The sequence below is a fragment of the Rana temporaria genome, chromosome 2 (genome assembly GCF_905171775.1).
Source record: "Rana temporaria chromosome 2, aRanTem1.1, whole genome shotgun sequence".
NCBI classification, from domain to species: domain Eukaryota; kingdom Metazoa; phylum Chordata; class Amphibia; order Anura; family Ranidae; genus Rana; species Rana temporaria.
In genome coordinates this window covers 517,423,961-517,568,139 of record NC_053490.1, presented here as the reverse complement: position 1 = coordinate 517,568,139, position 144,179 = coordinate 517,423,961, and the positions used below count along the sequence as shown (strand labels likewise).

The 144,179-nt window shown below is 44.0% G+C and overlaps 2 protein-coding genes across 2 annotated transcripts; both read left to right on the top strand.

The window, feature by feature from the left end:
- The first annotated feature begins 20,692 nt into the window (after positions 1-20,692).
- On the top strand, positions 20,693-53,478 carry LOC120927994 (trefoil factor 3-like). The gene is made up of 3 exons (XM_040339036.1): positions 20,693-20,789; positions 50,407-50,550; positions 53,423-53,478. The coding sequence occupies exons 1-3, from the start codon at positions 20,708-20,710 to the stop codon at positions 53,461-53,463; spliced, it is 267 nt and encodes an 88-aa protein (XP_040194970.1). The 5' UTR covers positions 20,693-20,707; the 3' UTR covers positions 53,464-53,478.
- Positions 53,479-58,387: 4,909 nt separating this feature from the next.
- On the top strand, positions 58,388-124,769 carry LOC120928375 (integumentary mucin C.1-like). The gene is made up of 14 exons (XM_040339473.1): positions 58,388-58,442; positions 58,577-58,834; positions 64,083-64,226; positions 76,546-76,689; positions 82,073-82,216; positions 93,632-93,775; positions 95,872-96,015; positions 97,446-97,589; positions 100,547-100,690; positions 105,342-105,485; positions 108,703-108,846; positions 116,642-116,740; positions 118,450-118,495; positions 124,453-124,769. The coding sequence occupies exons 1-14, from the start codon at positions 58,388-58,390 to the stop codon at positions 124,463-124,465; spliced, it is 1,767 nt and encodes a 588-aa protein (XP_040195407.1). The 3' UTR covers positions 124,466-124,769.
- The last annotated feature ends 19,410 nt before the right edge of the window (positions 124,770-144,179 follow it).

Here is a 144,179-nt window from a genome sequence, read left to right as displayed (position 1 = left end):
CTGATGTTGAGTGACTGTCCTGTTGTGCTGCTGATGGAATATCCTTCTCCTCCTCACTTTTCATGCTGTAAGCTAGTAAGAAATGTTGTTTTTCTGTGCTCCGCCACCAGTGCCTAAGGCCTAATTTTTCTGCCCCTGTGTAACAGGGGCGTCTAATAACAATTTTTGATGCAATACTTTGCATGTGGCCTAAGGCACAATTTTTGTGCCCCTGTGTAACAGGGGCGTCTCATAACAATTTTTGATGCAATACTTTGCACGTGGCTCCTTGTTGCGCTCCAATTACAGATATTGGGAGGGGTTGCAGTGTTATGTTGCGCCTACGGACACATTTTTATGCCCCTGTGTAACAGGGGTGCCTAATAACAATTTTTGATGCAATACTTTGCACGTGGCTCTTTGTTGCGCTACAATTACAGTATGTTTGAGGGGTGCCCTTTTTTCTACAATTTTGCTTTCCCAAAAAGATAATGCCACCCCCCCACCACCCCTAAAATAATCGAGATATTGTTCCCACACAGCACGTGCGCAAGCAGTATTAAATTACTTTGTTCTTATAATTATTTAATGTTGTGCAGGGACATTTCTAAACACGTGCCACTACTAGAGACACACAGCATATTGTGATATTTGAAGGAATTTTTCATTTATTTTTTTTCACTTTAAACATCATTAAAATCGCTGCTCCGCAAAAACGGCCGTTTTTAAAATATTTTTTTCGATTGATACATGTTTCCTGGGGCAAGACCCGGGTTCTGAAAGACGTTTACCAACATTAAATTGAATATTGGTCTTTAAAATGATCGTTTTTGAATTCGAACGTTCGAGTCCCATAGACTTCAATGGGGTTCTAAATGTTCGCGCGAACCCGCGGTCTGTTCGAACGTTCTGATGCGAACCGAACCCGGGTATGTTCGGCTCATCCCTAGTGACCATCCTGCAGCCTACACCTCTAGAAACAAGTCAACAATGGCAGCACTCATATTTCTAGATTTACAGGTCCATTTCGGAATATCAAACAAATTGCACAATTTTCAACATCAGTAGTTGTGAAACAGGTACTTGAACCTTATCTACAGGTATTGATAAATGATTAATGCTACGCTATTTATTTTATATCTTTATTCAGGAATTATTTGCGGAAATATGCCTCCATGCATTTCTGAAATAGCTCGCAAACAAACAAAGAAAAAAAGCCCAGTCCTTTGAAGAAAAAATTTCCTGGTTTGTTAATGAAATATTTTTTCTGCTTCAATAATGACGCATTGTCTGCAAACATTATATATATATATATATCTGTAACCAGGAAAGACAGTTACAGACTGTCCACATAGAACTACTATCATGGCACCCAAGCTGTGGCTCCTTCTGGTGACTGGAACTCTTCTAGGACTTCCGAGGTTGGCCACTGGAAATTACAGTAACGGTAAGGAAGACCGCTGTAAGTAATTTCAACTCTCAACTTATAAAAATGTACGGAAATTAGGCTGACTAGAGTCTGAGGGCCATGTCACATGTAGGCAAAATGACTAACCCCGGTCCCATTGTTGCAGAACCTTGCTTGCTTGCAACGAGGCATTAACCTCCCTGGCGGTATGATTATTTCAGATTTTAGGTGCTAAAAGCGGTACCATTATTTGCAAGGAAATTTGGCGTTTTACATTGTAGGCCTGTAATTTTTAGGAATAACTCACTTAAATCTGACCAAACAAGAGTCTAGTAGGCATCCCGGGTATGAAATTTTTCAAAAAACAAAATTATAAATTATAATATAATAAATAATTATAAATAATTATAACAAATAATAATATAATTATAATAAAAATTATTCAATAATGTAATCAACTCAAAATCACTGAAATTTGCTCAGTTGCAGAATTGTCGCTGTCATTACCTTTTTTTTTTTTTATGACAAATTTCCCCACAAATCGCTATCTCACAATTCTGCAAGTGATTATAATTTATTTTCGCTGTTTTCTAGCTGCTCTAAAACCATTTTTGACATAAAGGGACACTTTTGGTTGCTATGGACAATCTACAGTTTGCAGGCAGAAAGAACAGTTTTTATTATATAAAAGAACATGCAGGACACTGGGCAGACCACAAGGGACAAGGGGTGTGTGTATTTTTTACATACAGTACTGTAATCTATAAGATTACAGTATACTGTATGTAAGGTGTTTGTTTACCTTTTTGAATTTGGCGCCGTTCTCCGCCCCCGTGCGTCGTAACTTTGCAGGGAACGGAGATCGGCGGCACACGAGGACACCAGTGACAAGGTAAGTAAACCCTGCCTGTGGATTCAGCGAGGCGAGCCCGAGTCTGACTCGGGGGTTACCGATCGCAGCACAAAAATGTAACCCCAAGTCAGACTCGGGAATACCGCCAGGGGGGTTAATGGAGTGAAATCTCACTTGGTTTGGTAAAGCTAAAACTTTTTTGTTTTTAGTCGCATAGCTCATACTGTGCCTCATTTGAGACCAAATCCCCCTGTCCCTGGTGAAGCCTCAGTTGTCCTTCTTTTTGGTCTGATGTGTATATCTCTATACAAAATGTACCATTTTATTACCAAAAGTGTTATGCTGCGCTAAACTTTTTATCCAACCCCTATATTACTGCATTGGTCGTTTTGATAAGTCAATAAAAAGCAAGTCAAAAAAGTATTTGTGTGGTTTAGCCCAGTAGTCTACAAACTGCTTCCCTTTGCTTACCTTTATCTGGCCCTTGGGTCACTATAACTCCTACTGCTACAAGGCAATATTCCTCCCACTGACACCAATGCTGGAGCACTATTACTTTCACTGATGCCGATAATGGGTCCTTTTTCCTCTCACTATCACCAATGATGGTGCACTATTTCTCCCTCTAATACCAATGATGGGGTACTATTTCTCCCATTAAATCCAATTACGAGGGCACTAATCCTCCCACTGATACCAATGATGAGCTCTTATTCCTCCTACTAATACTAATGATGGGGCACTATTCCTAATTATCCCTCCCTGGGTCACTATGGCTACTACTGCTACAGGACAATATTCTTCAAACTGACACCAATGATGGGGCACTATTCCCTTTACTGAAACCATTGATGGGGCACTATTTCTCTCACTTATACTAATGATGGGACACTATTCCTCTCATTAACACTAATGATGTGGCACTATTCCCCCCACTAATGCCAATGATGGGGCACTATTTATTCCATTAATACCAATAATGGGGCACTATTCCTCCCATTAATACCAATGATGAGGCACTATTCCTCCCATTAATACCAATGATGAGGCACTATTCCTCATTCTACTGACCACAGGCGCTGCCTAGCCTAAGACATTGTTCAATCCCACTGACACTGAGGCATTTTCTACTCCCTCTGACCACAGTCTGGCCCCCCTAAAGTCTGAAGGATCATAAACTGGCCCTTTGTTTAGATTGTTTGAAGACCCCTGGTTTAGCCAATCATTTTCTGCAGTTTGGTATTTGTAGTTTGTGTAACCAGGGTCGTTACAGGGACGTGTCCTTTCCCTACATACTGTGTGCTAAAAGATGTCCCTCTTTATCATTTCAAAAATGTGGGAGTCATGTAGTTGGGGCGTGGAATAGTTAAAACCTCTGCTTTTTTTTTTTCTCTGTGACATTTCCTCTTACCTCTTGTTCCTTCGACATCTCATACTGTGGGATTTCCTATAATTTCTGCACCAAAGACAATGGTCAAGGGCAGGGGTGGACTGGGACAAAAATTTGGCCCTGGACTTCATCCAGACCGGCCCACTTAATTTTTGCAAACACGCACAAAAACAGTAAACTATACGCAGTTGTCGGCGGTAAAAATAGCGGCGTTTTACTGCCGACGCTATGGGCGGCTCAGTGTGAAAGGGGTCTAATAAATCAGTTACAATGACCAGCGGCAGTGCATTCCCCCCCCCCCCCCGCCTTGCTGCATATTAAAAAAATCACAGACACATACACTGACCCTCCTCCTGAAACAAACACTGTCCCCCCCTCCTTACACAAACACTGCCCCCCCTCCTTACACAAACACTGTCCCCCCCCTCCTTACACAAACACTGTCCCCCCCTCACACAAACACTGTCCCCCCCTCCTTACACAAACACTGTCCCCCCCGCCTTACACAAACACTGTCCCCCCCCTCCTTACGCAAACACTGCCCCCCCTCCTTACACAAACACTGTCCCCCCCTCCTTACACAAACACTGTCCCCCCTCCTTACACAAACACTGTCCCCCCTCATTACACAAACACTGTCCCCCCCTCATTACACAAACACTGTCCCCCCCCTCATTACACAAACACTGTCCCCCCCCCTCATTACACAAACACTGCCCCCCCCTCATTACACAAACACTGCCCCCCCCTCATTACACAAACACTGCCCCCCCCTCATTACACAAACACTGTCCCCCCCCTCATTACACAAACACTGTCCCCCCCTCATTACACAAACACTGTCCCCCCCTCATTACACAAACACTGTCCCCCCCTCATTACACAAACACTGTCCCCCCCTCATTACACAAACACTGTCCCCCCTCATTACACAAACACTGCCCCCCCTCATTACACAAACACTGTCCCCCCTCATTACACAAACACTGTCCCCCCCCCTCATTACACAAACACTGCCCCCCCTCATTACACAAACACTGTCCCCCCCTCATTACACAAACACTGTCCCCCCCTCCTTACACAAACACTGTCCCCCCTCATTACACAAACACTGTCCCCCCCCTCCTTACACAAACACTGACACCCCCTCATTACACAAACACTGTCCCCCCTCCTTCCACAGTCCCCTCCTTTCTGGTATCCTTTACAGCCATCGTCTTTCTTTGCAACCAACACAGCTCCCTTTATGTCAGTGCCCCCTCCCTTACCTTACACAGCAGGGAGAAGACACTCAGAGGATGCGAAGCATCCAAGCAGAAGGCGGGAGCTGTTCAACTTTCCATGTTACACACAGACGATTGGTTGCTAGGACTGCCCCTAGCAACCAATCACAGGCTTTTTAACTTGAAAAGTTGGACAGCTCCGCCTTCTGCTCGGACAGTCTGTCTTCTATTGTTTGTATGGATGAAAGCGGCTGTGGGGGGGAAGGAGGAGGAGTTACACGGGAGAGAAGAGGTCTGAGAGGACACACAGGCAGGATGTTCAACAGGTTCACTGTTGTCACCCTGCACATGCACGCCACCCAGCAGCGATACTCTGCAGCCTGCACTGGAACCGTGCACATGCAGTAGTTGCAACGGGTGCGGCCACCACCTTCCTCCCTAGCCAGCAGTCAGACTCTGCAGCCGCACGACCCGATACCGATGTGCGGGGCCACTTTCGTCCAGTACATAGCAAACACTGCCTGTATACATTCTGACTGTCAGAGTGTATACAGGCAGTGTTTGCAAATGTACTGGAGGAAAGGGGGCCCCGCACATTGGTATCGGGCTTGCTGCTGCAGTGAGAGTGGAGCTGTCACATCTAAGCACTGATGATGGGGGTGCCCCCGCATATTGGCCCCGCCCATCCCCGACATCGTTTTGACAGCTCCACTCTCACTGCGGCCCCACGCCCCCACTTGCCCACCAATCATCACTGGATGTTTACAGTCAGGGCGGACTCCGGGCTTTTTGGGGACCCATTCGGGGCTTTAGCCACCCCCTCCCAACGCCCCTGAGTGACAACTGGCCCACTGAGCCATCGGCCCACCGGGAAACTCCCAGTAGTCCCGATGGCCAGTCCAACCCTGGTCAAGGGTTTTGGCTATATCTGCACTTTAAAGTGTTTCTAAAGCCAAAAGTTCTCTTTTCATTTTGGATAGTGTAGTGGGTGTTTGGAACCCCTGCCAGGTTTTTATTGACATCTGCAATCCCAAACTCTCTCGATTTGTCCTGGTAAATGTTATGAAACAGAGAATAAACTTTTGAGTTACCACCAGAACAGGAATAGAGGGTAAATCTCCCAGTTGGGACAAGTACTCTACTGATATTTGTCTAAGAGGGCATTTCCTTCATTTTGGAGAAAGTTTTCTTTTTTTGAGTGTATACAGAGCAGGAAGTGAAGGGAAATCTCCCCAATGGGGTACGGATGGGAAAAAAAAACCTGACAGGGTTTTCACTATCCCCAACTCCATCCAGAATGAAAATGTATACTTTAAAGCAGAATTCCAGGTTGAAAATATATCTATGGTCAAAATGTCAAATCTTACATTCACTTCCACACTAAAGTTCAATTATTTGCAGTTTACTTCTATTCATCTGAACAATCTTGAAATTTGTAAACTTGTAAGCAGATTGCCTACAGCAGTGGTTCTCAACCCTGTCCTCAAGTACCCCCAACAGGCCATGTTTTGTGAATTTCTCTTAGATAAAATAGCTGTCCAAAATACCAAGACATTGGTATTAAAGCACCTGTGCAAGATAAAGTGAAACCTGCAAACATGGCCTGTTGGTACTCAAGGACAGGGTTGGGAACCACTGTCCTACGGTATGTTATTTAGGCAGTTGGCTGGCCCAGGCTGGGGAAGGGGATAATGTTTTGCACCTCTGTTCCCTGGCTTTTTGAACCCAACCTATCTGCCCTGTGATATAAATAAGGGTAGACCAGGTTTCGGAGTTTCGGCCTGGTCAGGAAGATGCCATGACTGCCGCATCCAAAAAAGGGTAATTTGGGGGGTATTTGTACTGTCCTGGCATTTTAGGGCCTCAAAAAATTACATAATTAGTCAGTACATCAGGACCATCACTGACAATTTCCCTTTCATGTTAAAAATAAACTTTTTAAATCATTTCAGCAATTGCAGTTAGAATTTTGTTTAGACAAAAGGTCAAATAGTATCTTCAAATCAGACATGGCTTTCAGGTTCAAAATAGCTCTCTCAGCATCTCATTTGCAGATACCCCATTATTTGATAAAATTGTTGGGATCTGTGATTGAAACGGCCTTATTTCAGAGATTTATGTGCCACTTATATCTACATTTTTATTAAGATATCCTTCTCCATGTATACAGAAATGGAAACAAGAGTTAGGTCATATTCCTGATGATTTCTGGGGCCAGGTTTTGGAAAGGATCCCTCGTGTGCTGTGTAAAGTTAGGGCAGCTAAAACGACGACTAACTTTGCGACGGGAAACTAGACTAGCAGCGACGTAGCGAACGCGAAAAACCGTTGTGGATCGCCGTAACTACTAATTTGCATACCCGACGCTGGTTTACGACGCAAACTCCCCCCAGCGGCGGCCGCGGTATTGCATCCTAAGATCCGACAGTGTAAAACAATTACACCTGTCGGATCTTAGGGCTAACTATGCGTAACTGATTCTATGAATCAGTCGCATGGTTAGGAAGACCCTAAAACAGAGATACAACGGCGTATCAGGAGATACACCGTCGTATCTCTTTTGTGAATCTGGGCCACAGAAAGTAAGTACTACCATAGAGAGCATGAACAGTAGACATAACCTGAATCTCCCACAGAGAATAATATCATAAGCCATATTTGCCATTATTGCTTAAACACTCTGGAATGCTCCTTCATTTCCTCCAATAGAAAGCGGAGTTGGTTTTTAAAGAAAACTGGCACCAAGAGAAACTTAGAGTAAGGATCTCTACACTTTCTAAACAAAGGACCAGTTTATAGACGTGTATTCGTTTTCGTCCGAATTTCAGGTATTTTCGTTATCGTTTTAACAAACGAAAACCAATGCACAGAATCCGAAATCTGAAAGATCCGACATAAAAAAATATTCATTTTCGTTGCTACAACAGTTCGATATAGATAGGAGGTTCGACATGACGCTGACAATAGCAATCTTGACCTGTGTTCGAATGCGCCTAACCTTAACTGTATTAGTCCAAGATTATTCTACATAGAGAGGAAAGATTCGACATAGAGAGAAAAGATTCGACATTATAGAGACAGTGTGGGGGTAGACCAATCGGCATGAACGACAAAGATTCGACGAAGCAGAGAAAAACATACAAACGTCAAATCTGTCATTGAAGGCTTGTGGTGTCTGTCAAAAGTTCTAAGAAGATTCGACAAGCAGCTAAACTGTACGACGCCGCAATCGTACATTTCCAGTGAAATTCGAATGTTGGTTGACTAGTAATAATAATTTATAAATATAATTATTACTAGTGGAATTCTTCTATAGTCCCCTAGCTCACATTTTCAACAACCCAGACTTTATTCCAGGCCGAGACATCGAGGCCTTTAAATGGTGGCTGGACAAGGGGTTGTACCGAATCGAACACTTCTTCACCTCCACCGGACCAATTTCCCTGGATTTTTGTGTGCAGCAGTTAGAGATCCCGACCTCAGAACGCTTCAGATTTCACCAGATACGTAATTTTCTTCTCAAAATCTGTCCGGAGAAACCCACTCCACCCAGATTCACACCATACGAAGGGTGGAATCTCCATTATACGAGGGGTGGAATCTCCATTATATATCAGTCACTTGCCCATCAGTCGAGCAAAACCCCATATATGACCGCCTGTGAATAATAATGAATAATCACAATAAATTGGGATGTAGAGAGATGGTGGGCATCTTGTTCTGGATCCTTTAAGGGCATTAGGAATATTCCACTAATTGAATCCAGTCTTCCGACCGAGTTTCTGGCTGAATTCTGCCGAGAAACCCGGCCGTGTGTACAATTTCGCCGAGGAAGCCGACGAGGAGCTCGACGAGGAAATAGAGAACATGTTCTCTATTTCCTCGTTGTTCTATGGGAGCTCTCGGTCCGCCGAGCTCCTCGGCGGCTTCAGGGCTGAACTGGCCGAGGAACTCGATGTGTTTGGCACGTTGAGTTCCTCGGCCGTGTGTACGGGGCCTCAAGGTTATGACCAGATGGTACCTTAACCCAGCTATACTGGCCAAAATGTACCCAACAACAGATCCTCAGTGTTTCCAAGGCTGCCAACTTGCAGGCTCCATAGCTCACATCTGGTGGGAGTGCCCCAGAATAAGGACGTTCTGGAGCAAGATCTTCTCCCTGATCCAAAAAGTGACGGATCTCCATTTACCTAGGACTCCAGCTAACGCCCTTCTCAATGCAAATCTACCCAAGACTTCGAAACACAACCGCAAACTAATCCACTTAATTTTACTGGGAGCCAAGCTGACTATAGCCAAAGCCTGGAAACAACCCAGGGTCTTCATCACAGCTGCTAAACATAACATTTCTTGGATCATGTCCCAGGAGAAACTAACTGGCATCCTCCTAAATACCACAACACAGTTTGAAGCCACTTGGGAACCCTGGGCTCGTCACATGGGCATCTCCCTCATACCAGGAGTTCAACCATAAATATTATTGGCCCACTTTGGGCCTTCAAATCTTCTCCTGTTGATAGGATCTTTCTGCTCTTTTTCCCCTCTCCTCCCTTCTATTCTTCTTCTTCCCTCATCCTCTCTCCTCCCCCTATTTGGCCTACTAAGGCAATCGGAGAGACTCTCAGGTCTCGTACACACAACCGTTTTCCTCGACAGAATCCATCAAGAAACTTGGTGGCAGAGATTTTTTGCCGAGGAAAATGGTCGTGTGTACGAGGCCTCAGACTTTAGAGCCATTTGACCTATCTACCAGAGGGCAAACCTGCTGGAGCTATCCAACTAGCCTCCCGAAGTACTAAACTGTTTGTTAGGTTAGGTTATTGATCTTATGTAGTTACAGGAGCTTGGGGAGGATCCACCAGGCACAGTATGCTCCCATTAGGGGTGCTGGAGGAGTCTTCCTGGGGCCCTAGAGACTAAACTCCTCTGACCGGAGTTTATTACTGTGAAGAAGGGGCAGACACTGAGGCTAATATAGCTACCTCCATGTAAAAGTTACTGTTATATCATAGATTTGGGTTATGTTTCTTGTCTCCAGCGGATGTTGTTTTGTATAAGTAAAATAAAATATTTTGAAAGAAAAAAAAAGAATTCTTCTATAGCTTGTAGGCGGAACATTCGAACGGAAATGTACAATTGCGGCGTAGTACAGTTCAGCTGTTCCGTCGAATCTTCTTGGAACATTCAACAGACACCATAAGCCTTCAATGACAGATTCGACCTTAATTCATTCGGATTTTCGGACTAATGCATTTTTTAACGAACCAAAATAAATAAAAACGAATTTCGGACAAAAAAATATTTCAGTTTGCACATATCTACCAGTTTATGGTCCTTCAGTCTTTAACCCCCCTGGCGGTATTCCCGAGCGTGACTCGGGGTGGATTTTTTGTGCTAAAATCGGTATCCCCGAGTTACGCTCGGGGTAGCTATGCAGAGCCTGCAGCGTGCTCTGGCTTACCTTGTTCCTGGATCCAGCGATGCCACCGCGCTGTGTGAGCGAGCGGGACCTCGCTCGATTCACACAGTGTCCCCGTGTGCCGCAGATCTCCGTTCCCTGAGACGTTACGACGCACGGGGGCAGGGATCGGCGCCAAATTCAAAAAAGTAAACAAACACAATACATACAGTATACTATAATTTTATAGATTACAGTGCTGTATGTAAAAAATACACACCCCCCTTGTCCCTAGTGGTCTGCCCAGTGCTCTACATGTTCTTTTATATAATAAAAAGTGCTGTTGTTAAAAGGGGTTTAAAAGGTAAAAAAAAAAATCCTAAATAGCTTCCTTTACCTTAGTGCAGTCCTCCTTCACTTACCTCATCCTTCCATTTTGCTTTTAAATGTCCTTATTTCTTCTGCGAAATCCTTAATTCCTGTTTTTTTGTCTGTAGCTCCACACAGTAATGCAAGGCTTTCTTCCTGGTGTGGAGTGTCGTGCTCGACCCCTCCCCTGGAATACAGGAGAGTCAGGACGCTCTCTACGTTGCAGATAGAGAAAGGAGCTGTGTGTTAGTGGGCATCCTGACTCTCCTGTATTCCAGGGGAGGGGTCGAGCACGACACTCCACAGGGAGAAAGCCTTGCATTACTGTGTGGAGTTACAGACAGAAGAACAGGAAGTGAGGATTTCTCAGAAGAAATAAGGATATTTAAAAGCAAAATCGAGGGATGATGTAAGTGAAGGAGGACTGCACTAAGGTAAAGGAAAACATGTTTTTACCTTTACAACCCCTTTAATAACAGTAGAAGGATCAGTGTCTAATCAATGGAATTAGTGTGAGGAATTCTGCTCCATTGCCGGTATCAGTGGGAGGAATAGTGCCCAGTAATTTTTATTAGTGGGAGGAATAGTACACCATCGTCTGTATCAGTGGGAGGAATAATGCCCAGTCATTGGTATTAGTGGTAGGAATAGTGCCCGGTCATTGGTACTGTATTAGTGAAAGGAATAGTGCCCCATCATCAGTATCAGTGGGAGGAATAGTACACCAAGGGTCTGAGAAAGGCAAGCAAAGGGCAATATCTGGCCTACAGGCCACAGTTTGGAGCCCACTGAATTAGGACAGGCAAGGAGAGGAGCAGCCTTTTTCAACCAGGGTGCCTTCAGGTTTCTTACTATGCCCTTCCTATAGCATAATCTGATAATAAATCTGGCAAACTTATTTTGGACAACTCCTAAAGCAAAGCCTTTTTGCGCAACAAGCTCCTTTGTCTTCATGCTTACACATTTTTGTGTACACACAATTTAATAACAATTACTAAACTGACGCCAGTTACATACAGCTTTGTGTATGCTATTGGTGACATATTGTGACATATTTAATCACATTGACATATTTAATGCATGTGACCTGGAACATGCAACGCCCAACCACAAGAGACAATGAACGATGTGGTTAAATGGAATTTAAGAGGGGTCATATTCATAGTTGGTAAAAGTCTGCTGGCCTTGCTTGCTGCAGCTTGGCATTGCATGCTATTGCTGAGTCTATCATTTAATAGCGCTGCACTTTTTTCTTACTTATCTGTTTCACAAATCATCTATTTGTTGGTGCCAGCAGCTTTTTTCACCTCACTTCCCGTTGGCAGCGCAGTATTATATCCTTTATTTTCATATCATTTGCTAGGACCACCAGATCCTTTTTAATCCTCGATTCTGCCAGGGGTTTGTTCTACTTTCACTCTACAATTATCTTACTCCTTCTTAGTTAGTAAAGCGGAAGTCCACCCGTTTTTTACTGCAGCTGCTGACTTTTAAAAAATTGACACTTACCTGTCCAGCACACCCGTGAGGGTTTTGCGTGGTTGCAAGGGTCTCGATGAGTGTGGGGCTGCTGAGATAGTATTGTGTTTGCAAGGGTCTCAACAAGGGTGTCAGGCTGCTGAGACGATTTGCGTGGTTGCAATGGTCTCAACAGGTGTCAGGTTGCTAGGCCGAGATTGCGTGGTGGCAAAGTTTTTTTTATTTTTTTTTTGCGTTTTTATATATATTTTTTTCTTTTTGCGTTTTTTTTTGCGTTTTATATATATATATATATTTTTTCGTTTTCCATACCTGTTCATAGGCTGATGACCTCTGTGGTACTGATCTGCTCCCTTTGCTATGGGAGATGGGCCACTCACGAAGAGAGTGTTGACAACAGCTCTCTCTGCAAGAGGCTGTCCCACCTGTCACATGTACACACTTACAGCAGGCTGCATGTGAAACCTTCATTACCCATGGTAACCATTTGTGTCTTTACACTGTATTAACTCTTGTACTGCTGTCTTCATACCCCAACGTACTTAACTGACCATATGGTTTAGTTGCATTACATGCATGGAATAACTTCAGACCAGCAAGGACAAAGTTTCAAAAACTTTACTAGAAATTCACAGCATCCAAAACAAAGTGCACAGTTTTTTCCTAACACCCCTAATCCCTAAACTCAGGCTTTGTAGCTCGTCTGTATGCAATTCCGACGGGCAAAAAAACACGTATGTTCAGAATCAAGCAGAAGAGGCGAACTGCCTATTGAACTTCATTGATCTCGGCTAGTCGTACATCTTGTACATCACCGCGTTCTTGACGGTCGGAATTTCAGACCACAAGTTTGAGCCAACATCCCGTCAGAAAAAATTCCACGGTTTTCTTGTCGGAATTTCTGATCGTGTGTACGGGGCATGAGAGGTCCTATACTCTGTAGAATGCTCTTTATCCATGGGTACTCCGGACTCGGCAGCAGACTGGATGGACAGACTCTGGAAACAGCGGCATATACCACACTTTGCACCCCCTTCAGATCAGACTCCTGACCCATTTTTATACAGCACAGGACCAGTGTGTCAGACCCAAGAAAGCCCACCAAGAAAGACCCGGGAAGCATATTAAAGTAGAAGTCCTCCCTAACTCTAAAATCTCTGCATCTACAGACATGGACGATCTAAAACTTACCTATCTAGCCCTGTAAAGAAGAAGGCTGGATTCACACCTATGCATTTTTAGAGCTTTTTGCATTTTGCAGATTTGCACTACAGAACGTGTTCCATAAGAAACCATGTTAAATGGACTGAAGAGCAAATCTGCAAAATGCAAAAAGCACAAAAACTGCATTGGTGTGAATCCAGCCAAAATCAGTATACATACCTTTTCTGAAACCCATCCGACCCGATCCCACGCTGAGCTGCCAGCTGCGGCTTCGTTATGGAGGTGGGTGCAGAGGACACGTCCGACAACTGAGGCCCCATAGTAAGTCTATGAATGACGTCACTCCGTTGTCAGCTGTGTCCTCTGAAGAGCATCCTCCACTGGAGACAGGATCGGGTCGGCTTGAAAAAAGGTATGTATACCAACAGGGGCGGACTGACAACTCATGGGGCCCCCGGGCAATAGAAGATTATGGGGCCCCCGGGCTTACAGATGGCCACCACGCCAGAAGGCAGTGCAGAGGCGGGGCAGCTAAAATCTCTGGATTTTCACATCAAAAGCATGTCAGTTTCGGACATATCAGGGACAGAAAAAAACAGATTTTTACATACTGTCCCTGGTTTTACTGAGCGTGGCAACCCTGATGGGGCCCCCTAGTGGAATGGGGTCCTCGGGCAGTTCCCGAGTGACTCAATGGTCAGTCCGCCCCTGTATACCAATTTCTTCTTTACAGGGATAGATAGGTTAGTGTTAGATCGTGGATGTCTGTAGATGAAAGGTTGTTTGTGTCAGGCCCCGTACACACGTCCGAGGAACTCGACGTGCCAAACACATCGAGTTCCTCGTCGAGTTCAGTGTTGAAGCCGCCGAGGATCTCGGCGGGCCGACTTTCCTCATTGAACAACGAGGAAATAGAGAACATGTTCTCTATTTGGCCCGACGAGTTCCTCGTCGGCTTCCTCGCTGAAAAGTGTACACACGACCGAGTTTCTCGGCAGAATCCAGCTCAGATCGAGTTTCTGGCTGAATTCTGCCGAGAAACTCGGTCGTGTGTACGGGGCCTTAGGCTGGACTTACGCTTTAACTCTTAACCCTTCCCGCCTGGGGCAGAATTAAACTCAACCTGCTTACAAGTATGATAAAAGAATATCAATGCACGTGAACTGTTGTTCAAAGTGATAGAAACAGCGCTAGGAACAGGTGATAGCCTGTTCAAGATAAAATCCTGAATGAGTGATGGAGTGGAGGTGATCTTTTAAATGGTATTTATGCACCTAAAAGTAGAAACCATTTTCAGTCGAAGTCGGAAGTGACGAAACGCGTCAGGGCGTGGAGCTATTCCACACTTAATTGGAGCCAATGTTGAAGTTTTTTTGCACTATGATCTGTGTGTTCTTTTACTTTACATGTACCTCCATTTGAGCCATCCTGCCCGTGCAGCATCTGTATGACTTGATGGTTTGTATGCAAATCACTTATTGATTTGCAGTGGTAAGCTGATACCCTTTCCATTTGGGTGATTTAACCACATTCTTTGGTGCAATTTTCATTCTACACTTAAAATGGTTTCTACTTTTAGGTGCATAAATACCATTTAAAAGATCACCTCCACTCCATCACTCATTCAGGATTTTATCTTGAACAGGCTATCACCTGTTCCTAGCGCTGTTTCTATCACTTTGAACAACAGTTCACATGCATTGATATTCTTTTATCATTTTTATTTATTTATTTTTAGATGGATCTCCATTTATTTATTTATTCATTTTAAAATAGCCGCTGCTTAGAACAACACCACCCACTTTATAGGTGTTGGTTCTATTGTTTCTATATCTATAATTAATACATCACCAATACACTACCACTTTGGTTGAGGTCTTTGTTTGCTACCTGGCGCCGGAAGTGCAGCAGTAGGCCTTTTCACTGCACCTTCTTTTCCTGCTTACAAGTATAACAAGTCTCCATCCCTATCCTGAATGTTTGTTCCAGGCCAGTGTGACTCACAGAGGTGGATTTACTAAAGGCAAAAATAATGTGCACTTTTCATGTGTGTTTGCTCCAGTGCTTAGTAAATGAAGGGAAGCTCTGCTGACTTTCATCATCTAATTGTGTGCATGCAAAAATGCTGTTTCCCTTATTTTCCTTGCATTTGATTGGGTATTCATTGAAAAGTGAGGTTTCATCTCATTTACTAAGGTCTGGAGAAACTGCACTTATAGAGTGCAAAGTCTATTTTCCTTTAGTAAGCCCACACCAATAGGTCACCAGGGTGACTATCCTGCAGCCTACACCTTTATGCCACATACACACGACCGCTTTTCATGACGAGAAAAATGCAAATTTTTTAATTGGTCGTGAAAAACGGTCGTGTGTATGCTCCAGAGCATTTTTATCTCGACGAGAAAAATGGCCGTTAAAAATTTAGAACCTGCTCTATTTTTTCTCATAGTTTTTCACGTCGTTCTTTTTCACGTCATGAAAAAGGGTCGTGTGTACGCTTTAACGAGGGGGAAAAAAACTTGCGTGCTCAGAAGCAAGTTATGAGACAGGAGCGCTCGTTCTGGTAAAACTAGCGTTTGTAATGGAGATAGCACATTCATCATGCTGTAACAGACTGAAAAGCATGAAGACTGAAAAGCGTGAATCGTCTCTCACCAAACTTTTACTAACACACGGTAACACAAAATCAGCAAAAGCAGCCCAAAGGGTGGCGCCATTAGAATGGAACTTCCCCTTTATAGTGCCGTCGTACGTGTTGTCGTACGAGTTGTCGTACGTGTTGTACGTCACCGTGCTTTGCTCGAGCATTTTTTTTTACAAACGTGTGTATGCAAGGCAGGCTTGAGAGGAATCACGTTGAGAAAAACTTTGGACCAGATCCTCAAAAGAGATACGCCGACTTAACTCGAGATTTCTAAATTTACACGGAGCGTATCTTTGCGCCTGATCCTCAAAACGAGATACGCCTGAAATTCCGGTATGTCCTACCTAAAATAATTACACTGGCGCTTCTTCGGGCGCAAATTACGCTAGACACGCCGCTGTTTTTGATAGGCAAAGATGCAAATGAGGGAGATAGGGCGATCCACAAAATTAAGTGTGTGCGCCGTAGATTACGCCCTGTGCGCACCTGTTAGTTTCCCGGCGGGAAGTTACACTTTATAAAAGCAGCCCTAATTTTACACCTGCCGTGTAAATGTCTGCTGAAGCAACACCATTGAGGAAGAGCTGAGCACACACATTTGCTGGACTACAATCTGTCTGCCAACATGCCAGGGCCATCCATGATCATAACTGCACTCGTTACTTTAGAGGCGCAAAGAAGGAGGAGGGAACAGAGGAGGAGGAGGAGGGCACAGGAGAGGGTATACCGCACACGCCGAGATGTCTTTGGCATGACTGCTTCTGAGGTATTCCGCAACTTCCGTTTCAACCGTGAAGCCATCCTGGAATTAACCACAATCCTGCAGGATGACCTCACCACCCCAACACAACGCTCACATGCACTGCAGCCTCTCATCAAAGTACTGGCAACACTGCATTTCCTTGCCACTGGCTCTTTTCAACGCACAAGTGGAGGTGTGGCTGGGATGGCACAATCCTCCATGAGCAGGTGTGTGCACCAAGTAGTCCCTGCAATACTGAGACGCATGGGCAATCAATTCCAAAAACCCACCCAGGAGGACCAGCGAATAAAGACAATGACGGATTTTTACCAAATAGCCACATTCCCACGCACCATCTGGGCCATTGATTGTACCCATGTGGCACTACAGCCCCCCCATGAGACAGAGCACATGTTCCGTAATAGGAAGCACTGGCATTCCATACATGTCCAGGTCATAGTGGATGCACAATCCCTCATATGGCACGTCTGTGCGAAATTCCCTGGATCCTGCTATGACAGCTACATCTTCCGTCAGAGCAACATCTCAAGAGATTTGGAGCTGAACGTGTATGGGGACAGCTGGCTGGTTGGTGAGTGACATGGGTGTCAGGTATGACTGTCTCCCCCCATGATGCAGACATCACGAGGGGCACATGCATGACTAACATCCTCCTGTCTTTTCCCTTCCTGGTGACTCTGGATATGCACTGGGACCCCATATGATGACCCCATACCGGAACCCCCAAACCCCAGGAGAGGAAAGTTATAATGAGGCTCACATTCGTACCCGTGCAGTTGTGGAGCGCACATTTGGGCTCCTGAAGTCCCGCTTCAGATGCCTGGATAAGTCTGGGGGTACCCTGTTGTATTCCCCAGACTTTGTGTGCCAGATAATCGGTGAGAAGGGGCCTGGAGATTGACATATGTGCTGACCTGACCCCCGACCCAGACAATCCCCCCCTAACCAACTCTACCCGGTCTGCTGAGGGAACAGCAGCCAGGAGACGCCTCGCAGAAGGCATTTTTTCACAGTAAACGCACATTAATTATGTCACAATGAGAATGTTTTTTATCACAGTAAACACACACATTAATTATGTCACAATGAGAATGCATGAATGCACACCACTGTGGTCCCTAGCACAGACATATCACATGCACATCGAATTGGATTAGATCCAAGTACCCCCCCCCCCTTGGGTACTTGGGAGCAGTAACGCCCCGCCACGGCTCCAATTATGTCACTGTGCATTCATACACCATTCAGGAACCTGGGATCACTTCTCCCTGGTCCTGGGGATCCCTTCTCCACCAAAACTGAGGGTGACACCCTTATTTTATCAGGAATGCCACCCCCCCACATTCACACATCATTCACACACATAAAACAAATCATAAGTACAGTATACCAAAATAAATAATAAAAAAAAAAAAAAAAATCATAAAAATAAAAAAACAAAAGTACCCCTGCAAATTTAGTTGCGGCGGCGAGTGCTACGCCTGGGCTGGCCACGGGCACGGCCACGGGCATGGCCACGGCCACGGCCAACCGGAGGATCTTCATTGGGGGGGTGTGAGCAGGGGAGGAAGTATCTTCATGGGGGGAGGTGTGAGCAGGGGAAGGAGGAGCCTCCCCTGGTGACTGTCCTCCTGCTGGCCTGCCCTCCAAGGCCACTGCTATCCTTGTGAGACAGAGAGTGAGGGCAGACGCATTGGCCTGGCCAGACCTGGTATTGTCCTGCACAGCCTGGGTCAGGGCACTCACCTCCTGGGCCACGCCTGTTGTGGCGGTCTGCAGGTCATTCAAGCATGTGATGACTGCCACTGAGTTGGTGGCCACATCACCGAGTGACTCCTTCATTACACCCAGGCTGTGCTCCATCTGGGTCAGTTTCTGTTTTATTTGAGCCAGAGTGCGGGTCTGCCGGGCATTGTCCCTCAGCAGACTGACCGGCAGACGCTCGGCCACCCCCCTGGTCTCCTGGGTCGTCATCCTGCCTGCCACTGAGTCTTGCGGCCCTGGAGGAGGGGAGAGAGTGACCCTTGTGAGTTGAGGCCTGTTGGGGGAGGAGTGGGAGGGGCTACCCCTGATGGTGGCCTGACTGGTGCCAGCCTCAGGGGTAGCCTCAGGGGTAGCCTCAAGGGTCATCAAATCCGAGGCCAAAAGGATTTCCCTGCCAAGCTGCAGATCTTCTTCCTCCACCCCCTCATCCTCCTCCCCCTCATCCTCCTCCCCCTCATCCTCCTCCCCCTCAACCTCCTCATGAGGGGAGGTTTGGCCACTCCCCTCCCCTGGGGAATCCTGCCCTTCTTGGGACTCATCAGCAGTCTCTTGTCCTTGGGGTGGTGCAGCAGCCTGGCCTGATGGGCCAGCAACCTCCTGGCCTGATGGGCCTGCAACCTCCTGGCCATCTGTGGAGGACACAAAACAATCACAGGTTTGAGGATCCACACACTTGGCACATCTTCCCTTCCCCCACCCACACATGCTAATCACCAGAGAGAAAAACCAAAAACGTACCTGTCCTCACAGGAACATCAGATTGATAGCCAGGCAGGCCCACCACCTGCTGTGGGTGGAAACACTGGGCCACTGCCCATTCCTCCAGTGCCCGTGGTATGGGCATTGATCCTTGCCATCTTGTTCCGGACCAGGCTCTTAAGATCGTTTATCTTCTTTTGTATGCCAGCGGGGGTCCTGGTCTCCCCCCCCCCCCCCGCCGCATTGATCTAATCTGTGATCTTTTTAATTATCTCCTTCTTCCTGGCCGGGGGGGTGTTTTTTCCGGCTCTCAGGGCCATGCAGATAACGCCCATATCGGATGATGCCCCGAGCAAGAATTTGCTTCTCTCCCAGGGTAAAATTGAGCTTTCTGCGCTTGGGGGCCATCACAGACACCACCCAGCAACAAGAAAAAACTCCCTGGACAAACAAACAAAAATAACACACACAACAAACAAACAAAAAAACTCACAGAAAAAACAAACAAAAATCTAAACACACAAGCAGACAGCTACTATAAATTCAAAAACAAACACGCAAAAAAAAAAGAAAATACAATCACAAAAAAACAATCAGAAAATACAATCACAAAAAAACAATCAGAAAATACACTTAGCAAAAACAAACACCAACTATACTCTCCAACTCCTCAAAAACTTTTCTCACACACACAACTTACCAACACACACCAACAAACGTTCAGAGCAGAAGCAACTTGCTCTAGGAAGGGAAACACTGGGATATACTTTTGCAAGGGAAGTGTGTTTGACTGGGGCTATTTACACACAGGGCGATCCTCAAACTAAGTACGCTTGGCCTTTTACCTATCTCACTGATTGCGCCGAGCCAAGTTCTGCACATGCCCAGTGAGGTGCAGATTCGTGCGCGCATGCGCAGTACGGCTGGCGCCTCATTTGCATGGGGTCACGGCTCATTACAATGAAGCACGCCCACTTCCTTCCCACTTGCAATAACCCCGCCTTACGCCTCGGAATTTAAGTTACGCTTGCGCAATTTTGGGCGCAAATGCGCTGTGGATACGGCACTTACGATAACAAATTAGGGCGCCGTAACTTAAATGACATAAGTTTTGAAGAACTAAATTTGCACCGCTGTTTGTGGATCTGGCCCTTTGTTTTTTTCCATGACATGAATAACAGTCGTGTGCACGCGGCATTAGAAACAAGTCAACAGTTTCTAACAAGTCGTTGTCAAACAAGTACATGATCCTTCTCCACAGGTATTGATGAATGATTAAGGTGTACCTACATTTACATCTATATATGTCTTTATTCAGGAATTATTTGCTGAAATAGTCCTCCATGCATTTCTGAAATAGCACGCAAATACATTGTACAATACACACTACAGAAACGCCTATCCATTCTGTGGCAGGATTTGTACCAACAAAGAGAAAAAGCCCAGTCCTTTGAAGGATAAATGCCTGGTTTGTTTATGAAATATTTTCTGCTTCGATAATGACCCTACGCATTGTCTGCAAACATTATATATATATCTATAACCGGGAAAGACAGTTACATAGAACTACTATCATGGCACCCAAGCTGTGGCTCCTTCTGGTGACTGGAACACTTCTAGGACTTCCGAGGTTGGCCACTGGAAATGGCAGTAACGGTAAGGAAGACCCCTGTAAGTAATTTCAACTCTCAACTTATAAAAATTTACAGAAATTAGGCTGACTAGAGTCTGAGGGCCATGCCACATGTAGGCAAAATGATCGACCCCGGTCCCATTGTTGCAGAACCTTGCTTGCAACGAGGCATTAATGGAGTGAAATCTCACTTGGTTTGGTAAAGCAAAAACTTTTTTTGTTGTTAGTCGCTCATACTGTGCCTCATTTGAGACCAAATCCCCCTGTCCCTGGTGAAACGTCATTTGTCCTTCTTTTTGGTCTGATGTGTATATCTCTATACAAAATGTACTATTTTATTACCAAAAGTGTTATGCTGCTCTAAACTTTTAATCCAACCCCTATATTACTGCATTGGTAATTTTGATAAGTCAATAAAAAGCAAGTCAAAAAAGTACTTATGTGGTTTAGCCCAGTGGTCTACAAACTGCTGCCCTTTGCTTGCCTTTATCTGGCCCTTGGGTCACTATTGTAGTGATCTAATTTGTTCCTCCAATAAATGTAGTGATCATGTATAGTGTGATGATCATAAATTAGGTTGTTCCGCAGCAACTCACACCAGGTTCTCCAGAGAACACATTTAATGGATCTTCCAATAACATACAAAGTCCACAGACGATACAAAGAATCCAACAGAGTATAATTCAGAATCCCATCTTCTCCTAGACCTGTGCAATGTTCATCATAGAGTGACAAGACTAGACTAGACTCTTTGAATGCCAGCTTGCCTGCTTCAAATATTGGACACACACTGGAAGGGGGGGGGGGGGTCAACCAAATGTTCCCATTGAATGAACATCCCACAAGCCTAATTAACATTAATAAACACTTCCTTATGTAAGGAAGTACCAGGCCACACACCTAGGTCGTCTTAGATAAGATTAACACATCAAAGAGTCCTTTTGATACGTGTCGTTTGACCACTAACCCCTTTGATGTGTAACCTTGAATGCCTGTATGTAAACCTATATATACTGTGCCTTTCATATACCACAATATTTTACAATACTTACATATCTATTTTAATATTACAACAACTATAACTCCTACTGCTACAAGGCAATATTCCTCCCACTGACACCAATGCTGGGGCACTATTACTTTCACTGATGCCGATAATGGGTCCTTTTTCCTCTCACTATCACCAATGATGATGCACTATTTCTCTCTCTAATACCAATTTTGGGGTACTATTTCTCCCATTAAATCCAATTACAGGGGCACTAATCCTCCCACTGATACCAATGATGAACTCTTAATCCTCCTACTAATACCAATGATGGGGCACTATTCCTAATTATCCCTCCCTGGGTCACTATAGCTACTACTGCTACAGGGCAATATTCTTCCCACTGACACCAATGATGGGGCATTTTCTACTCCCTCTGACCACAGTTTGGCCCCCCTAAAGTCTGAAGGATCATAAACTGGCCCTTTGTTTAGAACGTTTGGAGACCCCTGGTTTAGCCAATCATTTTCTGCAGTTTGGTATTTGTAGTTTGGGTAACCAGGGTCGTTACAGGGACGTGTCTTTTAGCTACATACTGTGTGCTAAAAGGTGTCCCTCTTTATTATTTAAAAAAAATGGGAGTCATGTAGTTGGGGCATGGAATAGTTAAAAGTTATAACCTCTGCTTTTTTTTCTCTGTGACATTAGGGATATTTCCCCTCCTGTCTCAGAGACACATAATAGAGAGGAGATTGCTCAAGAGTCAGTATTTCTTCTTATAGAGTTGTCACCAGAGACAACGTATTCCCATTAAATTATTTCCTCTTACCTCTTGTTCCTTCGACATCTCATAATGTGGGATTTCCTATCATTTCTGTACCAAAGACAATGGTCAAGGGCTTTGGCTATATCTACACTTTAAAGTGTATCTAAAGCCAAAAGTTTTATCTTCATTTTGGATAGTGTGGTGAGTGTTTGGAACCCTTGCCCGGTTTTTATTGATATCTGCAATCCCAAACTTTCTCGACTTGTCCTGGTAAATATTATGAAAAAGAAACCCAAATTTTGAGCTACTACCAGAACAGGAATAGAGGAGAAATCTTCCAGAGCCGACAAGTACCCTACTGATATCTGTCTAAGAGGGCACTTCCCTTCTTTTGAAGAGATTTTAATTTGTGTCTACAGAGCAGTAAGTGAAGGGAAATCTCCCCAATAGGGCACACATGGGGAAAAAAACATTGACAGGGTTTTCACAATCCCCAATGCCCTCCAAAATGAAAAGTTATACTTTAAAGCAGAATTACAGGTTTAAAATGTACCTATGGTCAAATGGTAAAATCACATATTCACTTTCACACTAAAATTAGTTGCAGTTTACTTCTATTCATCTGAACAATCTTGAAGTTTGTAAACTTGTTAGCAGGTTGCCTACAGCAGTGGTTCTAAACTCTGTCCTCAAGTACCCCCAACAGGTTTTGTGAATTTCTCTTAGATAAAATAGCTGTCCAAAATTCCAAGCTATTGACTCTGATTTAAAGCACCTGTGCAAGATGAAGGAAAACCTGCAAACATGGCCTGTTGGTAAGAGTTGAGCGGACACCTGGATGTTCGGGTTCGGACCCGAACCCGAACTTTAAAAAAAAAGTTTGGGTTCGGGAACCCGAACCCGAACTCCGAACCCCATTGAAGTCAATGGGACACGGACTTTAAGTAAAAAAAAAAATGCGCGGAGGTCCCCCGAAAATCAATAACCAGACCCTTTAGGTCTGGTATGGATATTAAGGGGAACCCCGCCGTCAATTTAAAAAAAATTACGTGGGGTTCCCCCTAAATATCCATAACCAGACCCTTCAGGTCTGGTGTGGATTTTAAGGGGAACTCCACCCCAAATTAAAAAAAAAAAATAGCGTAGAGATCCCCCTAAAATCCACACCAGACCCCTTATCCGAGCACGTTGACCTGGCCGGCCACAGAAAAGAGGGGAGGGCAGAGTGCACCCCCCCCCTCTCCTGAACCGCACCAGGCCACATGCCCTCAACATTGGGAGGGTGCTTTGGGGTGCCCCCCAAAGCACATTGTCCCCATGTTGATGGGGACAAGGGTCTCATCCCCACAACCCTTGCCCGGTGGTTGTGGGGGTATGCGGGCAGGGGGCTTATCAAAATCTGGAAGACCCCTTTAACAAAGGGGACCCCCAGATCCTGCCCCCCCCCCTGTGTGAAATGGTAATGGGGTACACTGTACCCCTACCATTTCACGAAGGAAGTGTAAATAGTAGTTTTCAGAAAAAAAACACACACACACCGTAGAACAAATTACTTTATTAATTAAACCAAATAAAAATCCAGCGGTGAAAAAATACGATCTATGCTGTTCCCTGCTCCAACGTTGTCTTCTATCCAGCGTTGGGTGATCTCTCCAGCGACGGGTGATCTCTCCAGCGACGTCCGATTGGTCCAGTGATGAGAACATCCATCCATTCAGAGCACAGCCCAGCGAATGACGCGCCGGAGCTTTTGACAGTTCTTTTATAGGGGAGGCGGGCCACGCGTCAGGAGAGGGGGCGGGCCACACTCTGTCCCCCCCTCTTTTCTGCGGCCAGCCAGGTCAACGTGCTCGGATAAGGGGTCTGGTGTGGATTTTAGGGGGAACTCTAAGCCATTTTTTTTTAAATTTGGGCTGGAGTTCCCCTTAAAATCCACACCAGACCTGAAGGGTCTGGTTATGGATATTTAGGGGGAACCCCACGTCATTTTTTTTTTAAATTGACGGCGGGGTTCCCCTTAATATCCATACCAGACCAAAAGGGTCTGGTTATTGAATTTGGGGGGACCTCCGCGCATTTTTTTTCCCGAACTCCGAACCCAAACTTTTTCCAATTATTCGGGTTCGCGTTTGGGTACAAAAAAAAACCAAAGTCCGTACCGAACTCAAACTTTACAGTTCGGGTTCGCTCAACTCTACCTGTTGGGGGTACTCGAGGACAGGGTTAGGAACCACTGTCCTACAGTATGTTAGTTAGACAGTTGGCTGGCTCAGGCTGGGGAAGGGGGTAATGTTCTGCACCTCTGTTCCCTGGCTTTTTGGACCCAGCCTATCTGCCCTGTGATATAAATAAGGGGGAAGCCCTGCTCAGGAAGATGCCGTAACTGCCACTTCCAAATAGGGGTAATTTGGGGGGTATTTGTTCTGTCCTGACATTTTCGGGCCTCAAGAAATTACATAGTCATTCAGTACATCAGGACTATCACTGCCTATTTCCCAGTCATGTTAAAATAAACTTTTCAAATCATTTCAGTAATCGTAATTCAATTTTTCTTTAGACAAAGTCAGTACCTTCAAATCAGACATGCCTTTCAGGCCCATAATGGCTTCCTTAGCATCTCATTCGCATATACTTATTTTAGAGTTTTATGTGCAACTTATATCTAAATTTCTATTGAGACATCCTTCTCCATGTAAACAGAAATGGGAACAAGAGTTCATATTCCTGATGATGTCTGGGACCAGGTTTTGCAAAGGATTCCTCTTGTTTCTCCTTCTCCCTCAGATCAGCTAATGCAACTGTTTATTATCCATCAGGTATATTGGACGTTGCATTTTCTTTGTAGTATAGGTCTACGGCAAGATTCTTGCTGTAACAGATGTGGTCAGGGAGACCTGATTCACCTGCTGTGGCACTGTTTAAGCGTAAAGCGGGATTCCACCCACGAGGTATCAAGGAGAGGGATCATTACTGGCTGGCAACTCTCCTTGATCCACGTTACAAGAGTAAGGTTGCGAACCTTATCTTGCCGTTGCAGAGGGAGCTGCTGACTTTTAATAAGGACACTTACCTGTCCTAGTCGCCGCGATGTTGGTCCCCCGACGGCGATCGCTCGGTACTGGCGCCTTCAGCCTTACACACAGTTCCCAGAAGGCAGCGCGGCTCATTCACAAGAAGACACGGCGACGTAGGACGAGCCAGAAGATCCACCGCGGTGGAAGAAGAGGCAGAAGAGCTACTTCCGTAAAGCAACCGACTTTCAGGTGAGTGTAATTTTTTTTTTCAATTATTTTTTTATTTTATTTTAAGATTTTTAGGTGTAAAAAAAAGAAAAACGGGTGGAACTCCACTTTGGGCTTAAACAATACTGGACAGAAGTTATCCAAATTATTAATAATGTAACAGATCTTTCTCTTACTACAGATCTACTGACGTGTATTTTGGGGCATTTTGACTCTTTACTTTTGGATGAGGGGTTTCCAGATTACTCTTTATTACCCGAAGAATGATTATTGTTAAATGAGTTTTAGAATTTCTCCCTAAAATAGCTAATTGAGTCCAAGATTTGTATAAGAGTATTGCCTACTCTAATAAGGGACAAATAGAAATAAAGGCCAGACGGAAAAAAAAATTATGAAGCTAAACATTTTTGAACAGGGGAACCAGTCTACTAAATTACTGACATTTATTGCCAAACATCAAACTCGGCTATCTCTAAGATACTAAATGAATATGGAAATCTGGCTGGTACAATAGAAGATATCTCGCAATGCTTTTATCAGTTTTATGTCATGATGTATGCCACCTCATTACCATGCACTGAGGAGGAAATAGAGGGGTATTTGGAGGAGATAGCGTTCCCGAAAATAACAAGGGGAAATGCAAAATTCATGGTTTGGGAGATTATGGTGGAAGAAGTAAGGGTGACGATTTTATCACTAGCCAGTGGTAAATCCCCAGGACCGGATAGGATATTTCTGGAAGTGTATAGTAGATATATAGATCAGATAGCCCCAATATTAACTAGGGTATACAGAGAGGCCCTTGCTTGGGGAGAACTCCCATATTCAATGTATGAAGCAATGGTAATTTTAATTTTATAACCAGATAAGGACTCATATGAATGCACCTCCTATAGGCCAATAACCCTGTTAAACTGTGATTACAAAATCCTAGCCAGGATATTAGCTAGAAGATGAAACACTGTAATAACATCTATAATCCATACAGATCAGACATGGTTTTTATCTGGTAAATTAACATCGATAAACATCCGTAGAACACAATTAGTGGCACAAATGAAGAAATATATACCAGAGTCAGGGGCTCTGGCATCTCTTGATATAGCTAAATCCTTTGACACAGTGGAATGGAGATTCTTGCAATTAACACTGGGGAAGTTTGGTTTTGGCAATGGATTTAAACAATGGGTTAAAATTCTATACGCAAATCTGGGATCCAAATTATTGATCAATGGAACACTGACCCCATCAATAAACATATTTAGAGTTATGAGACAGGGATGCCCCTTATCCCCTCTTTTATTTGCTATTACAATTGAATCCCTGGCCCTGTGGTTTCGCCAGACTGAAGAATACTAGGGGATAGAGATGGGGGAAAGTATAGAACAGATTGGTCTCTATGCGGACGACATCATACTGTATATGTGGGACACACAGAATACCCTGACAAAAGCTATGAGTATAATAGATAAATAGCTTCCTTTACCTTAGTACAATCCTCCTTCACTTACCTCATCCTTCCATTTTGCTTTTAAATGTCCTTATTTCTTCTGGAAAATCCTCACTTCCTGTTCTTCTGTCTGTAACTCCACACAGTAATGTGAGGCTTTCTCCCTGGTGTGGAGTGTTGTGCTGGCCCCCTCCCTTGGACTACAGGAGAGTCAGGGCGCCCACTAACACACAGCTCCTTTCTCTATCTGCAACGTAGAGAGCATCCTGATTCTCCTGTAGTCCAAGGGAGGGGGAGGGGGCGAGCACGATACTCCACACCAGGGAGAAAGCCTCACATTACTGTGTGGAGTTACAGACAGAAGAACAGGAAGTGAGGATTTCTCAGAAGAAATAAGGACATTTAAAAGCAAAATGGAAGGATGAGGTAAGTGAAGGAGAACTGCACTAAGGTAAAGGAAGCTATTCAGGAGAACATTTTTACCTTTACAACCCCCTTTAAGTATATTAACCTCCCTGGCGGTATGATTCTTTCAGAAAAAAGGTGCTGAAAGCGGTACCATTATTTTGCATGGAAATTTGGCGTTTTAGATTGCAGGCCTGCAATTCTTAGGAATAACTCTCCTAAATCTGTCCAAACCAGAGTCTCTAATAGACTATGACAAAGTTTGAAACACAAAATCATAAATTATAATATAATAAGCGCCCAGAAGCGCCCAGAAGCGATTCAGTTCGCATGCGCCGCGCTTTATAAGTTTTTCATTCATTCATTCATTCAATAAATAATAACAAATAATAATTTAATAATAACAATACTTTTTATTCAATACATTTTAACAAATAATATATTCAGATACTCTGATTTTTTTGGGGGTCAAACAGGGGTGCAAAATCATAATTCAGTAAATGTCTCGGGTATGAAAATCTTTAAAGCACGGTATGGCGCAAAGTCCAACATCGCAGTCGAGACAACAGTAGCGCATTTCTTTGCGTATTTTCCTTCCGCTGGCGTCGCGCTTGGAGCAGCAAACCACACACATCCGTGTGGGTGCTGTTTTTTTTGGAGTGGGTGGTACGTGGTCCAAAAAATGACGACCAGTCAGTCGCTCAGGATTTACAACCCCAGAAGCCTGTCGTCCAGAACGGTTTACCGCCTTTGGCGTTTGGTGTTTCAGGAAAATTTGTTCTGCCACCTTCCACATAAAGTCTGCATGGACCATAGACCTGACATTTTTTTTTCAGCAGGATGAAAGAGTTCCAGAGACATTTCTCCAAAAGATGTCGGAAAATCTTTTTATAATATTTTTTCTGCTGCTTTCACATTGCAGGGTAAAAAGTCATGGCCTGGTCAGCCCTGTCCACACCTCCCATCGTGTGGTTGTAGTCCAACACCACCTGTGGCTTTCGAACATCTTTTCCACCTTTGGTATGGACCATGGCTGTCGAGGTGTTATGGACCGTGCTCAAAAGGGAAACATCCTTTTTGTCCCGCCACTTCAGAGCCAACATTTTCCCCTTTTGCCATGCAGCCACTTCTCCTTTCCCGAGTTTTTTATTTGGAAATGCTGACGGCATGTCACGCCGGTTAGGCCTCACAGTCCCATAAGCGTCCGTCCTATTTAGAAGAAGAAACTCGTATAGTTCTGGGGACGTATAGAAATTGTCCGTAGTGATACAGTAGCCCTGGTTGAGCAAGGGCTCTATCAATGAAAGGACTGAAGCGGTTGCCATTCCATAATCGCTGAATCTCGGGAGAATTTTGTCCCTTTGCCAGTATACAGTACTGAGTTCCAGATATATCCAGAGCTGGACTCACATAGCATAAAGGATTTTATTCCAAAGCGAGCGCGCTTAGACGCAATGAACTGAATCCAGCTTAAAAACATTAATATATCAAAATACCCTTTAATCAGAATACTAAGAACTCAGGGACCAAGGGGATTGATATCTAAACTATGGGCCAGATTCACATAGAACTGCGGCGGCGTAACGTATCGTAGATACGTTACACCGCCGCAAGTTTTCATCGCAAGTGCCTGATTCACAAAGCACTTGCGATGAAAACTACGCCGGTGGCCTCCCGCGCAAGGCGGGCCAATTCAAATGGGCGTGTGCCATTTAAATTAGGCGCGCTCCCGCGCTGGACCTACTGCGTATGCTCCGTTTCCTAACTCCCGCCGTGCTTTGCGCGCCGTGACGTCATTTTTTCGAACGGCGACGCGCGTAGCGTACTTCCGTATTCACGGACGTGTTACGCTAACGACGTTAAATTTTAAATTTTGACGCGGGAACGACGGCCATACTTTAGACAGCAATACGATTGCTGACTAAAGTTAGGGCAGGTCAAACGACGACTAACGTTGCGTCGGGAAACTAGACTAGCAGCGACGTAGCGAACGCGAAAATCCATCGGGGATCCGCCGTAACTGCTAATTTGCATACCCGACGCTGGTTTACGATGCAAACTCCACCCAGCGGTGGCCGTGGTATTGCATCCTAAGATCCGACAGTGTAAAACAATTACACCTGTCGGATCTTATGGATATCTATGCGTAACTGATTCTATGAATCAGTCGCATAGATAGAAACAGAGATACAACGGCGTATAAGGAGAAACGCCGTCGTATCTCTTTGGTGAATCTGGCCCTTTATACATATCTAATGCAGGCCAAAACACGGGATCCCCCGCTCCAGATTAAGAGAAAATGGTAAAAGATATGTACATCCATGACAGATCAGACCTGGAAGGAAGCCTGTAAATCACATTGGGTAGTGTCCCCTGCAAGTAATAATAGATTGATACAGTTATATATAATACATCAAGCTTACCTTACACCGAGTAAACTAAGCCTGAGGGACGAATAGAGAATGTGGAATGTGCAAGATGTAGGGTACCAAAGGCCAATTTTGAACATTTAATGTGGTCCTGCCCCCACATTAGTAGATATTGGAGACAGGTCTTGGATACAATGTCAAAAGTGTTGGGAGAACGCAATCCATCTACCCCAGAGGTGTGCTTGTTGGGACTGATTGAGAGCCAGAGAGTGACTGTATATGCTAAGACCTGTCTACAAGAAACACTATTATGGCATGTAAGCAAATTGACCTTAGGTGGATGCAACAAATATCCCCATCTAGGGAGCAATGGCTTAAAGCAATAAATGAAATACTTCCATGTGAGAAACTAATGTACGAGTATAGAGGAACACCACAAAAATACTATAGAATTTGGGATGGATGGTTAAAATCATCTTTAACTCTTAGTAGGTAAGGAACAATGTAAAAGAGGGGCATAGACAGAAGGATTCCTTGATTATGGAACTTAAGAAAGGAGGAGGTAGTGGAGGTAGTAGCCAGGGGAAGGGGGTGACTTGACTTCGGTCTCTGTGGGGAAGGGGGAAGTTAGGGGGATTTTTCTCTACCTTTCACCCACTCCAATCTCCACCGTACTCAGTACTCTCCATGCTGAGATATTATTCAGGGTGAAATGAAATGTATAATGAATTATTCTTTAAATGTATTTATTAATATGAAAGAAACAAATGAATTGAAAAAGATGAAATGCGACAATATTAATGTTTGTAAATGCAGATATGCAAAATAAAGAGTATTAAAAAAAAAAAAAAAGAGTATTGCAAATGATAAGCAAATATATTTTCTATGCTTGTTTAAATTTGACCGTATATGGAAATGCCGGTTTGATCTTTTTTTTTTTCATTTAGAAACCCTGTAACTGATATGTACTAGTAGTTTGTCCTTCATTTGTTTTATGGATCTGTGCTGTGATGGGATGATGTGTTTTTTTATTTTATTTATGTAGCGCTACCCCCGCAGGAGCCGCTGGTTTGTTTGTGGGATCGGCGTATTGAGTTACCTTGCAGGGTGTCTAGGGGTGATGCTAGTGAGTTGAGGCAATGAGCGAAGGTCCAGTCATCAACTGGATTTTTCAATGCTTTATTCCAAGGCCCAACATGGCCAACATCAACATAAGACAAGATAGGAAAGGTTGATGAAGCATAAGAGCAACTTTAGTATCAGGCCTTGGATACAAGAGTCCTGCTCTTTGCAATCAATGAGATTAGTTCGTCGCCACTCTAGCCAGAGTGGGTAATGTTCCCCCCCGGACAGACTTCTGTCACAAGCCTGGCAGCCGAAGTGTCACTTGTGAATCGCTGGGAGAAACAGACCTCTGCCACAGGCCTGACTCTGGACCTCTGCCACAGGCCTAGCGATTTAGGGTACAATAATTGGATTAAGCGAATCCTCCCAGTAAATTTCAGTTAAGGTCACCGGTTGACAGCTGCAAAGTACCTGTCAGCATCGTGTTGACCAGATCCCCGATGGTTCATTCAGGCCTCCTGAATAACCTCTCTCCGGGTTCTCCCTGAGCCGATTCCCCACCGCACAGCTCTCAGCTTAGGATCCTCTCAGCAAAGGGTGGGACCCAGCAAGTCGCTGGGGCCCCTCTCATCATCAGGATGAAGCTCTGCATGGTGCACAACTCCGGCCAGGTGGGCCATGGTGGCGGGGACCATGGATGCGCGCACTCTGAAGGTGGATGCCGCACCTGGAACTCGGACCCCGCGAAGAGAACAGAAGAAGACGACGAACCCAAATCAATGGCGTCTGCCCCAGATATACCCCTCCCCAGCATGCCCAGGGAGGGAAAACTCCTCTAATTGGCTGCTGGGGAAAAGTGGCTCTGCCAGAACCCCTCTAGCGCCAACTGTCGCCCAGGGGTGGGATCGCACCCCTTGAACGCAGACTGACCTACAAGACAGTTCTGAAATGACAGCAGCCCGAATTTAGTAAATCGTGAATGGGAGTAACTTAACTCTCCCATTCTCCACTAACTTTAGCGTAGTACCCATACTGAAAGTAAGGGGGCGCTACATACTCCCCCCACTTGAATTGACACTGTCCCCAGTGTCCTAAAGCATTCAAGCCCAAATGCTGGCCTGATACTGCAAACCAGATAGGAAAGTAGGAAAAAAGCATACTTATAAAACATTATGTTACAATATTACTAATATATAAGACATACACACATACACAACCCTAGCTATGTAGCTGCCCATTCTCCGCAGTGTTGATAGTAGGTGGGTCCAGAAAAAAAAACCTGTATAGGAAAGATATACAAAGCATACAAACTATACAATATACATTCTGAAGTATCAAATCATTTTCTATTTATTTACAACCTCCAGGGTCAGAATTGAAACTGCACGCTCACATCCGAACGCAAAGTTTCCCTTCCTCCCGAGGAGTCCTAAGGTGTAAGTGCTGTAGGAGAAATACTCTTCTCTGTACAATAATTCAAAGTATAAACATTAACACATTTGTCCTGCAAGGTAACGGTGCAGAACACTGCCCCTAGCGGTCAGTGCACTGGTACTGCGGCAGTACGAAAAATTCAAAGGTGAAGAAGTAGCAGCAAAGGGAAGTAGAAAAAGGGAATATAGTTATTTTCCTTGCTGAATTTTATGAAGCTGCAATGAAGGAGCTGTCAAAGTCCCACTCTAACTGACTGAACCCAAATCCCTCCCAAGAGTTCTTCACAAAAGTCTTTGTGGATCTGGAGGAGCAGGGGGAACGGGAAACTGGGAGAAAAAGCACAAAACGGAGTGGGGGCATATTTGTCCGTAACTTCCTTCAGGTGAGAGCCCAGGCCAGGCAACAGAAAAAAACTCACTCAGTCACACAAAGGCCCGGACAGTACAAACATCGGGCGCCCGCACAGAGCGGCATGTCCCGGGTTGGAGAAGCGGTGAGTCAAAGAAAATCACCCAACAACGAACTCACCAACTCCTCAAGGTAGACACGCGGCTTCGGGATCGCAAGATACACTCCGGACAGGGCGCCTCTTCATCTTTTTCTTGGAGGCCCAAAATCCCCCAAAGCCCTGTTGTTCGGGGAACCGGGGCTCGAAAAGTTGGTCAGGGAGATCATTGCCATCCGTCTGAGATTCGCTCCACCACATTTCAGGGTCGGAGGAATCCTCCGTTCCAGTGGGGAGGTAATTCGGGGCCCTGGTTGGGGCAGTGGCCGGATCAGGCCGATGGGACTTCCTCCACTCTTCCCAGTCGATAGTCTTTCGGGAGGCCCATGGACAGGGCAACATTGAATAAAGGTGCCCGGCACCCACGACACCGGGAGAAAGGCAGGAGGCGAACAGCCAACTCTTGGCATCGATGGCAGGCCAGGCCCAGCATTTCTGTCCTTTCGGAAGACAGCAGCGCAAATTGTCCTCTGGTAGACAACCGCACGACCGTATCGGTCACGGGCACTACATGCGGGACAATCATAGAGGGTATCCCGGGTGTAGTCATCGGGCGCCTCAACCCAGCAGGGGCAGCAAAGCTCTCCATCTCGGCAGACATCTTTTTCACGATCCATCCTTCACTCTTGCCGATGGGCAGTGCTCTGCTGATTTGGCGCGAGAGTGGGCGTTTCTTTTCCTTACTTGGCGCAAAATTGTACCCACAACTCACGCAGGGGAGGGTGGCTCCTCCCACTTGAAAGGACTTGTCCAGGCACGTTGCAGGTGCGTGCTATGCTGCACGTACGCCCAAGCTCAGCGGTGCAAGGTTAACTCCCTCGTTGCCGGACAGTTCAAAAACACGATACCGAACGCTCTTTAATAAATTACTACTCACTTCTCTTGTTGCCAACAGTAACAGCCGAATCCCAGACGAGCCCCCACGTGTAGCGCTACCCCCGCAGGAGCCACTTATTTGTTTGTGGGATCGGCGTATTGAGTTACCTTGCAGGGTGTCTAGGGGTGATGCTAGTGAGTTGAGGCAATGAGCGAAGGTCCAGTCATCAATTGGATTTTTCAATGCTTTATTCCAAGGCCCAACATGGCCAACATCAACATAAGACAAGATAGGAAAGGTTGATGAAGCATAAGAGCAACTTTAGTATCAAGCCTTGAGATCAGTTTGTCGCCACCCTTGCCAGAGTGGGTAAAGTGACCCCGGACAGACTTCTGTCACAAGCCTGGCAGCCGAAGTGTCACTTGTGAATCGCTGGGAGGAACAAACCAGCAAGTCGCTGGGGCCCCTCTCATCATCAGGATAAGGCTCCGCATGCTGCGAAACTCCGGCCAGGTGGGCCATGGTGGCGGGGTCCATGGATGCGCGCACCCTGAAGTTGAATGCCGCACCTGGAACTCGGACCCTGCGAAGAGAACAGAAGAAGACGACAGACCCAAATCAATGGCGTCTGCCCCAGATATACCCCTCCCCAGCATGCCCAGCGAAGGAAAATTCCTCTAATTGGCTGCTGGGAAAAGTGGCTCTGCCAGAACCCCTCTAGCGCCAACTGTCGCCCAGGGGTGGGATCGCACCCCTGGAACGCAGACTGACCTACAAGACAGTTCTGAAATGACAGCAGCCCGAATTTAGTAAATCGTGAATGGGAGTAACTTAACTCTCCCATTTCCCACTAACTTTAGCGTAGTACCCACACTGAAAGTAAGGGGGCGCTACATTTATTATTTAGGTTGTGCCTTTTTTGTTATTTGTATATATGTCTTTAATTTGTACAAAAATATATATATTTTTTTCTAATAAATACAATCTGATTAAAGAGGTTGTAAAGGTACAATTATTTTTCCTAAATAACTTCCTTTACCTTAGTGCAGTCCTCCTTCACTTACCTCATCCTTCCATTTTGCTTTTTTTTTTAACAAAAAGGTTGTTTATTGATGTAAACAGACAGAGCAAATGTACAGTTGCCAGACATTGGTCATACATAAATCAGCAGTAGATGCAGCATTGAATACAAGAAAAGACATAGTAAATGAACAGATAAGGTGATTGTCCATGAATGAGCGCATTCTCCTGTACTGCATTCAATAAGGGAAAGTAGAAGGAAAAATACCAAATAATAATAAAAAGTACAAGATCACAAAGTGGAGATGCAACGCGTGGCCTAAGAAACAGCACATATTCCATTGGCTATATATCCCCCGTGTTCCCCGACGTCCCCCCCATACAGATACACATGTCGGGAGCTCAAGCTGCATGACATAATCCACACTCTAAACGGGTCCAGGTTCCCCTGTCAGGGGAAAAGGGAAGACCTCCACCACTGTATCTCGGAGCATGCATCCAGGAAAATAGGGAATGGGTGAAGGCAGGGGGGGGGGGGGGGAGAGGTCTATGTTACCAGATCCAAAGAGATTCATGACTCAGGCTACTACCCCAGCGAGGCCCCACATGGCTCCCCGTGCATCCAACCCCAGGATTCGCAGAGGGCATCCAGGCCATCTCGGGATACCACCCACCTAACCCAGCTCCAGCTTTTCAGCCTTTACCCAGGCCGCCCACACCTTGTCAAATTTCCCGGGGCAATTTCGACCCAGGTATGTGAGTTTGTACAGAGGGAGGGCCGCATTGATCAATGCTCTCCATTGCTGCACCGAGGGGGGAGGGGCCTATTTCCATTTTAGCAGGATTGCTTTCCTGGCATAGAAAGCAGCGAAGAAGACAAACAGTTTCTTAGATTGAGTACCAGGTAATGTGTCGACTATGCCTAAGAGCAGCGGCAAGGGGTCACAGGGTACACTTATCTTACTCACGGATTGAATCACCTTTACTACCCCCTGCCAGTAGGTTTGCAACACGGGACACGACCAGACCACATGAAAAAACGAGCCCTCCTCTACACCGCATCTTGGGCAGGCAGGACTCCGCTGTGGGTAAATTTTTGCCAGGCGCTGGGGGGAGAAGTAGGCCCTGTGCAAGAATTTGAGCTGTATAAATCTATCCCTGGCCGACACCACCAGGGTAAGATATTGTTGTATCCCTTCCTCCCAGTCGTCATCAGCCAGCACCGGGATATCCGCCTGCCACACCGAGTACAGTTGGGAGACCTTAGAGGTGTCCAGGCCTATCAATAGTGAGTATAGGGCAGACAAGGGCTTAGTCTCGTCCGCCGCACTCAACATGCGTTCCACCCCCCTAGTCTCCAGCACCACCAGTCCAGGGAATTGTGATCTAAAGGCATGACACAGCTGAAGAAACCGAAAGAACATCTGGTTCGTCAGTCCCTTCCTCTGCTTCATCTCATCAAAGGTGAGTAGTCTGCCCGTCGGGGCCACGTTCGCCAGTGTCTTAACCTCAAATCGGGCCCATAGCGCCGGGTCAGGTATGGACTGAAAGTGTGAGAGACGCGGGTTCCCCCACAGCGGAGTACGCGGGGACCAGCGACCGGGGCTCTGAACCTTGGCTCTAACAACCTCCCACACCCTCAGGGTAGTCTTCATAGAAGACGTAACCGCGGGACTAGATCTAGGACCCCTGTGAATAAGATTGCAGAGTTCAGAGTAAGATCCCAGAAGCGCAGCCTCCAGAGTAGCCGCCGGGTTGGCCGGCTCCTCCGAAAGCCACCACCTGAGCGTAACAAGGACCGCAGCCCAGTAGTACTTCTGGAAGCATGGCAAGGCCAGACCGCCCAGAGTGACCGGTAGCTGCAGGGTAGACCTGGCTATCCTAGGGGTCCCTCCATTCCAGATGAAGGACGTGATTAGGGAGTCCAGTTTCCTAAAAAAAGGTGTTGGGGATAGGGACGGGGGTCTGTCTAAAAATATATAGAAACTTCTGTAAGACGGTCATCTTGACCAGATTGACCCTCCCAACCGGGGTAAGGGGTAGTGTCTTCCAAGCAGCGCACCTCTGAGTCAGCAGGGACAAGACCGGGGTCAAATTAAGGGGAATAAACTGTTTAAGGTCCCTATGAATCTCCACTCCCAGATATCTGAACTGTGATACCTGTCGCAGAGGGGTACCCGCTAGGACTACCGTCTCCGGTGATTGCAGGGCGAAAACAACCGACTTCCCCCAATTGATGCGAACACCTGATAATCTGCCAAATGTATCAATAAGCGCTAGGGCCGCTCCGAGAGAGGTAGAGGGATCTCGCAGGTACAACAACGTATCGTCCGCGTATAGGGATATTTTCTCGTGGATCGGGCCTATCGGGATACCGCGCACCGCCGGGGAGGAGCGAAGGAGGATCGCCATAGGCTCAATAGCCAGAGCAAAAAGGCCGGGAGACAGCAGGCACCCTTGCCTCGTGCCCCTGTGCAGGCGGAAAGGTTGGGAGAGAGCCGACCCGGTACGGACCCTAGCAGTGGGTGCCCTGTAGAGAGCCTGCACCCACGATACAAACCTGGGACCGAAGCCGAACCGACGCAGGACCTCCCACAAGTATGGCCACTCGACAGAATCAAAAGCTTTTTCCGCGTCTAAGGAGGCCACCACGTCGGATTCGGCCAGGGCCCCCTGAGCCCCCAACACCGTGTACAATCTACGGAGGTTTATATCTGTTCCCTTTCCGGGCATGAAGCCGGTCTGGTCCTCATGCACCAACGATAAAATGACAGAGTTTAGACGTCTGGCCAGAACTTTAGTAAGGATTTTAGCATCCGCGTTTAGGAGTCTTTGCCTGGCTTGGGGATTACTACGATGACGGCCTCCGCCATAGAGGGGGGGAGGCCGCCATCCTTGAGTGATGCAACTACCATAGCGTGAAGCCTGGGGGACAATAGTTCTCCATGTTCCTTATAGAATTCCGGGGGGAGGCCGTCCACCCCCGGGGTTTTCCCCGCCTGCAATTCCCCCAGAGCCTGCTGCACTTCCTCAAGGGTTATTCAGCTGTCTAGGTAGGTGCGGGCCTCATTCGAAAGGCTCGGAAAAGTCAATTGCCCCAGAAAGGAGTCCAGCTCCTCTCCCGTATAGTCAACTCTGGATGAGTACAGCGCCCCATAATAGGAGGCAAAGCATGCATTGATAGCCCCTGGGTCCATCTCAACCAACCCGTTGTCATTTTTAATCCTAGCAATAGTAGTGACGGGCTGTTGTTCCCTAGCCAGCCAGGCCAAGAGGAGCCCCGTCTTCTCCCCCTGCTCAAAGATGCGCTGCGTCTGGGCCAACTGTCTCTTTCCTGCTTTGGCCACCCGGAGAAGCATAGCCTCTCAGTAGGCCGCCCGCATGTCCGCATATGTAACTGGGTTCTGGGTAGCCACATATTGGCTTTCTAAATCCTGGGCTTTAGTCTCAGCTTCTTCCAAACAAATAGTGGCAGCACCGCGCTCCCGAGAGATAACCGCTTGATAGCATCACCGTATAAACGCCTTAAATGCGTCCCACCTATTGCCCACCGCCGTGGAGTCCTCATTGTCCCCCCAAAACTCAGAGATGCGTCTGGGGATCTCCGCCACCACCCTCTCATCCGAGATCCAGTAGCGAGAAAGTCGCCACAGTCTCTCCGATGGGGGCGTTAGGGTCTGTAGTCCAAGGAGCACGGGGGGCGTGATCCGAGATACCCCTGGGAAGGATCTGCACCTTACTGACCCTCGAGAGCATTCCCCCACTGACGTACACCAAATCTATCCTGGACATAGCTCTATAAGAGGTGGAGTGACACGTGTAGGCCTTGTCATCTGGATATTTCCAGCGCCAAACATCCGTAAGACCATAGAGTGAGGCCTATCGCTGCAGGGGAGAGTCAGTGGTGGCGTCAGACGACAGCCTATCCATGAACGGGTTTGGGACCATATTGAAGTCCCCTGCAATGATGATATTATCAGTGGGATACGTGGCCAATATAGGGATCAGGGATTTCAGGAAAGATACCGTAGCCGGTGGCGGTATATATATATGCCCAGAATTAACATTTCAACCGTATCTACCACAGCATGAAGGAGCACGTATTTGCCCTCAGGGTCTATCTTAATGTCTAGAAGAGAGTAGGACAAGGACTTGTGAATCAGTATGCTAACCCCCCTGGCATAGTTGGAGTACGTAGCGTGGTACGAGTGACCCACCCACTGCTTTCTCAGGCCTAAGATCTTACGCCCCGTCAAATGAGTCTCCTGCAGGAGGCATATATGGGGAGAGTATTTTTTGAGGTAGGCCATGACCAGCGACCTCTTTATCTTATCATTTAACCCGCGGACATTCCACGAGATTAGCCTAATGGGAGCCATTGAAATCCTAACATCTCCTGGCAGGGGAAACAATGACAGTGGAGCCATCGCGGGGAAGGGTACCCCATCGATCGCACAGAAACAATCACCTCAAGCGCATTGGGCACCCAGCCTAAGTGCCCCAAACAGGCCGGGCTAGGTGTCCAAGGCAGCATACTGCATGTATTAGTCTGGCAAGTAAATCGGCAACTCATAAGAACATCAAACAAGAAGGAAAAAAACATGAAAACAAAACAGAACCTCCCACCCCGCAAGCCCGGAAAAAGGACCGGAGTGCATATTCCCCAAACCAACTCCATCAAACCGTAGGAAGGCCTTTTATGGGAGCAACTGGCAAGGCGACCAGTCCAGAGGCACCAGAAGAGCAAACACCCGGCTCAGTAGCACCCTCAGGAGAGGACCCCACCCCCCAAACCCGTACCTATCACTGGATAACATTGGATCCACCCATAGCATGTTGACTCAGATACGATCATCTTAAACGACATAGAATAGAGAACTTAAACATAAAACAGTTCACCTAGGTCTCGCTAGGGGCACACACTTAAACATTTTAACGTTACAGGCCCAGTCCCGGTCTCCAGGGGCCTGGGTCAGACCTGGATGGTCCCCCTCAGAGCCCCCCCCTGTATCAACCAGCACCCGATCCCGAGCCACCCCCACGCCCCCCAACATGAGTGTACCCCCAGCAAACCTTAAGTCCAGCCGGTGAGCAACAGAAGGTGCCAGATGGAGTCCATGAGCAATACCCGTGTCGGGTCATGAAGAGGGACAATCAGAGGAAACGGGGGGGGAAGAAATGGCGGGGGGCAGGGGGCCAAACACGCCACAACATAGAGGCACAGTCCCGCCCTTCCTTCCAAGTGGCTCTTAGCAAAGGGAGCAACGTTCAGGTGCGGCCACACGACAAAGAAATACAGGGAGCATGGGGGGGGCCAGAACTATATGTAGTATCGTTACAGATGCCGGGGCAGGGTGTCCAACCAGTGTGAGGCATCTTCCGGCGACGTGAAATAGCAGGTAGATTCGCCATCGATGACCCTCAGTCTCGCCGGGAACAGCATACTGTATTTCAGGCCCTTAGCCCGGAGCAAGCCTTTAACGTGATCGAATGTTCTGCGGAGCCTTTGGGTGTCTAGAGAGTAATCAGGGAACATCATAAGCCGCATGTTGTCAAAGCGGAGTTCCCCCACTCTCCTGGCCTCTCTCAGTGCCAGATCCCTGTCGCGGAAGTTCAGTAAGCGAAAAATAAAAGTGCGCGGGGGGGCCCCAGGTATGGCACGACCCGCTGGCATCCTATGGGTCCTCTCTACCATGAAGTGCGGGGAGAACTGGGCCTGTGGTAGTAGGTTCCGGAGCATAGTTTCCGTAAACATCGTCGGGTCTTGGCCCTCAGCCCCCTCTGGGAGACCCACCACACGGAGGTTATTCCTCCTGCTGCGGTTCTCGCTGTCCTCTGCCCACGACTCCAGGGCCTTCACTCTCACCTGCAGGGTGTGTATGGAGGCCCGCTGATCCCGGATGGAGTCCTCCGAATCTCCTTTCTCTATCTGCAACGTAGAGAGCGTCCTGACTCTCCAGTAGTCCAAGGGAGGGGGCGAGCACGACACTCCACACCAGGGAGAAAGCCTCGCATTACTGTGTGGATTTACAGACAGAAGAACAGGAAGTGAGCATTTCTCAGAAGAATTAAGGACATTTAAAAGCAAAATGGAAGGATGAGGTAAGTGAAGGAGGACTGCACTAAGGTAAAGGAAGCTATTTTGGAAAACAAAATTGTACCTTTACAACCCCTTTAAGTACATAAGGACTGATCAATTTTCAAATCTATATATACTGTACCATAGCTTGTGGACTACACTGATTTAAGTTATTTTTACCAAAGAAATGTAGCAGTATACATTTTGGCCTAAATTTATGAAGAAAGATTATTTATTTGCAAAATTTTATAACAGAAACAAAAAAATCCAAAAATGTTCAGGCTTTTTTGGTTTATTTAAAGCGGGGGTTCACCCCCAATTTTTTTTTTTAACATTACATTCAGCCGAGTTGTCATAATGACAATTGGCTGTTTTTTTTTATTTTATCCCCGTACATACCGTATTTTCACCGCCACTTCCGGGTATGTCTTCTGCGGGACTGGGCGTTCCTAATTGATTGACAGGCTTCCGACCGTTGCATACTGTGCGTCACGAGTTGCCGAAAGAAGCCGAACGTCGGTGCGCATGCGCCGTATAGAGCCGACTCGCAGTCCGGCTTCTTTCGGCAACTAGTGACGCGCTGTATGCGACGGTCGGAAGGATGTCAATCAATTAGGAACGCCCAGTCCTGCAGAAGACATACCCTGAAGCGGCGGTGAAAATACGGTATGTACGGGGATATAATAAAAAAAAACAGCCGATTGTCATTATGACAACTCGGCTGAATGTAATGTTAAAACATTTTTTTGGGGTGAACCCCCACTTCAAAAAAAAAAAAAAAACATCAGTGATTAAATAAACCCCCAAAAAACGCTCTCTCTGTCTCAAATTAATGATAACAAATACATTTGGCCACATTGTTGCATGACTGAGTAATTGTCATTCAAAGTGTAAGGCCTCGTACACACAACCGAGGAACTCGTCGGGCGAAACACATCGTTAGGCCCCGTACACACGGTCCGCCGGACCGTTTTCAGCGGACATGTCCGCCCGGAGATTTCTGTCTGATGGTTGTACACACCATCAGACAGAAATCCGCGCGTAAACAATACGCGGGGTGTGGCCGCGCCGTCGCCGCAACGATGATGCGGCGACATGGGCGGCCTTGAAGTTCAAAACTTCCATGCATGCGTCGAATCAGTACGACGCATGCGAGGGATGGCGACCGGTTTCCAGCGGATAGATTTCTTAGCATGCTAAGAAATTTTGATCCGCTGGAAACTGTCCGATCCGCCGGACAATTGTGCGGTCAGGCCTACACACGACCGGATCTGTCCGCTGAAACTGTCCATCGGACAAATATCAGCGGATAGATCCGGTCGTGTGTACGGGGCCTTAGGCTTGTCGAGGAACTCGACAAGCTTGCTTTGCGTACACACTGTCAAGACAAAATCTCCTCGTTCTGAAACGCGGTGACGTACAACACATACAATGGCAGGGGAAGTTCGATTCCACTTGCACAACCCTTGGGGCTGCTTTTGCTAATCTCATGTGTTTGCGTGTTAATTAAAAGTTTGGTAAGAGACAATTTGCACTTTACAGTCTGTTACAGCTTGAAAAATTTGTTATCTTCTGTACAAATGCTACTTTTACTCCCGTCTCATACTTTATTCTGAGCAAGCGCGGGTTTCTTAGCATACACACGCTCGAGTTTCTCGTTGAAAACCAGCTTGACGAGGAATTTGACGAGCAAATTCAGACTCTCGTTGAGGAAAAAGAGAACTTGCTCTCTTTTTTGCTCGTCGAGTTCCTCGACGGTTTCCTCGATGAAAAATGTACACACGACCGTTTTCCTCGGCAAAAAAGCTCTCCCACCAAGTTTCTTGATGGATTCTGCAGAGGAAACCGGTCGACCGGACCGTTATCATCGGACAAACCGATCGTGTGTGGGCCCCATCAGTTTTTTTCCCATCGGTGAAAAAAAAAATAGAACCTGTTTTATATTTTTCTTATGGTTAAAACAACGATAGAAAAAAACGATCGTCTGTGGGGAAATCCATCGGTCAAAAATCCATGCATGCTCAGAATCAAGTCGACGCATGCTCGGAAGCATTGAACTTCATTTTTCTCAGCACGTCGTTGTGTTTTACTTCACCGCGTTGGACACAATCAGATTTTAACCAATGGTGTGTAGGCAAGACTGATGAAAGTCAGCTTCATCGGATATCTGATGAAAAAATCCATCGGTTTGTTTTCATCAGACGAACGGTTTGTGTGTAAGTGTCTCTCCTTCAGGGGGAATGCGTTTATTTTTTGTAAATGATCTCTTAACTGAGGTCCTCCACCTCTTATTACCTTTTTTGCCCTTGATACATATTTTGAAGAATACTGTAACTGTACCATATATCATCCTATTATGTTAGCAGGTGATTGAGTTTCACATAGGAAGTGTGGAGCTTTTCTTGTTTGGAATGTTTAGTATTAAAATAATTACATGATTCTTCTAATTGTGTTTTTTTTTTATTTTAACCAGCCCGGAATGATTGTGGCGGTAATCCATATGAGAGAAGAAACTGCGGATACCCCAGAATTAGTGCTTCCGATAGGGATGAGCTTCGCGTTCGATACGAACGTATGTTCGACTCGAACATTGGTCGTTCGATCGTTCGTCGAAACTCGAACAAAACGGGTCGTTCGCGCCAAATTCGAATGGCGCTGTATGTCCCGCATGCTTGGCCAATCACAGCGCGCAAAAAACGAAGAGCCATAATTGGCCAAAGCCAGGGTGGCTTTGGCCAATCATGGCTCAGGGGGATTAGTACACGCCCCACACTATATAAGGCAGCCTGCATGGCGGCCTCGTGTAGTGTGTTCCGGCTTTGTTAAAGAAAGCAAGTCAGACAGACAGTTAGAGATAGAGAGATAGAGACACAGTGGGGCTGATTTACCAAGCCTTTACTCCATAACTCATGGAGTAAAAGCAGGAGTAGCAGCCGTTTTGACATTTACTATTGAAATACGCTGCTAGTGCAGTGTATTTCAATAGTTACTAAAGTGCTCAGTGCGCCCAGGAGAGGGCGCATTGTGCGCCTGATAGACCTGGCGCACGGCACATTGAAATGTAAATATCGGGGATTTGGGCAGGAGTTTATTAGGTGAGGGAGGGGGGTGATGCAGGGAAAGTGTAGTGACATGTGTTTGAATGTGTTTGGCGGGCCGAATTGAAAGTGAAAGTGTTTTTTGGAAACCGATCCCCATACGCTTGCACAGTGCGCCTGAACCTCGGGAGGTTCATTTGCATACTGAGCATGCGTACAGGGAATTTTCAGCAATTCCCGTGCGCCTTGTCAGTACGCCGAGAAAATCTTGGTAAATACCAAGCGGCGTACCCGTGATTGCGCTGCGTGACGCGGCGCACGGGAATCTCCGAGCGGTTTTCAGCCTGCGCTGACCATGAAGGGGAACTCAGCGCCAAATTTCAAACTTGAAACCGGCGCGGGTCCCCCTCCAGGGGTACATTATGCTCTTAGGCTTGGTCTGGAACGTGAGGGGTTAAACCCGCGCCGAAAATCGGCGCGGGGTTCCCCCCCAGATCCAAACCAAGCCCTCATCCCAAGCATGCAGTCTGGCCCGGACAGGAATGGGGGTGGGGACGAGCGAGCGCCCCCCCCCTCCTGAGCCGTACCAGACCGCATGCCCTCAACATGGGGGATTGTGTGCTGTGGGGGAGGGGGGCACTGCCCCCCCCACCCCACAGCACTCTTGTCCCCATGTCGATAGGGACAAGAGCCTCTTCCCAACAACCCTTGCCATTGGTTGTCGGGGTATGCGGGCGGGGGCTAATCGGAATCTGCGAGCCCCCTTTAATAAGGGGGCCCCCAGATGCCGGCCCCCCACCCTATGTGAATGAGTATGGGGTACATCGTACCTCTACCCATTCACCTGGGGAAAAATGTAAAGTTAAAAAACACACCACACAGAATAAAATAATTTATTAGTCAGCTCCGGGCCTCCCCCCTTTCTTCTTTAGCTCTTTTTGAAGGGAGGGTTTCTTCTCTCCCAATCTTCCGCCGGGACCCTGGGCTTCGGCAATTTCTGCCGGGGGAGGGCGCCATCCCTCGGTCCTCTCCGCAGCCTTCCGCCGGGGGCCCCCACCCCATTTAAGCTCTTTTTCATTAGGGGGGGCATCCGGACTTCCGCGACTTCTGCCGGGGGATGGCGCCTATCCCCCGGTCTTTCCGGCGCCTTCCGCCAGGGCTCCGGTCTTGTTCCTCGTCTTCTGCCGGGGTGCGCCAACTCCCCGGTCTTTTCTCTGCTGTCTTCCCTCTTCTGCCTGTCTCCTCCGGGGACAGGGCTTTCTTTCCGCTTCTTTCTTCTCTGTTCCCTCTTCTGCCTGTCTCCCCCGCGGAGCCAGGGCTTTCTTCTCTGTTCCCTCTTCTGCCTGGCTCCTCCGGGAGCTCAGGGCTTTCTTCTCTGTTCCCTCTTCTGCCTGGCTCCTCCGGGAGCTCAGGGCTTTCTTCTCTGTTCCCTCTTCTGCCTGGCTCCTTCGGGAGCTCAAGGCTTTCTTCTCTGTTCCCTCTTCTGCCTGGCTCCTCCGGGAGCTCAGGGCTTTTCTCCGCTGTGTTCTTCCTTCTCTTCCATTCGATGTTGACACGACGAGGTTCCGCGCTGACATGCCGTGTGAGCGGCGGGCATCGACTTATATAGGGCAATGCCACCATGTGACCTCAACCCATGTGACATCACATTCCCTGGGCATGATGGGAATGTGATGTCACATGGGTTGAGGTCACATGGTGGCATTGCCCTATATAAGTCAATGCCCACTGCTCAGACGGCATTCCAGCGCGAGACCTCGAATGGAATGGAAGAGAAGGGAGAACACAGCGGAGACAAGCCCTGAGCTCCCGTGGGGGGCCAGGCAGAAGCGGAAGGCACCACAGAAGCCCGGAGGGTGGCGCCCTCCGGCGGAAAACGACGAAGCCCAGAGCCCTCCCCCATAGGCAAGGAGGAGCCTCACGGTGAAGGGGGCTCTGGCAGAAATCGACGAAGCCCGGAGCCCTCCCCCATAGGCAAGGAGCCTCATGGTGAAGGGGGCTCCGGCAGAAAATGGTGTAGAAGACGGGGGGGGGGTAGGTGCACCCCCCCGCAGAAACCGACGAAGCCCGGGACCCTCCCCCATAAGCAAGGAGCTTCGTGGTGAAGGGGGTCCCGGCGGAAGACGGCGCAGAAGACGGGAGGTAGGTGCACCCCCCCGCAGAAACCGACGAAGCCCGGGACCCTCCCCCATAAGCAAGGAGCTTCATGGTGAAGGGGGTCCCGGCGGAAGACGGCAAAGCCCGGGGCCTAATGGGGTGGTGGTGGGGGGCCCAGGCAGAAGACCCCCAGCTGACTAATAAATACATTTTTAAATGTGTGTGGTGTATTATTTTTTTACATTTTTTTCCCCAGGTCAATGGGTAGGGGTACAATGTACCCCATACTCAATCACATAGGGTGGGGGGCCGGAATCTGGGGGCCACCTTATTAAAGGGGGCTCTCAGATTCTGATAAGCCCCCCGCCTGCATACCCCGACAACCAACGGCCAGGGTTGTCGGGAAGAGGCTCTTGTCCCTATCGACATGGGGACAAGAGTGCTGTGGGGTGGGGGGGCAGTGCCCCCCTCCCCCACAGCACACACTCCCCCATGTTGAGGGCATGCGGTCTGGTAAGGCTCAGGAGGGGGGGTGCTCGCTCGTCCCCACCCCCATTCCTGTCCGGGCCACACTGCTTGCCTGGGATGAGGGCTTGGTCTGGATCTGGGGGGGGACCCCACGCTGGTTTTCGGCGTGGGTTTAACCCCTCACGTTCCTGTCAGGGGGGGGAATGCCTGATCGTCTGTTCATACAATGTATGAACAGCGATCTGTCATTTTCCCTAGTCAGTCCCACCCCCCTTACAGTTAGAACACACCCAGGGAACATAATTAACCCCTCCCTCGCCCCTAGTGTTAACCCCTTTCCTTGCCAGTGACATTTTCATAGTAAGAAATGCATTTTTAGAACATTGGTCGCTAGAAAAATGCCAATGGTCCCAAAAATGTGTCCGCCATAATTTCGCAGTACCGATAAAAATCGCTGATCGCCGCCATTACTAGTAAAAAAATATATAATAAAAAAGCCATAAAACTAAACACTATTTTGTAGACGCTATAACTTTTGCGCAAACCAATCAAATGCTTATTGGGATTTTTTGGAACCAAAAATATGTCGAAGAATACGTATCGGCCTAAACTGAGGGAAAAAAATATTATTTTTAGATAATTTTGGGGATATTTATTATAGCAAACAGTAAAAATGATTTTTTTTGGTTAAAAAAAATGTCGCTCTATTTTGGTTTATAGCAAAAAAAAAAAAAAGGCAGAGGTGATCAAATACCACCAAAAAAAATAATCTATTTGTGGGGAAAAAAAGGACGACAATTTTGATTGGGAACCACGTCGCACGACCGCGCAATTGTCAGTTAAAACGACGCAGTGCTGAATCACAAAAACTGGCCCGGTCATTGACCAGTAATATGGTCTGGGGCTCAAGTGGTTAAAAATTAACAAAACACTAAAGTTAGCCCAATTTTTGGTGATAATGTGAAAGATGATGTTACACCGAGTAAATAGATACCTAACATGTCACGCTTTAATATTGCAAACACTCATGGAATGGCGCCAAACTTCAGTACTTTAAAATCCCCATAGGTGACCTTTTTTTTTTTCAGGTTACCAGTTTATAGCTACAAAGAAGGTCTAGTGCTAAAAGTATTGCTCTCGCTCTAACGCACGCGTCAATACCTCACATGTGTGGTTTGAACAGTGTTTACATATGTGGGCGGGACTTACGCCCGAGAGAGATCTCTTCGTAATTCTCAGCCTCCCTCCTGCTAAATCAGTTGCTACTTTTATCTTACTCCAAAAGTGGGTGTGTGTCTCATTACTATGTAATTGATGACATCATATGACGATGGAGTTTATATGTTACCTTGACAAACAAGACCAACGTCATTTGAATAATTAACTATTTTCACCACTAGGGGCTATACCATGGTATGCCATGTAATACCATGTTTGCAACTTTTTCATAATAATCTATATATATATATGCATAAATGGGTTTATATAATGTTAACTAGTACAGATACATTGTTAAGATATTTGAAAGAAAACATAATTTAACATACTTAATACAATAGGACTTAAGCCTTCTTGTTTCTGTAGCTTATTCTGAAATACAATTCTTTTAATAATACCCCGTCTGTAGAAATCTCCCCTTATCTATAAGTGTCAAAGACCAAAACATATATGTATTTAGTTACTCCCAAAATCGGTTTTATTTATTTTCGTTTAGTTAAAAAATGCATTCGTTTGAAAATCCGAAGTAAGGTCTAATCTGTCAATTGAAGGCTAATGGTGTCTGTCTAATGTTCTAAGAAGATTCGACGAAGCAGCTAAACTGTACAACGCCACAATCATACATTTCCGGTCGAATGCTCGGTCCACAAGCTATAGTAGAATTCTAATGTTGTATGACTAGTAATAATTATATTTCTTAATTATTATTACTAGTCAGCCAACAATAGAATTCTTCTATAGCCTATGGGCGGAGCATTTGACCATTAATGTCCACTCGTGGCGATCGTATGTTTTTAGCTGCTTCGTCGAATCTTCATGTCTCTATAATGTTGAATCTTTTCGAATAATCTTGGACTAATAGAGTTAGGTTAGGCACATTCGATAGACACAGATCACTATTGTCACCGTCATGTCAAATCTTCTTTCTATATCAAACTGTTTTCGCAACAAAACCAAAATAAAGCATTTTTATGTCGGATCTTTCGGAATTTGGATTCTGCACATTCATTATCGTTTGTTAAAACGAATGCGAAAATCCTCCAAATTCGGACGAAAATGCATTCGGATGAAAACGCATGCACATGTCTACTTCACATGCATGTCTGCATAAAACATAATACACCTGAAGGGCTGTGCATATTTTTGGCTGTGCGTTTGGCTGTACTGTGCTGTTTTCTGGTGATGTTCCTACCAGAAAAGTTAGAAACTTAGGAAAGTCCATTGCTGAGGCTGCTCTAGGTAATGGGTCCCGTTGGAGGGGCATGCAGGCAGTGAAACAGATTACATAGTACACCGTCCTCTCTGCACAGCTCCCACTATGGATGGCCCCAGACTAGGTTGGTTCCCCTGTATGTTCCCCTGCCCTACTAAATGGGAAGTGACACACACACAGGGGAAGCCATATCACAAAATATATCAACTCCCTACATGCACCAGCCAAGACTTAAAGGTAAACCTACAAAAATGCAAAAACATTCTACCATGTAAGCACGTTCTTACATGCGCTCTCATGGATCTCATCTGAGTGAGGGTGGGATAGTTTAGGTCTGGACAAAGAGGCTTAAAGTGTATTAACCACTTACCCCCCGGACCATATTGCTGCCCAAAGACCAGAGTACTTTTTGCGATTCGGGACTGCGTCGCTTTAACAGACAATTGCACGGTCGTGCAATAAAATTGGCGTCCTTTTTTTCCCACAAATAGAGCTTACTTTTGGTGGTATTTGATCACCTCTGCGGTTTTTAGTTTTTGCGCTATAAACAAAAATAGAGAGCCAATTTTGAAAAAAATGAATATTTTTTACCTTTTGCTATAATAAATATCCCCCAAAAATATATAAAAAAACATTTTTTTTCCTCAGTTTAGGCCGATACGATTTCTTCTACATATTTTTCGTAAAAAAAATCGCAATAAGCGTTTATTGATTGGTTTGCGCAAAAGTTATAGCGTTTACAAAATAGGGGGTATTTTTATGTCATTTTTATTATATTTTTTTTACTAGTAATGGCGGCGATCAGCGATTTTTTTTTCGGTATTGCGACATTATGGCGGACACTTCGGACACTTTTGACAAATTTTTGGGACCATTGGCATTTTTATAGCGATCAGTGCTATAAAAATGCATTGGATTACTATAAAAATGCCACTGGCAGTGAAGGGGTTAACACTAGGGGGCGGGGAAGGGGTTAAGTATGCCTGGGTGTGTTCTTACTGTGGGGGGGGGGTGGCCTCACTAGGGGGAACACTGATCCTCGGTTCATACATTGTATGAACTGAAGATCAGCATTTCCCCTGCTGACAGGACCGGGAGCTGTGTGTTTACACACACAGCTCCCGGTCCCCGCTCTGTAACGAGCGATCGCGTGTGCCCAGCGGCGATCGCGCCCTCCGGGCACACGCACGGGAGTCGGGGGCGAGCGGGGGGCGCGCGCGCGGCTCCGGCGGCACGCGCGCCCCTAGTGGCGGCTGGGAGAGAGGACGTCATATTACGTGCTCTCGCCCAGCAGAGCCACCTTGTGGACGTATAATGACGGTGTGCGGTCGGCAAGTGGTTAATTCTTTAAGTCACACATTTGGAGGAAAATTTCCTCATAGTTCATCATCGGCGCCAACATGTGCAGCCTGTAAAAATTATTATTTACTATTTCAAAAATAATATTTTTCAATTTTTCTTCTTAGATAAGGCTCAGTGCTCGGTGATACCGGGTGACAGAATAGAGTGCGGATATGCAGGAATTAGTTCTGAAGAATGCCGTTCCAGAGGATGCTGCTTTGACTCATCTATTCGCGGGGTCAAATGGTGCTTCCGCTCCAATGACTACAGTAAGGGCTTTTCCTATGCTACAATTTCCACTGATATTATTATAATACGCTATTTTTATAGTGCTAACAGTTTCTGCATGTCTCTACAATAAAACAGTGTAAGTGCATGAAATCGGCTTGGTATTAGCGTCTTACAATCCCCTATGTAGCAGCGCTCAGAATGGGAGAGAAAGAAGCAACCTAAAGAGCCAGTCATATATGCTAAATGTGCTAATGAGGAACATGTTGATAGAAGAAGTGTACAGAATGACAGAGAGATAATCTCATTAGTCTGCTGCTTCTCCTTCTACTGCCCAGTCACTGGGGAGGGGGTTACTGAAATGCAGCAGAGAAAAATCAGATCCTCCTTATTGCTAAATAAAGCTGCACATGGGGCAGAGCTGTGTAGATCTTGGGACTGGATGGACAGACATACAAAACCTTTGACAAATAAAATAGTTTATTTAACTGCCTGGGCTTCAGACTTTAAGAATAAGTGCACTTATTCTTACGATTCTCCCTGACCTAAAGGATCCTACCATATTTACCATGACCCAATAGCTGCGACCTCCATTGTTTGTTTACATTCAACAGTGAAAGGCTCCCTTTCTTGGTCACGCCTGCACAATTCAGCACTACCTCTATGGAGCTTGCCTATGTCCAAGCCAGAAGATGGATCCATAGAAGCTTGTAATGTGCATGTGCGGCCAGAAGAGGGAACCTGACATGCTGAATGTAAACCAACTCTGGTGTCCATATTTTTTGGATCTAATCTTAGTAAAGGTGGGATTGTTTAGGTCCGGTCAAGGGGGTGTAGCGCTACCCCCTCAGGAGCCGCTGGTTAGATTGGGACAGCATGATTATGTTACCTCTGTGATGTTATAAAAAGTGAAAAATTCAGCGCTGGGAAAAACATAAATAAACTAAAAAATGCAAGCCAGCACTGAGGATAAATTCATAAAAATTTCCCAAAGTACATAAATATAATGAAAAGTGTGGCGCAAACAATTAACAATTAAATAATTAAAACAATGAGTAAACAATGCAAACTGTGAAACTATAAATAAAGTGAACCAGTGCAAAAACAATGTTCATGTGTCCAAAATAGTCCTTGTAAAGTGTATATAACACAAATCCAGCAGAAGTGATGGTGAAGGAGAAAGCACCGATAGGGAATCTATCGGTGCTTTCTCCTTCACCATCACCTCTGTGATGTGTCTAGGGATGATGATGATGGAGTAACGGAATGTTCAAACAGCAGGGTGTCGTTTTCTGTGCTTTATTTACTTGCCCAATATGGCAAACAGTCAATTTGAGGTGGACAGAGATAGGTTGGTGAAAGGAGAGTTTGCAGATTTAGGCCTATAGATAAACGGAATCAGTCCTGCCTCCAATGGGACTTTAACTCACGTCGCCACTCCAGCCGGAGTGGGTAAAGTGTACCTGGACAGGCCTCTCACACTGACCTGGCAGCCAGAGTATCACTTAGAACTTCTGAGAAGAAACAAGTCTCTGCCACTGACTTGGCTCTGTGAAATTGCAATTAGGAGTGGAACCTCTGCCACAGGCCCTTTGCTCAGGAACGAAGATAATAGAGCGAATCCTCTCAGTGAATACAATTTGCCTGAATCTCCCTCAGGTAGCTTTCCATATGGTCACCGACTAACAGAAAAGACCACAACAATCACATCTACATTGATTGCAGTGCGCAAGAGCTAAATTTACCTTACTTAGTACCTATCTCAGAGGATGCCACTAACTTATTCTTTAAGCCACATGTAGCACTACCCCGGAAGAGCTGCTGAGTAATTTTGGGTGGCACGTTACCTCTATCTTCTCGCTGTCCAAGGTGAAAAGAGAGTCTGAAGAATTTCAATGTCCACACAATGCACTTCTTTTTCTGGGATTTATTTGCAGAACTTTAGTAGAAAAGAAGTAAAGGGGGTGGAAGGGTAGGTAGGTTCAGGTGTATAGTCACAAATAGGAAACACTCCTGCTTCCAGCAAACAGTTCTCATCGTCACTCTAGCCAGAGTGGGTTTTGCTCACCTGGATAGGTCCCTCTCACTGGCCTAGCAGCCGGGACGGCGCACGGAATAAAGTACAGTCTCTGCCACAGACCTTCCTTCATTAGGAGACACATTTGGTCCAGAATCCTCTGCCACAGGATTCAGCACCCAGGTCTTTCCAGCTTAGCTTTGGTAAAACTTTAGTCCCGACAGGTGACACCGTCAAGCCTCTCAGTGTATGGTGCATCCTTCAATGAAGTTTCCAGGCCTTCTCCCAAGATACCAGCCTCTTGCATGGCCCTCTCCAGGATAGGTCCTCCCCTGGCTTCATTCATCAAGTGGCCTCCTCCCACAGGACAGACAGCACAGGATCACCTCTTCAAAAAGCAGGCCCCAGTCTGACTACTGGGCTACCAGGCGAAGCCACAACCCTGGACCAACGTGGTCCCGGAGTCAGGATTCAGGGCATGCACCTCAGGCCAATGGCGTCTGTCCCTTAACTACCCCTCCCCAGCATGCACAGCAGGGTGACCACTCCCACTGGTTCGCTGCAAAGGGGAACACCCAATACACCCTGACCTTGCTGCTGCCACCCTTGGCCTGGGGTGGGAATGACACCCCCAGGCAAGCAGTGGTGGAACTCTCAGCACAGCCATGGCTGGAACAGAGGCTACATTTGCCATAAATCATACTAGTCTGAGAGAAAACAGCTCAGACCCCCCCTAAATTTAAAGAAGCGCCTGTTCAACAGGAGCAGGGTGCTACACACACATTTGGAAGAGAATGTCCTCATAGTTCCTCATAAAAGCCAAAAACTTCTATGTGCAGCCTGTAAACATTATTAATTGCTATTTAAAAAAAAAAAAAATATTAAATTATTCATAGATGAGGCTCAGTGCTCGGTGAGTCCGGCTGACAGAAAATAATGTGGATATCCAGGAATTAGTTCCAAAGAATGCCTTTCTAGAGGATGCTGCTGTGGACCGTTCTCATCGGACATGTTTGGTCGTCTATACGAGGCCTTATACTTCCGTCTCCCAGTAGGGAGATGGTCCCATAGAAGTCCAAGGGCCTGTAATATGTAGGCACAGCCAGGAGAGGAAGCTATTTACCACTCAATGTAAAAAACTCTGCAGGCTGTGTGTGAGCAGGTCAGACCAGCTGTAGCACCATGAGCCTTGCCCCCTAGGGGCATGGCCATCTTTAATGTTGATTGGACCCTGAGTAAACATTTTCTTACAGCATATCATTACCACTTACTGACTGGTTGCTAGAGGTTACATCACACATTACGGCTCATTGATTAGTTGCTAGAGGTTACAGCACATCATCTCCTCACTGCAGAGGGGGATGATATACAGATGAATGCCACCTTTATTTACACATAAATGCCGCCTGCCTCAGCTATTTACATGTGAATGCTACCACAATTTACATATGAATGACATTTATTTACATGTAAACACAGGGTCTGTAGGTGAGTTATCTGTACACAACAATAGGGAAGAGCTGGGCAGCATTAGTAGCATCACTTCACACTGAGATATCAGGACACAGCAAAGGACTAAAACTTCAAGGGACAAGGAAATTTAAACTGGGATAGTTGGCAAGTATGAGGCAGCTGCTTTGGGCCCCACAACAATGACAGGGCCCAGGGCAGCTTTCCCTTTTTGCCCTACCTTAAAAATAGCCCTGCCTAGGGGCTTCTCAGGAGTATTACGATAATTGCTTCATACACTTTAATAAATTCAGGGTGTCTTATCCACTGTCAGCCCTAAGACCACAATGCGCTTATTCCCAGTACACATGATCGGAAATTCCATCAGCAAAAGTCTGATGTGAGCTTTTGAATGGAAATTTCGACCGTGTGTATGCTCCATCGGACTTTTGCTGTCGGAATTTCCGCCAATAAAAGATTGAGAGCTGGTTCTCCAAATTTTCGTATCGGAAAATCTGATCGTCTGTAGCAATTCCGACGCGCAAAATCCCGACGCATGCTCGGAAGCATTGAACTTTTGTGTGACCGTGTGTGTATGCAAGGCAAGCTTGAACGTAATTCCGTCAGAAAAAACATCAAAGATAAATGGTTGAAAAGATATATAAAATGATTATACTCCCTCAAGAGTGTCAGCAAATTAAAACAGCGCTAACTGAATAGATGTGCATATTCTACTAAACATGAACAGTGTCATAAACAATATATAATAAAAGGTGAAAATTACTATTGACAGTATTATGACTATATTCATGAAAACACCCGTGACATTAAAGGAACGTGAATTAGGAGCACTGAAAGTGCAAAAAAAATCTATGTGAAAAATCCAAAAAAATGGTCAAAAATAAAGAGTTCATATACAGTAGTAAGGGATCCTGTGATCTTCAAGAACTTTCACCACACCAGACAGTGATCAGTGATTCCTTCCCCATCAAAATTGACACTCACCAGACCAATATGCCTCACACTCGCGTGTTTTGGCAAATAAGCTTTTAAATCTAGATCTTTCCAGTTGGCGAGGATATATTTTCGGTATAAATTCCAAAAACTCCACATATATTGTAGGAAGAAACAAAGAAGTGCAAAATAGTGTGATACCGCAAAAAAACTGGGTTTAATAACACACCACGCTAAAACTTCAAAGGTTACACTCACAAACAAATCTGTAAAATCCAGCAATGCATCACATCAAATAACTCTTCCTCTAAAATGCTCAACTGGTGAGAAGTGGTCACGGCGGACCCCCGATCAGCAAGATAAATCCTCCTACTCACGGTGCCATGGATCACTATTAGATAAAGCCGCAAATCCAATTCCTCGCTTAAGGTTTAAAGCACTCAGCATCCAAACATGTCACGTTTACTTGCAGAGATAGACTGTGTGGTCACGCCCCGACATGTTTCGTTATTCCAACTTATTCATGGAATCCCATGTGGTGAAAGTTCTTGAAGATCGCAGGATCCCTTACTATATGAACTCTTTATTTTTGACTATTTTTTGATTTTTCACATAGACTTTTTTTGCACTTCCAGTGCTCCTAATTCACGTTTCTTTAATGTCACAGGTGTTTTCATGAATATAGTCATAATACTGTCAATAGTAATTTTCACCTTTAATTATATATTGTTTATGACACTGTTCATGTTTAGTAGAATATGCACATATATTCAGTTAGCTCTGTTTTAATTTGCTGACACTCTTGAGGAAGTATTATCATTTTATATTTCTTTTCACTGATTTACTTTAAACAGCAGCTAGGTATCACTCATTTTTCCCATAAGCACAACGGTGGGTGGCTAATAGGGCCCTTTATCTAGACCACCCATTTTTTTCCAAAGATAAATGGTTATAAAGATAATTCACATTTTTATACAAGCTCTATTACAAACTATCACATTTTAATTCTAGAATGATACTTGTATATTTGAAACTTGGTAACTCTTGAACGGCTTCCGTGACTCCACGGACTAATAACCAATTATGTTTACCTTAACTGCGGTGTGATCTCTTCTCAAAACAAACAGACCTTCTTCTTACTCTCTTAAATGTGCACAGACAAAATGTCATATTATGCACACAGCTTGACAATACAATCAAGGATTCTGTTAAATTTAGAGTGAATTTATTTTAAACATATCATGACCAAACCATTGTACAAATGTTGGCTTTTAGCTTTTTATAGACAAACTAAATTGTACAGTATATGTCTCTTAATTTTTGGAATATAATTATTTCATACTGCAGTTAAAAATAATACAATTCCAATTTGCTCTGCCAAATATTTAAATGATTTTAGCAATGTGTATGCAAAAACAATTCAATTACCAAAAAGGTATACATTAAAAAGATTAATACTTTACCAGGTTTTTTTAAGAGTTGTCTGTTTGAGACGTTCCCCATGAGGTGATGATGATGAATCCTACAGGACTCCTTCCAAAGCCTACATGTTTGAGTTTGAAGATCTCCTCTTTCAGTCCGAAAGATAGCAAGAGATCACGAGATCTTTTTCCTTCAGCCTGGCATCTCTTCCTCCTCAGATCTTAGAGTTGCCCGAGAGAGATCTCTTCGTAATTCTCAGCCTCCCTCCTGCTATATCAGTTGCTACGTTTATCTTACTCCAAAAGTGGGTGTGTGTCTCATTACTATGTAATTGATGACATCATATGACGATGGAGTTTATATGTTATCTTGACAAACAAGAACAACGCCATTTGAATAATTAACTATTTTCACCACTAGGGGCAGTATTGTATAAGAAATTACCTCTAATGTGATTGACATGACCTTTTAACTCCTAGCTTAGCAAAACACAATTAATTATCCAGTGTTTGACAGTCACGTATCAATATCCTCAGCCAACCTGGCGCTTCTTAACTTTATGTGTTGAGATAGTTTATCCAAAGACATGCTGGTAGGTATAATTGGATCTTGTCCAAATTGGCCCAGTATATATATGTATGAATGTGTGTCCCTAGCGTGTCACAATCCTACGGGGCAAAATGACCGCACCAGCCAAGCAGACTCTGGCTGGAAAAAGCGCCCAGAGGCGATTCAGTTTGCATGAGTTGCGCTATACAAGTCATTCATTCATTCATTCATAATTAGCTAATGGTTTGTTCAATTCTTTGTAACTGAAGTCATTGGAATTTAACCCTAAGCAAAACAGTTTCTAATACTTTCACACTAATATAATACCATGTTTGCAACTTTTTCATAATAATCTATATATATGCATAAATGGGTTTATATAATGTTAACTAGTACAGATACATTGTTAAGATATTTGAAAGAAAACATAATTTAACATACTTAATACAGTAGGACTTAAGCCTTCTTGTTTCTGTAGCTTATTCTGAAATACAATTCTTTTAATAATACCCCATCTGTAGAAATCTCCCCTTATCTATATGTGTCAAAGACCAAAAGATATATATGTATTTAGTTACTCCCAAAATCGGTTTTATTTATGTTCGTTTAGTTAAAAAATGCATTCGTTTGAAAATCCGAATTAAGGTCGAATCTGTCAAATGAAGGCTAATGGTGTCTGTCGAATGTTCTAAGAAGATTCGACGAAGCAGCTAAACTATACAACTCCACAATCATACATTTCCGGTCGAATGCTCGGTCCACAAGCTATAGTAGAATTCTAATGTTGTATGACTAGTAATAATTATATTTCTTAATTATTATTACTAGTCAGCCAACAATAGAATTCTTCTATAGCCTATGGGCGGAGCATTTGACCATTAATGTCCGCTCGTGGCGATCGTATGTTTTTAGCTGCTTCGTCGAATCTTCATGTCTCTATAATGTCGAATCTTTTCGAATAATCTTGGACTAATAGAGTTAGGTTAGGCACATTCGATAGACACAGATCACTATTGTCACCAACATGTCAAATCTTCTTTCTATATCAAACTGTTTTCACAACAAAACGAAAATAAAGCATTTTTTTATGTCGGATCTTTTGGAATTTGGATTCTGCACATTCATTGTCGTTTGTTAAAACGAATGCGAAAATCCTCGAAATTCGGACGAAAATGCATTCGGATGAAAACGCATGCACATGTCTACTTCACATGCATGTCTGCATAAAACATAATACACCTGAAGGGCTGTGCATATTTTTGGCAGTGCGTTTGGCTGTACTGTGCTGTTCTGTGGTGATGTTCCTACCAGAAAAGTTAGAAACTTAGGAAAGTCCATTGCTGAGGCTGCTCTAGGTAATGGGTCCCATTGGAGGGTCATGCAGGCAGTGAAACAGATTACAGAGTACACCGTCCTCTCTGCACAGCTCCCACTATGGATGGCCCCAGACTAGGTTGGTTCCCCTGTATGTTCCCCTGCCCTACTAAATGGGAAGCCATGTCACAATATCAACTCCCTACATGCACCAGCCAAGACTTATAGGTAAACTTGCAAAAATGCAAAAACATTCTACCATGTAAGCACCTTCTTAAATGCGCTCTCATGGATCTCATCTGAGTGAGGGTGGGATAGTTTAGGTCTGGACAAAGAGGCTTAAAGTGTATTAATTCTTTAAGTCACACATTTGGAGGAAAATTTCCTCATAGTTCCTCATCGGCACCAACATGTGCAGCCTGTAAAAATTATTAATTACTATTTCAAAAATAATATTTTTCAATTTTTCTTCTTAGATAAGGCTCAGTGCTCGGTGATACCGGGTGACAGAATAGAGTGCGGATATGCAGGAATTAGTTCTGAAGAATGCCGTTCCAGAGGATGCTGCTTTGACTCATCTATTCGCGGGGTCAAATGGTGCTTCCGCTCCAACGACTACAGTAAGGGCTTTTCCTATGCTACAATTTCCACTGACATTATTATAATACGCTATTTTTATAGTGCCAACAGTTTCTGCATGTCTCTACAATAAAACAGTGTAAGTGCATGAAATCGGCTTGGTATTAGCATCTTACAATCCCCTATGTAGCAGCGCTCAGAATGGGAGAGAAAGAAGCAACCTAAAGAGCCAGTCATATATGCTAAATGTGCTAATGAGGAACATGTTGATAGAAGAAGTGTACAGAATGACAGAGAGATAATCTCATTAGTCTGCTGCTTCTCCTTCTACTGCCCAGTCACTGGGGAGGGGGTTACTGAAATGCAGCAGAGAAAAATCAGATCCTCCTTATTGCTAAATAAAGCTGTACATGGGGCAGAGCTGTGTAGATCTTGGGACTGGATGGACAGACATCCAAAACCTTTGACAAATAAAATAGTTTATTTAACTGCCTGGGCATCAGACTTCAAGAATAAGTGCACTTATTCTTATGATTCTCCCCTGACCTAAAGGATCCTACCATACTTACCATGACCCAATAGCTGCGACCTCCATTGTTTGTTTACATTCAACAGTGAAAGGCTCCCTTTCTTGGTCACGCCTGCACAATTCAGCACTACCTCTATGGAGCTTGCCTATGTCCAAGCCAGAAGATGGATCCATAGAAGCTTGTAATGTGCATGTGCGGCCAGAAGAGGGAACCTGTCATTGCTGAATGTAAACCAACTCTGGTGTCCATATTTTTTGGATCTAATCTTAGTAAAGGTGGGATTGTTTAGGTACGGTCAAGGGGGTGTAGCGCTACCCCCTCAGGAGCCGCTGGTTAGATTGGGACAGCATGATTATGTTACCTCTGTGATGTGTCTAGGGATGATGATGGAGTAAAGGAATGTCCAAACAGCAGGGTGTCATTTTCTGTGCTTTATTTACTTGCCCAACATGGCAAACAGTCAACTTGAGATAGGTTGGTGAAAGGAGAATTTGCAGATTTAGGCCTATAGATAAACGGAATCAGTCCTGCCTCCAATGGGTCTTTAACTCACGTCGCCACTCCAGCCGGAGTGGGTAAAGTGTACCTGGACAGGCCTCTCACACCGACCTGGCAGCCAGAGTATCACTTAGAACTTCTGAGAAGAAACAAGTCTCTGCCACTGACTTGGCTCTGTGAAATTGCAATTAGGAGTGGAACCTCTGCCACAGGCCCTTTGCTCAGGAACGAAGATAATAGAGCGAATCCTCTCAGTGAATACAATTTGCCTGAATCTCCCTCAGGTAGCTTTCCATATGGTCACCGACTAACAGAAAAGACCACAACAATCACATCTACATTGATTGCAGTGCGCAAGAGCTAAATTTACCTAACTTAGAACCTATCTCAGAGGATGCCACTAACTTATTCTTTAAGCCACATGTAGCACTACCCCGGAAGAGCTGCTGAGTAATTTTGGGTGGCACGTTACCTCTATCTTCTCGCTGTCCAAGGTGAAAAGAGAGTCTGAAGAATTTCAATGTCCACACAATGTACTTCTGGGATTTATTTGCAGAACTTTAGTAGAAAAGAAGTAAAGGGGGTGGAAGGGTAGGTAGGTTTAGGTGTATAGTCACAAATAGGAAACACTCCTGCTTCCAGCAAACAGTTCTCATCGCCACTCTAGCCAGAGTGGGTTTTGCTCACCTGGATAGGTCCCTCTCACTGGCCTAGCAGCCGGGACGGCGCAAGGAATAAAGTACAGTCTCTGCCACAGACCTTCCTTCATTAGGAGACACATTTGGTCCAGAATCCTCTGCCACAGGATTCAGCACCAAGGTCTCTCCAGCTTAGCTTTGGTAAAACTTTAGTCCCGACAGGTGACACCGTCAAGCCTCTCAGTGTATGGTGCATCCTTCAATGAAGTTTCCAGGCCTTCTCCCAAGATACCAGCCTCTTGCATGGCCCTCTCCAGGATAGGTCCTCCCCTGGCTTCCTTTCTTCCTACAATATATGTGGAGTTTTTGGAATTTATACCGAAAAAATATCCTCGCCAACTGGAAAGATCTAGATTTAAAAGCTTATTTGCCAAAACACGCGAGTGTGAGGCATATTGGTCTGGTGAGTGTCAATTTTGATGGGGAAGGAATCACTGATCACTGTCTGGTGTGGTGAAAGTTCTTGAAGATCGCAGGATCCCTTACTATATGAACTCTTTATTTTTGACCATTTTTTTATTTTTCACATAGACTTTTTTTGCACTTCCAGTGCTTCTTATTCACGTTTCTTTAATGTCACGGGTGTTTTCATGAATATAGTCATAATACTGTCAATAGTAATTTTCACCTTTAATTATATATTGTTTATGACACTGTTGATGTTTAGTAGAATATGCACATATATTCAGTTAGCGCTGTTTTAATTTGCTGACACTCTTGAGGGAGTATTATCATTTTATATATCTTTTCACTGATTTACTTTAAACAGCAGCTAGGTATCACTCCCATAAGCACAACGGTGGGTGGCTAATAGGGCCCTTTAACTAGACCACCAATTTTTTTCCAAAGATAAATGGTTATAAAGATAATTCACATTTCTATACAAGCTCTATTACAAACTATCACATTTTAATTCTAGAATGATACTTGTATATTTAAAACTTGGTAACTCTTAAATGGCTTCCGTGACTCCACGGACTAGTAACCAACTATGTGTACCTTAACTGCGGTGTGATCTCTTCTCAAAACAAACAGACCTTCTTCTTACTCTCTTAAATGTGCACAGACAAAATGTCATATTATGCACACAGCTTGACAATACAATCGAGGATTCTGTTAAATTTAGAGTGAATTTATTTTAAACATATCATGACAAAACCATTGTACAAATATTGGCTTTTAGCTTTTTAAAGACAAACAAAATTGTACAGTATATGTCTCTTAATTTTTGGAATATAATTATTTCATACTGCAGTTAAAAATAATACAATTCCAATTTGCTCTGCCAAATATTTAAATGGTTTTAGCAATGTGTATGCAAAAACAATTCAATTACCAAAAAGGTATACATTAAAAAGATTAATACTTTACCAGGTCTTTTTAAGAGTTGTCTGTTTGAGAAGTTCCCCGTGAGGTGATGTTGATGAGTCCTACAGGACTCCTTCCAAAGCCTACATGTTTGAGTGTGAAGATCTCCTATTTCAGTCCGAAAGATAGCAAGAGATCAAGAGATCGTTTTCCTTCAGCCTGGCATCTCTTCCTCCTCAGATCTTAGAGTCGCCCGAGAGAGATCTCTTCGTAATTCTCAGCCTCCCTCCTGCTATATCAGTTGCTACGTTTATCTTACTCCAAAAGTGGGTGTGTGTCTCATTACTATGTAATTGATGACATCATATGACGATGGAGTTTATATGTTACCTTGACAAACAAGAACAACGCCATTTGAATAATTAACTATTTTCACCACTAGGGGCAGTATTGTATAAGAAATTACCTCTAATGTGATTGACATGACCTTTTAACTCCTAGCTTAGCAAAACACAATTAATTATCCAGTGTTTGACAGTCACGTATCAATATCCTCAGCCAACCTGGCGCTTCTTAACTTTATGTGTTGAGATAGTTTATCCAAAGACATGCTGGTAGGTATAATTGGATCTTGTCCAAATTGGCCCAGTATATATATGTATGAATGTGTGTCCCTAGCGTGTCACAATCCTACGGGGCAAAATGACCACACCAGCCAAGCAGACTCTGGCTGGAAAAAGCGCCCAGAGGCGATTCAGTTTGCATGAGTTGCGCTATACAAGTCATTCATTCATTCATTCATAATTAGCTAATGGTTTGTTCAATTCTTTGTAACTGAAGTCATTGGAATTTAACCCTAAGCAAAACAGTTTCTAATACTTTCACACTAATATAATACCATGTTTGCAACTTTTTCATAATAATCTATATATATGCATAAATGGGTTTATATAATGTTAACTAGTACAGATACATTGTTAAGATATTTGAAAGAAAACATAATTTAACATACTTAATACAGTAGGACTTAAGCCTTCTTGTTTCTGTAGCTTATTCTGAAATACAATTCTTTTAATAATACCCCATCTGTAGAAATCTCCCCTTATCTATATGTGTCAAAGACCAAAACATATATGTATTTAGTTAGCAGCTAAACTGTACAACGCCACAATCATACATTTCCGGTCGAATGCTCGGTCCACAAGCTATAGTAGAATTCTAATGTTGTATGACTAGTAATAATTATATTTCTTAATTATTATTACTAGTCAGCCAACAATAGAATTCTTCTATAGCCTATGGGCGGAGCATTTGACCATTAATGTCCGCTCGTGGCGATCGTATGTTTTTAGCTGCTTCGTCGAATCTTCATGTCTCTATAATGTCGAATCTTTTCGAATAATCTTGGACTAATAGAGTTAGGTTAGGCACATTCGATAGACACAGATCACTATTGTCACCAACATGTCAAATCTTCTTTCTATATCAAACTGTTTTCACAACAAAACGAAAATAAAGCATTTTTTTATGTCGGATCTTTTGGAATTTGGATTCTGCACATTCATTGTCGTTTGTTAAAACGAATGTGAAAATCCTCGAAATTCGGACGAAAATGCATTCGGATGAAAACGCATGCACATGTCTACTTCACATGCATGTCTGCATAAAACATAATACACCTGAAGGGCTGTGCATATTTTTGGCAGTGCGTTTGGCTGTACTGTGCTGTTCTGTGGTGATGTTCCTACCAGAAAAGTTAGAAACTTAGGAAAGTCCATTGCTGAGGCTGCTCTAGGTAATGGGTCCCGTTGGAGGGTCATGCAGGCAGTGAAACAGATTACAGAGTACACCGTCCTCTCTGCACAGCTCCCACTATGGATGGCCCCAGACTAGGTTGGTTCCCCTGTATGTTTCCCTGCCCTACTAAATGGGAAGTGACACACATACAGGGGAAGCCATGTCACAAAATATATCAACTCCCTACATGCACCAGCCAAGACTTAAAGGTAAACTTACGAAAAATGCAAAAACATTCTACCATGTAAGCACCTTCTTAAATGCGCTCTCATGGATCTCATCTGAGTGAGGGTGGGATAGTTTAGGTCTGGACAAAGAGGCTTAAAGTGTATTAATTCTTTAAGTCACACATTTGGAGGAAAATTTCCTCATAGTTTCTCATCGGCACCAACATGTGCAGCCTGTAAAAATTATTAATTACTATTTCAAAAATAATATTTTTAAATTTTTCTTCTTAGATAAGGCTCAGTGCTCGGTGATACCGGGTGACAGAATAGAGTGCGGATATGCAGGAATTAGTTCTGAAGAATGCCGTTCCAGAGGATGCTGCTTTGACTCATCTATTCGCGGGGTCAAATGGTGCTTCCGCTCCAACGACTACAGTAAGGGCTTTTCCTATGCTACAATTTCCACTGACATTATTATAATACGCTATTTTTATAGTGCCAACAGTTTCTGCATGTCTCTACAATAAAACAGTGTAAGTGCATGAAATCGGCTTGGTATTAGCATCTTACAATCCCCTATGTAGCAGCGCTCAGAATGGGAGAGAAAGAAGCAACCTAAAGAGCCAGTCATATATGCTAAATGTGCTAATGAGGAACATGTTGATAGAAGAAGTGTACAGAATGACAGAGAGATAATCTCATTAGTCTGCTGCTTCTCCTTCTACTGCCCAGTCACTGGGGAGGGGGTTACTGAAATGCAGCAGAGAAAAATCAGATCCTCCTTATTGCTAAATAAAGCTGTACATGGGGCAGAGCTGTGCACAATTCAGCACTACCTCTATGGAGCTTGCCTATGTCCAAGCCAGAAGATGGATCCATAGAAGCTTGTAATGTGCATGTGCGGCCAGAATAGGGAACCTGTCATTGCTGAATGTAAACCAACTCTGGTGTCCATGTTTTTTGGATCTAATCTTAGCAAAGGTGGGATTGTTTAGGTCCGGTCAAGGGGGTGTAGCGCTACCCCCTCAGGAGCCGCTGGTTAGGTTGGGACAGCATGATTATGTTACCTCTGTGATGTGTCTAGGGATGATGATGGAGTAAAGGAATGTCCAAACAGCAGGGTGTCATTTTCTGTGCTTTATTTACTTACCCAACATGGCAAACAGTCAACTTGAGGTGGACAGAGATAGGTTGGTGAAAGGAGAATTTGCAGATTTAGGCCTATAGATAAACGGAATCAGTCCTGCCTCCAATGGGTCTTTAACTCACGTCGCCACTCCAGCCGGAGTGGGTAAAGTGTACCTGGACAGGCCTCTCACACCGACCTGGCAGCCAGAGTATCACTTAGAACTTCTGAGAAGAAACACGTCTCTGCCACTGACTTGGCTCTGTGAAATTGCAATTAGGAGTGGAACCTCGGAAGACCAGTATAGGAGGGGCGTGACCGGATGTGCAAGGTGTGAGTGTGTGAGGAGTGAGATGTCCGTGTGAGCTCGAGCTGCCTCGCTCCAGCCCCCCCCCCCCTCCCCCTTTGCATGGGAATCCTCCTTTCAATGCCCGAGCAGCATGCATCCTACACCACACAGGATAGCACAGTGGACGGCTAAAAATCTTACCTACTCCAATGCCTTCCTACAGCAGCAGCTGTTGACATCGTGGAGCCGAGGAGCCGTGGAGCCGTCAGAACCCAGCTGAGGGGAATCCTGTCTGTATGGGAGATCAGGTGACTCTAGCAGCTCCGTACTAGTCTCCCCCCCCCCCTCTGCACAGAGACTCTTTCATCTCACTAACAATAGCAGAGATCCTACACTGCACAGCACAGCATAGCTTATCTGGACGGAGGAGTGAGTGTACAGCCAGGGAGTAGCTGTGCATGTCCCCTCTTCTCACAGTATTTTGTTGAACCAGCTGAGCGCTGATAGTGTGCTTTGTGCTCTGAGTGGAGGAAGAAAAAAAAAAAGACACAGCTGTTGAAATATTTGCCTGATCTTTCTTATTTTTGGCTTCAGTTTATAAAAGTACTTTTTATTGAAAGCACAAAGGTATTGAAATCCAGATTTCTCCCCCGCTCTGCTCTGTCCCTATGAGATTCAATATAAATACTCCAGGACACTGGGACTTTTTCTCCTCGGACAGGTCACGTGAGTAACGGATTGTAAAATAAATGCTATTGGAACTGAAATGTCGATGGAATGCTAGCGCTATTGCTGAGCTGATACTTATGCCTCTCTCGTTTTTTTTTTCCCTCTCCTGTTGATGGCTCTCAAAAAAGCTACATGAAGTAGCAGGCAACAGTGCACAGGACTGGAGGGAACTTGTGTAAGCACAGTAGCAGTAGTAGAAACAGCCTAAAATAAGAGCCACTAAAGTATTTTGTTTGAGGGTACACTGAGCATGGACTGGCGACCGTTGGTGATTATTTTTGAGTGGATTGGTATACCAGGAACACTATTAAAAAAAGAGGGGGAAGGAAAAACGTTCTTTTCCTTTTTTTTTACCCTATCTCTCTGAAGAATGGCAGCAACCACAAAAAAGGGACAGTCTAACCAGGAGAGTGGATGCCCTCAAATTACACGTGCGGCTAAGGATAAGGAGAAAGCAGCGCAGGTGGCTGCAGCGGTGGCGGCAGCTAAATTGGAACAGTCTTCACATACTTTGGTAAAGTCACCTGGAAAAGCGGCTCAGCACCCACAAACACAGGTTAAAAATCAAATAGGGACAGCAACAGATAGGAAAAGTGGTGGGCAAGGCTCATCAGTTCCCAAAATAAAAAAAAACCTGGTGGTGGAGCCCCAAGGGGGGGGTGCAATGGCATCAGCAAAAACTTTTGTAGAAGTCTCCTCAGCAAATACAGTAGATGACCCCAGGCGGGAGGAAGAGCCAACATTGAAGGAGATATTAAGCGCCATAAACGCATGTAGGGGGTCACTGAATAACTTGACCGATCAGATAAAAGAAATAAAGGGAGAATTAGTGATAATAGGCCAGGAACTGCAAAAGACTGTACAAAGGGTAACATCAGTGGAAGAGAGAGTGAGCCAAGTAGAGGATGAGGTGCATACATTAAAACAACAGATGCAAGAATTAAAGGAACAAAATGGATGGCAGGCATTTAAACTTGATGAAATCGAAAACAGGTTACGTAGAAACAATATTCGGGTGGTGGGTCTCCCGGAACACAGTGAGGGTACTGACCCCATAGGGTTCTTTGAGAAATGGTTCGGAGAAACTTTTGGGGAAGATGCCTTTTCACCACTTTTTGCAATAGAAAGGGCCCATAGAGTCCCGTTCAGAGCACACCTCAGGGATGGACATCCTCGGCCCCTACTCTTGAAGTTTCTTAATTTTACTGATAAAACAGCAGCATTACAAAAAGCAAGAGAAAAAGGAGACATATTCTACAATGGTTCAAGGATCTCATTATTCCCAGATTTTTCACCAGAACTTAGTAAACGTAGGGCGGAGTTTACGCCTATTAAACGTAACCTGTTAAAGAACAAAATCAAATATGCGCTATTGTATCCAGCACGTCTAAGAATAATTTTTCGATACACCAGGAAAAGCAGCACAGTGGCTGGAACAGAATAAAGCACAGGAAACTATGAGCTGATTGACTGGATATCATGGAGTAGACTGAATAAGGGTTATAAATTGGGAATGTAATGAGGGGGAGGGGGGGGGTTCAGGGTTTAATTTTTTTTTTTTTTTTATGTTATTTATTTATTTTTTATTTTTTTGGGGGAGGGGGATGCGGTTGGGTTTTTTTTTTTTTTTTTTTTTTTTTTGTGGGGGGGGGTTGGGGATTATTTTTTTTTTTTTTTTGGGGGGGGGGGGGTTTTGGAATAAGAAGGAATTATTTTTTGAAATACCAAGGAGGAAAGGAATAGAAAAGCAAATGCACTTTAAACACATATTAAAAATTAACACTAAAAATAGAAGTTAGGATATGGATAGACATATAATGGGGTAGGGGGAAGCTGGGGGGGGACGAAAAGGAATATATATTTATATTCACACGTTAATATGTGTGCACATTAAATAAGAAATAAGAAACCCACTATTTGTGGGAGGAGAGGGGGAATTTAATTTTTTTTTTTTTTTTATTATATATATACACACTTTTCTCTTTTTATATATATGTGTGCATGTATGTATATATGTATATATATGTATATATATGTATACACAATTTTTTTTTTTTTTTGGAGCGGGTACTGGGGAGGTGTTCGCGCGGGACCACGACAGATATGGGTGATAAGGGTAATGTAAGGGAAGGATGGAAGGAAGAGGTCACAGGTATAGCCCTAAGGGTTGGCCTAGATAGGCAAGGGGGGAGGGGGGAGGGGGGGGGGCAAAATTATATCAAAGCACAGGTATCACGTATCACTTATTAAGCACAAGAGAAGGAAATGTACTTGAAGGTACATTTAAATGCTTTTTTTCCCTAGGTATATTCAAAAATTGTATACAAATTTTCTTTTTTCTTTCTTCCTTTTCTTTTTTTCTCTTATATATGATGTTAAGGGCTTTTTTCTGTTTGATATGCCTGGATGGGTATGAGACCTAAAATGATAAATATAGGCTCCTGGAATGTGCGGGGGATGGGGGACCCTGTGAAAAAAGCCGCAATTTTCACTACTCTGGAGGGGTATGGGGTGGAAGTAATATGTATTCAAGAGACCCACTTGACTAAAGAAACAAAGTTAAAATTGGTCAATAAAAAAAATATCAAAGCCAGTACCATTCTGTCCACTCTTCTTACTCTAGAGGAGTGAGCATAATGGTAAAAACAGGCGTATCATTTGCATGTATAGAGTCTAGAATAGATGAACTGGGTCGCTATATTTTTTTGCACTGTTTGATAGAAAAGGTACCATATGTATTGGCGAATATCTATATACCTCCTCCCTTTAAGATGGAGGTTTTGTATAAATTAACAGAATTTGTGGTAAACAAGGTAAATATTCCGGTATTAGTGGTTGGAGACTTAAACAACGTGTTAAATAGAACAATGGATAGATTTCCACCGGGGACACAGAGCCCAGGGGAAGAAGAAGGGCATCTAAGTCAATTTTTGAAAGAGGTAGGGTGGTGGGATATTTGGAGGGTGAAATATCCAGATATGCGGCAGTACTCCTGCTTTTCAAGTACATATTCTACATTATCAAGAATAGACATGGCCCTGGGAAATTGTGCAAGTCTACAGGCAGTTAGTAAGATATCCTACTACCCAAGAGGGGTTTCTGATCACTCTCCTCTGGTGCTGTCACTGAGTACAGGGAAAAAACGTCCTCCAAGTAATTGGAAAATAAGTCCCTTCTGGCTAGAAGTGATAGGGAAATCAGAAGAAATTAGTATCAAATTAAGGGAATTCCTGGATTTCAACACAGGGACAGCACCAGAGGGAGTGGTGTGGGATGCCCTAAAGGCGTTCCTTAGGGGTATATTGATCCAGCAGGTAACTAAGATTAAGAGGAACTCTAGGGAATGGGAGGAGAAAATCAGGGGAGAGGTTCTAGAGGCAGAAAAGCAATATGTGGAAAATCCAACATTGACTAAACAACGGTTATGGTTGGAGAAGCAACAGGAATATAAGCTGGTGATCAACAAGAAAGTTGAAAATAAGCGCCTATTCCAGGAGCAGAGCGCTTTCTCTGAAGGGGAAAGTGTGGGCCATACTCTGGCCCTCCTAGCGAAAACTAATACGGCGCCCTCTAACATTCCCGCAGTTAGGACGGTAGGAGGTGGGATATCATCTGAAACATCGGTAATAGTGGACACGTTTGCAGTATATTATAAAGAGCTATATAGATCAAAAAAGGGGGAAGCTAAAGTGCAAATGGAAGAATTCTTTAGAGAAATAGGAACCCCAGTTCTATCAGAGGAGGATAGAAATGCTATGGAATCCCCAATTACATTACTGGAATTACAACAGGCAGTTAAAGGACTGTCTAATCAAAAGTCCCCAGGGCCGGATGGCCTACCAGCAGAGATTTATAAGCAATATGGTGAGGTGCTGCTCCCGGAATTGCTAAAAACGCTGAATTGGGCGATAGAAGGAGGAAGGCTACCCACTTCAATGCTAGAAGCAATTATTATAGTGCTCCAGAAGGAAGGAAATGACCAACTAGATACATCATCTTATAGACCGATATCTTTGCTCTGCTCAGATGTAAAAATCTTGGCTAAGGTACTGGCAACGAGAATAAACAAATTTATTCAGAAATTAATACACCCAGACCAGTCTGGATTTATTCCAAACCGGTCCACAAGTATAAACATAAGAAGGCTGTACCTAAACCTACAGACCCCGACGGAGAATGCGGGAGATAGATCTATCCTATCATTAGATGCCACCAAGGCCTTTGATAGTCTGGAGTGGGACTATCTCTGGTACACTCTGGAGAGGTTTGGGTTTGGTCCATCCTTTATTAAATGGATAAAGCTACTGTATAATTCCCCAAAGGCTAAAATAAAAATAAATAATGAAGTTTCACAGTCGTTTGAATTGGAGAGGGGAACGAGACAGGGATGTCCATTGTCCCCTCTCCTTTTCGCCTTGGCAATTGAGCCCTTGGCAACTGCTATTAGAGCTAGACAGGAAATACAGGGGTTCCAGAGAGGAGCAGAGGAGGAAAAAGTCGCGCTATATGCGGACGATATCCTCCTTTTCTTGGGCAACTCTACAACCTCCCTTAAAACTGCAGTTCAAACAGTAGAAGCCTTTGGACGATTCTCGGGCCTAGTGATAAACTGGGAAAAATCAACACTCTTACCAGTGGATCCGGTAAGCAATATGGATGGGATAGGAATCCCGCAATTAAAAATTGGGGAGAAGATGGAGTATTTGGGCATCGTGGTAACACGTAACCCAGAACAATTTATAAATAATAATTTAGTGCCACTTTTGGGCAAACTTAAACGCAAAGCGGATGTATGGGGACACTTGCCACTGTCGGTGGCCGGACGTAGCAACCTTATTAAAATGATCTGGATGCCACAATTGCTGTATATACTTCACAACTCCCCAGTGTGGATTGATAACCGATGGTTTAAAAAGATAGAGACCCTCTTTAGGACCCTAATCTGGAAAAAGGGAAAGGCAAGGATCAGTCTCCGAACACTGCAGCTGCCAACAGACAGAGGAGGGCTATCGGTCCCGCATCCGTATAGCTATTTTTTGGCGGCGCAGCTGCAGCATTTGGGGGGGTGTAGCATAGAGGGGGGAGGTAATGCAAGTGGGAAAATGATACTAAGAGGGTCTCCTCATAGATCGGTAATAGAGACCTTAGAGGCCAACTCTTTCTCGGTAAAAAGTCCAACAGTAAAGATGATGGTAAGAATATGGCAAGTGGGAAAACTTGCCTTGGGCTATAAAGGATTAACAGAATACTCCCCATTATGGGAAAATAATAACTTAAAAGAAATTTTGGCCATGGGAAAATTAAAAGAATGGGATAAACGTGGGATAACCAGAGTGGCACAACTCTATACAGACTGCACATTAAAACCCTTCTCAGAGTTAAGTCGGGAATATGGCATCCCAAATTCTATGTTTTTTGCCTATTTGCAGGTTAGACACGCATTACAAGCCCAATTTAAATTACAGCCGGTAAGATGGCAAAAGCTCACGCATTTCCAAAGACTAATCAAGACGGGGGTCTTGAAAGGTCTTATATCAGAATTGTACGAACGGATCAGCGATCAGTTAATAGGAAAAGAGAAGCTGAGCAAGAAGAAACAGAGGTGGGAGGAGGATATTGGACTCATAACAAATGACCAATGGGACAGGATACTGGAACTAGGGACAGTGGTTTCATTAGCCCCCTCACAATGGGTTTCTCATTTGTTTCTCCTCCACAGGGTCTACTATACCCCCAAGAAATTATATGGATTTGGATGGAAGTCAGATGACAAATGTCCTAGATGTCAAAATACAGGGGATCTCATCCACATGATGTGGAAATGCCCAAAACTGCATAGATATTGGGCTAAGATTCTGGACATTATAAATGCAACCTTTGGAACTACTCTGGAACTTGAAGCCAGGGTTTGTCTATTAGGATGCATTGAAGAGAGAATGGGGCAGAGGGATATATTAGTAGCAGTTATAAGATGCCTGTTTCAGGCGAGGAAATTGATCGCACTAAAATGGCAAGCACAAAATCCACCCACAGTAGAGGAATGGTTTAACGTAATGAACAGCACAATTGGGAAGGAAAGGGGAACATGGATTAGAAGGGGTAACCTCAAAAAATTTAATGCAATATGGGAGCACTGGTTATGTAAAATAGGCCGCTCACTTTAATCAGGGAAAGTTAGGTAAAGAATAATCTAAGGAAAGAAACAGAACCAAAAAACGTGTATGCACTTTAAAAGTAAGATATGAGGGAGGGAGGGGTGGGAATGGGATTGAAGGAAATTTTTAACCTATGCAATTAATTTTTTGTATTCACATATAATGCACTGAATATAGAATATGGATTTGTATTTTTTCTTTCTCTGCTATATATGTATGGAAACAATAAAAAAAAAAGTATTGAATTTAAAAAAAAGGAGTGGAACCTCTGCCACAGGCCCTTTGCTCAGGAACGAAGATAATAGAGCGAATCCTCTCAGTGAATACAATTTGCCTGAATCTCCCTCAGGTAGCTTTCCATATGGTCACCGACTAACAGAAAAGACCACAACAATCACATCTACATTGATTGCAGTGCGCAAGAGCTAAATTTACCTATGTTAGAACCTATCTCAGAGGATGCCACTAACTTATTCTTTAAGCCACATGTAGCACTACCCTGGAAGAGCTGCTGAGTAATTTTGGGTGGCACGTTACCTCTATCTTCTCGCTGTCCAAGGTGAAAAGAGATTCTGAAGAATTTCAATGTCCACACAATGTACTTCTTTTCTGGGATTTATTTGCAGAACTTTAGTAGAAAAGAAGTAAAGGGGGTGGAAGGGTAGGTAGGTTAAGGTGTATAGTCACAAATAGGAAACACTCCTGCTTCCAGCAAACAGTTCTCATCGCCACTCTAGCCAGAGTGGGTTTTGCTCACCTGGATAGGTCCCTCTCACTGGCCTAGCAGCCGGGACGGCGCAAGGTATAAAGTACAGTCTCTGCCACAGACCTTCCTTCATTAGGAGACACATTTGGTCCAGAATCCTCTGCCACAGGATTCAGCACCAAGGTCTCTCCAGCTTAGCTTTGGTAAAACTTTAGTCCCGACAGGTGACACCGTCAAGCCTCTCAGTGTATGGTGCATCCTTCAATGAAGTTTCCAGGCCTTCTCCCAAGATACCAGCCTCTTGCATGGCCCTCTCCAGGATAGGTCCTCCCCTGGCTTCCTTTCTTCCTACAATATATGTGGAGTTTTTGGAATTTATACCGAAAAAATATCCTCGCCAACTGGAAAGATCTAGATTTAAAAGCTTATTTGCCAAAACACGCGAGTGTGAGGCATATTGGTCTGGTGAGTGTCAATTTTGATGGGGAAGGAATCACTGATCACTGTCTGGTGTGGTGAAAGTTCTTGAAGATCGCAGGATCCCTTACTATATGAACTCTTTATGTTTGACCATTTTTTGATTTTTCACATAGACTTTTTTTGCACTTCCAGTGCTCCTAATTCACGTTTCTTTAATGTCACGGGTGTTTTCATGAATATAGTCATAATACTGTCAATAGTAATTTTCACCTTTAATTATATATTGTTTATGACACTGTTGATGTTTAGTAGAATATGCACATATATTCAGTTAGCGCTGTTTTAATTTGCTGACACTCTTGAGGGAGTATTATCATTTTATATATCTTTTCACTGATTTACTTTAAACAGCAGCTAGGTATCACTCCCATAAGCACAACGGTGGGTGGCTAATAGGGCCCTTTAACTAGACCACCCATTTTTTTCCAAAGATAAATGGTTATAAAGATAATTCACATTTCTATACAAGCTCTATTACAAACTATCACATTTTAATTCTAGAATGATACTTGTATATTTAAAACTTGGTAACTCTTAAATGGCTTCCGTGACTCCTACTGACGGACTAGTAACCAACTATGTGTACCTTAACTGCGGTGTGATCTCTTCTCAAAACAAACAGACCTTCTTCTTACTCTCTTAAATGTGCATAGACAAAATGTCATATTATGCACACAGCTTGACAATACAATCGAGGATTCTGTTAAATTATAGTGAATTTATTTTAAACATATCATGACAAAACCATTGTACAAATGTTGGCTTTTAGCTTTTTAAAGACAAACAAAATTGTACAGTATATGTCTCTTAATTTTTGGAATATAATTATTTCATACTGCAGTTAAAAATAATACAATTTCAATTTGCTCTGCCAAATATTTAAATGGTTTTAGCAATGTGTATGCAAAAACAATTCAATTACCAAAAAGGTATACATTAAAAAGATTAATACTTTACCAGGTCTTTTTAAGAGTTGTCTGTTTGAGAAGTTCCCCGTGAGGTGATGTTGATGAGTCCTACAGGACTCCTTCCAAAGCCTACATGTTTGAGTGTGAAGATCTCCTATTTCAGTCCGAAAGATAGCAAGAGATCAAGAGATCGTTTTCCTTCAGCCTGGCATCTCTTCCTCCTCAGATCTTAGAGTCGCCCGAGAGAGATCTCTTCGTAATTCTCAGCCTCCCTCCTGCTATATCAGTTGCTACGTTTATCTTACTCCAAAAGTGGGTGTGTGTCTCATTACTATGTAATTGATGACATCATATGACGATGGAGTTTATATGTTACCTTGACAAACAAGAACAACGCCATTTGAATAATTAACTATTTTCACCACTAGGGGCAGTATTGTATAAGAAATTACCTCTAATGTGATTGACATGACCTTTTAACTCCTAGCTTAGCAGTCCAGTGTTTGACAGTCACGTATCAATATCCTCAGCCAACCTGGCGCTTCTTAACTTTATGTGTTGAGATAGTTTATCCAAAGACATGCTGGTAGGTATAATTGGATCTTGTCCAAATTGGCCCAGTATATATATGTATGAATGTGTGTCCCTAGCGTGTCACAATCCTACGGGGCAAAATGACCGCACCAGCCAAGCAGACTCTGGCTGGAAAAAGCGCCCAGAGGCGATTCAGTTTGCATGAGTTGCGCTATACAAGTCATTCATTCATTCATTCATTCATAATTAGCTAATGGTTTGTTCAATTCTTTGTAACTGAAGTCATTGGAATTTAACCCTAAGCAAAACAGTTTCTAATACTTTCACACTAATATAATACCATGTTTGCAACTTTTTCATAATAATCTATATATATGCATAAATGGGTTTATATAATGTTAACTAGTACAGATACATTGTTAAGATATTTGAAAGAAAACATAATTTAACATACTTAATACAGTAGGACTTAAGCCTTCTTGTTTCTGTAGCTTATTCTGAAATACAATTCTTTTAATAATACCCCGTCTGTAGAAATCTCCCCTTATCTATATGTGTCAAAGACCAAAAGATATATATGTATTTAGTTACTCCCAAAATCGGTTTTATTTATTTTCGTTTAGTTAAAAAATGCATTCGTTTGAAAATCCGAAGTAAGGTCGAATCTGTCAATTGAAGGCTAATGGTGTCTGTCGAATGTTCTAAGAAGATTCAACGAAGCAGCTAAACTGTACAACGCCACAATCATACATTTCCGGTCGAATGCTCGGTCCACAAGCTATAGTAGAATTCTAATGTTGTATGACTAGTAATAATTATATTTCTTAATTATTATTACTAGTCAGCCAACAATAGAATTCTTCTATAGCCTATGGGCGGAGCATTTGACCATTAATGTCCGCTCGTGGCGATCGTATGTTTTTAGCTGCTTCGTCGAATCTTCATGTCTCTATAATGTCGAATCTTTTCGAATAATCTTGGACTAATAGAGTTAGGTTAGGCACATTCGATAGACACAGATCACTATTGTCACCAACATGTCAAATCTTCTTTCTATATCAAACTGTTTTCACAACAAAACGAAAATAAAGCATTTTTTTATGTCGGATCTTTTGGAATTTGGATTCTGCACATTCATTGTCGTTTGTTAAAACGAATGCGAAAATCCTTGAAATTCGGACGAAAATGCATTCGGATGAAAACGCATGCACATGTCTACTTCATATGCATGTCTGCATAAAACATAATACACCTGAAGGGCTGTGCATATTTTTGGCAGTGCGTTTGGCTGTACTGCGCTGTTCTGTGGAGATGTTCCTACCAGAAAAGTTAGAAACTTAGGAAAGTCCATTGCTGAGGCTGCTCTAGGTAATGGGTCCCGTTGGAGGGTCATGCAGGCAGTGAAACAGATTACAGAGTACACCGTCCTCTCTGCACAGCTCCCACTATGGATGGCCCCAGACTAGGTTGGTTCCCCTGTATGTTTCCCTGCCCTACTAAATGGGAAGTGACACACATACAGGGGAAGCCATGTCACAAAATATATCAACTCCCTACATGCACCAGCCAAGACTTAAAGGTAAACTTACAAAAATGCAAAAACATTCTACCATGTAAGCACCTTCTTAAATGCGCTCTCATGGATCTCATCTGAGTGAGGGTGGGATAGTTTAGGTCTGGACAAAGAGGCTTAAAGTGTATTAATTCTTTAAGTCACACATTTGGAGGAAAATTTCCTCATAGTTTCTCATCGGCACCAACATGTGCAGCCTGTAAAAATTATTAATTACTATTTCAAAAATAATATTTTTCAATTTTTCTTCTTAGATAAGGCTCAGTGCTCGGTGATACCGGGTGACAGAATAGAGTGCGGATATGCAGGAATTAGTTCTGAAGAATGCCGTTCCAGAGGATGCTGCTTTGACTCATCTATTCGCGGGGTCAAATGGTGCTTCCGCTCCAACGACTACAGTAAGGGCTTTTCCTATGCTACAATTTCCACTGACATTATTATAATACGCTATTTTTATAGTGCCAACAGTTTCTGCATGTCTCTACAATAAAACAGTGTAAGTGCATGAAATCGGCTTGGTATTAGCATCTTACAATCCCCTATGTAGCAGCGCTCAGAATGGGAGAGAAAGAAGCAACCTAAAGAGCCAGTCATATATGCTAAATGTGCTAATGAGGAACATGTTGATAGAAGAAGTGTACAGAATGACAGAGAGATAATCTCATTAGTCTGCTGCTTCTCCTTCTACTGCCCAGTCACTGGGGAGGGGGTTACTGAAATGCAGCAGAGAAAAATCAGATCCTCCTTATTGCTAAATAAAGCTGTACATGGGGCAGAGCTGTGTAGATCTTGGGACTGGATGGACAGACATACAAAACCTTTGACAAATAAAATAGTTTATTTAACTGCCTGGGCATCAGACTTCAAGAATAAGTGCACTTATTCTTACGATTCTCCCCTGACCTAAAGGATCCTACCATACTTACCATGACCCAATAGCTGCGACCTCCATTGTTTGTTTACATTCAACAGTGAAAGGCTCCCTTTCTTGGTCACACCTGCACAATTCAGCACTACCTCTATGGAGCTTGCCTATGTCCAAGCCAGAAGATGGATCCATAGAAGCTTGTAATGTGCATGTGCGGCCAGAATAGGGAACCTGTCATTGCTGAATGTAAACCAACTCTGGTGTCCATGTTTTTTGGATCTAATCTTAGTAAAGGTGGGATTGTTTAGGTCCGGTCAAGGGGGTGTAGCGCTACCCCCTCAGGAGCCGCTGGTTAGATTGGGACAGCATGATTATGTTACCTCTGTGATGTGTCTAGGGATGATGATGGAGTAAAGGAATGTCCAAACAGCAGGGTGTCATTTTCTGTGCTTTATTTACTTACCCAACATGGCAAACAGTCAACTTGAGGTGGACAGAGATAGGTTGGTGAAAGGAGAATTTGCAGATTTAGGCCTATAGATAAACGGAATCAGTCCTGCCTCCAATGGGTCTTTAACTCACGTCGCCACTCCAGCCGGAGTGGGTAAAGTGTACCTGGACAGGCCTCTCACACCGACCTGGCAGCCAGAGTATCACTTAGAACTTCTGAGAAGAAACAAGTCTCTGCCACTGACTTGGCTCTGTGAAATTGCAATTAGGAGTGGAACCTCTGCCACAGGCCCTTTGCTCAGGAACGAAGATAATAGAGCGAATCCTCTCAGTGAATACAATTTGCCTGAATCTCCCTCAGGTAGCTTTCCATATGGTCACCGACTAACAGAAAAGACCACAACAATCACATCTACATTGATTGCAGTGTGCAAGAGCTAAATTTACCTAACTTAGAACCTATCTCAGAGGATGCCACTAACTTATTCTTTAAGCCACATGTAGCACTACCCCGGAAGAGCTGCTGAGTAATTTTGGGTGGCACGTTACCTCTATCTTCTCGCTGTCCAAGGTGAAAAGAGAGTCTGAAGAATTTCAATGTCCACACAATGTACTTCTTTTTCTGGGATTTATTTGCAGAACTTTAGTAGAAAAGAAGTAAAGGGGGTGGAAGGGTAGGTAGGTTAAGGTGTATAGTCACAAATAGGAAACACTCCTGCTTCCAGCAAACAGTTCTCATCGCCACTCTAGCCAGAGTGGGTTTTGCTCACCTGGATAGGTCCCTCTCACTGGCCTAGCAGCCGGGACGGCGCAAGGTATAAAGTACAGTCTCTGCCACAGACCTTCCTTCATTAGGAGACACATTTGGTCCAGAATCCTCTGCCACAGGATTCAGCACCAAGGTCTCTCCAGCTTAGCTTTGGTAAAACTTTAGTCCCGACAGGTGACACCGTCAAGCCTCTCAGTGTATGGTGCATCCTTCAATGAAGTTTCCAGGCCTTCTCCCAAGATACCAGCCTCTTGCATGGCCCTCTCCAGGATAGGTCCTCCCCTGGCTTCCTTTCTTCCTACAATATATGTGGAGTTTTTGGAATTTATACCGAAAAAATATCCTCGCCAACTGGAAAGATCTAGATTTAAAAGCTTATTTGCCAAAACACGCGAGTGTGAGGCATATTGGTCTGGTGAGTGTCAATTTTGATGGGGAAGGAATCACTGATCACTGTCTGGTGTGGTGAAAGTTCTTGAAGATCGCAGGATCCCTTACTATATGAACTCTTTATGTTTGACCATTTTTTGATTTTTCACATAGACTTTTTTTGCACTTCCAGTGCTCCTAATTCACGTTTCTTTAATGTCACGGGTGTTTTCATGAATATAGTCATAATACTGTCAATAGTAATTTTCACCTTTAATTATATATTGTTTATGACACTGTTGATGTTTAGTAGAATATGCACATATATTCAGTTAGCGCTGTTTTAATTTGCTGACACTCTTGAGGGAGTATTATCATTTTATATATCTTTTCACTGATTTACTTTAAACAGCAGCTAGGTATCACTCCCATAAGCACAACGGTGGGTGGCTAATAGGGCCCTTTAACTAGACCACCCATTTTTTTCCAAAGATAAATGGTTATAAAGATAATTCACATTTCTATACAAGCTCTATTACAAACTATCACATTTTAATTCTAGAATGATACTTGTATATTTAAAACTTGGTAACTCTTAAATGGCTTCCGTGACTCCACGGACTAGTAACCAACTATGTGTACCTTAACTGCGGTGTGATCTCTTCTCAAAACAAACAGACCTTCTTCTTACTCTCTTAAATGTGCATAGACAAAATGTCATATTATGCACACAGCTTGACAATACAATCGAGGATTCTGTTAAATTATAGTGAATTTATTTTAAACATATCATGACAAAACCATTGTACAAATGTTGGCTTTTAGCTTTTTAAAGACAAACAAAATTGTACAGTATATGTCTCTTAATTTTTGGAATATAATTATTTCATACTGCAGTTAAAAATAATACAATTTCAATTTGCTCTGCCAAATATTTAAATGGTTTTAGCAATGTGTATGCAAAAACAATTCAATTACCAAAAAGGTATACATTAAAAAGATTAATACTTTACCAGGTCTTTTTAAGAGTTGTCTGTTTGAGAAGTTCCCCGTGAGGTGATGTTGATGAGTCCTACAGGACTCCTTCCAAAGCCTACATGTTTGAGTGTGAAGATCTCCTATTTCAGTCCGAAAGATAGCAAGAGATCAAGAGATCGTTTTCCTTCAGCCTGGCATCTCTTCCTCCTCAGATCTTAGAGTCGCCCGAGAGAGATCTCTTCGTAATTCTCAGCCTCCCTCCTGCTATATCAGTTGCTACGTTTATCTTACTCCAAAAGTGGGTGTGTGTCTCATTACTATGTAATTGATGACATCATATGACGATGGAGTTTATATGTTACCTTGACAAACAAGAACAACGCCATTTGAATAATTAACTATTTTCACCACTAGGGGCAGTATTGTATAAGAAATTACCTCTAATGTGATTGACATGACCTTTTAACTCCTAGCTTAGCAGTCCAGTGTTTGACAGTCACGTATCAATATCCTCAGCCAACCTGGCGCTTCTTAACTTTATGTGTTGAGATAGTTTATCCAAAGACATGCTGGTAGGTATAATTGGATCTTGTCCAAATTGGCCCAGTATATATATGTATGAATGTGTGTCCCTAGCGTGTCACAATCCTACGGGGCAAAATGACCGCACCAGCCAAGCAGACTCTGGCTGGAAAAAGCGCCCAGAGGCGATTCAGTTTGCATGAGTTGCGCTATACAAGTCATTCATTCATTCATTCATTCATAATTAGCTAATGGTTTGTTCAATTCTTTGTAACTGAAGTCATTGGAATTTAACCCTAAGCAAAACAGTTTCTAATACTTTCACACTAATATAATACCATGTTTGCAACTTTTTCATAATAATCTATATATATGCATAAATGGGTTTATATAATGTTAACTAGTACAGATACATTGTTAAGATATTTGAAAGAAAACATAATTTAACATACTTAATACAGTAGGACTTAAGCCTTCTTATTTCTGTAGCTTATTCTGAAATACAATTCTTTTAATAATACCCCGTCTGTAGAAATCTCCCCTTATCTATATGTGTCAAAGACCAAAAGATATATATGTATTTAGTTACTCCCAAAATCGGTTTTATTTATTTTCGTTTAGTTAAAAAATGCATTCGTTTGAAAATCCGAAGTAAGGTCGAATCTGTCAATTGAAGGCTAATGGTGTCTGTCGAATGTTCTAAGAAGATTCAACGAAGCAGCTAAACTGTACAACGCCACAATCATACATTTCCGGTCGAATGCTCGGTCCACAAGCTATAGTAGAATTCTAATGTTGTATGACTAGTAATAATTATATTTCTTAATTATTATTACTAGTCAGCCAACAATAGAATTCTTCTATAGCCTATGGGCGGAGCATTTGACCATTAATGTCCGCTCGTGGCGATCGTATGTTTTTAGCTGCTTCGTCGAATCTTCATGTCTCTATAATGTCGAATCTTTTCGAATAATCTTGGACTAATAGAGTTAGGTTAGGCACATTCGATAGACACAGATCACTATTGTCACCAACATGTCAAATCTTCTTTCTATATCAAACTGTTTTCACAACAAAACGAAAATAAAGCATTTTTTTATGTCGGATCTTTTGGAATTTGGATTCTGCACATTCATTGTCGTTTGTTAAAACTAATGCGAAAATCCTCGAAATTCGGACGAAAATGCATTCGGATGAAAACGCATGCACATGTCTACTTCATATGCATGTCTGCATAAAACATAATACACCTGAAGGGCTGTGCATATTTTTGGCAGTGCGTTTGGCTGTACTGCGCTGTTCTGTGGAGATGTTCCTACCAGAAAAGTTAGAAACTTAGGAAAGTCCATTGCTGAGGCTGCTCTAGGTAATGGGTCCCGTTGGAGGGTCATGCAGGCAGTGAAACAGATTACAGAGTACACCGTCCTCTCTGCACAGCTCCCACTATGGATGGCCCCAGACTAGGTTGGTTCCCCTGTATGTTTCCCTGCCCTACTAAATGGGAAGTGACACACATACAGGGGAAGCCATGTCACAAAATATATCAACTCCCTACATGCACCAGCCAAGACTTAAAGGTAAACTTACAAAAATGCAAAAACATTCTACCATGTAAGCACCTTCTTAAATGCGCTCTCATGGATCTCATCTGAGTGAGGGTGGGATAGTTTAGGTCTGGACAAAGAGGCTTAAAGTGTATTAATTCTTTAAGTCACACATTTGGAGGAAAATTTCCTCATAGTTTCTCATCGGCACCAACATGTGCAGCCTGTAAAAATTATTAATTACTATTTCAAAAATAATATTTTTCAATTTTTCTTCTTAGATAAGGCTCAGTGCTCGGTGATACCGGGTGACAGAATAGAGTGCGGATATGCAGGAATTAGTTCTGAAGAATGCCGTTCCAGAGGATGCTGCTTTGACTCATCTATTCGCGGGGTCAAATGGTGCTTCCGCTCCAACGACTACAGTAAGGGCTTTTCCTATGCTACAATTTCCACTGACATTATTATAATACGCTATTTTTATAGTGCCAACAGTTTCTGCATGTCTCTACAATAAAACAGTGTAAGTGCATGAAATCGGCTTGGTATTAGCATCTTACAATCCCCTATGTAGCAGCGCTCAGAATGGGAGAGAAAGAAGCAACCTAAAGAGCCAGTCATATATGCTAAATGTGCTAATGAGGAACATGTTGATAGAAGAAGTGTACAGAATGACAGAGAGATAATCTCATTAGTCTGCTGCTTCTCCTTCTACTGCCCAGTCACTGGGGAGGGGGTTACTGAAATGCAGCAGAGAAAAATCAGATCCTCCTTATTGCTAAATAAAGCTGTACATGGGGCAGAGCTGTGTAGATCTTGGGACTGGATGGACAGACATACAAAACCTTTGACAAATAAAATAGTTTATTTAACTGCCTGGGCATCAGACTTCAAGAATAAGTGCACTTATTCTTACGATTCTCCCCTGACCTAAAGGATCCTACCATACTTACCATGACCCAATAGCTGCGACCTCCATTGTTTGTTTACATTCAACAGTGAAAGGCTCCCTTTCTTGGTCACGCCTGCACAATTCAGCACTACCTCTATGGAGCTTGCCTATGTCCAAGCCAGAAGATGGATCCATAGAAGCTTGTAATGTGCATGTGCGGCCAGAAGAGGGAACCTGTCATTGCTGAATGTAAACCAACTCTGGTGTCCATATTTTTTGGATCTAATCTTAGTAAAGGTGGGATTGTTTAGGTCCGGTCAAGGGGGTGTAGCGCTACCCCCTCAGGAGCCGCTGGTTAGATTGGGACAGCATGATTATGTTACCTCTGTGATGTGTCTAGGGATGATGATGGAGTAAAGGAATGTCCAAACAGCAGGGTGTCATTTTCTGTGCTTTATTTACTTGCCCAACATGGCAAACAGTCAACTTGAGATAGGTTGGTGAAAGGAGAATTTGCAGATTTAAGCCTATAGATAAACGGAATCAGTCCTGCCTCCAATGGGTCTTTAACTCACGTCGCCACTCCAGCCGGAGTGGGTAAAGTGTACCTGGACAGGCCTCTCACACCGACCTGGCAGCCAGAGTATCACTTAGAACTTCTGAGAAGAAACAAGTCTCTGCCACTGACTTGGCTCTGTGAAATTGCAATTGGGAGTGGAACCTCTGCCACAGGCCCTTTGCTCAGGAACGAAGATAATAGAGCGAATCCTCTCAGTGAATACAATTTGCCTGAATCTCCCTCAGGTAGCTTTCCATATGGTCACCGACTAACAGAAAAGACCACAACAATCACATCTACATTGATTGCAGTGCGCAAGAGCTAAATTTACCTAACTTAGAACCTATCTCAGAGGATGCCACTAACTTATTCTTTAAGCCACATGTAGCACTACCCCGGAAGAGCTGCTGAGAAATTTTGGGTGACACGTTACCTCTATCTTCTCGCTGTCCAAGGTGAAAAGAGAGTCTGAAGAATTTCAATGTCCACACAATGTACTTCTTTTTCTGGGATTTATTTGCAGAACTTTAGTAGAAAAGAAGTAAAGGGGGTGGAAGGGTAGGTAGGTTAAGGTGTATAGTCACAAATAGGAAACACTCCTGCTTCCAGCAAACAGTTCTCATCGCCACTCTAGCCAGAGTGGGTTTTGCTCACCTGGATAGGTCCCTCTCACTGGCCTAGCAGCCGGGACGGCGCAAGGAATAAAGTACAGTCTCTGCCACAGACCTTCCTTCATTAGGAGACACATTTGGTCCAGAATCCTCTGCCACAGGATTCAGCACCAAGGTCTCTCCAGCTTAGCTTTGGTAAAACTTTAGTCCCGACAGGTGACACCGTCAAGCCTCTCAGTGTATGGTGCATCCTTCAATGAAGTTTCCAGGCCGTCTCCCAAGATACCAGCCTCTTGCATGGCCCTCTCCAGGATAGGTCCTCCCCTGGCTTCCTTTCTTCCTACAATATATGTGGAGTTTTTGGAATTTATACCGAAAAAATATCCTCGCCAATTGGAAAGATCTAGATTTAAACGCTTATTTGCCAAAACACGCGAGTGTGAGGCATATTGGTCTGGTGAGTGTCAATTTTGATGGGGAAGGAATCACTGATCACTGTCTGGTGTGGTGAAAGTTCTTGAAGATCGCAGGATCCCTTACTATATGAACTCTTTATTTTTGACCATTTTTTTATTTTTCACATAGACTTTTTTTGCACTTCCAGTGCTCCTAATTCACGTTTCTTTAATGTCACGGGTGTTTTCATGAATATAGTCATAATACTGTCAATAGTCATTTTCACCTTTAATTATATATTGTTTATGACACTGTTCATGTTTAGTAGAATATGCACATATATTCAGTTAGCGCTGTTTTAATTTGCTGACACTCTTGAGGGAGTATTATCATTTTATATATCTTTTCACTGATTTACTTTAAACAGCAGCTAGGTATCACTCCCATAAGCACAACGGTGGGTGGCTAATAGGGCCCTTTAACTAGACCACCCATTTTTTTCCAAAGATAAATGGTTATAAAGATAATTCACATTTCTATACAAGCTCTATTACAAACTATCACACTTTAAGAGTTGTCTGTTTGAGAAGTTCCCCGTGAGGTGATGATGATGAGTCCTACAGGACTCCTTCCAAAGCCTACATGTTTGAGTGTGAAGATCTCCTCTTTCAGTCCGAAAGATAGCAAGAGATCAAGAGATCGTTTTCCTTCAGCCTGGCATCTCTTCCTCCTCAGATCTTAGAGTCGCCCGAGAGAGATCTCTTCGTAATTCTCAGCCTCCCTCCTGCTATATCAGTTGCTACGTTTATCTTACTCCAAAAGTGGGTGTGTGTCTCATTACTATGTAATTGATGACATCATATGACGATGGAGTTTATATGTTACCTTGACAAACAAGAACAACGCCATTTGAATAATTAACTATTTTCACCACTAGGGGCAGTATTGTATAAGAAATTACCTCTAATGTGATTGACATGACCTTTTAACTCCTAGCTTAGCAAAACACAATTAATTATCCAGTGTTTGACAGCCACGTATCAATATCCTCAGCCAACCTGGCGCTTCTTAACTTTATGTGTTGAGATAGTTTATCCAAAGACATGCTGGTAGGTATAATTGGATCTTGTCCAAATTGGCCCAGTATATATATGTATGAATGTGTGTCCCTAGCGTGTCACAATCCTACGGGGCAAAATGACCGCACCAGCCAAGCAGACTCTGGCTGGAAAAAGCGCCCAGAGGCGATTCAGTTTGCATGAGTTGCGCTATACAAGTCATTCATTCATTCATTCATAATTAGCTAATGGTTTGTTCAATTCTTTGTAACTGAAGTCATTGGAATTTAACCCTAAGCAAAACAGTTTCTAATACTTTCACACTAATATAATACCATGTTTGCAACTTTTTCATAATAATCTATATATATGCATAAATGGGTTTATATAATGTTAACTAGTACAGATACATTGTTAAGATATTTGAAAGAAAACATAATTTAACATACTTAATACAGTAGGACTTAAGCCTTCTTGTTTCTGTAGCTTATTCTGAAATACAATTCTTTTAATTTCAATAGATTTTTATTGATATTCATCAAAAGGGTTACAGTCATGACAAATCAGTAAACATAACATAAGCCCCATGAGGCAAATGAGACCAAAGTGAGGTTACAATAAAATGTAGTAAATAACCGTCTCTTCCGGGTGGAGATTGGGGAAATCTTGCCTAACTAACTCGCTAGGGTACCGAAGAGGACCTAAGTGCCTCTATAGTTAGTACTTAACACCCGAGGGACCGGACCTAATAAAGAAAGATCCGGGACCCAACCCTTGACACCCCAATTGGGAACCAACTGTGTCAAGCGAAGGGCCCCGAACCTTTATCCCCCACCCACACCTCTCACTAGTATGGGGAAGGAACAAAAAGCCCTCTAGGGAAAGTAGCAAACAAATATTCCCCCGGAAGAGACCAAACAATAAGAGCATTGAAACTCTAGGGCTATGACCCTTAAAGAGTTGTTCAATCAAATAATGAATAATACTAAGTATACTAAGGAAAGCTAAAGAGGTAAAGAAGAAAGGACAGAGGAAAAGGAAATAGAGGTAAGGGGATCAAGGGGATGAGAGCAGTTGAATGCCTAAAACCAGTTGAGATCATAATCCGATCTAATCAGGTACAGGTGTAAGAGTAATACCAACATAGTCAGCCCAAGGTGTCCAAATCTCACGGAATGCTTCGGAGGAATCGTGCAGTATGCTGGACAACTTCTCCTGAATCATGATCCATGAAACTTTTCGTTTAACCACCGAGATGAGTGGTCTAGGTTGTTTCCAAGACTTAGCAATGGCTATCTTTGCGCTCAGTAGGATAAAGTGAACCAACTTCTGTGTGGGCCTGTTAAGTTGTGGTATATGGGCATTTAGGAGGGCCGTATTGGGAGCCCCAGTAATCCGGTGCCCAGTAACTTTGAAAATAATTTTGAATATAATTCTCCAAAAGGAGCGGATTCTAGGACATTCCCACCATATGTGCGCCATGGTGCCCCGCAGCAGACACCCCCGAAAACAGAGGGGATCCGCAGAAGGGAACATGGAAGCCAATCTGGAGGGGGTAAGATACCATCTGGTGAAGACCTTCACGCTGGCCTCCATCAGGGAGGCGCTCTGAATGCCCTTGAAGGATCTGAAAAAGGCTTTGTGCCAGCTCTCTAGGCTCATATTACTTTGAAAGTCAGATTCCCAAGCCTTCATATAAGGCGATTTGTCTGATGGGTGAGTGAGGGCTGAGTAAATCACCGAGATGCCTCCCCTCCGCCCCAATTCTTGTCCACACCAATGTTCGTATGAAGTGAAGTCAGGAGGAAGGGGTCTGGACTTCCAGATGCTATGTAGATAATCCGAAATTTCATTAAAGCGACCCCTCTCCGAGTGAGGGATTTTCAAAGTATTAGTACAGTAGTTTAGGGAGATGGGACCGCTGGAAGAAAAGAAATGTCCTATCCGATATAGCCCTTTGTCCAGCCACCATTGGAACTGAGAGGATCTCATGCCAGATGGGAATTCAGGGTTATTGAAGATGTGGGCTAGAGGATGGGCAGCTGATGTCAGTCTGTCGTTGTGTCTAAGGCTATCCCACAAAGCAAATGATTGGGAAAGGACTGGGGAGAGGATGGCGGGGCGGGATTTGATGGGGGACCAGAGGTGGTAGTCAAGGGGGGCCAAGGGAATAGCTAGTTGTTCTATATTTACCCAATCAGGTACATTGATCTTGGAATATAAGGCAGAGAATTGAGCTAATCTAGCCGAGAGATAATATTTATGAAGGTCAGGTAAACCCAGACCCCCCTTGCTTCTATGGCGGATTAGTGTGTCTTGTGGCACGCGATATCCCTTTGATCCCCAAATGAACTTTAGCAGTTTGCTTTGTAAAGATTTTAGGTGCTTTCGTCTTATGGGGATGGGGAGTGAGCGAAACAAGTATAATATTCTGGGGAACAGGGTCATTTTGACTGAGTTTATTCTTCCCAACCAAGAGAGGTTAAATCTGGACCAAATTTTAAGGTCAGCTTCCATTTTCTTATATAAGGGGGGGTAATTAAGATCGTATAGAGCTTCCGTCTTTGCGGCCAGAGCGATTCCTAGATACTGGATTGAGGTTTCATTCCAGCTAAAATTAAAGGATTGTTTAAGATCCAGCACTATTTGTGAGGGCAGAGAAATATTAAGGGCCTGTGATTTAGAAAAGTTGACCGATAGGCCAGAGATTTTGGAGAAGTCGTCCAAAATATGACATAAGTTGGGGAGGGTGGTGACAGGAGAGGTTAGGAACAGCAATATGTCATCCGCAAATAGGGCACATTTGTGAGTTTGATCTCCACACTGAACTCCTGAGATATTGGGATTCTGTCTTATTGCTATTGCTAAAGTCTCGATTGCTATAGCGAAAACCAATGGGGACAGGGGACAACCTTGCCTGGTGCCCCTTCTAATCTCAATGGGTTTGGAGTAATGCCCGTTAATTCTAACTAAAGCTCTAGGGTTTGCGTATAGGGCCTTAATAATGCCTAGAAATCTGGGTCCAAAACCCCACATCTCAAGTAAATTAAAAAGATAGGGCCAGGAAACGGAGTCAAAGGCCTTCTGCAGGTCCAGTGACAGCAAAAATCCTCTCTGGGGGGTCCCCCCCGCCCAATTGGTTTGCAGAATCGACGCTAGGTCTATTGCTCTCCTAATTTGGTCCGGACCCTGTCTGCCAGGTATAAAACCCACTTGGTCTTTGTGTATGTACTGCCCTATGAACCCTGCTAATCTATTGGCTAGGATTTTGGTGAGGACCTTGAGGTCGTTATTAATTAGGGATATTGGGCGGTAGTTTTTAACGTCTTCTGGGTTTTTGTCCGGTTTAGGAATGACCGTTATGAAGGCTGTATTAATCTGGGAATCCAGAGGGTCACCCCTGGTTTTGGAATTAAAAAACTTAGTCATGTGTGGAGCCAGGATATCTGAAAAAGTTTTGTAATAAGGGATAGACAGTCCATCTGGACCAGGGGCCGACCCAGTTCTAAGACCCTTGACTACCTCCATAACCTCTTCCTCTGTGATTGGGGAATCTAAGATATCTCTGTGAGCCGTTGACAGGGTCGGGATATGAAGACCCTCTAGGAATTGTGACGTTGTACCAGCAGTTTGCCTGGTGTGGGGTTCGTAAAGGCGTGAATAAAAGCCTTGGAAAGCCTCTAGGATTTTGGATGGATTGGTTGTGGGAGGATTACCCCCTATTTTTATTTTAGGCATAGAGATCAATTTAGTTTTAGGGGTAAGTTTGGCAGCAAGGAGGGGGCCTATTTTATCAGCTTGGGTGTGGAATTTGTGTGTTCCCCACCTAATTGATTTCTCCGCCCTGGTAGTAAGAGCAAGATTGAGTGCCAGTCTAGCGTTGTCTATGACCGACGTGGAGACTCCGGATGGGTTTTTTTTGTGTCTGGCTTTAAGGGAAATGTATTCCGCTTCCAATTTGCTTATTTCAGCAACCCTTTCTCGTTTAAGTTTCGTAGAGATCTGAATAAGCCTCCCTCTAATAAAGGCTTTGTGGGCAGCCCATATCGTTTCCTCAGAAACGTCCCCTGTATCATTGAGTTTAAAGTATTCTGTCAATGCTAAGCCTATTTCCTTGACCCTGACTGGCTCAGACAGTAAGGACTCGTTCAATCTCCAGAACGTACGTGATCCCTCCCTGACCCCTAATTTAAGTGATATGATCACTAAGGAGTGGTCAGATAAAACAGTGTCCCTTATGGAGGCAGACAGGATCGCCGGGAGAGTGGATGCTGGTGTGAGGATATGATCAATGCGTGCATAGGACAAATGTGGATGAGAGAAATGGGTGTAGTCTCGAGTAGAGGGGTTAAGTTCCCTCCAGGTGTCAGCTAGGCCATTATCATGTAGGACTTTTGCAAATTTGAGGCTTTCTCTTGTAGGGCGAATCAGTCTAGATCCAGGAGGTTTAGTTTTATCTAAGCCCTGGTCCAGGGCTGTGTTAGAATCCCCTCCGAGCACAATGGTGCCCTCGAGGTCAGGAGACAGGGTATCAATCATTGACTTAAAGAATTTAGCTTGACCCCTGTTAGGGGTATAATAGGAAACCAGAGAGAATAACTGATCCCCTATCTTACCTTTAACCAAAATGAACCTTCCCTCTGGGTCAGTGACTTCAGATAATTTGACAAAGGTACATTTCTTGGAAAATAGTATCGCTACTCCTTTGGTTTTGTTTTCAGCACTGGCCAGGTAAAATTGAGGAAAATGTGGGTGGAGGAAAGTAGGGCTATATCGGACAGGAAGGTGGGTTTCCTGCATCATGACAATGTCAAGGTGCATAGATTTATAAAGGTCCATTACCTTCCTCCGTTTGATCTGAGAGTTCATACCCTGAACGTTATGTGAGGCAATGCGAATGTTAAAATCTACCTGTTTAGCCATGTGGTAAAGAGTCGGCACCGCAGCAGGAGCAACCCCCACTCACCCACAGTAGTCTCGAAAAGGACGAAGTTATGAGGGCTGTAACCCTGAAGGCAGTCAGGAGGAGTGAAGCACCTGTAGGTGAAGAAAATCTTAGGCATTTTTGTATATAATTAAGGATCATAGGGTAAGGTGAGGGAAGACAGGAAAGAAAAGAGTAAAAAGGAACTCCCTGAAAATAGAAAACAGGTGCTGGGGGGGAGAGGCCCCAGACGCCCAGGAAGTTAAACACAACATCAGCTCCTCTGAAATCAGAGGGAGCTGTCCACCCCCCGGAAACCATAAGGTATCCGACGGCTGGCTGGAGGCGCATTAGGACCAGGCAGGAACCAGGCGCCCTAAATAAATTATTGACCTGAATAAAAATTGCAATGAACAGTACACATCCAAAAAAAAAAAAAAAAGAACAATATACCACTTTTGTGGAAATAACGACCCCAGGTAATCGCCTCAGACTCCCCCCCCCCCTCAAAGAGTGGGTCAAGGGAAGCCCGAGCCGACCACCAGCAGGTACTAGTCCAGGAACAGTCCGGGAGATCTAGACAGGTAAAATAACCTATCTATGCAATGTAGATGGGAAAAAAAAGACCAAAATAAGAGATCATGAGGAAAAAAAAAAAAAAAAAAAAAAAAACACCAAACGGCCTATCAGGCCTAACCAAAGCTCATTGAGCAAGCTAAAAGGAGCTTGATGGTGAAGCACGAAAGTCACTTTTCAGGTAGTTCCATTGTCCTTAGCTTTCTTATTCTTATTCTTCTGCCACAAGGGAGATGGAGGGCTGGTAGGGATAGCTCTTTTGTTGGACCCTTGACCCACACTGGAAGTGTCCATGTCTGCTTCTTGAGCTATGATTTTCAGTCGCAGTAGCAGATTTTCCCCATCTGATAGGGTGGAAAAGGCATATGGTTTGCTATTGAAAGAAAATTTGACCGCAAATGGGAATGCCCACTTATATTTGATGGATTTCTGGGTTAACGCAAGAAGTAGAGGTTTCAGAGACCTTCTTCTCTGGATGGTGGAAGGAGATAGGTCTGCAAAAAGTTGAACTTGATGACCTTGGCACAATATGACCTGAGCCGACCTTGCTTGTCTCATGACTTCCTCCTTGACCGAAAAGTGATGTGGCTTAGCAATGATGTCCCTTGGAGAGCCATCTTTTCTAGGGGCTCCTAGGGCCCTGTGAGCTCTGTCTAGTTCCAATCGCTGAGGGGTGATGTTGGGAAGAAGGTGTTTGATTAGGTCCTGCACTGCCTCAGGGACATTAATGACGGATTCAGGTAGACCTCTAATCCTAATATTAGACCTCCGTGATCTATTTTCGAGTTCATCAATGCGATTCATGGCTACCTCCAGCTGGTCTTGAAGTGTTTGCATATGACTGTAGTTCTGTGAGGTAGCTGCAATTGTTTCCTCCAATTTGCCCTCAACAGCTTCTATCCTAGTACCTAATGAGTGGAAGTCAGCTTTTAAATCGCCCGTAATTTTGGCTGCTGTTTGCGACAAGCCCCTGTCTAATAAGGATGAAAATTTCAAGAATAGTTCCTCCATTAGGGTAGGCGACCCCATTGATAATGCGTCATTGCTGAGGGGATTATGCTGAGGTGAAACCATGGGTCCCTGAGGTGTGAGTAAATTTTCAGTCATTGTGGGATGAATCTGAGCTCCATTGGTGTCTGGGTAAAGATGGGTCATATGAGGGGAATTTCCCAGATCTTCCTGTTTGTTTTGCAGGGGGGAGAAAGACGTCACTTGCCTGAGAGATCCTTGGTGAAATAGGCTGTGCTGCTGTGCCTGTGTGAGCCGCGCGGCGGCCATCTTGGATCTCCTCACGATCGTTCAACGTCTCAGAACTGCAAAAGTATTTGGCTTTAAAAGTACCCTGAGGTACCAAAATGTGCCCGCTGTCCCGAAGGCTGCCTGTGTGGATTTGTAGAGCTCGGGAGCGTCTGTGTACCGAGCTACGGGCGCCGCCGTTTCTGCCTGGTGCGGAGCTCACGGCTCAGTCAGCCATCGCCGTTGCCCGCGCATGCGCACCTCATACAATTCTTTTAATAATACCCCGTCTGTAGAAATCTCCCCTTATCTATATGTGTCAAAGACCAAAAGATATATATGTATTTAGTTACTCCCAAAATCGGTTTATTTATTTTCGTTTAGTTAAAAAATGCATTCGTTTGAAAATCCGAAGTAAGGTCGAATCTGTCAATTGAAGGCTAATGGTGTCTGTCGAATGTTCTAAGAAGATTCGACGAAGCAGCTAAACTGTACAACGCCACAATCATACATTTCCGGTCGAATGCTCGGTCCACAAGCTATAGTAGAATTCTAATGTTGTATGACTAGTAATAATTATATTTCTTAATTATTATTACTAGTCAGCCAACAATAGAATTCTTCTATAGCCTATGGGCGGAGCATTTGACCATTAATGTCCGCTCGTGGCGATCATATGTTTTTAGCTGCTTCGTCGAATCTTCATGTCTCTATAATGTCGAATCTTTTCGAATAATCTTGGACTAATAGAGTTAGGTTAGGCACATTCGATAGACACAGATCACTATTGTCACCAACATGTCAAATCTTCTTTCTATATCAAAATGTTTTCACAACAAAACGAAAATAAAGCATTTTTTTATGTCGGATCTTTTGGAATTTGGATTCTGCACATTCATTGTCGTTTGTTAAAACGAATGCGAAAATCCTCGAAATTTGGACGAAAATGCATTCGGATGAAAACGCATGCACATGTCTACTTCACATGCATGTCTGCATAAAACATAATACACCTGAAGGGCTGTGCATATTTTTGGCAGTGCGTTTGGCTGTACTGTGCTGTTCTGTGGTGATGTTCCTACCAGAAAAGTTAGAAACTTAGGAAAGTCCATTGCTGAGGCTGCTCTAGGTAATGGGTCCCGTTGGAGGGTCATGCAGGCAGTGAAACAGATTACAGAGTACACCGTCCTCTCTGCACAGCTCCCACTATGGGTGGCCCCAGACTAGGTTGGTTCCCCTGTATGTTCCCCTGCCCTACTAAATGGGAAGTGACACACATACAGGGGAAGCCATGTCACAAAATATATCAACTCCCTACATGCACCAGCCAAGACTTAAAGGTAAACTTGCAAAAATGCAAAAACATTCTACCATGTAAGCACCTTCTTAAATGCGCTCTCATGGATCTCATCTGAGTGAGGGTGGGATAGTTTAGGTCTGGACAAAGAGACTTAAAGTGTATTAATTCTTTAAGTCACACATTTGGAGGAAAATTTCCTCATAGTTCCTCATCGGCACCAACATGTGCAGCCTGTAAAAATTAGTAATTACTATTTCAAAAATAATATTTTTCAATTTTTCTTCTTAGATAAGGCTCAGTGCTCGGTGATACCGGGTGACAGAATAGAGTGCGGATATGCAGGAATTAGTTCTGAAGAATGCCGTTCCAGAGGATGCTGCTTTGACTCATCTATTCGCGGGGTCAAATGGTGCTTCCGCTCCAACGACTACAGTAAGGGCTTTTCCTATGCTACAATTTCCACTGACATTATTATAATACGCTATTTTTATAGTGCCAACAGTTTCTACATGTCTCTACAATAAAACAGTGTAAGTGCATGAAATCGGCTTGGTATTAGCGTCTTACAATCCCCTATGTAGCAGCGCTCAGAATGGGAGAGAAAGAAGCAACCTAAAGAGCCAGTCATATATGCTAAATGTGCTAATGAGGAACATGTTGATAGAAGAAGTGTACAGAATGACAGAGAGATAATCTCATTAGTCTGCTGCTTCTCCTTCTACTGCCCAGTCACTGGGGAGGGGGTTACTGAAATGCAGCAGAGAAAAATCAGATCCTCCTTATTGCTAAATAAAGCTGCACATGGGGCAGAGCTGTGTAGATCTTGGGACTGGATGGACAGACATACAAAACCTTTGACAAATAAAATAGTTTATTTAACTGCCTGGGCTTCAGACTTCAAGAATAAGTGCACTTATTCTTACGATTCTCCCCTGACCTAAAGGATCCTACCATACTTACCATGACCCAATAGCTGCGACCTCCATTGTTTGTTTACATTCAACAGTGAAAGGCTCCCTTTCTTGGTCACGCCTGCACAATTCAGCACTACCTCTATGGAGCTTGCCTATGTCCAAGCCAGAAGATGGATCCATAGAAGCTTGTAATGTGCATGTGGGTGGCCAGAAGAGGGAACCTGTCATTGCTGAATGTAAACCAACTCTGGTGTCCATATTTTTTGGATCTAATCTTAGTAAAGGTGGGATTGTTTAGGTCCGGTCAAGGGGGTGTAGCGCTACCCCCTCAGGAGCCGCTGGTTAGATTGGGACGGCATGATTATGTTACCTCTGTGATGTGTCTAGGGATGATGATGGAGTAACGGAATGTCCAAACAGCAGGGTGTCGTTTTCTGTGCTTTATTTACTTGCCCAACATGGCAAACAGTCAACTTGAGGTGGACAGAGATAGGTTGGTGAAAGGAGAATTTGCAGATTTAGGCCTATAGATAAACTGAATCAGTCCTGCCTCCAATGGGACTTTAACTCACGTCGCCACTCCAGCCGGAGTGGGTAAAGTGTACCTGGACAGGCCTATCACACCGACCTGGCAGTCAGAGTATCACTTAGAACTTCTGAGAAGGAACAAGTCTCTGCCACTGACTTGGCTCTAGTGAAATTGCAATTAGGAGTGGAACCTCTGCCACAGGCCCTTTGCTCAGGAACAAAGATAATAGAGCGAATCCTCTCAGTGAATACAATTTTCCTGAATCTCTCTCAGGTAGCTTTCCATATGGTCACCGACTAACAGGTTGCCATCGAGCAAACTGTCAGTGTACAGTCACCGTGATCCCCGATGGATTGTCTAGGCCCTGTTGGATTGCCTGCCTCCGGGCTCACCTCAGACTGACTCCTCATCGAACAGCACAACTCGCTTGGGATCTTCCTCATGAAGTGTAGAGACCCAGTAAGTCACTGGGGCCCCTTTGCAGTTTTAGTTGCTCCGGGCCATGAGAGCCCAGAATCAGGAACTTTGTGTAGCACGTGCGCCCCGGCCTGGTAGGCCATCTCGCCGGGGCCCGTGATGTGCGCACACCCTAAAGGTGGGTGCCGCACCCGGAACTAGGAACAAACGAAGACCCCAGAAAATGGCGTCCGCCCTAGAAGTACCCTCCCCAGCATGCCCCGTGAGGGAGAAACTCCTCTGATTGGCTGCTGGCAGAAGGTGCCTTTCCCTGGACCCCTCTGGCGCCACCTGCTATCCAAAGATGGAACGGTATCTTTGGAACACAAAAATGAAACCACAGGACAGTCCAGCCGGACAGAAACCTAATTTAACAAATCATATTGAATGAGAGCAAAATAACTCTCTCATTCCCCTCTAAATTTGACATAGCACCTGTACTAAAAGTACACAGGCGCTACAGGGGCAAAAAGTGCACTTTATCTGAAAGTGCAATTACTTTTCAAGTTGTGTGGTTCGAAAAATTAGTTCCTCATAAGCCTCATAAGCCCCAAACAACTTTAATGTGCAGCCTGTAAACAATATTTATTTCTATTTTCGAAAATTATATCTTACATTTTTCTTCATAGATAAGGTTCAGTGCTCTGTGAGTCCAGCTGACAGAACAGACTGCGGATATCCAGGAATTAGTTCTGAAGAATGCCGTTCCAGAGGATGCTGCTTTGACAAATCTATTCCCGGGGTCAAATGGTGCTTTTTCTCCAAAAACTACAGTAAGAGTTATTCCTATACAATACTTACAATCTAAACAGAAGAGCGAGTAATACAGTCGATGTTGAAAATAAAATTCAGCTCTGAGGCAGGATAGGCTTCTCTAAAGAGGTGAGTTTTTATAGACCACCTAAAAATGGAGTAGGAGATAGCCGGAGAGATTGGGTTATTAAGTTCCAGTAGAACAGAGAGGCCTTGAAGAAGTCCTGAGCATAGGAGTTGGTGATGAGAGAACTGGACAGCAACAGTGAAAGGTTTCCTGGTCACTCCCGCACATTAAAGCTCCACCTTAATGGGGCTCATCTACAGTACTTCTATCTGCCAGAAAGGATTCCAAGTGACTATAATGTGCAGATGCAGCCAGGCGAGACAGCCATTTGCCACGTAAACTTTCAGTCTTCATGACACAATGCACTTACAGCAACAAACCCTTCCCGAAGTACTGTCTTCCTCTTCACTACTTCAACTGGTGACATGGTCTGTTCCTACCTGTCTGTGCTGTGCACATGACTTTGTAGCATTTGAGAAAGTAAAGCCTCGTACACACGAGAGGTTTTCCTGACAGGAAAACTGCGATGGAGCTTTGGTTGGGAATCCTGGCCGTGTGTATGCTCCATCGCAGTTTTCCCGTCAGGAAAACTTCCAGGAAAAAAAAGAGAACCAGCTCTCTTGTTTCCCGGCAGTTTTCCTATGTAAAAAACTGCGATGGAAATTACGGCGGCGTAGTGTATCTTAGATACGATCCCCAAAAAGGGGAAAAAAATATAAAAATTATATTCTGAAATGAAATTCAATAGCACCTCAAAACACTGTGACAGTGATATCAGGAAGGTAAGCGCTCCGTGAGCCCAGCTGCCGGTGGGATTGTGTCTAAACACTTGTATCTGGATACACAAGTTTATTGCCACTATTTTGGGACATTATTTATTTATTTTTTGCAACACAGGACACTTTGGTTCACTTTTGTGTATATCACTGTCACAGTGTTTTGAGGTGCTATTGAATTTCATTTCAGAATATAATTTTTATATTTTTTTCCCCTTTTTGGGGATCTTATTTAAATTTATATTATATTGTTTGTGTATGCACCATTCACTTATATTTGCGCTCATCATCCAACTTTATTCATTTTAATTTCTTTGTCGTTAGTACATTTTAGATTTGAGCAGCATTTATTTTTCATATACTATTGTTCTCACTATTTTCATTCCTCACGTTGATAGTATTGGCTAGCGCTTTAGTTCCCCCTTTTTGTAAACGTTGTATCTTAGATACGCTACGCCCGGTGGATATATGCGCCGATGTACGTGGATCTACCCCTTATTCTTTAAATCATACATTTGGAGAAACATTTCTCCATATTTTTTCATAAAAGCCTATAAACATTATTAATTGCTATTTCAAAAATAATATTTTCAATTATTCTTTATAGATAAGGCTCAGTGCTCGGTTAGTCCAGCTGACAGAAAAGAATGCGGATATCCAGGAATAAGTTCAGAAGAATGCCTTTCCAGAAGATGCTGCTTTGACTCATCTATTCCCGGGGTCAAATGGTGCTTCCACAAAAAGATCTACAGTAAGGCTTTTTCCTATGCTATAATTTCTATTATTATTATAATACACTACTTTTATAGTGCCAACAGTTTCTGCAGCTCTCTACAATAAAGTGAAAGTTCCTGAATTGGACTTGATATTAGCCTCTCACAGTCAGGGACGGATTCCTGACAAGGCCACTGAGGCCAGGCCTCGGGGCGGCAGTGAGTGTAGGGGAGGCGCCCAGGGGGGGATCCAGGGGAAGTTAGTTGCAGGTGAGTGCATTGAAGGACCAGGCCTTGGGGAGTAAAGGGAGTAAATCTGGGCCTGCTCACAGTCCCTTATGTAGCAGAGCTCAGCTTGGCAGAAAAGAAGCAACCCAAAGAGCCAGTCATATATGCTACAGAGATCATGTGCTATATGAGTGAGGGTGGGATTGTTTAGGTCAGGTCAACATGCCAAAAAGTGCAGTTACTCTTTAAGTCATTTGGTTAAAAAAATAGGAGTTCTTCATAAGTGCTGAAAACTATTATCATAGCTTCCAACTGTCCCTGATTTCGAGGGACTGTCCCTGATTTGGAACAAAGTCCCTCCGCCCCTCTTTCCTCCTATTTTGTCCCTCATTTTGGTCTGATCTACACCCTGTTCCAAATTATTATGCCAATGATATTTTTCTCATTTACCTGAATAATTGATGTAAACAACAGTCAGCATAATTCTCATGTTATCAACTATTAAGAGTACAATTCAAACTTTATTGAACAAACCTCCTAATGATAAAACAAAAAAAAAAAAAAAAAACTTACACTGCACTGTTCCAAATTATTACGCACAGTAAATTTCAAAACAGTTTATAGGTTGTAAGGAACTGAAAATTGTAATTTGTTGTGTTTGCAGCATATTTACTAGACATGTGCATTCTTTTTCGTTAGAATGCATTTTCGTCCGAAAATCGTGTTTTTTCGTTATCGTTTTAACAAACGATAACGAAAGTGCAAGAAACGAAAACTGAAAGATCCGACATAAAAAATGCTTTATTTTCGTTTTCGTTGCAGTAAAAATTCGATATAGAGAGATTCGACATTATAGGGAAAAGATCCGACATTATAGAGAAAAGATTCGACACTATAGAAATAATAGATTCGACATTACAGAGAATAGATTTCGATTTATGAGAAAATAGATTCGACATTATAGAGAATAGATTCGACATTATTACTAGTCATACAACATTAGAATTCTTGTAGGCGGAATATTCGAACGGAAATGCACGATTCGACGTAAAGATTCGCCGTTCTGTCGAATATTCGTTTGAACAATCGACAGAAACCAAAAATATTCGACGTTCTGTCGAATATTCTTTTGACCATTCAAGTATTATTGGATTTTCGGACGAAAGCTATTCCTCAACGAAAAACGAAATCAATCAAAACGATTTTCGGGAGTAACTAAATAAATTTATTTTCCAAACGAAAACGAAAAAACTAAATGAAATATTCCAGTCTGCACATGTCTAATATTTACTGAAATCAAAAGCTATTTCAATCAAACTTTGAACAACATTTTAACTTTTTTAAACATTTTAACAGGTCACGTTACATTTTAACATAGGACCCCTTATTTGATAGCAGCTTCACAAGTCTTGCATCCATTGAACTTGTACGTTTTTGGACAGTTTCTGCTTGAATTTGTTTGCAAGATGTCAGAATAGCCTCCCGGAGCTGCTGTTTGGATGTAAACTGCCTCCCACCCTCATAGATCTTTTGCTTGAGGATGCTTCAAAGGTTCTCAATAAGATTGAGGTCATGGGAAGGATGGAGGCTAGACATGTGCATGTGTTTTGGAATTTTGTTTTCGTCCGAAAACTACATTCATTTAGTTACTCCCGAAATTCGTTTTTATTTATTTTGTTTCGTTAAAAAATGCATTCACCCGAAAATCCGAATGAATTAAGGTTGAATCTGTCATTGAAGGCTTATGGTGTCTGTCGTATGTTCTAAGAAGATTCAACAAGCAGCTAAACTGTAGGACGCCGCGATCCATTACATTTCTGGTCAAATGTTTCGCCTACAAGCTATAGAAGAATTCTAATGTTTTATGACACTAGTAATAATTATATTTATAAATTATTATTACTGGTCAACCAACATTTGAATTCTTCTATAGCCTATGGGCCAAGCATTTGACCGGAAATGTACGATTGTGGCGTTGTACAGTTTAGCTGCTTGTCGAATATTCTTAGAACTTTCAACAGACACCATAAGGCTCCATTCACATCTAGGCAGACAAATTCGCGGCGTTTTGTCCCGCGAATTACGGAGGCAAATAGCGGTGTTTTGTACCGCGATTTGCGGCGACAAAACGCCGCGAGTGTCCGTCTAGATGTGCCCCTAGATGTGCCCCTCTATGGAGATGGTTCCCGAACGCCGAAAGCCGCCTGAAAAAAAGGTCCGGGACCTTTTTTCAGGCGGCAGGCGACAGGCGGCAAGCGGCAGGCGTGGAGATGTGAACCATCTCCATAGAGGGCAATGTCTTTTCATCCCTCTGGCGGCAGCGGCGTCGCACTACAGGCGACAAAATGCCTAGATGTGAATGGGGACTAAGCCTTCAATGACAGATTCAATGTTTTTCGCTGGTTCGTCGAATCTTTGTCGTTCATGTCGAATGGTCTACCCCAACACTGTCTCTATAATGTCAAATCTTTTCTCTCTATGTAGAATAATCTTGGACCAATAGACCACAGATTCGATAGACACAGATTGCTATTGTCAGCATCATGTCAAATTTTCTATCTATATCGAACTGTTGTAGCAACGAAAACGAAAAAATGTTTTTTTTGGTATAATTCTACTTTAAGGTGGCGTGGTAGCGGTGTGGCCCATGCCTGCATAATTTTGCTAATAGGTGTCCCTCGTTCCCATCTTACAAAAAGTTGGGAGGTATGTATTATGTAAGCATTATTGCTATTTCAAAAATAATATTTTCAATTTCTCTTTATAGATACGGCTCAGTGCTCAGTGAGTCCGGCTGACAGAACAGACTGCGGATATGCAGGAATTAGTTCCAAAGAATGCAATTCCAGAGGATGCTGTTTCGACTCATCTATTCCCGGGGTCAAATGGTGCTTCTTCCCCAACAACTACAGTAAGGGTTATTTCTATGCTTACAAGCTAAAAGGGAAGGGCGAGCGATACAAAGAGATTATAACTGTGGGGGGGATCAGTTGATGGAGAAAATAAAATCCAGCTTTGAGACAGAATAGGCTTCCCTAAAGAGATGAGTTTTCAGGAATCATCTAAAGATGGAGTAGAAGATAGCTGGAGAGATTAGGGTAGGGAGTTACAAAGGAAAAGAGATGCTTTGAAGAAGTCCTCAAATTTGATTTGTTCATTCCTTTTTATTGGATATGTTTTTATAGCAGAAAGTAGAAAAATATATATATATATTTTCAAACATTTTGGTCTTTTTTTGTTTATATCGCAAAAGAAAGCTCTATTTGTGTGAATAAAATTATAAAAATGCCATTTGGGTACAGCATTGCATGACCGGGCATTTACCAGTTAAAGTAGCACAGTGCTGAATAGTAAAAAATGGCCTGGTCGTGAAGGGAGTAAAATCTTCGGTGTTTAACAAAACTGTGCTTACTAAATATGAATAAAGTATACTTGAGGTAACATATCAGTACATTACTTCACATGCATGGCTGCAAAAAACATAATACACCATACTGACTGTGCATATTTTTGGCTGTGCTGTTGCATAGTGGTGCTACTAATTTGTGACGCTATTCATACAGGAAAAGTTAGGAAGCATAAAGTCCATTGTTGTGGTTGCCCTGGGTAATGGGTCCCATTGGAAGGGCATGTGGACAGCAAAACAGATTATATAGTACACCATAGACATGTGCGTTTCCGTTCGTAACTAATGGATTTTCGTACACATTTGTTAGTTTTCGTACATTCGTATCAATTCGAACATCCGAAAATCTGAAAGAACCAAAATATGAAAATTACGGAATTACGAATAAGCAAAATAACGAACAAGCGAAAATACAAACGTATGATTGGACAATCTTACTAAAATACGAAACACTGAAAAAGCAAAAGAAGGAAAATGACATCTATAATGAACGATTTGCATTATTTTCATTTGTGTGTTTTGTAAATCCGTTTCTTTGTCTGTTCGTAAATTTGTGTACTTGTATCGTAAAAGTTTGTTCGATAGAGCATACACACGGTCAGGTTTTTTGGAAAACGCTCATTTTGACGTTTGTTGGCAAAAAGTCCGACCGTGTGTACGGGGCTTAAGAGAAAGTATATTTTAATATGGATTAGCCGCGTGTTACTATGTATTTACGAAAGTACAAAATTACGAATCCATTAAATGAAAATTATTATCTAACAAAATTACGAATTTTTAATCAATGAAAATAAATTAGACAGAATTACGAATCATTCAGTATAAACGAAAATAAAACTCTTACGAAAATACGAACGGGTCCGAATAGGAAAACTTGCATCTTACGAAATACGAACGGGTCCGAATAGGAAAACTTGAGTCTTACGAAATTACGAATCTTTACGAATCGCCGGAACGAGACGAAACGGAACAAAAAAATAAGAACATTTGTGTTGTGCACATGTCTAGTACACCGGTCCTCTCTGCACACCTCCCACGCTGGGCAGCCCAGGACCAGGTTGGTCCCCTGTATTGGACTCACTAAACAGGAAATGACATACATACAGGGGAAACCATGTCACAAAAATATTATCCCCCTACATGCACCAATTAAGACTTAAAGGTACACTTACAAAGATGCAACTTAGCAGTAAAAACATTCTACCAAGTAGGCACCTACAGTACCTTTGTGCACTCTCAAGGATCTCATTTGAGTGAGGGTGGGATAGTTTAGGTCAGGGCAACAAGGCAAAAAGAATAATCGCACTGCAATATCGCAAGTGCAATATGGAGAAAAATTTCCTCAAAGTTCCTCATAAGTGCCAAAAACTTTTATTTGCAGCCTGTAAACATTATTTATTTATTCTTTCAAATCTTCTTATTAGAGTTTTTAATAAACGTATATATCACCAATGCAGGAATAACCTTGTACAGACCGCCAAAGCGCTGCATGGGCATCAACAACAAAAAATAGAATACAAAACAACTCAAAGTGTGTGTGTGGATGGCCCATCCCAATTCTTAAATGTAGTTTAAACAAAAAAAAACTGTAGGCCAGCCCGGCCTTGATCCCCCTTCTACAGTATTAAAGCAGAGGTCCACACAAAAATGGAATCTACGCTGTCCTGATTCCTCCCCCCCTCCGGTGTCACATTTGGCACCTTTCAGGGGGGTGCAGATACCTGTCTAAGACAGGTATTTACACCCACTTCTGAACATATCTGCAGGAGTCTATGCCACAGAAGGCCCCCCACTGTCTTCTGGGAGACTCACGGATCCCAGAAGACAGCAGGGACCAGAGGAATTGTGCAGCGTGAGTCGCGCATGTGCAGTAGGGAACTAGGAAGTGAAGCCGCAAGGCTTCACTTCCTGATTCCCTTTTCGAAAATGGCAGTGGCAGCACCTGAAAGCCGAGCAATAGCTTGGCTTCGGGTGATGACATCGCAGGAGCGCTGGACAGGTAAGTGTCCTTATTTTAAAAGTCAGCAGCTGCAGTATTTGTAGCTGCTGACTTTAAAAAATATATATTTTGGCGGACCTCCGCTTTAAGACTGCTGAGCTAAACAAGAAAACAGTAATTTACCCTTAATAAGAAACATCGGACACAATTACCCCAGACTTTATTAAACTTCTTTGGGCAACCTCTATTATAGTAGGTGTCCTTATAGAGAGGAATGGCATAATTAACCAGTTTCATCCAGGTTGAAACTGTTGGAGGAGTAGGTTTTTTCCAGGTCAGAGTTATTGCCTTCCTTGGGTAAAAGAGAAGGCGTCCTAGCATTGTCCGTTCCGCCACTGTAGGGGCCAACTCTTCAACCATGCCCAGTAAGCAGACACACAAGGAGGGAGAAAGGTTCTGGCTAGAAACCCCTTGTATGGCATGAACCACTGCCTCCCAGTGTTCTGCGATGACTGGGCAAGACAAAAAAATGTGAATGAAGTCCCCTCTGGAGTGAGAGCATCACCAGCAATCAGGTGGGGTGTTTGGAACCATTTTATGCACTGTGTATGGTGTATAGTAAAGTCGGTGCACTACTTTAAATTGAATAAGACAGTCCCTAAGTGAGACAAGTTGCTTAAATGAGAAGTCCCATATATCCGACCAACCATCCCTGTCAACATCCGGAATGTCTACTAGCCATTTATTCCAAAGAGCTGACAACTCCGTTAGTGTAACTAAGCACAGGTGACTGTAGAGCAGCCTTTCTCAACCAGTGTGCCGCGGCACACTGGTGTGCCGTCAGAGGTTCTCAGGTGTCCCGCGGGGTCAGTGGAGAAAAGGCTGTCAGATGAGCCTGCTCTCCTGCCGAACTGTGAGAAGCTCTGTCGGCTTCAAAATAGAAAGTAAAGTGCATAGGAGTGTGCTGTGCTCTCTGCTTCCCCCTAGAGTGCAGTACCTGGCTTAATGAGGAATCTGGAAAGGTACTGAGCTAGAAGCTAGATTCATTTTAAAATGGCTTTATACATGTGTCTGTGTGTGTGTCTGCACATGTGAGTGCATGTATGTATGTGTGTGCATGTAGGTATGTGTGTGTGTAAGCATGTGTGTATGCGTGCGTAAGCATGTGTGTATGCGTAAAGTGAAAAAAGTGGTATATAAATCCATAATTTTTTTTCACTTTATTTTTCTGTATGAGTGGGTATTGTAGCGCTGCACTCCTTTGTATTATGTATTGCTTTGAAGTTTTTGTGCTGAACTTTAGTGCTAGCTGCTTCATTTATTTAATTTATTTTTTCAACATATGATACACAATCATTTATCTTCACTAATTTCCTTTAGCGCTGCGTCAGCCTTAGGGCTTTTCTCTTTTCCATGTGTGTATGCATGTAAGCATGTGTGTAAGCGTGTGTAAGCATGTGTCTGTATGTATGTGTGTATGTTACTTTTAATCCTGCCCCCCCCCCCCCCCCATTCCTGTACCATCAGAATGGCTTTTGTAGGGCTTGTTTGATAGCAGCAAGGACTGAAAAGCAATCCATGCACAGATCGCTTTTCAGAGGCATTTGACAGGCGGTAAAGAGGCATTATGTTGCTTCCTCACCACCTGTTTTAGGCCCGTAAATGCAGCATCACTACACTGCAACTGTGCAATGCACACAGTTGCGGGGTAGTTGCAGTGCAGCCCTATTCACCCTCTGTATACCTCCAGTTGCAGCCAAAGCATGTGAACACCCTCAGCTGTTGCCTCTGCAGCTAAAGGTGGAGAAGTTGGGGGTGGTAAAATCAGCTCAACCATGTGGTTTTACCGCCCCTATGACATGTGAACAAGTCCTTGGTTCACATCTGTGTAGCTGCATGTAGGGCAGTCCATTAATTTCCGTACCCACAAAATGCAGGGAAACAAGTCCCCAAACTTTTTTTTTTAAATTGCACTGCAGCAAAAGCACCCCACGTTTTCCAATCTGTGGGGGTACCATTAAGAGTTAATGGTACCCCTAAAGAGCAGAGCATTTGTCTGTGAGCACGATTTTTCCCGTGTTCTGCGACACACCAAGCCTTGGACTGGGGTGCCTCAAGACGGAAAATACTTTTTAAGGGTGCCCTGACTAGAAAAAGGTTGAGAAACACTGCTGTAGAGGACCACTGTAAACATTATTAATTGCTATATCTTCATAGATACAGCTCAGTGCTCCGTGAGTCCGGGTGACAGAAAAGAGTGCGGATATCCAGGAATTAGTTCTGAAGAATGCCAATCCAGAGGATGTTGCTTTGACCCATCTATTCCCGGGGTCAAATGGTGCTTCCACAAAAAGAACTACAGTAAGGGTTTTTCCTATGATATCATTTCTATTAATATTATTATAATACACAATATTTTAGTGACAACCATTTCCAAAGCTCTTTATGATAAAAAACAAAACACTGTAAGTACCTGAATTCGACTTGGTATTAGCCTTTACAATGTTCTATGTAGCAAAACTCTGGGAAAGAAAGAAGCAACCCAATTAGCCAGTCATATATGCTAAATTGATCATGTGCTAACAAGGGGCATGCTAATAGGAGCGTGCAGAGTGACAGAGAGATAATCTCATCAGTCGTCTGATTCTCCATTTACTGTCTAGTCACTGGGAGGACAGCAGAAGAGAAAAATCTGGTATTTTGTCTTGCTACATACAGCTGTGCTTGCGGCAGAGCTGTAAAAATATTGGGACTGGATGAAAATAAAGACAGACCCGTTGTCAAGTAAAACAGCTCACATAAAAATATTTCATCTATATGTTTAATTGTTTGCCTGGGCTTCAGCCTTCAAGTAAGTGCTCTTATTCTTTCACAAATTCTTTCGTTTACAAACATTCACAGTACAGAGCAAGTAAAAAGCATCACTTCCCGACAGCAGCATGCATGATGACGTCATAAATTGTCTCTGCCCTATATTTTTCGAGGCAACATACATCTTCAGGGGACAGGAAGCAATACCTGACATCTCTCAATATATATGTGTAGCGCCTGTGTACTTTCAGTCCAGGTGCTATCTTAAATTTAGAGGGGGATGAGAGAGTTACTTGGCTCTCATCCAGCTAATTCATGTAAATTAGGCCTCTGCTTTAGCTGGGCTGCACTGCCAGTTCATTCTGTGTTCAAGGGGTGACTTTCCACCCCGGGGCGACAGGTGGCGGCAGTGGAGTTGAGTCCGAAGCGCCTCTTGCCAGCAGCCAATTGGGAGGGGTTTTCCCTCACTGGGCATGCTGGGGGAGGGTACTTATTACGCAGACGCCATTTTGGCGGGGTTCTTCGTCTTCTGGTTCCGGGTGCAGCACCCACCTTCAGGGTGTGCGCACATCACGGCCCCCGGCGATATGGCCTACCAGGCCGAGGCGTTCGTTCTACGAGGTGTCCTTGGTTCCGGGACCATGTTGGCCCGGAGCAACTGAAGCTGTGGCAGGGCCCCAGTGTTCGACTGGGTCCCCCAAATTTTTGAGGAAGATCCCAAGCGAGTTGTGCTGTTCGGTGGGGAGTCAGTCTGAGGAGAGCCCGGAGGCAGGTGATCCAACAGGGCCTGGACAATCCACAGGGGATCGAGGTGACCGGATATTGAGAGTTTGTCTGTTGGCAACCTGTCAGTCGGTGACCAGTTGAGGAAAACTACCTGAGGGAGATTCAGGCATTAAATTCACTGGGGAAGATTCACTTCATATTTCTACGTTCGAGGGAAGGGCCTGTGGCAGAGGTTCTTCCCTGATATCCATTTGCACCAGGTCTGTGGCAGAGACTTGTTCTTCTTCCCAGTGGTCCGAGTGATACCATGGCTGCCAGGTCGGCGTGAGAGGCCTGTCCAGGTACACTATACCCCCCTTGGCTGAGGGGCGACAAAAATAAGTGTTATTTGAAGCAGGACTGCTTCTTTCTTGTTCAAGCCTAAATCTGCAATTCTCCTTCTCACCCATCTTTTACTATCTACCTCAAGTTTACTGTTTGCCGTGTTGGGCAGTAATAAAAGCTACAAGAAAAAGACACCTGCTGCTTGGACATTCCATCATTGCTCTCATCATCATCCTCATTACCCCTAGACGCTCACAAAAGGTAACACGCCATCCCTATACTATCCAGCGGCTCCTTCGGGGGTGAGCGCTACATATATATATATATATATATATATATATATATATATATATATATACACACACAAGGCGGTGAACCATGGAAATGGACAGTAAAAAAAACACCAATTCAAATGCTGAACCCGAAAAGTGATCATGTCATTAAACTAAACTAAAACTAAGCAAAAATTTATAAATTTAAATTTTTTAAATGGATACTATCTACAAAAAAATATTTCTTAATTAAAATTTGTTTAAATTATATAAATCCAAACTATACCCACTTAATTTATGGCTTTATCTAGTAAGCAAATAATATATATGCTCATATACTGTCCATATCAATACACCACCACATGATCATATTCCTAAACATAGTACCAAAATTAAAAATGACGAGATTGAAAAATATGATGAGATAAAAATCAAAGCAAATAACTAATAACAAATTAAAAATATCACAATAGAGAAGATTGTCAACATTTTTTTATGAAACAGTTGAGATCCCACGTTACATTCAAACCCCGTGGAGTGAAGGATATCAACTAGGAGATCTTCCTAACAATATTACTACCCCTCCAATGGAATGTATTTCCATAACTTTCAATCCGAAGGGGTCCCTATGACACTGTAAAAAATGCCTAGAGTGACTATGTCCCTTCAAACCTTTCTGGAACCTCCTGGAGTGCCCGTGAGGTCCTGCTCACATACTGCAGTCCACATGGGCACTCCAGGAGATATACCACACTCGGTGTAAAAAGGTAATAAAGATTTTAACTTGTTATAAAGATATTCATTTTATAAATCCTCTGGGTAACCTGCAAAGTAAAACTTCCAGTCCGTGTACTGTTAGATCCTACTGAATTACATACCTTGTCACTTATTGCTACACCCGTTTTTATAAATAAAATGTGCCCCCAAACCATACATAACTGTGTTTCATTACAATCTCCAACTCCAATAGTTCTAAAATAAAGGATTTGTATTTCTGTGAAATCAATCCATCTGTTTTCAAAAAAAATTCTACTGCCTGATATCCTTTAGTGTGGAAGTGTAGAGCGATGCCACATCAGCAGCAACCAATAGACTTTCAACCTAACATTTTAATTCCTTTAGTTCCCTGATTACCTGGATAGAATCCTTTAAAGATGCTGATGTTCAATATACAAAAGGTTGAAGATAATGATCAATGTATTTCCCTACTCTTGAAGTCACAGAATTAACGCCACTTACAATTGGGCGCCTGGGTGGTCGCTCAGCATTTTTAGGAGGTAATGCATAATTGATATTTTAAAAGTCTGTTTGAAAGTTCAATTCTTCTTTAAGTCATATAGTTAGGAAAATTAGTTGCTTATAAGTGCCGAAAATGTTTATGCACAGCCTGTAAGCATTATTATTATTGCTATTTCAAAAATGATATTTTCAATTATGTTTCATAGTTAACGCCCAGTGCTCGGTGAGTCCAGCTGACAGAACAGACTGCGGATATGCGGGAATTAGTTCCAAAGAATGCAATTCCAGAGGATGCTGCTTTGACCCATCTATTCCTGGCGTCAAATGGTGCTTCTTCCCCAACAGCTACAGTAAGGGTCATTTTTGCTAACAATCTTAAAGGAAGGGGCAAGTAATACAAGATAATGACTGTGGGGGGGATCAGTTGAAGGAAAACTGATGAGTGGCCCTGCACATAACAGTGTCCACTGCCCCCTTTACCCCCACCCCCCCACACACACAAAAAGTAGCGGCCTCCCCCCCCCCCTCTATAGCATCTGACCTGTGCATGCATGAGACCGAGAGACGGCACAGTTTTGCACAGAGGGCGGGAACAGGAGCTGGCTGAGTGACTTTTCATATTAACCAGCTTATGATTGGTTGCTTAGGACCTAGCAACCAATCACCTGCGGGTTAACTAGAAAAGGTAATTTGGCAAGCTCCTCCCCTCATCCCTCCTTCCTGAGCTGTGCTGCCCCTCGCTCTCTACGGTTCACTGATGACAGCGGCGGAGGAGGCTGGAAGGAAGAGAGAGAGAGACCAAATGTGCAGTGGAGGAGGTTGAGGGCAGAGAGAGGACTGGCAGCTAGCAGGGGTTGGTGGCACAGACATGTTCCTGGTCTACTTGTCACCTACCAGCAGTTGAAAGGTAGCCCACGATCGAAGGGTTGCCGACCCCTGATCTACAGCAATATGTTAAGCCTTTCCTTCAGCCTTGATCTGTTAATGAGTCAACCCATTTCCACTGTCACTTTGCTATAGCAGGCCCATCACGCCTTCTGCTGCCATCTTCATTAGACAGCAGCCAGTAAAGCCAACTTCAGATTTCTAGCTATCAATATTCTAGAACACTCCAAAGACATGCTGGTAGGTTAATTGGATCCTGTCCAAATTGGCCCAGTATATATGTATATACAGTATAGGTGTCCCAAGCGTGTCGAGGTCCTATGGGCTAAATGACCACACCAGCCAGGAACACACTGGCTGCAAAAAGCGCCTAGAGGCGATTCAGTTTGCATGTGTAGCGCTATACAAGTCACTCATTCATTCATTCAGAAAACTGACTTTACTTAGCTCTCTATCTGCCCTCCTGGCTGCCCAATACTTCAAACTCTAAACTATCAATTACCATTTTGAGCTGGCTTGTCTTTGCCTGGCTGCACTAAGGAGCCTTCTTATTTGCCAAGCCTTACATTAGGCCACCGAGGATTGCCAACCTTTTTGAACCATCTACACCTTCCTGCACGCCAATGTTTAAAGGGCCCCAACACTGCTGGCAGGAACTCAACACAAGATTGTTCAAGTCACTACATTCTTCTGAGAGCACTAGTGGTTGGGTTGCTGATCTTGAGCTTGAGCTTTTAAGCCCTAAGCCTAGCCTCTTGGTCAGAGAGCCCTTAAATGATTTAGCCCGTCTCAGCCTTCTTTTAGAATTCTTCTTGGTCACTTGAGGTAAAACCTCTCATTTGGAGATCTACTGTTTTACACTCTTAATACTTCAGTGGTATACGTTGAGTTTGGCCCTAAGAGGTACCTCTGTCTATTGCATTGTATTTGGTTTGTAATGCTTACGTGCCTTGATACTGAAGTACCAATCTGTGTTGTTATATCACAGGACTAGGGTGGCTCAGAGGTCACCACTTAAAACTCCTACATGACCCTCTAAAACTCTACCCCCTAACCCCAATAAAACTCTTAACACAAGGTGGAGTTAAATGGCTGTCAGCCCTTTTATTAAACAAAATAACAATAAATAACAAAAATGTTACAACAAAGTATACATGACCCTCTAAAACTCTACCCCCTTAACCCCAATAAAACTTTTAACACAATGTGGAGTTAAATGGCTGTCAGGCCTTTTATTAAACAAAATAACAATAAATAACAAAAATGTTACAACAAAGTATAAATGCCCCCAGCCGCAAAACACAGCCTCAGGGACATTAACACTTGCCCACAGACCATACAGGTCTACCATTACTTGGGGCCTATTATTGGACCACGTCTAACCAGAGGACACCATACCAACGGATAGTTCCCCACTTAACCCACCAGTGGATTTTTAACCCCATCCAAGGGGTCCCAACCACCACCAAATTACCTACATACCTCCTGCCTACATACCCCATACCAGGGAGGGAGGAAGGGACGTTCATCTGATGACTTCCAAACCCTGACTGTCCTACCCCTTCCCGCAGTCTACTCTCCTATGCTCCTCCCCATCACCCCTTTTCCTCATCAAATCACGTAAATAAACCTCACACCTCTCTCTTAGAACACATTAACTCTGTGGTGTCTGGTTCCCTTTCCACCCTGTCATGCCAGCCCTACACTTAATTTGTTCCTTTTAGCTCCCGGCCCCCCTATCCTAGTCTACCAATAAAGCCTGCTTATTTCTTTAAAAAGACAGTGTGTGCAGTCTTTGCATGCCCACTGGGAGTTCCAAGGTAAGGTATTGGTGGTGTTAGCTGGGGTGAGGCCTTGCCCAAAGTAGAGAGACCTAAAATTACCAGCGGCTCCTACTGGGGTAGTGCTAAAGTTGTTCAAGCTGTTTAATGTTAATAGAACCACAGCTTTACTCAATTTGGTGTTGTCTACTCATTGTCAGGGGTGTGTCAGAGAGGTTTCATCGGGAACATTGCGAGTCCCTGCTCCAAATTATACTCAGAGGGTTGTTTTTTTCAGTGAGTCTTTCAGGAGTGTTACATATACATCACTATATTTCACGATTCTCTCTTCATATAAATACAGACAACTTTTTAAATAAAACTCTGTTTACTGAATATAAATAAAGTATACTTGAGGTTGCGCATCCGTACATCTACTTCATTTGCATGGTTGCATAGAACATAATACACCCTTTTGGCTGTGCATATTTTTTGCTGTACTGTTGCATGGTGGTGCTACTAATTTGTGGTGCTGTTCATACCTGAAAAGTTAGAAAGCATAAAGTTCATTGCTGTGGCTGCTCTAGGTAAGGGGTCTCGTTGGAAGGGCATGCGGATGGAAAAACATATTATATAGTACACTGTTCCTCTCTGCACAGCTCCCACACCAAACAACCCTGAACAAAGTTGGTTTCCCTGTATACATGCCCTACTAAATGGGAAGTGTAGCAGTACCCCGTAGGGGCTGCTGGTAAATTGTGGTCCGTCTCTCACCCTGTATAGCCAGGCACACAAATTCCCAGACTTCCAACATTCAAGAAATAGTCCTTGTACTTGTTTTTTGTTGTTTTTATTGAGGGGATTTACCTTGGATGGGGATATGTACTTATGTGATGCCCAGTTGATTGCAGATAAGAAATTAGGGACTGAAACTATCTACACTGCCGGTATATACACACGTTTCCTTCTCTACCTCCATCTCAAACTGCCAGGACCAGTTAGCACTGACTTACAAGCCTGACACTGGCTTAGGCAGGCCCAATGCAAAAATGCCCTTTTACAGGCAGGGACCGCGGGCCCCTATGGTGTAGCAAAAATGGTAGTCCTAGTGCTAGCTGTCCCTCGTGGCTACTGATCCCAGGCTGCAGCTGTCACTTTACACTGCCCGTGCCACCACAGTGCTTACTGGCTCTGCATCCATTCCAGACTGCGTGTACCCAGTCCTCTCAGGCATGCCTCCCTGTCCTCCTGACTGTGTGTCACTCACCAGCCCTCTTGGCTGCACCTTGTTGGTCCTCCTGGAGACTTGCCTGGCAGTGTTCTCCGGCTGTCCTCTCCTTGCTCTTGTGCCTCATGTCCAGGACACCTTTGTTGGTTGTAGGAAGATCCTGTCCTCACCCGAGTCCAGGCCTAACACTCCATCTCCAGCTTCCACCGAACAACTCCTGCCCAGGTGGGCTGACCCTGAGTATTTGAGGATACCTACCCCCTGCCAATTCAAGTTGGGGATTGATCAGGGCCCTCAGAATACTCCATGCAGCTTCACCTCACCTTTCCTCCTATCTTTCCAGAAGGTTCTAGCTCCTTCTGGAATTAAGTGGGAGGTCTCCGTCATGCTGCCTGTGAGTCATCCAGCTCTCTCTGGCTTTCTGCCAACCCAGGAAACAAAAACAAGCAGGGCTGGCTGCCAGCCAAGCCTGCATAAATTTGCCTACACTGACAAAACCTACTTACAGCCCTAGCACACTAGAGGGTGCTACAGAAACTTAAAGCTACACTTGAGTGAGGGTGGGATCCTTTAGCTCAGGGCAAAGAGACAAAAAGAATAAGCGTACTTTGTCTTAAAGCACACTAATGCTGCGTACACACGATCGGAATTTCCGACAAGAAAAGTTCAATGTGAGCTTTTGGTCAGAAATTCCGACCGTGTATAGGCCCCATCTGACTTTTTCTGTCGGTATTTCCGACAGCAAAAATTTGAGAGCTGGTTCTCAAATTTTCCGATGGGAAAAGTTCTTCCAATTGTCTGTATGCAATTCCGACGCACAAAAAAACACGCATGCTTGGAATCAATTCGAAGCATGCTCGGAATCATTGAACTTCATTTTTCTCGGCTCGTTGTAGTGTTGTACGTCACCGCGTTCTTGACGGTCAGAATTTTGTGTGACCGTGTGTATGCAACACAAGTTTGAGACAAAATTTTGCTGGAAGAAAATCCACGGTTTTCTTGTCGGGAATTTCCGATCGTGTATGCAGCATTTGGGGGTTAGGGTTTCCCATTGAAGCATATGGTTAGGACTCAGGAATTGGAACAGGGACCTCCCCCAGAGGTCAAAGATTAGAAGGCGTGTTCCCAGAGGTCAAAGGTCACAGGGCGTGGCTGACCCACCCCCACCAAAGTGTACCGCCTACCCCAACTAAGTTGGGGAATAAACAAGTCGGGAAATGAACAAGTCGGGGTAAGCGTCTCACACATTTGAAGGAAAATGTGCTCATGGTATCATTGCCAAAACCTTCTATGCAGGGCCGATCCTGGGGTCACAGGCGCCTGGGTGCAGAAATATTTCTGGCGCCCCCACAAAGGGGGCGTGGTCATCTTACAAACTCCTCCCCTTTACAAATGTTTCTATGGCAATGACTCAAACACAGAGATGCTCCCCTAAGAAGTCTTTGTTACCCTGGGATCCTCCCATAATCTTTTAACAATAAAGAAAATACTGGAAGAGCGTACACTAATGAGACCTGGAGGGGAACCTCTCTGATACTGTTAGGAAGTGCCCCAGACATAGTACTGTAGACATGATACAAGAGATGGTCAGAGACTGCAATCATAGTACAGGAGATGGTCAGAGAGTGTAGACATATTAAAGGAGATGGTCAGAGAGTGTGAGGCCCCATACTCACGACCAAACATGTCTGCTGAAACTGGTCCGCAGACCAGTTTCAGCAGACATGTTTGGCCATGTGTTGGCCCGAGCGGACCATTTTCGGGCGGATCGGACAGGTTTCCAGCGGACAACTGTTTCCTGGACTTGCTTTAAAACAGTCCACAGTGGCTGTGCTGGCAAGCGCTGCTCACTAGTACAGCATTGTGCGCGAAGAGAAGGAGGAGAGGGAGTGGGAGGAGGAATGAAGAGCCCTCAGCTGCAGTGGCGTCACTAGGGTTGTTGTCACCCAGTGAGGTAAAACATGGTGTCACCCCCCTTTCACCACCTATAGTTGCCCCTCAGTACAGACCCCCTCCACTAAGTATAGACCCCCTCCGTCAGTGCAGACTCCTAACTAAGTATAAACCCCCTCCCTCAGTACAGACCCCCCAGGACAAACCACCCCCCCAATAGTACAGACCCCCCCAGGGACAAATCATCCCCCCTCAATTAGTACAGACCCCCCTCCATTAGTACAGACCCTCCTCTATTAAGTACAGACCCCCCTCAGGACAAACCACCCCCTCCATTAGTACAGACCCCCCCAGGACAAGACACCCCCCCATTAGTACAGACCCCCCCAGGACAAGACACCCCCCAATTAGTACAGACCCCCTTCCAGTAGTAAAGACCGCCCCCAGAACAACCCCCCCCCATTAGTACAGACCCCCAGGACAAACCAATCCCCCTCCATTAGTACAAACTCCCCATGACAAACCCCCCATTAGTACAGACCCCCAAGGACAAACCCCCCTATTAGTACCGACTCCCCCAGGACAAACCTCCCATTAGTACAGATTCCCCCCCCCCCAGGACAAACCCCCCCCTCCATTAGTACAGACACCCCCAGAACAAACCCTTATCTCCATTAGTGCAGACCCACCAGGACAACCCCCCCCCCCATTAGTACAGACCCCCCAGAACAAACCCCCCATTAGTACAGACTCCTCCCAGGACAAACCCCCCTCTCCATTAATACAGACATCCCCAGGACAAACTCACCTCTCCATTAGTACAGACCCCCCAGGACAGTCCCCCATTAGTACAGACTCCCCCAGGACAAACCCCCCCATTAGTACAGACTGCCCCCAGGACAAACCCCCCTCCATTAGTACAGACTCCCCCCAGGACAAACCCCCCTCCATTAGTACAGACCTCCCTCAGGACAAACCCCCCCCCAGTAGTACAGACCCCCCCCGGACAACCCCCCTCCATTAGTACAGACCCACAGGACAAACCACCCCCTCCATTAGTACAGACCCAACCAGGACAAAAAAAAACCATTAGAACAGACCCCAGAACAAACCCCCCCCATTAGTGCAGACCCCCCAGAACAAACCCCCCCCCCATTAGTACCGACCCCCCCCGGACAACCCCCCTCCATTAGTACAGACCCACAGGACAAACCACCCCCTCCATTAGTACAGACCCAACCAGGACAAAAAAAAACCATTAGAACAGACCCCAGAACAAACCCCCCCCATTAGTGCAGACCCCCCAGAACAAACCCCCCCCATTAGTACCGACCCCCCAGGATAAACCCTCCAATAGTGCATAACCCAGGACAAGCCCCCCATTAGTACAGACTCCCCCCAGGACAAACCACCCCATTAGTACCGACCCCCCAGGATAAACCCCCCATTAGTGCATACCCCCAGGACAAGCCCCCCCCCATTAGTACAGACTTCCCCCAGGACAAACCACCCCATTAGTGCAGAGCCCCCCAGGACAAACCCCCCCCCATTAGTACAGACCCCCAGGACAAACCCCTCCATTAGTACAAACTCCCCCCATTAGTACAGACTCCCCCCATTAGTACAGACTCCCCCCAGGACAAACCACCCCATTAGTACCGACCCCCCAGGATAAACCCCCCATTAGTACATACCCCCAGGACAAGCCCCCCCCATTAGTACAGCCCCCCATTAGTACAGACTTCCCCCAGGACAAACCACCCCATTAGTGCAGAGCCCCCCAGGACAAACCCCCCCCATTAGTACAGACCCCCAGGACAAACCCCTCCATTAGTACAAACTCCCCCCATTAGTACAGACTCCCCCATTAGTGCAGACCCCCAGGACAACCCCCCCATTAGTACAGACTCCCCCCAGGAACAAAAAACGCCCCCTACATTACTACAGACCTCCCAGGACAAACCCCCCCCTCCCTCCCTCCATTACAGTACAACACCCGGGCTGGATCTGGATCACAGATCGCCGCAGACAGGATTTTTTTCTATGACACAGAGGCGCCGCGCAGAATGTGTCAGGCATGGACCGCCCCCTCAGCGACGTCAGCATCTCTCCATTAAGCCGCTCCGATCTCCAGATTCTTCACTCCCCTCCTCTAGCAGGAGGAGGAGGGGGGGGGGCAGCCATGTATAGGACAAACACAGCGGCGGCGGTGGCGGCGGGGAGAGCCGCCGGCCCGCCGCTCTACACTAACAAGGAGAGGAGAATAATTGAGGGGAGCACTCAGTGCACCCCGGGTAGGATCGGCCCTGCTTCTATGTGCAGCCTGTAAACATTATTAATTGCTATTTCAAATATAATATTTTCAATTATTCTCTATAGATACGGCTCAGTGCTCGGTTAGTCCGGCTGACAGAAAAGAATGCGGATATCCAGGAATTAGTACCAAAGAATGCCAATCCAGAGGATGCTGCTTTGACTCAGGGCCGGTACTAGGCAGGGGCGGGGCGGGCAGCTGCCCTGAGCGCAATGATTTAGTGCAGGAGGAGGGCGCAGTTTGCCTGGTACAATCATGTCCACCACAGAACAGGCTGCAGAATGTAACACAGCAGACAGAGAGCGGCTTTGTCCCTGCATGTAAGCTCGATCATAGCGCCCGCCCCCTGTCTGCACTGTGCACTATACCAGTACATGTGAGTGATAGAGTGGAGCATCAGTGCTTTCCCTCTCCTAAACAGCGTCTTCTCTCCCCCCTCTCCACTCATCTCTATCACTCCTACTTTCACTTTCACAATGTCCTGGTGTCCGAGGGACATCACCAGCTCTGCCCCCCTAATCTCCTAAATGTTATCTCTCTCTTGGAACCCATTCCTCCTCTTTGTAGTGCCCCCTCCTCCTGTGTCCTTTTCCTTGGACCCCCTCCTCTCTAGCTGATCAGCCAAGCTGACTGATGTCTCTGTGCTGCTGGGCTGCCACTCACTATTCAGCAAACAGGTAACTAACATACTTTCATGCTTCATATCACTGTTAAAGGGGCTGTAAACCTTCATGTTTTTTTCACCTTAATGCACACGATCAGGCTTTTGCCCGACCAAAAGCACATCGGAATTCCATCGGAGTAAAATAGAACATGTTCTATATTTAAACCTTGATGGAATTCATCGGAATTTCGATGGAATTTCTCCGATGGGGCATACACACGGTCGGAATTTCCTATGGAAAAAGTCAGTCGGACTTTTTCCATCGGAAATTCCGATCGTGTGTACGTGGCATAAATCCCACAAGGGGCAAGGTTCAAGCGTGTGTAATACACAGAGTACAGAACTCGGAAGTGCTAAACACACAGGGCATAGGGCTTGGGAGGGTGTATTGTGCAGTGCTGAGGAGTTCATATCACCAAGGCAAAAAAAAATAAAAAATCAGCACAAGGGACAGTACTTACATTTAATGCAAAGTGTCCTGCTGGTTTCTGTTTTAGTTAAAATATGAGGTCCTTTGCCCCCTGTGACAGGTCCCTCAGCTCTATTAACCCCTGTATGTACACTATACGTATATAATCCTGCCCACTACCCCTGTATACTGTGCTATACCTTATATAATTATGACCCCTGCTTTAAACTAGGCTGAATAATATATACTCCTGTCCTCTGCACTCTGTCAGTCATTTGTTTTGTACATTACATACTCCTGACTGCTCAACTTTGTATTCTGTGAAGTACTTTGCATGTCCTGACGGCTGCACTCCCCACATACAGAGTCGTAAGGATTATGCAACATATAGCCCTGTGTACAGAGTGCAGTGGTCAGGAATATGTAACAAAGAGCCCAGTACACAGTGGTAAAGAGCATGTAATGTGCAGTCCAGCATACAGAGTGCTGGGCTCAGGAATATGTACCATAATTGCCATTGTAGCATGCAGCATTCAGAAGTATTCACTGCAAGAGGTATGTAATATATAGCGCAGCATACAGAGTATAGCAATTATGAGCATGTAATGTACAAGATATATTACAAAATCCTCACTTTAAGTGCAGCCCATAAACATTATTAATTGGTATTTAAAAAAAATATTTTCAAATATTCTTCATAGATACGGCTCAGTGCTCGGTGACTCCGGCTGACAGAACAGACTGCGGATATTCAGGAATTAGTTCCAAAGAATGCCAATCCAGAGGATGTTGCTTTGACCCATCTATTCCTGGGGTCAAATGGTGCTTCTTCCCCAAATTGCTACAGTAAGGGTTATTTTTCTGTTTGCAATCTAAAAGGAAGAGGCAAATTATACAGAGATATAACAACTATGAGGGGTCAAGTTGAAGAAAAAAATACAATTCAGCTGAGGCAGGATAGTCTACCATAAAGAGATGAGTATTTCAAAGATCACTTAAAAGTGTAGGAGATAGCCGGAAAGATCGGAGTAGGGTGTTTCAGAGGAAGGGAGAGGTCTTGAAGAAATCCTGAGCATGGGTGTAGGTAATAAGGGAACTAGAGAGCGGTAGTGAAAGGCTCCCGGTAGGCATGTGCATTTCGTTTCGTTCCGAATCGAAATTCGGACGAATTTTTCATTATTCGGACATTCGGATGCATACGAACTCCCGAATTGCAATATTAATGAATTTACCGAATCCGAACGAACGTTTTCGATTCCGCGGACGAAATTCGATCAGAATTCGAATATTTTTTTTTTTTTTTCGAATTCCGATCGAATTTCGTCCGCGGGTTTTCGATTTGGAATTTGAAAAAAAAAATTTTTTTTTTTTTTTTTTTTTTTTATTCCAATCGAATTTCGTCCGCGGGTTTTCGATTTGGAATTCGAAAAAATTATTTTTTTTTTTTTCGAATTCCGATCGAATTTCGTCCGCGGGTTTTCGATTTGGAATTCGAAAAAAATATATATATTTTTTTTTTCGAATTCCGATCGAATTTCGAAATTATATTCGAAAAGAGACTATTTGTTGTCGAATCCGGTCGAAATACTTTCGAATTCGACCGGATTTTTCGAAATTCGGTCGAAAAACGAAACGAAAGTTCCGAAAACGAATTTAACACATGTAATGAACCTAACTTAACGAAATTAATTAAATAACGAATTAAAACGAAACGAAACGAAACGAAATGTTCCCTTTTGCACATGCCTAGCTCCCGGGTCACGCCATTACAACCACACCTCTATGGGGCTCATCCACTTCTTTCTTCCAGCATGGAGATGGTGCAAAAGAAGTCCAAGGGTCTTTAATGTACAGGCACAGAATAGAGAGGGAGGCTTTCATTACTCTATGCTTGTAAACAAACTCTAGAGTCTGTGTGTGAGCAAGTCAGGCCATCTGTGGCCCCCTGAACCTCGCCTCCTAGGGGCCGTCGAGTATTACATAAATTCAGGGTGCCACATACACTTTCAACCCTAATGCCATAATGAATTACAGCATCACAACCTTCCCGAAGGATCGTGTCTTCCTCTTCACTTCTTCAGCTGGTGACACGGTCTGTTCCTACCTCTCCCGAAACATGACTTACGTAACATATTAAGAAAGTAACACTTGATATGCCGTATACATAACTCCACCACCTTGACTCGCATCTGTACAATTTACCACTTTATCATGTTCCACCATTAGCTGCACAGGAAAGCCACTGTATTTCACTCAGCAAGGCCTTGCATTCTGTGGCTCCAGGCTTGTAGCTAGATTCAGAAAGACCGCCTTAACTTTGCGGCGGCGTAGTGTATCGTGTTTACACTACGCCGCCGTAAGTTAGCGAGGCAAGTACATGATTCACAAAATACTTGCCTGCTAAGTTACGGCGGCGTAGCGTAAATGCGGCGGGCGTAAGCGCGCCTAATTCAAAATAGGCTGAGGGGGCGTGTTTTATGTTAATATGGGTTGACCTGACGTGATTGACGTTTTTTAGGAACGGCGCATGCGCCGTCCGTGTACATATCCCAGTGTGCATTGCGGCTAAGTACGCCGCACGGACGTATTGGTTTAGACGTGGACGTAAATTACGTCCAGCCCTATTCACGGACGACTTACGCAAACGACGTAAAATTTTCAAATTGCGACACGGGAACGACGGCCATACTTAACATTACTAGTCCAGCTATTTGATGGAATAACTATACGCCTGAAAATGCCTTACGTAAACGGCGTATTTGTACTGCGTCGGCCGGGCGTACGTTCGTGAATCGGCGTATCTAGTGATTTACATATTCTACGCTGACCGCAATGGAAGCGCCACCTAGCGGCCAGCCTAAAAATTACACTTTAAGATACAACGGTGTAAGACACTTACGCCGTTCGTATCTTAGCCTTATTTAAGCGTATCTGATTACCAGAATACGCTTAAATTTGCATCGGCGCAGATTCAGACTTAGGCTGGCGTGTCTACTGATACGCCAGCCTAAGTCTTTTTGAATCTGCCTATTGGTCTCTAGACAGGCCTGGTACTACAGCAGGCTCCAATATGAAAGTGATAAATTAAATGGTGGAAGTTCAGTGAATGTAGTTTATCTGGATATTATCCTACCCTGTTTCTCCGAAAATAAGCCCTACCCCGAAAATAAGACCTAGCGTGAGTTTCTGGGATGGCTGCAATATAAGCCCTACCCCAAAATAAGCCCTAGTTAAAGTCCTTGTAAAAACATGTAATCCGTTCTGTAAAAAGATTATATCATGTGCAGTGTTTCTCCCTTTTGTAACTTTATTGTGGAAAATACCTTATTTACAGCACTGCTGGGTGCTCACGTGACCCGCTGGAGCTCTTCTCCTCTCCTCCCGGCTGATGTCAGCTGTTTTTTTTTTCAATAAAACTTTATTAAGCCCCTACCCACTGCAGTACTCAGAGTGGGGCTGACGTCATTGGGGATCTTGGCCCCTCCCTCTGCAGTATTTGGAGTAGGGAAGAAGAGCTCCAGCGGCTCACGTGAGCGGCAAGCGGCACTGTAAGTAAGGTATTTTCCACAATAAAGTTACACAAAGAGACACACTGCACATGATATTATATTTTTACAGAACGGATTAAATCATTTTATGAGTTCTTTAAACAAAGTTTTTTTTGGGGGATTACAGAATTTCACAATGCTGACTCCAGAGCTGACAGGGGGAGAAACATTTTTGTACATACCATAAATAAATAAGACATCCCCTGAAAGTAAGCCCTAGTGTGTTTTTTGTAGCCAGAATATATATAAGACCCGGTCTTATTTTCGGGGAAACACGGTAATGTTATTGTTTGGTGATTATACTGAATAATGCAGGGAAATAATGTAGCAAAGGACATAGCATTGTTACAGGAAGACCTTGATAAAATAGGGGGTTGAGCAGCTACATGGCAGATGAGGTTCAATATTATATTTTAGTTTTGAAAAGAGTATAGAAGGTTTACAAGCAATTTTATTTTTTATTTTTTTTACTGTCTGTATCCCCTTTAAAAGCTTTGCTTTCACATCCTGTCTCGAAGATGTAACCGGAAGTGAGAGTAAAACTTTATAAAGCAATGCCTTGTACACACGATCGGAATTTCCAATGGAAAAAGTCAGCCGGAATTTTTTCATCGGATATTCCGACCGTGTGTGTGCCCCATTAGAGTTTTTTCATCGGAAATTCCGTTCGTCTGTATGGAACTCCGACGGAGAAAAAAACACGCATGCTCAGAAGCATTGAACTTCTTTTTTCTCGGCTCGTCGTAGTGTTGTACGTCACCACGTTTTGGACGGTCGGAATTTGGTGTGACAGTGTGTATGCAGGACAGCTTGAACGGAATTCCCTCAGAAAAATCAGTCGGGGCTAGATTCAGATAGGTTAGCGGATCTTTTGATCTCATTTACGATCCGCCGCCGCAAGTTTTTGAGGCAAGTGCTTTATTCAGAAAGCACTTGCCTGTAAATTTGTGGCGGCGTATCGTAAATCCCCAGGCCGAATTCAAATTCCGCAGGTAGGGGGTGTGTAAAATTTAAATCATGCGCGGCCCCCTGCCGAACGAACTGCGCATGCGCTGTCCGTCAAATTTCCCAGCGTGCATTGCTCTAAATGACGTCGCTAGGACGTCATTGGTTTCGACGTGAACGTAAATTATGTCCATCCGTATTCGCGAACGACTTATGCAAACGACGTAAAAAAATCAAAATTCGACCCGGGAACGACGGCCATACTTAACATAGAATACGCCGCATATAGCAGGGATAACTATACGCCGGAAAAAGCCGAACGCAAACGACGTAAAAAAAAAGCGCCGGGCGGTCGTTCGTTTCTGAATCAGCGTAACTCCTCATTTGCATATTCCTCGCGTATACAAACGGAAGCGCCACCTAGCGGCCAGCGTGAGATTGCAGCCTAAGATCCGACGATGTAAGTCACTAACACCTGTCGGATCTTAGGGATATCTATGCGTAACCTGATTCTATGAATCAGGCGCATAGATATGACGGCCGGACTCAGAGATACGCCGTCGTATCTTCTTTCTGAATCCGGGCCTCACAATGGAAATTCTGATCATGTGTACGGGGCATTAAGGGAATTCTCCTTTTGGACAGTTGTCATTAAAACAGGTGTCCCCACCCCCCACTGGTTGATGTACCCTCAAGTCTAGTGACAACTGTAACAAAAAAAAAGCTACACTCAGTCACTAACTTCCAGCACTGGGGTCATCTACTCACAAGGCCACATGATCATTGGTTCTCTCCTTCCAATATCCACTGGGCTATCCTCAGTGAGGTAGATATTGACTCACACCATCATAAGACAGATGGACACCTTTCCCACAACTTCCTCCTGGTACTCTCCAGTGAGCTTCTCAAGACCCAAACAACTCTAGGGCTAGGCGTTACACATCTGACCCTCAGCTAGGGCTTCAGCTGGGACCTCAATGTCTTCTAGATGGCACTTCCAGTAATCTTGCCTCAGGGATCTCTTCTAGCAGGACTGGACCCAGGAACTCTCCAGGGGCTACGTCTCCATAAATATTCAAGCTGCTCTTCCACTTTATCCCCCTCTGTAATTCTAGAATCCTTTAGAATGCAGGGGGAAGCAATCAGACCAGTAGTCTGGGAAACACTGAGCAGGCTAGAACAATCAATCACTGCTCCACTGATTATAGAGGAGCTAAACTAATTGTATTTAGCAACCTACTGTAACTAGGAGGGCGCTACATACAGAAGATAGGTATGCTGCAATGGATAGGGAGTAGGAAAAATAAATTATGGTAAGTATTTGGAACAATTTTTCGTTTTCCTGTTGTCCACATGACAGCATACAAAAGATACGTAAGCTGCCGTGGATTGACACCAGGAAAGACGTTTGTTTTTTTACCGCCTAAGGACCAGCTCACACACATTTATGTCTACACAATGGCACAGGCAGGCTAATGGGTGTACCTGTACGTCCCTTTAAATTTGACGCCCAGCAGGCACTCGCATGCTGCCGCGTGCCTCGTGAGTGCGCCCGCGGGTCACCCAGGAACTCTGTAAACAAGGCATTCCCCTGTTCTGCCTAATGACACGTCGGGGATCTACTGTTCCCTGTGTTTGGGAACAGTGATCACTGACGTGTCGCTGGTAGCTCCTCCCTAACAGTTAGAATCACTCCCTAGGACACACTTAACCCCTCCAGCGCCCCCTAGTGGTTAACCCCTTCACTGTCATTTACACAGTAATCAGTGCATCATTTTTATAGCACTGATCGCTGTATAAATGACAATGGTCCCAAAAATGTGTCAAAAGTGTCCGATGTATGTGCCATAAAGTCGCAGTCATGATAAAAATCGCAGATCAACGTCATTACTAGTAAAACAAATATATTAATAAAAATGCCATAAATCTATCCCCTATTTTGTAGACCCTATACCTTTTGCACAAACCAATCAATAAATGCTTATTTGCGATTTTTTTTTTTTTACCAAAAATATGTAGAAGAATACATATTAGCCTAAACTGAGGGAAAAAAATGTTTTATATATTTTTTGGGGATATTTATTATAGAAAAAAGTAAAAACATATTGCTTTTTTTCAAAAATTGTCGCTCTATTTTTGTTTATAGCGCAAAAATAAAAACCGCAGGGGTGATCAAAAGAAATAGCTATTTGTGGGGAAAAAAGGATGTCAATTTTGTTTGGGAGCCACGTCGCACGTCCGCGTAATTGTCAGTTAAAGTGACGCAGTGCCAAATCCCAACTCACCTCTACTTCTTTGACTTTATTGCAGAACGCCAACTTGACGAAGCTTGAAAGCCCATGAAGTTTGTTTGTATCTGGAATTAGTGATCTTCCTGACTAATTTGTTAATATGTATGCAGTATGGATTCTTTTTTATTTGTTTTGGTTATGTTATCTCTGTACTTACTCAAACAATACTTCAGTAGATAGATTTATATTTTGCACATTGTAATCGGTGTTGTCTTATTATGTTGCTATAGTCAGATTTTGGTTGGCTTAGTAAGGACTCTTCATTTTGTTGATTATAGTTGATTATCGTTATAGCTTAATGTAGATGTCAAATCCAAAATAAATGTAATTTCGTTTCCAAAAGCACTATGTATCGTAAATGATTGTTTTTTTTTTTCTTAATAAATAGTCTTTTCACCAATTTTTCAGTATTTTTGTGCCTTGGCATTGCTGACCTCTTGCAGCCTCTTCCTGTCTTTACACACTTTATTGATATCTGCATGGCATTTCCCAGCGCTAGTTTCATTATGGTGACACCAGTGCAGTGTTGCCAACCTACCACATTGAAATTTACTGACACAACACCCATAATTTACTGGCACAGCTAAGTTTTTACTGGCAGTTCCAAAATTAAAAAATTACAGTTTTAAGTGGAAATTCCAGTATTTATGCTACAAATAAGTAGAATATGCAATTAGCAATGTGATTTAAGGTAGATATTAAGGCAAAAAGCATAATTCTTTTTTTTTTCAATATAGTAAGTAGCTAAGAGACAGGACTCAGGAGGTCAATACCATGGAATGGGCAATGCACTCATTAAATTGACTCTCACAGTGATACTGACAGCAGTATGCAGCAGCACAGATGATGCTGACACATCACCGACACGACCCGTCCCCTCCTGAGTCACAGTGACAGTCTCTCTCCATGCCAAGTGGTCCCTTTAGTCCCCTCCAGTCCAAACATTACTGACAGTCCCACTCCTGGCTTGCCTTACTCCCATCCTGCAGACCCACACAAGAGGCTCTGGCAGCTCCACTCGGCTCGCTTGGTTACATGACACACTCAGACACCGCCTCCACCAGACCTCACCGCCCGAACACCCTGTAGCAGGCACTTGGATGGTCTCATCTGGCTCCGGACCCAAGTTGCATATGCACAGTTCCGAGCCGAGCGTTACAGCCATATCTTTTACTGGCAACCTTTTCCCTTTCAGGCCTCGTACACACGACCGAGGAACTCGTCGGAAAAGACACATCGTTTTCCTCGACGAGTTCCTTGTTAGGCTTGTGGAGGAACTCGACAAGTTTGCTTAGCGTACACACGTCAAGACAAAATCTCCTCGTTCTCAAACGCGGTGACGTACAACACATACAATGGCTGGGGAAGTTCGATTCCACTGGCACAACCCTTGGGGCTGCTTTTGCTAATCTCTAGTTACTGCGTGTTAAGTGAAAAATGTGTTATCTCCATTACAAACGCTACTTTTACCGAAGGTGCGCTCCCGTCTCATACTTTATTCTGAGCATGCGCGGGTTTCTTAGCATACACACAATCGTGTTTCTCGTCGAAAACCAGACCGACGAGGAAACTGAGACTCCCGTCGAGGAAAAAGAGAACTTGTTCTCTTTTTTCCTCGTCGAGTTCCTCTGCAGTTTCCTCTATGAAAAACGTACACACGACCGGTTTCCTCGGCAAAAAAGCTCTGCCACCAATTTTCTTGATGGATTCTATCGAGGAAAATGGTCGTGTGTACGAGGCCTCACTGGCATTTACTGGCAGCAGAAAAGTACCCATTTTTTACTTGCTGCCAGTAAAAAAAAAATACGGTGGGCAACACTGCAACAGTGGACCATGCCTGAGTAGTGTTAAATGGTGACTTGGAGACTCCAGCAAAAGCCCATCTGTAGCACCTGCAAGTTGTTCCCACACTGAGTTGTATTGTAAAAATGTCAGTGATGGCTGGTCTGAGACCTTAATAACCATCACTACATTGTTCAGGTTTGACCCTAAAGACATCCCCTGGGCCATGGTAAGAATCGTGGGCCAGATCCTCAAAAGGGATACGCTGGCGTATCTACTGATACGCCGTCGTATCCCTGTTTCTATCTTTGGAACTGATCCACAGAATCAGTTTCCAAAAGATAGGCAGAAGATCCGACATGTGTAAGGGACTTACACTGCCGGATCTTAGGATGCAGTACCGCATCCGCCGCTGGGGGCATTTCGAGTCAAAATGCCGCTTCGGGTATGCAAATTAGCACTTACGGAGATCCACGAAGCTTTTACGCTTCGTTTTTTCTCCGTAAGTATTAAGTTGCATGTGTAAAATTAGGGTTACTTTTACAAAGTGTAAACTGTTTACACCTTGTAAAAGTAGACCCTTCTTACCCACGACGCTGTTATTTTTTTTTTTTTTTTTTTTTTTTTTCCGCCGTATCTTTTTTTTTCCCGACGCAACTTTTTTTACCCGGCGCGATTCACAAAACTCGGCGTAACGTAAAACCGCGATATGCACGTCGGGAAAATGACGTCGTGAGCATGCGCAGTACGTCCGGCGCGGGAGCGCGCCTAATTTAAATGGGACTCGCCCCATGAAAATAGGAACGCCTTGCGCCGGACGGATTTAAGTTACACAGCCGAAAATTTCTAGGTAAGTGCTTTGTGGATCGGGCACTTAGGTAGAAATTTTGCGGCAGTGTAACTTAAATCAGAATATTTAAGTTATGGCGGCTCTTTGTGGATCTGGCCCCATGTGCCTAAACATTTACAGGTCTCTTTTATTTTCATTGGTCCCAGGCCTAGTCTATAGGGCGCCCCACTCAGGGCAGCAATCAGAAATTTTGGTGCCCCTTACACCGCTTTATGCCTGGGCCCCCGGGGCCTGACCGCCAACATTCCCCAGGGCCCGCCCACAGACGGTCCCACCGAATTCGCCCACTGGCCATCCCATCGAATCCTTTGGTGCACCCACTTTTATTTTAACAATCTTATCCCAATGTATTCCCATACCCACCCTGAATTATCCACATCCCTCTCCAGGAGAGGGAAGGATGATTCAGGGCGGGGATGGGGATACATTGTGGACAGGGATGGATGATTCTTGGTAAAGAAAATTACCACCGGTCGCCACTGATAGTAGACCCACAGCTACAATAACTGCCACTAGGCTAGCTTTCCATCCAAGCAGCTGCCCTACCGCTTAGTAATAAACATGCACAGCATGGTCACCATTTAGACAACACTTGCATTTTTTTCAATGAATACAAAACGTTCTCTGATTGGACGAGATGGAGATCATGAAGTCATGGCCCCGCCTCTCTACTGTAGAAGTGGTGCCTACTACACTGATCTCCAGTTTCCAAGGGGGTCAGCCAGGTGTGGCACATACATACTACCATTGGTCAAGCTGGAGCAATAAAACTATGCAAAAGCACCCATAGCTAATCCTCAGCTTTAAATCACCTACTCTTACCTCACCGGAGTGACAAGGACCAAACCACCAAAATTGGGAAGTCCTGACTAACAGGCACACAGCACAGGAGCAAAACTGGGTACAGATTTCTTCTCAACTCATAACAGGAAGTGCCCTAGTAAAGACCTTCATGGCAGAATCACCAGAAATTATTTTAAATAAAGCTTCAGATTTTGAAAGGATTGTAAATAATTCTTAAACCTACGTAATCGTATATTAGGATCTATGGGCCAGATCCTCAAAAGAGATACGCAGGCGGATCTGCTGTTCCGCCTGCGTATCCCTGTTTCTATCTTTGGAACTGATCCACAGAATCAGTTTCCAAGAGATAGACAGAAGATCCGGCAGAAGATCCGCTGGGGGCATTCATCATCGAAATTACGCGTCGGGTATGCTAATGAGGAGTTACGTCGATCCTCAAAGCTTTTTCGCGTTCGCTACGTCGCCGATACGTTAGTTTCCCGTCGCTTAGTTACACTTTTGTAAAGCAGCCCTACTTTTACACAGCAGGCGTACTGCTGTGTAAAGTATGGCCGTCCTTCCCGCGTCTAATTTTGAAATTTTACGTCGATTGCGTAAGCCGTACGGAAATACGCTACGCGCCGATCAAAAAATGACGTTACGTCGCACAAAGCACGTCGGGAAATTTGCGTCACAAGCATGCGCAGTACGTCCGTCGTGGGAGCGCGCCTAATTTAAATGGGACTCGCCCCATTAGATTAGGAACGCCTTGCGCCGGACGGATTTGAGTTACACCGCCGCAAATTTCCAGGTAAGTGTGTTGTGGATCGATACCAAACTTAGGAAATTTGCGGCAGTGTAACTTAAATCTGTTAAGTTACGTTGCGCTGCGGGGCTGTGGATCTGGCCCTATATGTCAACATGAAAGAGGGACAGCTGCAAAAAAGAGAGAGCATTTTTTTTTTTGGTCATGATCATAGATATTTACGAATTCATAAGCAAGATGAGATTTTAAGTACAAAATGGCTTTTTTCACACTTCAGATGGATATTCTTGACCTGAATAGCAGCCACGGGAGAAAATTTGGCTTTTTCAGTGTTAACATTCTTTTTGTGATTGGTGAGGAATCACAGTTGGCCAGAATTAGGAGACAAAAGAGAGTAAAAATCAACCCCCGATACAACATGATCTATATAGCCAGATTCAGAGAGAGTTACGCCGGCGTATCAGTAGATACGCCGTCGTAACTCTGAATCTACGCCGTCGTAAATTTAAGCGTATTCTGGAAACCAGATACGCTTAAATTAGACTAAGATACGAGCGGCGTAAGTCTCCTACGCCGTCGTATCTTAGGGTGCATATTTACGCTGGCCGCTAGGTGGCGCTTCTTTTGTTTTCCGCGTCGAATATGCAAATGAGCAAGATACGCCGATTCACCAACGTACGTACGCCCGTCGCAATTAGTTACGCCGTTTACGGAAGACATACGCCGGCGTAAAGATAAAGCTGGTCTCTAGGTGGCGCAGCCCATGCAAAGTATGGACGTCGGAACAAGCGTATCTTTTTACGTCGTTTGCGAATAGGGCTGTGTGTAAGTTACGTTCACGTAGTAGGCAGTGTTCGACGTATCATAGGCATTCTATCCGACGCATGCGCACTGGGATACGTCCACGGACGGCGCATGCGCTGTTCGTTCAAAACATCATTTACGTGGGGTCATGGTTTATTTACATAAAACACGCCTACCTCAACACAATTTGAATTAGGCGGGCTTACGCCGGCCCATTTACGCTACGCCGCCGTAACTTAGGACGCAAGTGCTTTGGGAATACAGCACTTGCCTCTCTAACTTACGGCGGCGTAGCGTATTTGAGATACGCTACGCCTGCCTAAAGTTAGGCAGGTCTTACTGAATCTGGCTATTAGTCTTTAATCAAAAACATTTTATAAATTTTTTCTCAATTTATCAAAAGACTCAAAAACACACAAAACATTCACATTAAATAACCCCACCTAACATGAACACAAAAACAGAAAAAAAAAGAAAAGAAAAAAGAACTTACATCACATCAAGCCCATTAACCATCCTTCTCCTAGTTAAAATTATTTTTATAAAATTTTTATACAAATATAAACCTTACATACTTTTGCTAAAGCAAATTTATAATTCATTCAAAAAACACAAAACATAACAAAAAAATACACATAATTACAAGAATGGATCTATCCTATAGCACATACTCCTCTTAAATTTTTACATCCATCCACCCAGAAGAGAAAAATATATATATATTTTTTTAACCAATTTTACAAAATCTTTAATGCCGCGTACACACGATCATTTTTCGGCATTAAAAAAACAACGTTTTTAAAAAATGTAATTTAAAATGATCGTGTGGGGGCTTCACATCATTTTTCGGGTTTCTTAAAAAACGACAACATTTTTTTTCGAACATGCTGCATTTTTTAATAACGCTTTAAACAATGTCGTTTTTCAGGTTGTAAAAAATGATCGTGTGTGGGCTAAAACTACGTTAAAAACCCGCGCATGCTCAGAAGCAAGTTATGAGACGGGAGCGCTGATTCTGGTAAAACTACCGTTCGTAATGGAGTAAGCACATTCATCACGCTGTAACAGACAGAAAAGCGCAAATCGTCTTTTACTAACACGGAATCAGCTAAAGCAGCCCAAAGGGTGTCGTCATCCGCATGGAACTTGCCCTTTATAGTGCCGTCGTACGCGTTGTATGTCACCGCGCTTTGCTAGAGCATTTTTTAAAAACGATCGTGTGTGGCCAACGACGTTTTAATGATAAAGTTGGAAAAAAACAACATTTTTTTTCATGCCGAAAAATGATCGTGTGTACGCGGCATATGTTTTAACCTTGCACTTGCACTGCTTTACTGGAGGGTTTACACTGGAAGAGCCAAGTCGGAATCTAGATCTGAGCACCAGAGGGAGACCGAGAGAGTTCAGAAGAGCAAAGTTCATGAATGCACAGTTGCACACTGCAGGAAATCTGGTGGCTGATCCAGAGGGTTGTGTGCTGCAACTTCTTACAGCTGGAGAATTCCAGAATGACAATCTGGTTTAACCACTTACCTACTGGGCACTTTCACCCCTATCCTGCCCAGGTCAATTTTCAGCTTTCAGAGCGTCACACTTTGAATGACAATTGCAGTGTGTAAACACAGAGCTCAATGTCCTGTCAGGGAGAGAGGAGACCGATGCTGTGTGCCTTGTACATAGGGACACAGCATCGGTCACCTCCCCCAGTCAGCCCCCCTCCACACACAGTTAGAAACACACCCAGGGAATACATTTAACCCGTTCTTCACCCCCTAGTGTTAACCCCTTCCCTGCCAGTCACATTTATACAGTAATTAGTACATTTTTATAGCACTGATCGCTGTATAAATGTGAATGGCCCCAAAATTGTGTCAAAAGTGTCCGATATGTCCGCTGCAATATCGCAGGCCTGACAAAAAAATCGCAGATCGCTGCCATTACTAGTAAAAAAAATCATAAATCTATCCCCTATTTTGTCTGCGCAATAACTTTTGCGCAAACCAATCAATATACGTTTATTGCGGTTTTTTTTAACAAAACCATGTAGAAGAATACGTATCGGCCTAAACCGAGGAATTTTTTGTTTTTTTAATTGGATATTATTATAGCAAAAAGTAAAAAATATTGTGGTTTTTTTTTCAAAATTTTCTGTCTTTTTTTGTTTATAGCGCAAAAAATAAAAATTGCAGAGATGATCAAATACCATCAAAAGAAAGCTCTATTTGTGGGAAAAAATTATAAAAATATAATTTGGGTACAGTGTTGTATGACCGCGCAATTGTCATTCAAAATGCGTCAGCGCCGAAAGCTGAAAATTGGTCTGGGCAGCAAGGGGGTTTAAGTGCCCAATAATGAAGTGGTTAAGCACATAAGCTCCGTTTTGTGTTGAAAATAACTGTGAAATCTAAAACTCCGTTGGGTGTGACAGGATGTCCGCTTGCCCCCTAATCACTATCATTACTCTAGTATCACCGGTGTCCCCCTCCTCTCCCCTCTGGTGTCACCGGTGTCCCCCCTCCTGTCTTCTCCACTCTGGTGTCCCCCCTCCACTCTGGTGTCACTGGGGTCCCCCCTCCACTCCACTCTGGTGTCACTGGGGTCCCCCCTCCACTCCTCTGTGGTGTCACTGGGGTCCCCCCTTCACTCCTCTGTGGTGTCACTGGGGTCCCCCCTCCACTCCTCTCTGGTGTCACTGGGGTCCCCCCTCCACTCCTCTGTGGTGTCACTGGGGTCCCCCTCCTCTCTGGTGTCACAGGTGTCCCACTCCTCTCTGGTGTCACAGGTGTCCCACTCCTCTGGTGTCACAGGTGTCCCCCTCCTCTGGTGTCACAGGTGTCCCCCTCCTCTGCTCAGTACAGACAGCCATGCTCCCCGGGTGATGGTGTCTCTCCTACCGGCAGGTGCAGATCTCACAGATACACTGTCTCCACATATCTGCAGTCGGTGGTCCCGGGTCTGTAGTCAGCGCACTGAGGCGGTGAGGAGTGTCACGCTGTGCACTGGGCTCTGGCAAGCACACTGTCTCCACTGGGGTGGAGCAAGATGGCAGCAATGAAACGTCACTTCCGAACGAGACAGTTGCCGCTGGGTGTACCAAGATGGCCGCCGCTCCAGAGCTAGGCCAAAGCCGGGGACTTTACTATGGCCGAGGCTGCGGAGTGCTCCGCGGATCACGTGGTGTGCTGACCCGTTCGGATCACGGATCGTGACAATCCGTTGCACCACTACTGATGAGGAGGCACTGATAGGTGGCCATGATGGGCTCTGATAGACTACACTGAAGGGCAGCTTTGATGGGCACTGATAAGTGACACTGGTGGGCAGTGGTAGGCGGTACTGATGGGCACTGATAGGTGACACTGATGAGGAGGCACTGATGGGCAGCACTGGTGGGCACTGTTGGGACTGCACTGATAACCAGGGCTGTGATGATTGGTGCCCTAATTATCAGTGCCGATATCCATTTAACAAAAGTTGGTTATCGGCTCTCTTGTTGTCAGCGTGAGGAAAGAAAAGCCGATAGGTCTCTTGTGTTTACATCCGTGATCAGCTGTCATTGGACACAGCTGATCATGTGGTAAAGGGGCGCTGTAATTGGCTCTTTACCCCTATCTGGGATCAGCTAAGTCTGAAGTCCACAAATTACGGTCTCTCAGCAAAGTAAGCCAGCACTGTAGTTGTCATTAGGCTATAGGGAAGGGGAAGGAAGCGGTTATAGGTCCTTTATCTGTATGGCTGTGATTACATTCATACAATATCACAGGAATTCACTGAAAGTACCCGAAAGTATTGCTATAACAAAGAAAACACCAAGGACCGGATATATAGGAAAATTCAACCAATGGTACACAGCAACAAAAAAAAAAAAACTGACAGGAGTTTTAACCCTTCCATGCTATATCTAAAACTAAAAAGAAAAAATTGAGCTATACATACATTTTAAATCAGTATTTCTCAACCTTTTTTACCCTGGAGGAACCAGTGAAAGATTTTTAAGATCTTGGGGACCCTTAAAATGTGTTTCTTATCTACAGCTGATAGTACATTAGTGTGATCATTGAATTGTAGATTTAACAATAAATATGTAAATATAACAAACACAACAAAATTGCATTGTGAATATCAGAACAAAAGAGTCACAATAAACCCTGGCCCGGATTCAGAGAGCAATTGCGCCTGCGTAACCATAGTTACGCAGCGCAATTGCTGACTTGCTCCGGCGTTACGAATGCTCCTGATTCAGGAACATCGTAACGCCGACTGCAGCCTAAAATCTGCGTGGCATAAGGCTCTTATGCCACGCATATTTTAGGCTGCATTCTTGCGATGACCGCTAGGGGGTGCTCCCATTGTGCTCAGTGTATAGTATGCAAATTGCATACTAACACCGATTCACAATGTTGCACGGGCCCTGCGTACGCAAGTTACGGAGTTTCCGTATGGCGTCTTTAGCGTAAGGCTGCCCTTTCTAATAGTAGGGGCAGCCAATGCTAAAGTATACCCGCCGTTCCCGCGTCGTGAAATTTGAATTTCATGTCGTTTGTGTAAGTGATTCGTGAATGGCGCTGGACGCCATTCATGTTCACTTTGAAGTAAATGACGTCCTTGCGACGTCATTTGCCGCAATGCACGTCGGGAAAGTTTCCCGACGGCGCATGCGCTTTACGATCGGCGCGGGAACGCGCCTAATTTAAATGATTCCCGCCCCCTGCGGGATCATTTAAATTGCGCGCGCTTACGCCGGGCAATTTTGCCGGCGCGCACTCGCAATTTACGGAGCTACTGCTCCGTGAATCGAGGGCAGCGGCGCAAATTTGTGGGGGCGCAGTGCAAAATCGCTGCCCTGTGCCTCCGTAATTTATGCGCAAATCTTACTGAATCCGGGCCCCTGAATTTGCCTTGGTGCTCAGTGGAAACACTAACTTTTCATTGGTGCTCAGTGATAACACAAATTTTCAATTGGCTATGAATTGGTGCTTATTGCAAAATTATAACTTTATTACTTATTATTAACTTTATAACTGTATTGGTGTTCAGGAGAACATTTTTAATTTGCATTGATGGGTCGGGTTGGTCTGACAAGAATGGACTTTCTTAAATGATTGCTGATTGTCACGTATGATTAGACATGTGTGAGTTGTTTCATTACAAATTCGAAAATTCAAACAACATTTTCATTATTCAGAGATTCAGATGTATCTGAAATTCCAAATCACAATAGTAACAAATTTCAACGGATCCAAAATACATTTTAACAAAATTAACAAATTAATTTGTATTTATTGGTTTCATTCGTTTGCAACCTCAGAGGGTTTTGTAATTTCAATATTATGAATCACATTCTGTTTTGTTATAATTGGCCAAAGCCAAAGTCGCAAAACATCAAAGTACCAAGCAAAGTCTCATTGAAATCACAAGCAAGTCGCAAAGCATCTACCGTATATATTCGCGTATAAGCCAAGTTTTAAGCATTTTTTTTGTGCTGAAAAAGCCCCCCTCGGCTTATACTCGAGTCTCCTGCTATGTTAACTGTAGTCGGCGTATGTTGACAGGTGTACTGTGCATGCACGCGCACGTCCACGAGAACGTCTTTCTTGGTGTGTGATTGGCAGTACACCCGGCAATGGCCGCCGACTACAGTTAACACAGCAAAATAAGTTAGAACTTTTGACAGAACACCTGCAACAAGGTACGTGACTACAGCATGCAACAAGGTATTTGAAACTGCAGATGGACACTGATGAGACAGGTGGGCACAGTGAGGCTGCAAATGGGCACAGTGATACTGCAGATGGGCATTGTTGACCCTCTATTCCACTTACAGTAGCTGCTGCATTTCCCACCCTAGGCTTATACTCGAGTCAATAAGTTTTCCCAGTTTTTTATGGTAAAATTTGGTGCCTCGGCTTATATTCGGGTCGGCATATACTCGAGTATATACGATAAGTCCCATCAAAGTTGCAAGTAAGTCACAAGCAAGTTGCATCAAGTTCACAAGCACGTCACAATGCACAGTCGCACTGGAAACATAACAAATTAATCTGAATCTTCCAAAATAACTTCAGAAAATACCAATATATTCAGAACAACGAATATACAAAACAAATCTGAATATACAAAACAAATTTCAAAAACGTATCATTTTAACATAACAAATATGACAAAACCAAATGATTGATTTAACAAATGAGTCCAAAAAGAAACACATTTTTTTATCATGCACATCTCTACTTTTGTTACCTTTGGGCTCTTTCACACAGGCGGCCCGTTCAGGTCTGCCTGACAGTTTTTTAGGCGGACCTAAACGGGCGCTCAATGCTCCTCTATGGAGCCGCGGATGTCAGCGGTGACATGCCCGCTGACATCTGAGTGTGATGGAGGAAAAACCTACTTTTCCATCCATCTGGCGGATCGGATCGGGTGAACACGGACAGACGGTCCGTGTTCATCTGATCCCCCCATAGGGGAGAGAGGAGAAAAGTGAGCGGGGACCTCCCTGTCATCCGCCGGCTCAGCGGGGATCAACGGAGCGATCCCCACTGAGCAAGCGGAGGTTCACGGGGCGGATCATTACTGATCCGCCCCGTGTGAAAGGGGCCTAAATCACACATTCAGTCTAGAGTCCCTTACCATCTCCTCAAATACCTTACATACTATTGATGTTTGGCTAACCTGGTCTGTAATTTCCAGGTATACATCTTGATTCTTTTTCGTAAAATGGTACCATATCTGTTCTACACCAATCATTTGGTTTCTAAATATTAAGGTGTCCATAAAGACTCATATGTTTATAGAATTTATGAATCTGGATCTGGTGATTTGTTTATGGTCATTTTCTCTAGTCTCTGTATCTGGTCAACCACAGATGTACCTTCGGTGAAACAGTCATAATACTGTTAAGACTACCAAACCCTTCTTTTTCATCTGTAAAGACTGAAGAGAAAGAATTGTTCAATATATCTGATTTTACCTGTGATTTGTGACCAGCTTGTCGTGTTCAACCATTATGGGGCCCATCTGTTCTTTCATTTGGGGAATTTTGCTTGCTTTAGCAATGTGTTTCCCATAATATATTTTAGCCACCCTGATTATTCCCTTGCATTTTTAGTTGCAATCCTTGTAAATCTGGAATGCCAAAAGTGTCCCTTCTACTTTGTACGTTTTTAAAGGCCTGTTTTTTCTCACGCATTTGTTTCTGTTATGTAGCGTTACCCCCATGGGGGCTGCTAATAAACTCTCTACCAACCACAATGATTACCTTGACTCTGCAAATCCTCTCTTAACTCTGACACCCTGGGTTTCGTGATCTCACCAATTGTAGTAGTAAATAGAGACTCACACAGTATCAAATATGTTTACTGTATTAATAAAACACAAAATACATATAGCTCGACTTTGTCAGTTAGTAAGAAAACACTCCTACACACATAGCTATTATATCTGTACTTATCCAAGGAAACAATATAATGGTGCAAAGTTACCGTGGTTGTAAATGAACACAAATGTTAACCCATTCACAAAAACCTATGTAAACAGGTTAACAGGATGGTAGATAACTGACTTTATATCTCATGTGTCAGATTTCTCTCTTCCGCTTTCTGAAGTCACAGGCCAGTAAATCCTGTTCAATACGAATAAACACTATGCAAACTATTACATTTAAATAGGATGGCTCCCATTTTTTTTACCGTCATTACGAGCTGACGGGAGGGAGGAGTCTAGAGATGGCGCGGTCAGTGTGGAGGAGTAGCTAGATGGGATGCCTGCTCTCCAGCCCTGCTCCGAACTGATGCCGATATGAGCGTGAGCTGGATCCCCCGCTCCCTCCACTGAAGAGTCCCCCCCTCCCTCCCTCCTCCCCCCCACCGGACTGTAGCTCCCGGCCGGTCGGCCGAAACGGACTTGCACGGGTCTCCCCGAACTGCTAACCTGGCGGGTGGGCTGTTGCGTGGGCTGGGCGGCTCCCCTGGTTTCCCTGGCTTGCAGGCTGGCTGGCGGTGCGGCGGTGCTGCATTGTGTCGGCCGGTGCTGCGTCTCCCTGGTCTGCCTGGTCTGCCTGGTTCTCTGGAGCGGGCGGGTGGATGAGCTGCGGAGGTGTGCCGTGCGGCTTCGGAAGGGGGCCTGGGGGGAGGGGGCTTCACGCAGTCACGCAGTATCAGGTGGCCCAGTTGCTCCATAGCTTGCAGCCCAGCGAAGTGAGGCACTGGCCCCATCATTAAAGCCAAAGCCAAAGCCATAATAGTAGGTACAGAAATAACCTGGAAACTCACTGCAGCAGCTCGTAAGCACTTCTTAGTCAGACCACTATTGGACTGGTGAGTACATTCTATGAGCACACTTCATCCATCAAAGTGGTGAGTACAAATGTACAAATGTCCTTTTAAGAAATATGAACTAAGAAAAAGAAATATATGAATTGGATACCTCTCTCTGAGGAGATTGACAAATGGATGGGTCTGACATGAAAGCATGAAATAATGCTCATAAGGGACATGTGCTCAACACTGTCATTTGAAGTGTCTGTAAAGATGTCGGTAACTTTATAGTCTCCCCGGTGGTTCCCTCTTGACACTTTCCCTCTTCCCATGGGGGTTAATTAAAAAACACAGTGAAAAACTCTTTTTTGCAAAACGAGACATACGGAACGTTGTTTTTTTTTTTTTTTGGCGCACTATATTCAATAGACGGGCACCAGAATCGCAGAGAAGAGGGGGGCCAGTATACTTGCTTGTGGCTCCGAATACCCTTATCCAAGGCCAAAGACAAAGAGCGGAAAAAGTATAGCAACCCTAAACTGTGATAAAGGAAACATCAAAAGGCACTGTTTGGTGCTATACGCAACACATATTGTACTCTTTCCATGTTATACCTCAGTATTTCACAATATATAGGCGAGTCGGCAGAAAACGTGTTTAAAAATCCCTTGCAGATATAACTGTAAAAGCGTAGTACACAGTGCAAGTAAACAGACCATAGAGCCCTGAAAACCCGTAGAAGGAGGTCCTTGAGGTATACGGGCGCTGGAGACCGAGAGGGGGGGTCAGTATACGAGTTGGGTGCTCCTAATAGCTCCAAGTCAAGCTAAAGATTAGAAATACTATAACTATAAATTAAGATATAAGAAACATCAAAGGGTATTGTCTTGTGCAGTAGACACCAACCACAAGTTCAAACGGTCTTCCCATAAAATCTCTCTAAAGTGACGCAGTTACAACTCAGGGGTGAGGATGACCACAAGGGGAAAAATAGCGAAAGGTGGGGCAATCCCAAAGGTCCCCCGCTTAAGTCAAAGCCCAGGCCCGATGTGTAAATTTGTGATCCATGGGACAAATGGAGATAATCAGCACATAGAAAAACCACCAATTGGTAAAGGAGGCCAAGCAGAAAAAGAAAAGAAAAAGGATAAGAAAAAAGGGCCTGCGAATACCATGGCGGACTCAGAAATACTCTCAGAGTCACTCTTAGAGATCAGAACAGACCAAGATAGAGAAACAGACAAAGAAACAGACTTTGAACAGGGTAATAAGGAAGAAACGCAGGATATGACACTTTTGCCAACAAAAAGGGAAATGGAAGGAATGTTCGCTGCCCTAGAAAGATCACTTAAAACGCAAATGGAAAAAATGGAGAGAAATATGGGGCATATATTGGAAAGAGTGGAAGAAGTGGAGAAAAAAGTCGAATACAATGTAACCTCAGTTAAAAAACTAGAAGATGAAATAAAAGCATTAAAAATAAACCAACGAGAACAGGCGTATAAATTAGAAGATCAAGAAAACAGGGATAGAAGGAAGAATATAAGAATACGCGGAGTTCCAGAAACGACACAGGCTGAGGACCTCCCAGAAATAATAAGGAAAATTTGTAATCCAATACTAGAGAGAGAAACAACTTCCCCACTAAGAATAGAACGAGCACACAGGATAAGACGGCCCAGGGAGACAGCACAGGGCTACCCAAGGGACATTATTGTACGTTTTGAAAGTTGGGAAGAGAAAAACCACCTATGGAGAAAATTGAGAGGGAAATCACCGTTAGAATATGACCAACAGAAAATTCAAATTTATCAAGACCTGTCACAAGAGACGTTAAAACGAAGAAGAAGCTTAAAACCATTGTTAGGAGTGCTGCAGGAGCATGATATTCAGTATAATTGGGGATTCCCAGCGTGCCTAATAGGCAGGAAAAATGGCATTTCGGCAAGACTGAGGTTTATTGAGGAGATACCAGAATTTTGCCATAGTCTGGGCATTCCAATACCAAAAAATTATTAATGTTGATCGACAGAGGAGGGGGGGAACGGTGGGGGGGGGGGCGGTGGGTGGGGAGGGAGATGGGGAGGGTCAACATAGTAAACTAAGCCATCGGAGTGGGACGGGGGAGGGGGAGACCCAGAAAGCGCTTCTTCACCAGTTCCCCAGTATAGGGAGATAGGAGACCGGGCTAAAATAGAACTCCACCTCAGCCTGAGGAGCAAAAGAGCGCCAGGAGCGCCAAATAGAAAAAGCTCTAAATGACCAGAAGGTCAGGGATCGAATGGGGGGAGGGGGGGGGGGGGGGGGGGGGGGGGGAAAGCCCCAAATGAAGAACAAGGGGGCAAGATACGAGGGGAGGGGAGGGGGGGGGAGGGAGAAGGGAGGGGGAGGAGGAGTTTGGGTGGGAAGGGAGAGGGGAGGATTGGGAAGGGGGGGGGAAAGGGACTCAGATCTGTGTGTCATGTAGCAGGAAAGAACAAATATATCCGAGAAAGACAGAAAAGGGAAAAAAAAAAAAAAATATGACAAACATAAATTTTTTAACATATAATGTAAGAGGTCTTAGTTGCCCTGAAAAAAGGCATATGGTATTAAGAGAAATTGAAAGGTATTCCGCTGAAATCGTTTTTCTGCAAGAGACACACATAACGTTGGATTCTAATGTTAGATTGTATTCTCGGGCAGTTCCCATTTGGTATTATGGGGACTCCCCAAAGAAAAGAGCTAAGGGGGTCGCCATAGGAATAGGGAATAATATCTCTTTTACAGTAGAAGATAGGAAGGTAGACCCGGACGGTCGTTATCTGTTCCTAAAAGGAGTACTCCAAGGAAAAAAATACACGTTAGCAAATATATACTGCCCAAATAACCAACCATATAAATACCTGAGGGGGATCTTGAACGCTTTAATGGACTTTAAATCAGGACATGTAATACTAGCAGGAGACTTCAACCTCTCAATGGACTATCAATTAGATAGTACATCCGGGGCTCAGAGGCGAAATATTAAACAGCTTAGAATATTAAGAAAAAAAATGCATGACTACTGTTTAATAGATCCTTGGAGGATTACACATCCAAATAAAAGGGACTATACCTACTATTCTGCCGTGCACGGAACATACTCAAGACTGGACTATATAATGGTAGACCACGAGTTACTGGAAGAGGTAGTTAAAACTTCAATAGGGGTAACCACAATTTCAGACCATGCTCCTGTAATAGTGGAAATTAGACTCAAAGAGATAGAGCAAAGAAAAGGATCATGGAACTTAAACGAAGAACTTATAGAGGATATAGAGGTAAACAACATAGTGAGAACGGATTTGGATCAATATTTCACCCTCAATAACACACCTGAAGTAAGGGTAGCTACTGTATGGGAGGCCCATAAGGCATACATCAGAGGGAAACTAATCTCAATAGGAGCAGGGAAGAAAAAGATAAGAAAATTAAACATGAAAAAATTAACAACTGAGCTATTTGAATTGGAGCAAATGCATAAGGAGAGAGGAGAAATTGAAATACACCAAGAAATTGTTGTAAAGAGGACCCAGCTTAGAGATCTTATGAAGTTTGAAACAAGAGACATATTCAAAAATGTTAGAAAGGAGAGGTATAAATGGGGGAACAAACCAGGGAAACTTTTAGCTAGAATATCTAGAGAAAAAAAAAAAAAAAACTACATAGAAAAAATAAAAAACCAAGACGGCCTTATGAAATATAAGACGTCCGAAATCGCGGAGTCCTTCCGGACTTTTTATAGCTCATTATATTCAATAAGAACTAATGAAACCCAAGAGCAAGAAAGGGTGAGAAAAAGGAAAATCAGGGAATACTTAGAAGAAGTGAAATTACCTAAAATTTCCCAAAACGACATTGAATCCTTAGAGGCCCCAATAACTCAAGATGAGGTACACAGAGCCTTCCGGGAAACACCGTGTGGTAAGAGCCCAGGCCCCGATGGTTTGCCGATTAAATATTACAAAACATTTAAAGAACTTTTGATCCCAGAGATGTGCAACTATTTTAACAAAATAGGAGAGGAAGAGGAAATAAGAAAAGAATCACTATTGGCAAATATTTCTATTATCCCTAAAACGGGAAAAGATGGAACGTTGTGCTCCAGCTATCGACCAATAGCATTGTTAAATGCAGATCTGAAAGTATATGCGAAAATATTAGCAACTAGGATAAAAAGTTTAATGCCGCAATTAATAAACCCAGATCAGGCGGGCTTTGTAGCGGGCAGAGAAGGAAGAGATAATAGCATAAGGACCCTGTTACTGTTACAACAAGATCCAAAAAAGAAACCCCCAGTCGTACTCATGTCCTTAGATGCCGAAAAAGCATTTGACAGAGTCGACTGGGGGTTTATGATGGAAACCTTACAAAATATAGGCCTGGGACCAAGGTTCATGAAATGGGTGAAGAACTTGTATAGTCACCCGACGGCAAGGGTGAAGGTCAATGGGAGTATGTCGTCTGTATTCAACATGGAAAACGGAACCAGACAGGGTTGCCCGCTCTCGCCTCTCCTATATGTAATAGCCCTGGAACCGTTGTTAGCAAAAATCCGGGAAAACCCGGGGATAGGAGGGGTGAGGGTGGGAGATGAAGAACACAAGGTGGCGGCGTATGCAGACGACATACTCCTATACTTGACCAAACCGAGAGTCTCCCTCCCTAATGTCATAAAGGAAATAAAAAGATACGGTGAACTCTCAAACTTTAAAATAAACCCGATTAAAACAGTAATTTTGAATTTAGGGATAGATAAAAAAGAAGCAGAAGAACTTCAGAAAGAGTTTCCATTTACATGGGAAAAAGAAGCTATAACGTACCTGGGTATAAAAATTACATCTACAGTTGAAAAACTCTACTCGGCCAATTTTGTCCCCTTAATCAACGACATTAACCAAGACCTGAAAAACCTAGCAAAAAAACATATCTCCTGGATAGGTAAGATTAATGCGTTCAAAATGATGATATTACCGAAGATAACATACAAACTTCAAATGCTCCCAATAAAAATACCGCAAAGCTTCTTTAAAGTAATTAAAACAGTAATTTTGAAATATATATGGGCAGGAAAAAAGGCTAGATTAAGCTATTCATTGCTGAGCATGAAAAAAAAAGGAGGGGGGTTGGGGCTCCCCGATATAAAAAGATATTATTTTGCTGTAAACTTAGCAAGATTGGTAGAATGGACAAACGCATACACAAAAAAAAAATGGGTACGTATGGAAGAAATATTAAGTAGGACACAATTAAATAGAAATATATGGATACCACCGAAAATGAGGGAATTGAGCACGAACACACATAACATAACAAGGAACGTATTTAGAATATGGGACACAATATTTATACGGGAAAAATGGTAGTATAACTCTCCATTAACCCCATTAGCAGGCACAAATTTTTTTCCACCAGGAAATGGAACACGTTTTGGAAAGCACCTAGGGGAGAAAAAATTAAAAGATATTGTTACACGTGGAAAAATTAAACTAAGACAAGAGATAAAAATAGGGGAAAAGGAACAAAATATGAGTGAATGGGAGTATTTGCAGTTAAAACACTTTGTGAGTACACTACCACAACCAATTAGGGAAGATAAGACACTATACCCAATAGAAAAAATATGCAGCATGGATAAGCCCCTGACACATGGAATATCAAAGGCATATGGGATACTAACAGAACTCGAGATTCAAGACACACTGCCTTTCTTAGAAAAATGGGAAAGCGATATCGGTAAAAAAATTGATAAAACACAAATGATAGGTGCAGTATACAATCATGCCGCGGACATTACCACCATAGAAGCAAACTATAAATGTATGGTGCGATGGCACCTGACCCCATCAAGAATGAGTAAGATTCATCCAAGAAATTCAGAGCTATGCTGGAGAAACTGTAAACAAAAAGGAACAACTCTACATATATGGTGGGACTGCCCGAGAATCCAGGAATATTGGAAAGAAATCTTGAAATATATTGTAGAAATAACAGGGGAGACGATTCTATGTAGCCCGCTGTCCTGTCTGTTTCATGGAACAGAAAAAACAAAAAAACAATATGGAACAACTCTGGTCCCAGTTTTATTAAATGCAGCTAAGGCTCTGATCCCAAAAAATTGGCTACATCCAAAGAGGCCATCAATTAAAGAGTGGATAGAAAGGGTGGAATATATAGAAGAGATGGAGTATCTTGCCTGCAGAGAGACAGGAGAAGAGGACAAATACAGGGTGGTTTGGGAAAAATGGAAAGTATTCAAATCCTCAGAAAAGTTCGCCCAGGGAATGATAGAAGCAGATAGCTGAGAAATTATAAAGAAGATTACATGGCACACAGATCTGGGGGGGGAAGGAGGGGGAAAAAAAAAAAAAAAAAAGGGGTTGGGACTAATTATGTTATACTAGCAAGGAATGCAGTCAGACTTGTTAAGCGGGGAAAGATTAATTAACAGTTTAAAAATGTCAAACCTGTAATGGCAAAAAAAA

What these genes read in the sequence shown, in the direction of transcription:
- LOC120927994 (XM_040339036.1), top strand. Translation starts at nt 20,708, where the DNA reads ATGGCACCCAAGCTGTGGCTCCTTCTGGTGACTGGAACACTTCTAGGA. An exon ending in CACTGGAAATGGCAGTAACG is followed by an intron (nt 20,790 to 50,406) that starts GTAAGGAAGACC and finishes TTTTCTTCTTAG; the next exon opens with ATAAGGCTCAGTGCTCGGTG. An exon ending in CTTCCGCTCCAATGACTACA is followed by an intron (nt 50,551 to 53,422) that starts GTAAGGGCTTTT and finishes AATTATTCATAG; the next exon opens with ATGAGGCTCAGTGCTCGGTG.
- LOC120928375 (XM_040339473.1), top strand. Translation starts at nt 58,388, where the DNA reads ATGGGAAGCCATGTCACAATATCAACTCCCTACATGCACCAGCCAAGA. An exon ending in GCACCAGCCAAGACTTATAG is followed by an intron (nt 58,443 to 58,576) that starts GTAAACTTGCAA and finishes TAATTCTTTAAG; the next exon opens with TCACACATTTGGAGGAAAAT. An exon ending in CTTCTTCCCCAACAACTACA is followed by an intron (nt 100,691 to 105,341) that starts GTAAGGGTTATT and finishes ATATCTTCATAG; the next exon opens with ATACAGCTCAGTGCTCCGTG.